Source organism: Macaca nemestrina, chromosome 6, assembly GCF_043159975.1.
Source record: "Macaca nemestrina isolate mMacNem1 chromosome 6, mMacNem.hap1, whole genome shotgun sequence".
In the NCBI taxonomy this organism is placed as follows: Eukaryota; Metazoa; Chordata; class Mammalia; order Primates; family Cercopithecidae; genus Macaca; species Macaca nemestrina.
In genome coordinates, this window is record NC_092130.1 from 175786427 (window position 1) to 175930605 (window position 144179).

Sequence of the window (144179 nt, forward strand, 5' to 3'; positions counted from 1 at the left end):
TACAAAATTATAGTGTAATATCATAATCAGGTATAGACATTGATACAGGCAAGATATAGAACAGTTCCATCACCTCAAGGATCTCTCATGTTGCCCTTTCTTTAGAAACACTTAACTGTCTCCTCCCTACATCCATTCATGACCCCTGGTAACCATGAATCTGTCTTCTCTTTTCTATAATTTTCTCATTTCAACAATGAATTATACAGTATTTGATATTTTGAGATTGGCTTATCTTCATTTTGGAAGGCTATTTCTGCAAGATGTGGAACTCTAGGTTGGTAGTTATTTGTACACATGTGTCAGCATGCATGCTGTCATGTATCCTTTCAGCACTTTGAGGATATCTGTCTGTTGTTTCTGGCCACTATTAAGTCTGGTGAGAAGTCAGTGACTGCATTTATCATTGTTCTCCTGTACATAATGTGCATCTTTTATCTGGTTTATTTTAAAAATCTGCTCTTTAGTTTTGGTGGTCACCAATTAGCTCTGATGTGCTTAGGTACTTTGTATTTTTCCTGATTGGTGTTTTCTCATTGTTTTAAACTTGTGAGTTTATGTCTTTTATCAGTTTTAGACCATTCTCAGCAAATATCTTATTAAATATTTATTCTTCTTCATTTTCTGTTCTCCTTCTTGGATCCCAATTATATGTATGTTGGGTCATTTGATATTGTCTCACAAAGAAAGACATCATCACCTATTCTGGGTTTTGTGGGTTTTTTTTTTTTTTTTTGGTCTTTTTATGTTTATTTTTTATTTGTCATTTTTTAACATTGTATTTCAGCTTTGATACTTTCTAATAACTTGTCCTCAAGTTCACTGATTATTTCCTCTGCTAAGTCACTCTATTATTAAATCCAATAACATACTTATTTCTGATACTGTATTTCTCATGTGTAGCACTTCCATTGCATTATCTTTCATAGCTTCCTTATCTCTGGTGATATTTGGCATCTCTTCCGACATGCTGTACGCTTTTTCCAAAATATTATTTAGCACACTTTTAGTTAAAGCCCCTATCAAATAATTTCAGCATCTGGCCCATCTGTATGTCTAGCTGTTAACTGTTCCATTCTCTATTGTAAGACATCAGAACAGCAGAGCCCAAAGTGCACACGATTTTCCTTCATGTGTCAGGCACTGGCTTCATGTCACTGAATAGATGTATTTTGCAGTTAAGCTGTGTCTGAGCTATTTGGCACATTAAGCTTGCTAAGGTTTACTACTAGGTTCAAATATTTTGAAAGTAAGCTCAGAATTTTCCATTCTGCAGTGTGTGGGTTTCTGAGCACTAGCAAAATTCCCTAATTTTTTTCATGTCACCCAAATCACCAGTTTTTCAAATCATGAGAGATCTCTCTCTGTTTACAACTCAAATGATGGTTTGTATGTTGTTGGAGAATCTCCTTTGCTCTCCAGTCCAGCCCAGGCTTTTGGATCCACATGGAGATCTTGCTCTGTTTGGAATGCCCTGGAGGAGTTTCTTTCATATTTTCTGCCCCACCTGTAGCTATTGTCAGTTGAAAGTCTGAGGTTTTTTTTGTTTTTGCTTTTTAAGAGAGGAGGATTTTCTCAGGTCTCTTATTATGCCAGGCTCTTGGAAATTGAAAATGGAGGGTGCCTTGGGTTGGTTTATCACAGATCTCATGCTCTGCTTCTCTCCTCCTGTAGTAGGTGTTGCCTTGGTCTGGGAGAAGGTGCCTTGGACTGTAAGGGAATCTCCAGGTCTCTATCTGGTCTCCACCACAGGCTCTGGAATATTATATTAGTCAGGGTTCTCCAGAGGGACAGAACTAATAGGATATGTACACATAAAATGGAGTGTTTTGTTTGTTTGTTTGTTTTTCTTTTTTGGGAGAATTGGCTCACACTATCACAGGGCAAAGTCCCACAATAGGCCATCTGCAAGCTGGGGAAGAGAGAAGCTGGTAGTGGCTCAGTCCAAGTCCTAAAGCCTCAAAACCAGGAAAGCCAACAGCGCAGCCTTCAGTCAGTGCGTAAGGGTCTGAGAGTCCCTGCCAAGCCACTGGTGCAAGTCCCAGAGTCCAAAGGCTGAAGAACCTGGAGTCTGATGTCAAAGGGCAGGAGGAGCAGAAGGAAGCATTCAGCGCAGGAAAAAGAAGGAAACCAGAACACCCAGCAAGCCAGCCTATCCCACCTTTCTCCTCCTGCTTGGTTCCAGCCATGCTGGCAGCCAATTAGATGGTGCCCACCCACCTGGAGGGAGGGTCTTCCTCTCCCAGTCCAGCGACTTAAATGTCAGTCTCCTCTGGCAACACTCTCACAGACACACCCAGATACAACACTTTACCAGCCATCTAGGCATCCTTCAATCCAGTCAAGTTGATACCTAACATTAACCATCACACATACTGTTCCCAAGCATTTGAGGAAAGCCTGTCCGGGAGGCATACTCTATTATCGAGGAGCTTCAGAATTCTAATCTGTCAGCCATATATGCCATTGCACGTTTACTAAAGTTCATCCTAATTCATCCTTATCCCCATCTATGGCAGATTTCTTTTTCTCTTGTGTTTACATCAAGAATGAGAATCTCTTCTCTTCTCAGAAAAAAAAGAGATTTTAACTTACGCCATTGGATACTTCATGAGGACACTGGAATCAGCAGGCAGGTTTAGAGAATCTACTCAGCGCTTTTCACAAGTCCATATTTTCACTGATATTAAGGTCACTTGGCCTGCCTGTGCCTCTCAGTTTTAGAAGCAGATATAATGATAATAATATCTGATTTTCAAGCTTGCTGTAAGGAAGACAGAGATAAAATCTCTCTGTATTCTCTGCTATTTTCTAGAATTTAATTCATGTATGAGTTGTTTTTTTTTTAATCTTCAGCTTTTTGGTTAGTTTAGAAAGACTATGATTTTGTGACTTCTTACCTCTTGCTTGAGTTATTACATTAAAATAATAGTCTCTTGTTATTTTCTACATTCCAAACATAAGAGAAATCTTCCACGCCTCTTACTTTCTGTTGTCTATCACTGCGTCTCCCTGTGCTGTTTTCTGGGTGTTTTCAGAGAAATCTTACGTAAGTTATCTCATCATTTGCAACTAATCTGCTTTTATCCTTGTTTCCTGGCTTTATACTTTGAAATATTTATGTGTGTGTGTATGTTCTTGTTGTTAAAACTCCATTTTGTTCTTGTTCAAACTTGGTAAATTTTTGTAATCTCTTATCCTTTTGTCATCCTTTTACATTTCTCTCTTATTTCTTAAACATATTAAACACACACATTTTAGACATTCTAAATGTGATAAATAAAATATACACAAATTCTGTAAGTCTGACTCTAAGCACAGTTTGTTGTTCCTGGAAATTCTCTCGTGACGTTTTATTTGTTCTTTTATTTCTCATCTGCTTAGGATTTTGTGGGTATGAGTACGAATTCTTGATCCTTGGAACTTCATGTGTGAGGATCTTTTAAGGACTGGAATCAATATAACTTTCCTCTAGTGAGGACTTGCAACTGCCTTTGCAGGTCCTCGATGGTACTTCTAACCTGGCATCACTGAAAACATGTTTGGGGGGAATTGAGCCCACAAGTGGTGTATATTCCTGCCCCAAATTCATGAGTACAGGCCTTTGGGTAGAAATTCTTCTGGGAGATACTGTTGTTTGTGTGTGCTTTTTTCTCTGATCCACCCAGTTAGTTTGAAGGTAAGTTAGCATCCCTACTTCTTTCTTCTTTGGGGCTTCTTTTTTTTTTTTTGGCTTAGCCCCAAGATATCTCCCTCTGTGTGACTTGGCTTTTTGTGGTGTTGGGGGGTGGGGTTTGTCACTCATATGACATCCCCTAATTCTGGCCCCAGACCTTGTCTCCATTGCCCTTCCATGTGGCCTGTAACCTTCCATCTGCATCCCAACTGAGACTGTCTACACCCTACCCTGTTCAAATCTAGGGCAAATGACGTCAGTGCTTTCTCCTGTGGAGTTAAGCTTTCTTGTCCTTTCTCACTTTGAAGAGATTCCCTTACTTATTGCTAGCTCAACTGTGCATTAAAAATATTTTAGTACATGCCTATAATCCGAGCACTTTGGGAGGCCAAGGAGGGGGGCAGATCACAAGGTCTGGAGTTCGAGACCAGCCTGGCCAATATGGTGAAACCCCATTTCTACTAAAAAATACAAAAATTAACTAAGCATGGTGGCAGGCACCTGTTGTTCCAGCTACTCGGAAGACCAAGGCAGGGGAATCACTTGAACCCAGGAGGCGGAGGTTGCAGCGAGCTGAGATCGCAGCACTGCACTCCAGCCTGGGCAACAGAGTGAGACTTCATCTCAAAAAATAAAAGTTAAAAAAATATATATTTTTTAGTCAGCATCTTAATTGTGTTATTAGTCTACAATTCTGCAGAAACACCCTCTTTATTTTTGACTTTTACTGGGCTCTACTGACAATGAGTGGGCAGGTTTGTGGTTTTCAGGAGCACTCAGGGATTATAGATTTAAAGCACATTTCAGGCTTCATCTCAGCTAGGTGAAGATGTTTGCCCTTCTTAGACAAGGGAGCCAGGCAGTCCTCTGGAGGTCCACCTTGCAGAGCGCCAACAGGGAAAGCCTGCTCCTTCCTCAGGACCCCGGTCCATTGCAACTGTAAAAATATTCTGCGTTAAAAATATTCTGTTAAAATGATTTCATTTTGGACACTGTAAATGTTGACCTGAATATGGATATGACTAAATTGAAAAGTAAATGTATCATTCCTGCAAACTGACTTCTACCCTATTTAAATTTCAAACTGATCCTAATAATTTTCTTAAAATGCCTAGCAATTATTTCTAATTTTAAATGAATCAATAGGTTGAAATATATATATATATATATATATATATATTTTTTTTTTTAACCTGACCACTAGAAATTGTGTGTGTTAACACAATTTCTGTGTGTGTGAGGTTTTTGTGAGAAAATATTTTGGTTGACTAAATCCATGCAAGTTTCAGAACTGAGAAGGGAAGTGTTTAATCAAATCTGGAATTATATAAAAAGGTTGTGAATTTATCTGGGGTAAAATCTATTTAATAAGGTGGATAGAATCTTGAAATTCTTAATATGTTTTGTTCTTTTTTCTTGCAGAAAAAGAAGAACGTTACATGTGGATGCATACAATATGGCAGTGAGAAGGTCCAAGACGCCCAGGAAAAAGGCAGGCTCCAGAGAACAGGCAGAGAGACCTAGTTTGCAACTTCTGTCTGCCACTCACCAGCTCTTGCAGCATGGCTCTTATGCCATAGACTGTGCACGGTGAAATCTGCCTTGGAATGGCTGCTCTGAGCACTGTGCCTGGTGCCCAGGTCCCCAGGCAGCCGAAAACACAGTGCTTTTGATTTCCCTGCACAAATCTGCCTCGTGTGCTCAATTTTTGGGTCCCATTCTACAGGCCCAATGCAACCAGCATCTTTCTTCTTCCTAGAGATGATGGAAGTGGCTGTAAACCAAGTCTGATCTTTCTGCCACCTTTTGTCATTTCTTTCCCCAGCTTAAAATGGTGAAAACACAGGGTCTGGGAGACAGGAAACACATTTTATCTTAGGCCATTGGATCCTTCATGAGGACACTGGAATCAGCAGGCAGGTTTAGAGAATCTACTCAGTGCTTTTCACAAGTCCATATTTTCATTGATGTTAAGGTCACTTAGCCTGCCTGTGCCTCAGTTTTTGAAGCAGATATAATGATAATAATATCTGATTTTCAAGCATGTTCTGAGGAAGATAGAGATTGAATATTCATTGGTTTAAAAGAAAAACCAAGTTAGTTCTGAAAAACTATCAAGCAAAGATTTTTTTAATTAGTTAAAATTAGTGGCATGGCATTACTTCAATAATTAACAAATAATAGTGTAATATCTATGTTTAAACTTGAAAATTTCATGTAAATCCCTGCCCATTTCAACCCCCGTAAAACAAAATGACAATAAAAGATAAAGGCAAAAGAAAGCAATCAAAATTATTTCATCTCAACAGTGAAAGACTGCTAATTCTATAAACTAACAAACCGCCAGGACCTTGCCAGAATAACAAAATGCAGTGTGGTTTTGTTAATGAAGAGAAATGTCGTTTCTCTGTGTGTGTGTGGTTTTTTAGTTTGTTTTGTTTTGTTTTGTTTTTGTTTCTGTTTTTGAGAGAGTCTTGCTGTGTTGCTCAGGCTGGAGTGCAGTGGCGTGCTCTTGGCTCACTGCAAACTCTACCTCCCAGGTTCAAGCAATTCTCTTGCTTCAGCCCCCTGGGTAGCTGAGATTACAGGCATGCACCACCACGCCTGGCTAATTTTTCGTATTTGTAGTAGAGACGGGTTTCACCAGGTTGGTCAGGCTGGTCTCAAACTCCTGACCTCAGGTGCCTCACCCTCCCAAAGTGCTGGGATTATGGGCGTGAGCCGCCGTACCCGGTCCAAGAAATGTCTTTTGAGTGGAAATGACTTGTGAGGTCAAATTCTCATTATCTGAATGGGCATTTCTTGGGGGTGCTGTATTTTCTATTGAAAAAAAGTTTTAAGCTCTACCAAAAATTTGGGGATGACTTTTATAAAAATATGACTTATGATACACTTGTCTTGTTTCATCATTGCTACACCAAGACAAAAGACAAGTACCAGGAGTGCAAGGAACCCCAAGGAGCCATGAGAAAATATAGGTGCTCCCCTTTCCACCTCAATCTGAGAGACATGCAAGTATTCCTGGCCCTTTTCAACAACAGCAATTCCAGGCAAGTTATATTGTGATTTTTTTTAACGGAAGTGTCTAATTTCTCAATGCTATCTTTATTGAAAGTCCCCTCCCAAGCACTTTAGAAGCATTGCCGCCACTGGCTCATGCAGCCTTTGCTTCTGTGGAAACGGCCCCTTTAAAATATATACGAGGAACATGTTTGAAAAAGGATGGCATTGGGTGGATTTGAAAAACACCTTTTGTTTCTTTTCTTTCCTAAGCCTGTGCTTGGTTTGCAAAAGGAGGGCTTCCATATGAAAGAACCGTTTTGAGAGCCAGGGTTCATGATCAAAGTGCAGAGCTCTCCCTGCTGGGCAGGACAGGCAGCTGCAGCCCTCGCGTGTGGACCAGAGCCGGGGAACTGAATCAACATTATTTCCCACTAAAAACACTTGTATGGGGTTGGTAATAATAGTAACCAAAAAGTCAACGTGGGGAGCCAGGCATAGCATGCTTGTTTGTTTTAGTTTTAAGATTTCGGTCTCCCTGACTCCTGTCTCTCTGCTCACTCAGGCATATTGTGGAATTTAAATGAAAAGAATTGTCAGGTGAAAGACAAAATAAAGCTCAATTTGTGAACAACAACAGCAAAAAACCTTCACAATTGCATCACTTTTTTCTTAAGTGCATTAAAAAATAGGTACATAGAGCCCAAGCAAGCCAGAAAAAAAGCAAAGTAAGCTTACAGTAAGCTTATAGTTCCTAGAATTATATTGTTACTTTAGTTTCTCCAATGCCAGTGCTTCTATTTAGAGATTAACATGCTGCACTTCAAAACTGCATCAAAATCCAGGAAACTTCCTTTCTCATCACTAAGCAAGTTTTACAAACACAAAGATGCCTTTAAAATATTATTCCGGATGACTGCCAGTGTGATAGGGGTTAAGTTTCTGTCTCTTAAAAAATATGAAATAGAAAAGGTCAGGAGAGATTGTTTAAAAATTCTATTTTCTGCTCCACTGCAGACTTAACAAACACATTTTCAATATGCAAATAAAGAACGGCCCTCAGTTACAGAAATTCAGAACAAAAGTTGTTGGCACCCTCTGCTTAGACTGTAAGTGACAGTTTTCCTCGTTCCAGGAAGGTGCAGCAACCACAATGCAGATGGCTCTCCTGGACAACAGAATACGTTTCCCGTTTCTCAAGCAGGAATAATAAGTATATGATTGGCATTCTGAAGAATAACCTGCAAGAGCAGCTCATTATGTTTCATAAAGCACTTTCTCATTTTAAGGTAGGGACAGGGTCCTGTTTGGTTTTCTCCTCCTTGGCGAACACATGTCTCCTGGAACACAGTGACACAGTTCTAAAGAGCATCGCTGCTGCCAGGGCATTGTGAGCTCTATTCTGCATTTATAGATGTGTTTCCACACTAACAAGGCCGTGGGTTAAGTAAACATCCTACAATTTGTAGGTTCTTCCCGCCTTCTAGACCATTTCCCCTTCTTCCCAGGACACCAGGGGTGATTTGAAAGCAGAAGCTCATGAACAGCCTCTGAGTGACTAATGGGAGCGTCCTGGAATGTCAGCGGTGGCTCAGGATCACGTGCTCGATAGGCTCAGGACCCTGGAGCCTTCCCCATCCACCTTTTTTATGTCTGAGGCAGCTGTAGGGTTGCCAGAGAACCTAATTTAGCAGAAGACATTCCTGTAGGCTAAATGCCTTCTAATAAAGGACTCCATCATCTTCCTCCAGAGACTTTTTTTTTTTTTTTTCCAACAAACGAAAAGTAGTGGTCTGAAAAACACAGGGAAACAGGCCAGGAAGGGCTTTCTCCTCACAGCTGCACGCTTTCACATGCACAGCCAAGCCTTCCTGCGCAGGGGATGCACGGGGCTCTCCTTGCTAGAGGTCAGATCTGGGTTGTCCAAACATTTGCAAATGTGACTGTGGTTTTCCATTAAGATACAGTGAATTTTAGATTATCTGCGAGTGGTCGGAGTGGGAGCAGGTTCCTTGGCAGCTGGGAGAGGTGCCCTGAGGTGGGCAGAGCGCTGGGCATGTGCAGTTTGGCCATCCCACAGGGTCGGTGACTCGGTGGGACACGGCAGGATGCGAAGACACAGATACTCGGGTTACCTCATCACAAACATGGTTTTGCCTCTGAACTCCAACTCCTGAAACCTTTCTAGTTGTTATTTTCTTACAAAACTGTTGCAACATTCTAAATTTGACTATGATTCAAAAATCAAAACGTTTACATTATTTGAGGTTTCGCTACATTTTTATCAAGGATAGTTTTAAGAATCTCGCTGGTGTTGGCTTGGACTTGGGGATCCCGGCACACACGTCCAGCAAGTGTGCGTTTCCAGCACAGCCGCCGTGGGGGAGCTGGGGCACACGGGCCTCAGGCCGGACAGCGCCCGGTCATTGGTGGCGAGCGAGGAGGCGCGCCCCTGGGGGAAGCTCCTGCATCCCAAATCTCAAGTCCCGCGCCAGGGAGCCTTCCCGCGGCCTTCCCAGCAGCTTCGCTTCCAAGGGTCACGAGCTTCTCCAAGTAACCTGAAGCCCACGGAGGACTCCACCTTTCCGCCCCAGGGCACAGGGCCCAGGGCCCGAGTATGCACTGGCAGGAAGAAGTAGCTGAGAGGGCAGCAGGAGGCACCTCAAGTTTTATCCACCTCTGCGACGACTGGAAGTGACCAACGCGCAGGGAGTGCAGCACAGCGAGGTCACTGTGCCGCACCGGGCTGCAGGTGAGGCACCGGCGGGCAGGGCTGCGGGGCGGGGCTGCAGAGACGGAGGCGTGGCTGCGGGGACGGGGCGGCGGAGGCGGGGCTGAGGGGACGCGGCGGCGGAGGCGGGGCTGAGGGGACGCGGCGGCGGAGGCGGGGCTGAGGGGCGGGGCGGCGGAGGCGGGGCTGCGGGGGTGGGGCGGCGGAGGCGGGGCTGCGGGGCGGGGCGGCGGAGGCGGGGCTGAGGGGCGGGGCGGCGGAGGCGGGGCTGAGGGGCGGGGCGGCGGAGGCGGGGCTGCGGGGGTGGGGCGGCGGAGGCGGGGCTGCGGGGGTGGGGCGGCGGAGGCGGGGCTGCGGGGGTGGGGCGGCGGAGGCGGGGCTGCGGGGGAGGGGCGGCGGAGGCGGGGCTGAGGGGACGGGGCGTTGGAGGCGGGGCTGAGGGGACGGGGCGGCGGAGGCGGGGCTGAGGGGACGGGGCGTTGAAGGCGGGGCTGCGGGGCGGGGGCGGGGCTACCAAGGCGGGGTCCCCAGTCCTGAGACCTCCACCTGCCCAGGCATCTCTGCGACGGCAGCCAAAAACCCGCCAGTCAGTGCAACTCCGGGAAAACAGGGCCTGGGCGACAGGGAGAGGACATTCCAGGGTCGACCCATTTCAATGTTTAATTTGCTATATGCATACAATAATACACAGGTAGCAGGAGACTATTCAAGAATAGTACATATTGCATTACAAGTGAAACTATTAAAATGGATATAGTATAACAATAATTAACACAGAAAAACAATACCTAGGAGGGTCGGTTTATGGCTATGGAACGTCTGGTAGTTCAGGGTTTACATTCTCAGCTCCTCGCCTTCCCTTTTGAGTTTGTGTTTCAATTGTGTACTCCTAATTTAGGGTGAGGTTATCTCAGAGCAGCAATTGATGACTGTTAAGGAAAAAGTAATATTCTTAAAGATTATGGGAGAAATTAAAAACAAAACCAGTTAAGGACTGGATTCAGTTCAAGGTGGTGGAAGGCAGTGAACAGCTTACCTTCTCCTCTTTCCAAAATTCCATGGAAATGGATCAAGAGGTGGGACAGTGGGGAAAGCATCTAGAGACTGGAGCTGTGACCCTCTGAAGACAGAAAGCAGCTGAGAAGGCAGAGGCCGCTCAGGCAGGGGGAGGATGGGCAGACCTCGGGAGCAGAACAGAGTAGGCTGCAATGCTCAGGGCACTTACTGGACAGTGTCTACCCAACTGCTGGGGGCATCCGTGTCACCTGGAGGCAACCCCGGAGTTTCAAACTCGGGGGTTTTGGGTGAAGCTCTAGAATCTCCAGTCTTAAGAAGCCAGGTGTGATTTAGGCTCCCCACTGCCGACAGGCCCCGTGGAAGGTGCAATTAGAGGATGGCCGGTGAGGGCTGGGCTCCAGTGTGAACGCTGGCACCTTGACACCCTGATGAGACACATCTTGTGTGCGCTTTTGGAAAGCAAGGTAGCCTGAGACAAAGCATTCCAAGGTACTAATGTCCTTCACAGAAACACAAAGTTCTTCATGAAAGGAAGCAAAAGCATTCATTTTGATAAAAAACTGAATTCTATCAATTTTATGGCTCTTCACTCACACTTCTGTTTTTGCCTCTATCATCAGAACCTATTTAATTGTGCAAAACAAACTGCAATACAGTGAGGGCTCTTTAATTCCTCAAAATTCCCCTTAGAGGGGCAAGAAAATGAACTTCTTGTTCACAATTACACTCTGAATTTCTTTGAGAAAGTGTCAGGTAGATGGAAGTAAGCAAGAGAGGAAAACATTTACAAGGTTATAGATCTGACTTTTTCAATTTTCTCCTAAATTTTTAAAACACCCCTCATGGAAACATTGTTACATCCTAAATCTTAATGAGGGCGGTTGATGAGATTTACAGGTATGAGCTCTATTTGCACTACAAATTCTTTGTAATATGGTTCTATGCAAGATAATGTGTCAGGGATGTTTGAAAAAAGTAGGCTGGGCGCGGTGGCTCACGCCTGTAATCCCAACACTTTGGGAGGCTGAGGCAGGCGGATCACTTGAGGTCGGGAGTTCAAGACCAGCCTAACCAACATAGAGAAACCCTGTCTCTACTAAAAATACAAAATTAGCCGGGCATGGTGACCCATGCCTGTAATCCCAGCTATTTGGGAGGCTGAGGCAGAAGAATCGCTTGAACCTGGGAGGCGGAGGTTGCGGTGAGCTGTGATCGAGCCATTACATTCTAGTCTGGGCAACGAAAGCGAAACTCTGTCTCAAAAAAAAAAAAAAAAAGTAATGTTCAATGTAATTGACTAGTTTCTTTGCCCATCAGTTCATCAGAGGAGAGTGACACAACCTGCCCATTCACTTCACTGCCACTACCAACTACTCACCTGGCCACTTGCTTCTCTCTCTCTCTCTCTCTCTCTCTCTCTCTCTCTCTCTCTCTCTCTCTCTCCTTCCTCCCTCCCTCCCTCCCTTTTCTTCTTCTTCCTTCCTTCTTTCCTTTCTGTTTTTTTTAATCAAAGCACTTAAATACTTGCTTTTCCTTTTTTGAAATCTGCTCGTAAACATGAATTTTACCTGTTATTCTATCCAAGCATTATCCCCATTTACTTACTGATACCCCTAGGAAGTACAAGGAACACCCCAAACATAAATGGAAACGTTTCCCTGATAGAAAGGCTCTCAGGGCACAAAATTCTGCACCCAGACGACCTCTCCAGTTAAGGTTCCCTTTCTCTTCCGATAGTTTGTTCATGGGTGAGTCTACAGTGCCCTCTAATGGCTACAGTGCGGTTCTTTCCATGCCCAGGTATGAATTTATTTCTATTTCATGTTCCTTAAATATTGAACTTGCTGAATTATACTGCTACATCCCATTTTAAAAAACGAATTAAACAATGTAACAGAGTACTTTCTCTGTGGAAAATGACACTCTGAAGTGTGTAATCATCTTGTGCTCTGTCCACACTCTGTTGACCACCCTCACTCTCTTCACTGCTGCCCTGTCTTCCCGCGCAATTACCATCATGTGCGGACGCTTGGAGAATCTCTGCTGTTGCCCGGCGCAGCCTGCTTCAGTGTCTCCTGCTTAGCTCTGCACTGAAAGGCTTACCAAGCTGCAGGGGAACCAGCTTGAGCCGCCAAGCACCAGTGTGGTTGAAAGCCTCACCCAACTCCAGGCTGAAAAGTGTTCATTTATTTTTGTGTTTACAGTTTTGTTTGTTTTTTGGTTCAAGTAATAAAACCTTACAACAATGTTCTGCTTGGGTACTAGAAATTAATAACAGCTTAAAACCTTTCCACTCTCTGGGGGTAACACAGTACCATGGGCAACTTCAAGCCTATTTATTATCATCAGTTCATATGGAGTGGATGCTGCCAAGAAAACTCAAGGAACAAGTATGGCACCGGTGCTGATTAACGACAGTGCACCTCTTCTCCACTCATTACAAACACATACGACTGCTGAGGTTTAGCATGCTTGAACCACCTGACAAATCCACTCACGAAGCACAATTTCCACAAGCTCAGTGGACCACGCCCTGCTCTTCTCTCTTCCATGTTTCCCGCTCACTGTGCCACCCATTCCAAGCCCTTCACTCTGTGGGAGATGCTCACCAAGGTCACTCACCTCACCTGACCTTGCAGCTTCTAGCCACGTAGGAAGCCAAGTGTCTGGACAGTGAATGATCGACAAGGTTCCTCCTACACCACCTCCTGCCCTGTCTTTTGTCTTCTCCCTCTCCCATGGCACTTCAAATTATAGGAGGGACTAGGGGGAAGTTATTTGTCTCCCTGGGTGAACGCAGAAATACACAGAGCTTTAAGTAGTCTCCATATGCTATCAGCTTCCAAAACTGCCACATCCCTTCTATAGAGTTTTTCCCATAAAGGCTCCCTGCCACCTCCACTTGGAGGTCTTATGGTTCCCATGTCCCAAATGGAAAGCTCGAGAGTCATGATTCCTACCACCTGTAATTCCTAAACCTGGGCATCTATCCCCGATTCCGCGTGCTCAACTCAGTAACCTGGGAGTCTTCCCTGATTCTTCCCCGGGACTTCATGAACACAGCATCAATTCTACCCTGACAGATGTGAAGTCCATCTGCCCTTTACCGTCTGCACCCTCACCGTCAGCTCCCAGCTCCACCTGTTGCAGTCGCCTCCTAACAGGTCTCTCCACTTCACCTCTTGCCCTTCTCACATCCCTTTTCCTCAGAACAGCCCCGGTGAACTATTGCATGTGACATGTCTGCTCAATCTCCCTGGAGCCTCGGCTGCCACTCATCATGAAAGTGCTCCCAGCTGTCTTGAGTGACTGGCAGTTTCTTATCTAACCTGATCTCATGGGCACGTGACAGGAGTTTTGGCTCCAGGAGACTCCTTCTGGCACTCACGGGATTGTTGCCTTTCAGGGTTGCCATCCCCCCCGCCCCCCAACCCCGCCATCCAATCCTCCAATCCGGCAGGGACATTTCTCCTGCCTGCTTTCAAGGCTGGGTCCAGGTCCTTGTAATGTTACCTCCTCAGAGAGACCCTCTTTGACCACCACATGGAAAGAGGCGTTTACCCTGCTACTCTATATGCAAAGCTCCAGGTTTTCTTTGCTGCTATTTCCCGTTTATGATTGTTGCATATACTGGGTGATCACTCGTTTAGGATTTTCCTTTACCCAAATGCCATGTGACCAGCTCCTCACAGCAAGGCACCTGGCAGAGAGAATATGCTCAACATACTGGTAGGAAGAATGACTCGTATCAACACAAAGCTTCCAAAAGGGCAACCAAGTGATTTAAAAATTTCAGTTATGCCTGTTATAGTTACTTAAGGAAGGAGTAACAAAACTGTTGCCAAATGCAATTGTTAAAGGGCAACAATTGTAATGAAAAAAAAATCCAATCATGAGGGCCTGCAAGCACTTAATTATCTGGCATCTGGTATCACTAAAGAGCATCTCCGTAAATACTCAAAGCCGGGCAAGTACTGGCAATGCAATGTTTATATCCCCAGAAGGTAAGTCTCCCTAGGAACGACCATTTTCTTCTTTGATTAGATGTCTTCTTCGCCCTTGGTAGAACAGAAGTAACACCCAGTTTCATTCTAATAATCAGAACACTAATATCCATCGTTTACTTTTATTTTTTATTATAAAAACACATACAAGAGTTTTAAGAAATAACGAATATAAGACAAATCAAAACCATGGTGAGTTATTAAACCCATTTTCTATATACAAATACTAAAATTCCGAAAGTGGAATATCATCAAATGTGAGACACATCATAGCACGGTCCATATGTACACGGCACACAGAGCTCTGCCTGCGCTCATCTGTGAGTTGCTCATTTACATGTCACTGATAAAAAAATCTGCAAGGGAACTTCTACTCTTCAGTTCTCCTCTTCCTGATACATTGTCACGTATTTTTAAGGAACGTTACGGATATGAAGAAAATGCATTAAAGTGGGTTTCTGCTAAGGGCTCTCCATGTTTTGCTCTGATCAATTACGCACTACATCTTGAGAAAAACTTTTGCAGCTCATTTCCAGCTAAGATAGCAGAAAACTCTAAGTTTTTGCCAATTTATTTTTTCCTAGTCACTCATTGGAGCACAAGTCCAACAATAGCTCAGGAACCAAATCATGTTTTTATATTGGTAAGTTTATTATAAAACGCCACTCAATTTTAAAAAGCCACTAAAAGGACACTTTCTGCAGCAAAAAAAGGGCTAAGTTCAAGTTTTTGTTGTTTGACAAAGACACAATAATATAACCCATATGTCACAGATCACAACAGCCTTAAGTGAAATGTATGAGATTTAGGGAAAAACGACTATGCGTCTGCTTGTTTCTCCTGTCTCCTTGCCAAACAATAAGGAGAGCCTCTGATCTGTTTTATCTATTTTATGTCTTTCGTTTTTAAACCTCCCTTTGTGTTCTCAAAGCTGATCAAACTATTTGTGTTCAAAATGTGTCAAGGCACTTCTCAAGCCTCAGTGGCATCCCGGGTCAGCCAAGCTCCTCTGTGCTCAGGGCACTGACTTCCTCTAAGCAGCTGACAATCGCAGACGGAACGCTTTTGGAGGCCTCTCTCCGCCAAGCTTCCAGGATCTTCGAAATTTCTGCTGGATTGCTGGGACTCAAGTCACAAAGAGCATACACAGCTGCTAACTGTATACCCCATGGTATATCTGAAAAGAAATTTCAAATCAGTCATAAGACAAGAAAGTATCTGTTATCCAAAATTTTAGTGATGTAACCTACTGGAATACTATTCAAGTAACAGAATGCTTTCTGCTAGCAATGAAAATTAAATATTTTTAAAAACCCACAATAAAAAAATTCATTTAAGACCTGTCCACAAATAAAAAATAAAAAAAGCCTGACAGTAGCTGTCTGTGGTTTCCTGGCCCCAGCAGTGTCCTGAGGACTGCTGGTGTGTTTGTAAAAGGGAGAGGGCCTCAAAGATCCCAGTAACCCATGGCCACCACTAAGCTTCCCAAAACAGTTCTGGAAGGATCACACTCTCATATTTAAGTTTTAATAAAATGTGATCCTAAAACATTCATTAAACACATGACTCTATGAGATATCCACAGGAAGTATTTATAAATGGACTTTGGAAATGAAAAAGCATAAGAAAATGAGCTATAATGAAAAGCTGTTTTTTTTTGTTTTGTTTTGTTTTGTTTTACCATACCATACTTTCAAAAACTACAGTATAGTGTGTGATTCTAAATTATAGCTAGGTTATACATTACAGTATACTATCACAGTTCTCTTTTAAGGTAAGTTTATTTCAGAGTTATTAAAATTTAATTTAGTTAAAATTTAATGTATTTAAATAATTTAGGTTAAACAATTTAGGAGTTAAAGTTTATTAACTATATATAGGTCATGTGTTCCTACTCCAAAAATCTGAAATCCAAAATGCTCCAAAGCTGAAACTTTTGGAGCACCAACATGACCAACAAAGGAAATACTGGAGCATTTTGACTTTCTGATTAGGGATGCTCAACTCGTAAATATAAATACTCCAAAATTTAAGAAAATCTGAAGTCTAAAACACTTCTGGTCCCAAACATTTCAAATAAGATATATTCAATGTGTATCTCAGTTTTCTCCAAAAGGGCAAACTAGCACCATTTCAAACAATACAAAAGCCCACACATTCAAACATTAATGCTGAAAATGCAGGCAGAACTGCAGCTCTGAAAATTACTTCCTCCACCATAAACGACAAGCAATGAGAAAGCATAGAGCACGGGGTACGTTGTAAGGCCATGACTCAAACAAATAAAAAAGTTTAACAGTAAGAGAAACACAAGAGGTTAAAAAGAATTTTAATAAATAAAACGTGGCACTATTTAAAGAGCTAGCTCTGGAGAGGGACAGACCTGGGCAAACAGCAGGGATGGCACTTCCTAGCCTCACCTTCAGCAAATCAGTCTTCTCTCTGAGCTTTGGTTTCCTCCTGTATATAAGAAGGACAATGCCATCCATGCAGATGGCTGTCTTAGGGATTAGGCTGTGGGGCAGTGCCATGCACAGGGTCTAATCTATAGCAGGTCCCAACATCAGCTCCTCCTTCTCCCTCATGGGGACGAGGATTACCACAGCTTCGAGGTTACGCCCACCCTAGGAGCAAAGTTAATCTGCATCTGTTGGCTAGACAACCCATCAGCCATTATTCTGGCTACTTTCTCTTATGTCAATATACAACCTGAATTGTAAAATAGAACACTGTTATATGGAAGAAATGTGCACCACTTCAGCAGCTATCCTAAAGTGAAAGAAGGTATTTCAGAGAAAGCAGCTTAATGAGAAACGCTGTTCTCATGAAGTTCAATATCCAGTGTTCCACTGAAAGCTGAAGACAAAGAACCTACCATGTTAAGATCATCTTGGGTGTTATACAGTATTGAAAATGTCACTTTGTGCATTTCTGATGTGATGCTGCTTAACTGTATTATTCCTTGATTCTACAATATTCAAAACAAAAACTAGATTCATCCCTTATGAGAGTGACTTTAAGCTTCTCCCACAAAAGACATAAAATCACATGCTATGCAATATGTAAATGATAACAGAAATCCCCACTAGGAAGCCTTGCTCACAAGGTTTCCAGGTTTCCAAGCTCTCTCCCGATGATGCTAAGTACTCTGTGATACCTGTGCATCACTGATTTCATTCCATCAAGACACAGCTCCACCCAGGAGGCCTCGCAGAGAGCCCAGGTTAAGTCACTTGTCAGGGATCACACAGTACAGAGTTTTAGAGGCAGAATGTTAGCTGCAGGAAAAGAGAGTTTCTTCCTCCTTAGGGAAGTAGCGCCCAACAGGGCAAACGACTTTCATTTAAGTAAACAAACACCACCACAAAATCCACACACACATTCCAATATTAATGCTGGAATGTTTTGCAAATATTCCCTAATCTATGAGGCAGCAAGCGAAGCACAGAGCACAGCACACAGTAAGGACCCCAAAAAAGGTTTAACTGTGAGAAACACAAGTTACTTGAAAGTAATTTTACTAGATGTAAGTTTTACCTTCATCGTGAGCATGCTGTATAAACATACCGATAACCGAACTAATATTTTTCACAGCAGATGGAAATCCTTCTTTCAAACCCAACTGGCCTAAACGACCTAGGGGAAACAAAACAAAATGGAAACAGTCCAGTTAAATGTTGATTAACTTCTCCTCAGAATTTAAAGGTTCATTTCTCTTACAGGAGGTGATCAAATGCCTCATCATTTCTTCTTGAATTCACCTATGCAGATGATATACAATGTGCTGCTCTCCAAGTTACAATGGAATAAACAGAAGTTAGAAGAAAGAATGGTTTCACTAGGACCAACGTGAAACGCCTGACTTCTATTAAATTAACAGATCCAAGATAAGACTATGGTACCACCAAAATATGTATTTTTGGTCTGACTTTTGGCAACTGCCATTATACCACAGAGCAGTAATTCTCAAATGTAGTCTGCAGAAACCTTAGAGTCCTCTAAGTCAAACTACTTCACAACAATGCTAAGAAGTTCTGTGCCTTCCTCCCAGTGCTGACATGTGGTCTGATGGTGGAAAAGCCACAGCAGATGAAACTACTGGACTCTGAGTGCAAGTCCAGACAGTGGCACCTCGCTAAATGGGAGTTACTCCCCATTGCCAGGTGCTCACAGTCAAAAGCCAAGTTCACTTAGTCGCAACTACTCTCACTAAACCTGGACCCCTAAACACAGAACTCTGTAACATGCTGTAGACGGCACAGGAAGCACTCGCCCGTACACTGAGTGCACTGGCTGTTGTGAAGAAATGCACTTATCCAATTGTTTGTGTTGTGAATGAAATCAGGCGCCCTTTTTCTCATAGGACACCACTTTTGATTGAAAGAACTGACAAACGATGGCTAACTGGAACAAGGTAGATTTTTTTCAACAATAAACAAAGTGAACCTGTGACTTAAAGGAACTTTATCCTTGTGGTCAACAACATTTGAGCTTTTAAGCAAAATTAAGTTTGGAACAATTTTCATCAGCTACACTGAGCTTGACACCTTTACAATATTTAAGACTTTTCTGTGATGAGACTGGTGACATTAAACGTGTTTTTTGGGTATTGTTGGCATTTGGAATATCTATGTCAATTATTTTCCAAGTGAATAATGCAGGTTACAAAATCATAACTGGGCAAAAGGATCCCTTTGACATTTAAGCTAGCTCAGTGGATTCTAGTATAACAAGGTACAAAAAGTTCACTGCAGCATTTCAGATTTCACACTTCAAGTAACCTTTAAGAAATTACTACTTGTTGAGTTTTATTGTAGTATCAAAAAAGAATATCCATATTTGAAAAGGCTAATAAAAGATTCTGCCATCAACGACATACTTGTATGAGAATGGGTTTTCTTCATATATTCAGTCTTATGTATATGAAAAACACATGAGACTGAATGCAGAACAGATGATGAAAAATCAGCCACCTTCTATCAAACCAGACAGTACAAAGGTCTGCAACAAGGCAATGCGATTCCCATTATTTTTTGTTTGGGAAATATAGTTCTTTTCATTAAAAATGTCGTTTATGGGTTCATTACTATTCATTTTAAATGAATAACTAAATAAACAATTTCTCAGTTTTTAATTACTAACACAGTGAATACAGATAGATATAACCTGGAGTAACGACAAGTTCTTTGAGGGTTCTCAATGATAACTAACAGGTATGAGAACCAAAGATCCAAAGATTGAGATCACAGGGCAACCAAATTCATTAAAGGCTAAAGCAAGCAGAATGGCATCATTCCCCCCATTCCTCTACACTTGGAGCCTTCTCTTACTCCAGGAGCTCTCCTATGGATGAGAATTTGATTCAAAGTGGAATCCTGTTCCCTCCATCCAGGCAAGTCCTCATCTTCTCTTGACTCTTAAGTAGGAGGATTGCGAAACATATCTTGGATGTGCTTTTACAACAATATCATATTGTATGCTCAGCGTTCTGTGTTCACATTCTCTCTCAATACTACAAACGTCCCACAGGTCTATATGTGAATCCAGTATGAGAGTTTCATCTCTATTTTAAATGTGGAGAAACTGATGCATGGGGCACTTAAGTAATTTGTATTACTTTGTAACCTCTACAGGAACTAGCTTAGTGCTAGGTATGTGCAGCCTGAATATTGTGATACATAGCAAATGTCAGTAAATAATTACTGATCAAAGAATATGAGGATAACTCCCAATTTAAGATGACACTGTAAATATCTGAATAATTTCTAGGGAGCCTAGGAAATTGAAAAGCAATTTACTTCAGAAATCAGAAATTTCAGGTTACTGACCACTTTCAAATATCTCTTTGCAATTAGATTAAACTGCTAACAGCATACCACTGGACCGGTCCTCTGAAACAATCTACCAGGGATATTAAATGTAGGACTAACAGCAGAGAAAGGGATGTGCATCCAACACAGCTATGGCATTATTCAATCATGGGATGTGCATGCGTTCCCAGGAAACATATAATCATGTTATAATGGATCCCTTTCTTTCAATTAAAAGCGCTTAATGAAATTCAGTTTTATAAGCGATTTAAATTAATGGAGCTAAGGAGTAAAATAAGAGGAAATCATGAGTCTAGTAGATGATTTGGGGAAAAAGACTCAATATACGATGACGCAACACAGATGACAGATTGGCTATGATGGAGGAAGAGCTCCCCACAGAAGGTATGTGAGGATGCCCAGGGCCATCCAGCTGTATTAGAATACAAATAAGAAATGTGGAGCGAATCTCAACGTCCACGACAATGCAATCCCCAGCACTGTCAAGGGAGCTGGAGGAGAGCTGAGGCCTGCACACAAAGTAAGTCTACAGGACAGACCCTTCCAATAAACACTAATTAGAAGATAAAGACAGCAGGGTTTTCATTTAAAATTTTGGATGCAAGTTTGCAAAGGAATGGTGAGCTGACACAATTTCGAAGGAAAGCTAACAGATTTGCCAAGAGAACGGATAGAAATCACTGAATAATGGCTACTTCAGTCTGACCTGCAGAAACCTGACATGTGACATAGTCTTTTTCTAGCTCTAGGTTCCAGTTAATACCAGGAGGGGCAAATTATTCAGGATTGTAAAAGCTCTTTGGGGCAGAAAGATGGTATTCCACAACTTTACACTCCACTGAATCCAGTGGTAGGCAAATTTCTATCCCAACTTTGCTACCTTTCCACTGTATGGCCTCAGACAAGGACTTAATCTTTCCAGGCCTCAGCTCTGCCAAGAACTGAGCACTGCAGTGAGATGAGTTTCTGTTCTCCACCACATTTCTGTGACTCTAGAGCAATTTGAACATTCCACAAAATGCTTTTTAACAGTTTAGCATTAAGGTAGGTTGGAGTTAAACCCCATGTACTAATCCTGTGGCCATTTGCCGTTAGCAATGCTCACACCTGAATCCAACATTAGAAAACGCAAGTCTCACTGATATAAAACTTTTTTTATTGTCCATGGAGTAAAAATCTCATTAATAGGATGTGCAGATTTTGAATTAAGAACAGACAGAGGCCGGGTATGGTGGCTTACACCTGTAATCCCAGCACTTTGGCAGGCCAAGGCAGGCAGATCACCTGAGACCGGGAGTTCGAGACCAGCCTGACCAACATGGAGAAACTCTGTTGCCACTTAAAAAAAACTACCAAAAGTTAGCCGGGCGTGCTGGTGCATGCCTGTAATCCCAGCTACTTGGGAGGCTGAGGCAAGAGAATCGCTTGAACCTGGGAGGCGGAGGTTGTGGTGAGCCGAGATGGCGCCATTGCACTCCAGCCTGGGCAACGAGCAAAACTCCGTCTCAAAAAACAACAAAAAAAAGAATAAAGACAATTCCTTTATTTTATGAAGATTAGTGTATGACTTAAGTTAATATCATTATATCACTTTTACTCAATTTTTCAGTCAAGGTCAGATTCAGAAATGGCAAGAAAGTTCACTAACAGTTTCTCCTTAGGAACAATTCAAACTCCCAATCCAGATGACTGTGTTTTTGTGTGTATGTGTGTGTGTTGGGGGGTGGGGGTATTAATGTCACTTCTGAGAAATCTGCCCGGCCTAAACAGCAGGCCTCACTCACTTTCACCCCTTGCCCTCAGCCCACACCACTATCCTTGTCACCCAGCAGCTGCCTGGTTCTGAGTCCCATCTCCTGCATATAGTGCCACGGCACCAAAAGGACAGGCAGCACCAGGCTCTGCTGCTCCTCTCCTGTGCTGGCACACCTGTGCACACGTGGCGGCCCGCTAGGTTGTGCTCCAGCCTCCCCACATCCATCTGGCTCATGCACACGACTTCATCAGCAGACCTGAGAAGGGCTTATTCTTCCTGACTTTGCTCTTATTTCGACATTACGCTAATTATCCATCCTCTGAACTGCTTTTATATGTTTATAAGCATTTTAGTACATGGTATTGTCAATTATATATTATGTTAATTACACATTATTCTTATTCTCTATAACATATAATTGTATTGTATATCACTCTTAATTGTATAAGTATGCATATATTACTCTAAATAATACATATTATTGAAGTCATAAATTATTTGGCTCTCAACAGCCAGAATTTTAAAGATTCAAAGAATAAACTAGACTTGATTTGAATAAAATGACAAGCCATATTTTCTCCCTACAATTACACATCCTTCTTTTTAAATAAACTATTAACATGTTCTTAATTCACATATTTTAAGGTACATATTTGAAAGTATATAATCTTAAATAGTTTTCTTTAAAAGAGTTTTGTGACATCTAAATGAAAGGTAAAGTACAGTCACAGGTTGCTTAGCCAGGAGATCACATTTTAAGAAATTCACCTTTTAGGAGATCGTGTCCTTGGACAAACATTATCCTAGAGTACACTTGCACAAATGCAGATGGAGTAGCCTACTACACACCTAGGCTATATGGTGCAGCCTATTCATAGGCTACAAATCTGTACAGCATGTTCCTGTACCGAATACTGGAGGCTTTTGTAACACTTTGGTAAGCATTTGTGTATCTAAACATAGAAAGGGTACAGGAAAACAAGGTATTATCATCTTCTGAGATCACCTTCTGGTATGTGCTCCACTGCTGATGAAAACACTGTTATGCGGTGAATGACTGTGTATACTATTTTATTTATGGCAATCATTCTCTTTTCCAAACCCATTATTTCATGAGCATGCCTACAGAGCTTTGCAGACACAACCCTAACACTATCAGAACCTCGGAAGATGGAGCCTGAGAATCTGTGTTTTTTAAAAAGCTTCTCAGGCAATTTGGATGGCCAGCCAAATCTGGTAACCCCAGAAGATAAACACTAATTAGAAGAGACACTGGAGAAAACACCAAGATAAATCACATGTCCAGCTGACCCTCCTCTAAAACGCAAAGAGGCTGCTTCCGCTGTTGTACGAGGCTGTTGAGCACAAAAAACACAATCTTCACTCATTTCCTCTCAAGATTAACCAATACAGAAACACAACCGCTAAAACAAGAACCAAAAAATCACCATATTTTAAAGTGTAACTTAAAAAAATATCCTATTGTTTTGAAAATTCCACAGATTATCTAGGATAACATATATATTTACACCTTAAAACATCTCTTCTGATTTTTTTTAACTCTCAGAAAGATTTCACAATTTAGAATGAGTCAAAAGCATGAGCATTTTTTCCTGAATTCGTAAGAGAAGCTGCTGCTGAAATCAGCATTTCCAGATACACGGATGTCACCTAACTGCTGGGAATGCCATCACAGACCCTCCTGTGTTCCCTAGTGCTCCACAGCTAGAATGGAAATTGTTGTTGAGGGTTATCTTGAACTGAGGAATTCAGCAAAAGTTTTGAACCTGTGCACCACGCGGCATAGTTTCTTCATTTCCACTTCTGTGCCTCTGTTTATCTTCTGATATATCTCTTCTGAATTCCCAGTCTTTGGCAATCATTTGGTTCTCCTATCCTCTTGTTTGGTAACTTATCTCCAAGTGTATTTATTGGTTATTTCCAGTGAAATTTGGTGTCTACTTTGTAACCAAGTTTTTGTCTAGAACCATTTTATTTACTTAGGGCAATGTTGCTATAAGTGCATGCAAAGTACACACAGAGGAGGAATGCAAATTTGCCGATACAGTAACAAAATTCACAGGGTATTTCCTACTGTGATCTATTTTTAGACTCACTTATATAACGTATTCTCAAACACTAACCTTATTTCAAATGATGCTATCTATGAGTTTTAATTAAGAAAAATCCAAAGATACTTAAAAGTCATAACTGTCTTCAAAGTATCTAAGGGCTATAATGCAGAAATTGGATGAAGCTTGTTTCATATTCCCCCGGGGCAAAGAATACATGCTGCAGATACAGAAGTCAGGTCAAAAGAGAGCTTTCTTTTTAAAGTTCTAGGATACACGTGCAGAACCTACAGGTTTGTTACATAGGTACACATGTGCCATGATGGTTTGCTGCACCTATCAACCCATCAGCTAGGTTTTAAGTCCCACAGGTATTTGTCCTAATGCTCTCCCTCCCCTTACCCCCCATGCCCTGACAAGCCCCAGTGTGTGATGTTCCCGTGTCCATGTGTTCTCACTGTTCAACTCTCACTTATGAGAACATGAAGTGTTTGGTTTTCTGTTCCTGTGTTAGTTTGCTGAGAATGATGGCTTCTGGCTTCATTCATGTCCCTGTAAAGGACATACACTCATTTTTATGGCTGCATAGTATTCCATGGTATATTATATGCCACATTTTCTTTATCCAGTCTATCACTGATGGACATTTGGGTTGGTTCCAAGTCTTTGCTATTGTAAACAGTGCTGCAATAAAGATACATGTGCATGTGTCTTTATAGTAGAATGATTTATAATCCTTTGGATATATACCCACTAGTGAGATTGCTGGGTCAAATGTTATTTCTGGTTCTAGATCCTTGAGAAATCACCACACTGTCTTCCACAATGTTTGAACTAATTCACACTCCCACCAACAGTGTTAAAGTGTTCCTATTTCTCCATAGCCTCACCAGCATCTGTTGTCTCCTGACTTTTTAATGATCACCATCCTAACTGACATGAGATGGTACCTCATAGTGGTTTTGATTTGCGCTTCTCTAACGATGAGCTTTTTTTCATGTTTGTTGGCTGCATAAATGTCTTCTTTAGAGAAGTGTCTATTCATATCCTTTGCCCACTTTTTGATAGGGTTGTTTTTTTTCTTGTAAATTTGTTTACATTCCTTGTAGATTCTGGATATTGGACCTTTTTCAGATGGATAGATTGCAAAAAATTTCTCCCATTCTGTAGGTTGCCTGTTCATTCTGATGGTAGTTTCTTTTGCTGTGCAGAAACTCTTTAGTTTAATTAGATCCCATTTGTCAATTCTGGCTTTTGTTGCAATTGTTTTTGGCATTTTAGTCATGAAGTTTGCCCATGCCTATGTCCTGAATGATATCACCTAGGTTTTCTTTTAGAGTTTTTATGGTTTTGGGTTTTACCTTTAAGTCTTCAATCCATCTTAATTTTTGTATAATGTGTAAGGAAAGGTTCCAATTTCAGTTTTGTGCATATGGCTAGCCAGTTTTCCCAGCATCATTTATTAAATAGGGAATCCTTTCCCCATTGCTTGTTTTTATCAGGTTTGTCGAAGATCAGATGGTTGTAGATGTGTGGTGTTATTTCTGAGGTCTCTGTTCTGTTCCATTAGTCTATATGTCTGTTTTGGTACCATGCTGCTTTGGTTACTGTAGCCTTTTAGAATAGTTTGAAGTCTAGTGTGACACTTCCAGCTTTGTTCTTTTTGCTTACGACTGTCTTGGCTATATGAGCTTTTCTTTGGTTCCATATGAAATTTAAAGTTTTTTTTTCTAATTCTGCAAAGAAAGTCAGTGGTAGCTTGATGGAAATAGCATTGAATCTATAAATTACTTTGGGCAGTATGGCCATTTTCACGATATTGATTCTTCCTATCCATGAGCATGGAATGTTTTTCCACTTGTGTCCTTTTTACTCGAGCAGTGGTTTGTAGTTCTCCTTGAAAAGTTCCTTCACATCCCTTGTAAGTTGTATTCCTAGGTATTTTATTCTCTTTGTAACAATCGTGAATGGGAGTTCACTCATGATTTGGCTCTATGCTTGTCTATTATTGGTATATAGGAATGGCTGTGATTTTTGTACAGTGATTTTGTATCCTGAGACTCTGCTGAAGTTGCTTATCTGCTTAAAGAGTTTTTGGGCTGAGACAATGGAGTTTTCTAAATATACAATCATGTCATCTGCAAACAGACAATTTGACTTCCTCTCTTCCTATGTGAATACCCTTTATTTCTTTCTCTTGCCCGACTGTCCTGGCCAGAACTTCCAATACTATGTTGAATAGGAGTGGTGAGAGAGGGCATCCTTGCCTTGTGCTGGTTTTCAAAGGGAATGCTTCCAGCTTTTGCCCATTCAATATGATACTAGCTGTGGATATGTCATAAATAGCTCTAATTACATTATGTTCCATCAATACCTAGTTTGAGAGTTTTTAGCATGAAGGGATGTTGAAATTTTATTGAAGGCCTTTTTCGGCATCTATTGAGATAATCATGTGGTGTTTGTCATTGGTTCTGTTTATGGGATGGATTACGTTTATTGATTTGCATATGTTGAACCAGCCTTGCATCCCAGGGATAAAGCTGACTTGATCATGGTGGATAAGCTTTTTGATGTGCTGCTGGATTTGGTTTGTCAGTATTTTATTGAGGATTTTCACATCGATGTTCATTGGAGACGTTGGCCTGAAATTTTCTTTTTCTGTTTCGTTTCTGCCAGGTTTTGGTACCAGGATGATGCTGGCCTCCTAAAATAAGTTAAGGAGGATTCTTTCTTTCTCTATTGTTTGGAATAGTTTCAGAAGGAATGGTACCAGCTCCTCTTTGCACCTCTGGTAAAATTTGGCTGTGAATCCTGTGGTCCTAGGCTTTTTTGGTTTGTAGGCTAGTAATCACTGCCTCAATTTCAGAACTTGTTCTGAAACGGTCTATTCAGAGATTCTACTTCTTTCTGGTTTAGTCTTGGTAAGGGTGCATGTGTCCAGGAATTTATCCATTTCTTCTAGATTTTCTAGTTTATTTGCATAGAGGTGTTTACAGTATTCTCTGATGGCAGTTTATATTTCTGTGGAATCAGTGGTGATATCCCCTTTATCATTTTTTATTGTGTGTATTTGATTTTTGTCTCTTTTCTTCTTTATTAGTCTAGCTAGTGGTCTATTTTGTTAATCTTTTCAAAAACCCAGCTCCTGGATTCACTGATTTTTTTTGAAGGGTTTTTTGTATCAAAGACATCTTTCTAATTAATAGATCTTATCACTGATAATTCTGCAGGGCCTTGACAGCAGCTTGTTGAAGACGAGATAGAACAAAAAAATAAGTAAAAATAAAAATAAAGATTCGTAGAAGATAAGTAAAAACAAAAACTAACAATTCGTAGGAAATAAGGAGAACCAAATGGCCATTGAGGTCCTCTTTAAATATGAGATTAAGAAGGATCCATGTCTCATTTAAAATATTTTTAAACAATCATTTAACTTCTGTAATTCATTTAAGTGACCCTTAACAGGCAAGTATGAAAACATTGGGGCAGGTGGTGTGAAGATATCCTGGATATAGTTTGTGTATCTGTCCCCACCCAAATCTCACATTGAACTGTAATCTCCAGTGCTGAAGTTGGGGCCTGGTGGGAGGTGTCTGGATCATGGGAGTGGATCCCTCATGAATGCCTTGGGCCATGCCTGTGGTGAGCAAGCTCTTACTCTTGAGTTCACAGGAGATCTGGTCATTTAAAAGTGTGTGACACCTCCCCACTACCCCTCATTTGCTCCTGCGTCACATATGTGATGTGTCTGCTCCCCTATCACCTTCAACCATGATTGAAAGCTCCCTAAGAATGCCCCAGAAGCCAAGCAGGTGCCAGCACTCTACTTCCTATAAAGCCTGCAGAACTGTGAGCCAATGAAACCTCTTTATAAATTATCCCATCTCAGGTAGTATTTTATAGCAATGCAAGAATGGCTTAATATAATCCTTATTTTAGAAACCAAATGAAACTACAATATAATTTATAGTAACTTATATATCCTAGTGTTTATGTGTATTAGTATTAGCATCTAAAAAGAGCTCAATTATAACTAAAATGTACTAACATGAAAAATCTTAACCTCTGAAAAAGATGAATAAAACATTATAAGAAAAGAGAAAGAAGACTGACTTAAAAGCACAAAAGTATCTACTCTGATGATTGTAAAATCAGTCATTACGGAAAATTTTCAAAGTCAACATATATTATTATACAGTTACCCCCCATCCTTGCACGAAGATGTCATCAATAACAAGAAAAAAATAATAATAAAACAGATAACTTACCAATCAGCCTCAGTATTGAGGCTATAATAATATCAGGAGTATACGCAATGTTCGCATGTCCTTTTCTGTATTTTATCCACTTATCCATTACAGGCCACAGCTCCTTACTATAAAACAGCAACATGAAAAGATGTATGCTCATCATCACTCAAATAATATTAATAACTTATCTTATAAATGATCCTTAAGCAATCAGTGAAAGAGGGTAATTGCTAAGGATCTAACATTGTAAGTTCAAGTGAGAACAGATACTGGATGCTCACATCTTCTCCAACAGCATGGCTGTGCCCAAGCTAGCTTTAACATGGCTGGAAATTCAGTACTTGCATCTTATTCTAACTCTTCTGAACAAGGCTTTGGACACAGAAACTGAACAGCAACCCCAATGTCCCAGAACTAGGAAGTGGCAGAGCCTCAGTTTTCACTTGGACTCTCCAGGTGCAAAAGCAGCCCCTGTGTTTTAAAAGCCAAGTTACCTGGCAGGATCACAGACAAATAAAGCTGTGCATGTAAAAAGGAGCTAAGCCAGAGGAAAATGGTAACTTCAGTAATCAAATAACACTTTAGATGGATAAAAGAAACTTTCCACTGACTGAAAACAGTGCCAATTCCTCTTTGTCTTCTATTTTTTCAAAAATGTATCTAATTCTTTCATGGCATTCATAAAGTATCACTAGTAAAGTTTATTAGACAAAAGAAAAATGATAATTAAAAGCACACCAAACTCAGTCTCAGATCATTATTACTCTTCTAATTCTGTCTTTTCTTCTAGATACTCCCCACTCTCCATGGATGTAAACAACCTGTAGAGAGCCACCAGCGCTGAGGAAGGGAGCAGGGTCTGTAGTTGCTCAGGTAGAGATCCTCATGTTTGCTGACATCTTCACCATGAGTGCAGGGATCGTGGACCAAGTATCTCTGACGGGCACCAGCCCCGGCCTCTTCAAGCGTAAGTGGGGCCAACAGGGCCCCTGCCTCGTGGGTTCCCATGAGGATTCAGAAAGCTGAGGCCCACAGTAGGCCCTGACACATCATTATACAGACTGGCACTGGACAAACTGTTCTGTCATTTTCTTATTTAGTAACAGACTGGGAAATACTTTTCCATGTCAATACATAGTAATCCATTCATAGCTATGTGTTTTAATATAGCTATCATCTCATAGAGGAGTGCCATGATTTGATTCCTTACTGTCTGACATTCAGATGTCTAATCTTCCCTTAGTGTCAAGATGATGAACAAGAGTAACACACATCTTTGGACACACATAGATCCTTGGACAAGGTAATTTCCACAGCTTCAAGTATCTCAAGGATATGGATTATCAAACCTTTGATGCATCCTTTTTAATGTCACCAACTCCCTTAAACCAGCCTTTCTCGGCCAGGGTTCCACAAGAAAATTAAGACCTACAGAAAAATTATTTGAGTGACAATTTTCTCCATTCTCCCAGAGATGGTACAAAGCTATTGCCAGAATTATAAATGCACAGAGAAAAGTTAATTTACTACATATAATGAATGCCTGGGAGCTTAATTTTCTCCCAGGTGGGAGGAGCTGCTAATTTATAATTCTGAATATTTCTCTTCCCTTTAGGTTTTGTGAGTATCTGTATGTTACGATAATGATAATTCCATTCAACATACATTGGCCAGGTGCTCCCCTTGTGTGGGCACTGTTCCACATGCTGGGGATACGCCACGAGCCAAACAAGGCCACCCTCCGCCCCTCCAGAGTCATTTCTACTGGGGAGAGATGATAACAGCAGAATTGAACAAAAAGTAGTGACAGGTACTAAAGGAAAATAAAGCAAGAAAATGTGATAGTGATAAAGGTAGCTTCTTTTATTTTTTGAGACGGAGTCTTGCTCTCTCGCCCAGGTTGGAGTGCAGTGGCGCAATCTCGGTTCACTGCAAGCTCCACCTCCAGGGTTCACGCCATTCTCCTGCCTCAGCCTCCCAAGTAGCTGGGACTACAGGCACCTGCCACCACGTCCGGCTAATTTTTGGTATTTTTAGTAGAGACGGGGTTTCACCGTGTTAGCCAGGATGGTCTCGATCTCCTGACCTCGAAATCCACCCACCTCGGCCTCCCAAAATGCTGGGATTACAGGCGTGAGCCACCATGCCCGGCCATGATGAAGGTATCTTAAGGGTAGTTTTATTAACTCTTACAAAATAAAAGCAGCGTCATTTGTAAATGTTTCATCTGCCTTACATGCTTAAACAACAAAAATTATTCAAACCACAATTCAGCATTCAACAACTCAACCTCACAATAACACATCTTTATTTAAGTTAGTAAAATAACTAACCTTATGATGTTATCATGTGTCCAGATCCATTTCTGATGGCAGCAGAGCAGATCAATGGCAAATATGTATTCCCAAGTGTTATCACTTAGGTCTTCACCAAATTTTTCACTAGATTGAAATTCTGTTTTTGGACATAACTGTATGGTCAAAAGCAGCTTAGAAACCATGAAGCCAACATCTACCGGGGCATTCTAGCAAATGAAAAGAAAGAAAATAAAATCCGGAGTTTCAAATATAATGCATCTTACCTTAGTTATCTAAAAGACTATAATAAGCATTCGATGACTAATCATTTAATCAGAAACAGCTTTTCAAAACATTTTGATCATGTTTATCTTAGTCATAGAATGATGACACAACAGGAGTTGGATGAGCCAGATTAAAAAGCTATATAGGCAGGATGCAGGATACAATCAGGCAGAAAAGAGCTTACCTGTAATCCAGATAGGAATGCACAGTTTCATCAACTCAAGAGAATTAAAGTTAGGAAGCTAGTTATAATTTCAAAAATAAACCTCTAAAAATTATTTAAATTCTATTATTTTTCTGACATTGAGTATCAGTCTGCCTTTTCAAGAAATTCATAAAACTGAATCAGACAGTAACGGATTCTTACTTCTGGTTTTCACACCTGTGTATAATGTGTTGTGATATTTATCCATAGTGCTACATGAAAGATAGTTTGAACACTTTTTACTGCTGAATAGTAACCAATTATATGGATATATTACTGTTTATCAATTCACTTTTGACTACTGTTAATGTTGCTATGAATATTCATGTACAAGCTTTTGTGAGGATGTAAATTTCACTTCTCTTGAAAATACCTAAGAGTGGAACTCCTGGGCCTTTGGCTAAGAAATGGTTTAACTTTTATAAGAAGGTGCCCAACGATTTTGCAAAGTAGTCATGCTTTTTCATGTTTCCACCAGCACTGCTTGAGAGTTTTATTATAAAAACAATACACATATAATACTCAATATACGTAATACAAGAAAAGGCTTGGGCTTGGAAATTTGCTTTATTACTAGAAGGACTCAATAAGTGAACCTTTCAGAACCTGTATCCTGAAAGGGTCTAAGTCTCAAGGTTTCTGTAAGATAATCCATAGCCAAATCATGGTTCAAAGTAATATACCTGATAACCAAAACTCAGCCAGAATGGTAAATATTTCCCACTGAGAAAAATCAGTGACTTTGCAACCTGAGGAGATGCAAAAATAAATTTTGACATGAAAGAAATCAAATCCATATATTCACTTTTTTGAGTATCCATTTTACATTTTGCAGTAATTGTGAACATGGGATGATCGGCATGTATACAATACATGCTCCGTAAAAGTGCTGAGAATCTCCTGTGTTTCAGGTGTGGCTGTAATTGGAAGTATTTGGTATTAGAATCATAATTTTAATTAGACATGTTTAACAGAATGTAATTAAGTTTGTAAACATTGTTTGAATATTTATTACAACTCACATTCTACATTCTCAATTTGACTTTTTATATTCAAGAGTTGCTTAAGTGCTTAGGAAGATTATGCTTATTAGATTTGAAGGCCTACTTTAAGTGTTTTTGAAGAATATATCTTAAGTTTATGAATATGTTTAAAGTTTTAAGATAATTAATGTACTGATATTTGTAAATAAGATAATTTAGGAAATGTTAATCTGTTAAATACATGAGTTAACTAACATTAATCAATGGCCAAAGTGAACACATTCTTACTTTGTTAACAATTAATTGATTTATAAATGAAACAAGACTCATGAGTTTAAAGGTTTTTTAAAAAGGTTTATAAATTTACAACTTTAAAATTCAGCAGTAATTTAAACCAAGAAGTCACTTCTACACATAGAGCATCCTTAAAGATTTTATCAACTGCACCAGAAAAACTTGCAGGAGGAACCACCTTGAAGAATCCAACACAGGGAAATACTTCCCACCATGGTTACAGCAGGAATCGCTAACTCATGATTTTAAAAACTGAAATAATTTCAAAATTTACACTGAAGATAATACTACTTTGTTAACTAGCAGTATTATATTTAATAAGTTGCCTTCTATTTCCTAGTCTAGGAATAATCCCATGGGGGTTTCTTCTTTAATTTAGTAATGTATTGATTTTCTGATTCTGAATTCTCCTTGTTTTATCAGGATAAACTCTATTTAGTTATAAAGTATTATTCTTTGAATACATTACTGAAATCTCCTGTTTAGTGACACTTCTTACATCTAAGTGACTCACTAAAAACTGGCTTTTTCCTTCTTATAGCATTTTTAATTGGGTTTTATTATTAGAAATGAACAGAAGGCTTTCAGTTTTTCCTCATGCTTAAAATAGATTACAGTTACTTGGTTCTTTAAAGATTAGATTAAAACTCAGGTGGAATCTATACATGTCTTTGTACAGAAAAGTTTTATCTTTTCAACCAGTCTTTTCAAGTTTTCTACCCCAAAGCCAATTTTGATCATTTGTATTTTGCTAGGAAATCACCGTTTCCAAATCTACTGCAGATAGTCGTCTTCTCATTCTGTGTCCTATGTGTCCACTTTCCCATTTCAAATCTTCACTATTTCTGTTCTTTTCTGTTTCTGCTGATCTGCACTGTCAGCTAAAAAGCAGTATTTTTATCTTCTATGTGTGTCTGTTTCTTTTCCACTTCATTACTACTATCTCCTAAAATTTATTCTTTTTCTCTGGTTCCCTTATTATATTAATAATGTTGAAGATGAGTAGCAGTTAACTTCATTTATTTTCTGCTAAACAACTAAGACATTTAAGATACTTTAATGAGTACATGTTTTCCAAAAAAGCTAGAGATCTTTGATTCTGAGTTTACTTTTTCATTGACTTTTAAGACTGTGATTTTACTTTTCGTATTTTATTTGTCCCCAGATTGTCTACAAATGTATGTCTCAATTTCAAAGTAAATGTAAATATTTTGAAATTTTTTTCTGTTAAATTTTACTGAATTATTACCAGGGAATTTTGAGTGTGAAATCTTTACTTTTTAGAAACTAATGTTTTCATGTGGTCAATTCATCATTCATTTGTGTAAATGTGTCACAGATATATAAAAAATATTCTTCATACACATTTACTTTTTTTTTTTTTGAGACAGGGTCTCGCTCTGTCACCCAGGCTGGAGTGCAGTGGCCGGATCTCAGCTCACTGCAAGCTCCGCTTCCCGGGTTCACGCCATTCTCCTGCCTTAGCCTCCCGAGTAGCTGGGACTACAGGCGCCCGCCACCTCGCCCGGCTAGTTTTTTTTTTGTATTTTTTAGTAGAGACGGGGGTTTCACCGGGTTAGCCAGGATGGTCTCGATCTCCTGACCTTGTGATCCACCCGTCTCGGCCTCCCAAAGTGCTGGGATTACAGGCTTGAGCCACTGCGCCCGGCCCACATTTACTTTTAAATTAATGAATTGTACTATGTCCTCATTTTTGTTTACTAGATGTTTAATTCTGTAAGCAAGCATTTGAAAATCCTCTAATATAATGGGGGTTTTATGCCCCAAGTATTTCTCCCTTTCTTAAAGCTTTGACTATGTATTTTTATTTGACACAATACTTAGCAAATACATTTACTAAAATGGTATGTTCTTCATAAGTAATGTCTTTTTAACCATACCGTGCTTAATTCCGAACAGGTGAAAGGAGATGGGCTCTAGTGTGCAAGCGGAAAGACCAAGTGACAGCAGGAGCAGCCTGGGCAGATAACATTCTGAAGGCAGGTAACCCTCTAGAGGCAAGTACTCTCCAGAAACAGGTAACTCTCTAGGAACAGGTAACCCCCTGGAGGCAGGTAACCCTCTGAGAACAGGTAACTCTGGAGGCAGGTAACTCTCTGGGAACAGGTAACTCTGGAGGCAGGTAACCCTCTGGGAACAGGTAACTCTGGAGGCAGGTAACCCTCTGGGAACAGGTAACTCTGGAGGCAGATAACCCTCTGGGAACAGGTAACTCTGGAGGCAGGTAACCCTCTGGGAACAGGTAACTCTGGAGGCAGGTAACTCTCTGGGAACAGGTAACTCTGGAGGCAGGTAACCCTCTGGGAACAGGTAACTCTGGAGGCAGGTAACTCTCTGCGAACAGGTAATCCTCTGAAGGCAGTAACCCTCGAAGCAGGTAATTCTCTGGAGGCAGGTAACCTTCCAGAAGCAGGTAACTCTCCAGAGGCTAGTAACCCTCTGGAGCAGATATATATGTGGTTGCTGGTATCCATCGGTAGGAGGCGGGATGTCTCTCCTGACACAAAATGACAGACTAGAATTTATGACAATACCTCACATGAATGTACTCTGTTGTGTCTAGATAGATTGATGAAGAGATCATTACAAACTTGCTTTTTAATATTTACCTAACTTTTGACCACCAAAAGCTCTTTCCGTTTTATAAAAAATAAAAGCCTAACAAATACTAACTTCAAAAGTAATAATAAAAAAAGGCAAAACCGCATATAAAATTCTGCTCCACACATAAACCAAGGGGAGTTTTTAGTAGAGGAAATACATGCTCATTAAAAACAAAATAAAATTTAAAAATCATTATCACTGGCTTCAGTACCTCTTCTTGAAGTCTGCTACTGGTAGTTAGATTCTCATTAGATAAAATGAACGAATGAAATAAAATGAGGAAAGAATACCCATCTAGACACACTTACTTTAACATATCAATAACTAAAAATAATAAAAGATAACACGGGAACAAAGTAGTTAGCACAAAAACAAATTCCATCAACTAGAAAGAAAAATAAAGCATATTAGATTTTTTAAAGTCCTAATAGGAAAAAACTGAAATACATAATTTTGTTTTACCTAAGTATCTACTGAAGAACTGAATCATTCTGTAGCTTCTCGGAGACTTTTAAACATATATACCTACGTGTGGGTTTCATCAGTCACAAATCAGTGTACAAAACAAACTGTTAATTAACACAATCCTTTGGTCTACAATTCTTCCTTGAATGTCTCATGCATACTTAATGAACAAAATGAATAAGCTTAGGTTAAACTGATTAAATTTTAAAAGATTTAGAAAGAAGAAAATGCCTATGAACTAATATAAAACTAAATACACAACAAAATAGTAACATCTATATAATATCTAAAAGTAAGGTACTGTAAGAAATAGAAATAAAGCTCACCTTTTCCCAATTAAGAAAAGCTCTCAAGCAGTTCAGAACCTCTCCTTTAGCACGTTGCCTGGCAACTAACTGCATTGCTTTATTAATCACCGATTGAGAGAGAAATATATCATGCCACATGTTTGCAATAAACAAAGTTAATTTTTCAGACTCTGGAAAATCTATGAGAAATAAAATACAATAAATCTTTTATGTATGATCAAGTGAATAAATTGCAAATTAAGAATATATTGTATTAATTTCACTGGTGCCTTGCAAGGCATCCTGCAATGGAGGAAGCTGTAAATGGGGAGCCCAGATGAGGCTCCAGTCACAGTCATTTCAAAAATCCGTTCTCAGCTGGGCGCGGTGGCTCACGCCTGTAATCCCAGAACTTTGGGAGGCCGAGGCGGGGAGATCTCCTGGAGGACAGGAGATCAAGACCATCCTGGCTAACATGGTGAAACCCTGTCTCTACTAAATATACAAAAAATTAGCCAGGGGTGGTGGTGGGCGCCTGTAGTTCCGCTACTCGGGAGGCTGAGGCAGGAGAATGGCGTGAACCCGGGAGGTGGAGCTTGCAGTGAGCCGAGATCCCGCCACTGCACCCCAGTCTGGGTGACAGAGTGAGACTCCGTCTCAAAAAAAAAAAAGAAAAATCCATTCTCCAACTTCCTTGTTCTCAGAATTATTCCATTTGGTATGTGTCATTATAGGCAATTTTTATGCATTACATAGGTTTTGCATTATATTACATAGGTTTTTATGCATTACACTTACTCATTGAACACATAAAGCTTCTGATTTGAAGAATTTTTTAAATAAATTCTAGGTGACAATTCTTTTGTTGTAAACACTTTCTCCTACATTCTGACTTTGTCTCTTTTTAAAAAATTAATTGAAGTGTAGTCTACAGACAATATACACTCTTTTAAAGTTCAATGAATTTTGACAAATGATTAAATCCACGAAACCACCACAACAGTCAATACCATCATCCCAAAAGTTCTCCCGTTCTCGTGCTCTGCAGTGAATCACCTCACCCCAGATACAGAGAAGTCATGATCTATTGTCACTCTACATTAGTTTGCCTTTTCTCAAATATTTATTAATGGATTTGTGTAGTATGCACTCTCTTCTGTCCGGCTTCCCTACTCAGCATGTTGGTCTCAACATTCATCCATGTTGATGCATACATTGGTAGTCTATTCCTTTGTATAGCCAAGTAGTATTTAATTGCTTGCTTGATATATCAAAATGTTTTCCATTCACTGGCTGATGGACATTTGTTTCCAGTTATGGGCTCCTATGAGTCAAGATGTTATATCCGTGTGCTAGTTTATGTAATGATGTAATGATCTAACTCTGTGTTTCTGCTGCATAAGTGCCTATGAGTAGAATTTCTGGGCCACAGGATAAATGAATGTTTTAATTTCATAAGAAGCTGTCAAGAGCCTTCCAAAGTAAAGATTTTTATCCTGTTTGCTGTACAATCACATCTTTTTAGTTTTCTTTGTCCTGCTTTATCTATCACTGACACACCCAAGAATAGGTAGCTCAAAGCATAAACTCACTGCACTAAACTTGATCTGTTAATTTCTGAATCCTATGTTTATCTGGTGACACTTCAGAGTAGAAACAAGACAAATAAATTATCTCCTTACAGAGTATACAAGCTAGAGGAGCAGAGAGACAGCAAACAAAATATTTAATCTTTAAGAAGTGGTTAAGTGCCATGAAGGCAAATAAAGAAAAATAAGGGATCCAGGATGACTAGGAAGGTATGTGAAAATGGAGTGAAACACAAGAGTTGAGGGAAACAGAGCAAGAAAGCTGTCAGCACAAAAGCTAGAGCTACGAATGGGCCTGTTGTGGTTGAGGAAGAATAAGAAATCCATTGTGGTCTTGGCCGAGCCCACACCCTGTTCCGTCCCACCACCCGCCAACTGCTGAACTTCATGTGTGTTTTTGTGATGTGACAATGGCCTGTCAGTCCCCCTGGACAACTGTACCTCCATATGAATGTAATCACCACAGAAATCCTAACATTCACTCCATAATGATTTGTTGAATAAATGACTGAAAAAGTAAACAAAGAAATGAAGTGGGTGAATGAAACACTTAGCAGCTTCATTCACAACAGTAAAAGTGATGGATATACTCAATTATCCTGATTGATAAGCCCCATAAACATGGTAGTCAGAGACTGTAAATGTTTAACACTGAGATAAGACTGATATGGTATTAGGTTTCATATGTATATCATCTGCTTTAAAAATACTGATGATTTCATACAGCAAAGAATGATTTCCAATCTGATCCACTAGTAGGGATGGAAGAAACAGTAAAGAGAAAAGAGAATTACAGGACAACCCTCATATCACCATCTCCTTTCAGCTTTCTGTCATCTACTTCTTTTCATCAATTCCATCTTAAAGTTGCTACCCTTTCCACCTAGTGGTACAGCAGTTTGGCTTGTCACTTAAAGTATCCCTCCCACATTTTACAGCAACTATATCTAATTCTAAAGCAGCTGCCCAGGGCACAGAACAAATACACAGTAATGAGAAATACTCATTTATTTATAAGTGGAAATATATGTGCTGATATAAGTAAGCCCTACTAAAGACCAGGTGCAGCTGGGTATAGCTAAAGCTATTCAATGGACAAAACATAACATTATTTTAAAAGACACACAGTAATCACAGAGCTGAAAATATAGACTCCAGTATAAGGGAAAAAGGCAATCATATATTTTCAATACAAAATTGTCACAATCTAAGCATACCTTCTTTAAGTAGGCTGTAGCAAAACAAGCGAGCTCTTTCCAAGTCTCCAAGTTGCCGACAAATACCCACATACACCCTGCAGAGGGCATGAATGTAATTGTGGTCCATAGATATCTTCTGAATTTTTAGTTCTGAGAGAATAGAGTGAAGCAAGCACTCTGCTAAATGCTGGATTGAAAAAAAAATTAAAATGGCAATGTACACTCATATTTATCTTTAGCCTACCAAAGATTATCTAAAAGTTACAAAACTTAAGTATCTATTGAAAAAATAAAACTTGCACTACATCAGAAGGTAGAGCACAGTAATAACTGGTAAGAACTTACCTAGCACGTAAGTCACGAGAATCGAGGTCGGGGACATTGAAGAGATCCCCACACCTGTCTGTTTCCTACGGTTGGTAATGCTACAGATGCCAGAATGCAAGTCTCAAAAGACCTAGCTGCACACTGTCACTACCTCTAGTCAAATAAATCATAATTTCTTGGGTTTTGCCTTATGTAATCTGTGTATGTGACTGCATGAAATATAGTATATAATTTTACTGTCATTCTTGTTTTCTAAACTCTAATTTACTCTACATACTGTTTAAATTTAAAATACTAAGTAACATTTTTTGTCCTAAGAGGAGCATTAAATAATTTGATATATGCATTCATTTCCTTTCAAAGTGACTTACAGAGCTCCTTATGCTTTCTGCAAGTAAGCAATCTAAAAAAATAAATATTTATGCCAAAATAACTCCAAGTAAATGCAGATAAGCACTAAGTGTGATCCATCTAGCACTAGAAGTCATCCATGCAAGGTTCCAGTGGATATTTAGAAAATACAGAACTATAAAAGTCCTAATAAACTACATATTTAAATTTAAACCATCCCTTTTTTCCCTCTCTTGACACTAAGCATTTGTTCCTGTTTGATTTGTAACAAACACTCAAGGAAAAGAAAAATTATGTGATAAGTTGAAGCTTTGAAGAAAATAATTTTAAGCCTCTAAACATGCCAGGATCAAGTGGATATATGCAATTTTAGTCCCGACAGATACTTTAAAAAAAAATGTTAAGTAATTTGATGAAGAGAAATGACCAAATCTCCAGTCTTTTATCGTATTTTAAATTTGTAAAATGCTGGCTAGAAATAAAGTAATCATAATGTTTACATGGATAACTCTCATCCTTGCAGTAAAACCTTTGTCCATGGTCATCTACACATTTTGCTGACAGTAAACAGCATCTGTCTTTGAGGACATGTAGTCCTTAATGCACTCAGAAAAGAGCAGCCACATACCTTTTTTGTTGTGCTAAATTCATAAACAACTTCTTTCTCTTGATCTCTCATTACAGGCTTTTTGGAGATATTTCCCACGTATACATGACTACGAATGACAGGTAACAGATCAAAAGAAAACTCTGCAATTTTCTTCAGGGCATTAGCTATGGCTTTATCATGGGACTCCACAGTTTCTTTCGGGTTTAAAGGCAACTGTGAAACTGCACTGATGGCTGGACTAGAACAACTTCTTTCCGCATCTGTTGTTGCAATTTCAGCTGGAGGGAGGTTCCCTGGGAGGTTCTTGTGGATTCCTTCTGCAGTGACTCCCCTGGTTTCTGGTTCTGGGGACCCAGTGTCCAGGCGCAGTCTTTTAGCACTTCTCAGTGTAGACGCTGACAATGTTCTTTTCCCACCTGAATCCTGCTGAGTCCCCAAATCTCTTGACTTGTCTTGGTTACAGTCACCACCAGAGCTGCTCCCAGTTTTGACAAAAGCAGTTGCTGCTGAAGTGATAGTTTTGAATCCTATCATAGCACTGGCAGGTCCTGGTAAATTCTTACAGTCAGCAGATGGACCTCGTGTGAGTTGAATATTCCCTTTGAGGATGTTGAGGGTCCGGGCCCTGGCAGATAACTCTGGGTACATGGTGTCAAGGATTTTCACAGAATTCTCCTGAGGCCCTCCCACAGCAGCATGGCCAGATGCACAGGGTGGGAGTCGGCCAGGCACAGGAAGTGCGTGCTTCGGTGTGGCCGCACAGAACTGCAGAGGAGACGACACTACCCTCTCACTGGCCGACACAGCAGATGGAGATGGAGAAGGATCTGGAGGAGAGGCACGTCTCGGGTCCTCTGGCCATGGAGACATGACAGGAGGCACTGGGGTTTCACATAAGGGAGAAATCTGGCCGACGGGAGAGGTTGGTGAGGAAGGACTAGAACTCGATATCAGTGGAGACAGTGGCTGTGAAGTCCTTGGAGGTGTAGCTATCAGAGGAGCAAGCAGAGGTGGCAAAGGAGGCCCCACCTCTTGCCGTATTTTACTCAGAGTGTCAGGAGAGCAATCTGTAGGAGTGGATGTATCAGCATTTGCTAAAATGGTCTGAGTTTGGCTTCTTTGAGTTTTTGTATTAGCTTTTTCCCCTGAAAATGACTGAGCAACTTCACTCTGATGAGTTTCAACTCTGCTTGATGCTGAAGTTTTTACTGGCTTGTTTGACTGATCTTTGTTTGAAATCTTTGATCGATTCTTATTTTTGCCAGATGGCTCTAGTTTTGAGTTATAATATGTGTGATCAGACGCAACAATCTGAGTCTCAAAGTTTTGATCATATATTTGAGAACTAATCCATATACTAGGCTTAACGGGTCTATTTCGCAAACGACTTTTATCAAAGTTGGTGCTCTGACCAGTGCTTGAAACATCCTCTTGGGGACATGAAAGATTATTGCCACATGGAACCTCCTGTAATGCGGGGCCAGTGTGACTGGCTTCTGGGGACTTCTCAGCAGAAGTCACTGGGATGCAACCGGCTTCCAGCTCTCCTTGAGCCTGAGAAATAGGGATGTCTCCAGGAAAGTCACACAGTGTGACCTGGTCCACATGTGGCAGGACAGCTACGCCGCTGATAATTGTCCAGTTGTCCCCCTTTTCAATGACTAGATTCTGATCCTTATTTATAAGTACATTTATAACTTCTGAGGTCACTGTTGCTATCTGACACTGAAATGTTGTTTCGGCCTCGCAATTAGAACTTTGCTCTGTCGATGGCTCTGTTACAGAGTCAGAGCACAAGGCTGATGGCTCCACAGGTTCTGGCAGGACTTCTTTCCCACCATCGGTTTGCCCGCCTGCATCTGAACTGGCCTCTGGTCTGGTCTCAGTGTTTTCATTCTGAGGCCTACCGCCGATGGGAGAGCTGCCCTCAGTGTCCAAGGCAGCTGTTTGTGGGGCTGGCTCTGAAGCATGTGATGAGGAGCCAGTTGTTTCCCGAAATGGACTTTTCTCTCTTAAATTCTCAGTGGTCATGTTGTTATTTATATTTAAGAGCAATAAACTGCCAGTGTCTTTACCATTGCAATCTTCAGCATTTGTTTGAAGTTCTTGCCTAATCTTGGTCAGAACCTCAGACAGAGTTTCCAAAGAACACTGAGTGAGCTGACTTGTATTTTTTAACAAATAATCATCTTCCTCTGATTCAATCCACTCTTCACAGGTTCCAAGTGTTTCCTCCTCACAGGGTTGCTTTCTGTATTTTTCTCCTGCTATTTCACTTGGCTTTAATTCTTTGTTCATTTCTTTATTTAGGGTTCCTTTACTAGAACATTCAGAAACAGAGTCCCCTGAACTATAATCCCCTAATTGACAGCTCTCAAGAAACATCACAACCTCTGATGTGGAAAGTCTATCTAGCTCAGAAAAAGTACTTATGTTAAAATCTTGCAGAGCTGACGTCAAATAACCTACCTCTAAGGAAGGTCTCACCTCAGCTACACCAGCATCTGTATCTCCTGAATTTTTCTGCGAGTCATCAGGAGCATCTTGCTGTTCGCTCCCCTCACTGCAGCTAAATGCCTCACTCTCCTCTACCTCAGTGTCGTCTCCCCCTTCTCGAATGCCTGTGTAACAATGTAAGGTACCAGGCAGGCTACTTTGGGAGGTATCCTGTGTCTCTCCTTCTTTTCGGCAAAATGCTGAAGAAACAGTAGTGTCTGCAGTGCCAAAACATTCAAGCAAAGCACCACCGGGAGTCGTAGATTTCAACTTCCAAAGTCCATTAGCATTTTGTGATGTGCCAGTAGAATCATTTACAACAGCCAGGGCCTCACCACCAGATCTCCCTGTGTCTCCACAGCTGGTTTTTTCAACAGAAAAACCTCCTGACATGGTCACTTCTGTGGCTGGAAGCACCTCACTGCCATCTGTCCCACTGGAGTCCAGATCTGTGGCCTGAGGCTGCCTTTGCTTTTGCCTATCTCCCTGCACTGCAGCTTCTCTCACAATGTCTTGGTTTTGGACAAGGACGTTTTCAGAAGAGAAAGATACTCTGCTATTTGTGGAACAATCAGAATTTTCTACTGGTGAAGAACCACCTGCACAATTGAAATCTAATTTTCTCCTAGAGGCAGAAACTTCTGGTGAAATGCTTTTCACAGCAGCCACCTCCCTGATATTTTGTGTTGTATCATCTCCTTCCCCAGCACATTCTGCTATAGTTGACATACCAGTTTTGTTGCCATTATTTTCTGTTACTAAGGTAGGCTCGTTCCTATGTGGCCTCAAGTGTTCCAATTTGGCACTCTGAACCTTTTCAGTTCTTGTCTGTTTTGTGATAACTGATACTTGATTAGGTAACACCGATGCAGTGGTCTTGAATTCTACAGGATTGTTATTCTCTTTAAGATTAGGCTTGGGTGTTGGTCCTCTATTTTGTAGGGATGGCACTGCCTTTTGTAACTGGCTAGTCTTTTGTTCATGTTCTAATGTAGCTCTCAGACTTTCTTCGCCACCTTTCCTTAATAAATCACTATGGTGCCATGAAGTACTTTTAACAAAACCCAAACCACTCTTGATCAAGGCAGCCTGAGAACCTATTAATGATGTGAAATCTGGCTTATTTAGTGTGAGCTCAATTCTTGGATCTTGACTTTCACATTGCCCATCTTTTGTAGCTTTCATAAATACTGACCGAGGAAGTGAATGTATTTTGGTTAAGTCTTTTACTACTTTTGCATATTCTATACCACTGCTCTTCTGATCATTAAAATTAGATGCTCCCAATTCAGGGCTCAAGGCACGCAGGCTATTCTCCAAGGTGTTTCTTCCTATAGAACACTCCGGTGGCTCAGACTGCAGATGTAATGTGTTTAAAGTTTTAGTTTGTAATTTATGTTCTGAATGAGGCGGTTCAGTAGAGAAAACTTTAGTAGTAATATCTGGATCATTACCACAGTCTAACCTAGAAGAAGACTGGGGATTACTGCCAACAGACAATGCTACCAAGGTAGAAGACGAGGAAAAACTGGTTTCAAAGTCAAGCCCTGCTACATCCATTGCATCACCTGAGTCGTCATCTTCTGATTCAGGTGATTCTCCTAAAGAGAACCCTTGTGTATCTTCTTTTTCCTTTTCTAATTCTCTGGATAGTCCATGAAAATGGCCAGAAACTGTGATACAGTCTGGTTCAGAAGTGATTTCATTAATTCGTGTCCACTTAGTAAACTCTGATTTGGGTGATCCTATCATTTTGGACAATGGGGTTTTTCCTTCAGATTCCATGAGTTCATTTAATGGCCTTTTGCCAAGGTGAGAAGAACACAACTCGGACTTCCTAGGGGCAGCTTCCTTCTCTTGTGCAGGGCTGGCAGACAATCTCTCAATGCACAGACCTCGAGTGAGTTTATGAACGGTCTTCTCAGTTTGCACTGACTTATCCATTTCCCTAACCTCCATTTGTGTCTTTGTCTCGTGTAAAATGTCTCTTTTTCTATCACTCATGGATCGAGATGCTGTGGTCCAGTGTTTTTCACCAACTAAGGAGTGTGTGGCAGAAGATTCTCTCAGTGTTGCTGTGAAAGTCTCAAGTCCAGCAGTTGTCACTTTATTTACTTCCCATGTATTCAGAGCTTGGATAGCTTCATGTGATTTGGGCTTTTCCTCCCATGTACCACTTCCTTTATTTTTTCTCAATGAGCCAAAATAATTCTGTGATTCAGCTGTATCATCTTCTGAAACGGACTCAGCAGAATTTCTAAGCTGGACTGAGTCATTATCGCTGGAATCTGCATACTCTCCAAAGAAGGTTTCCTTAAAAAATATGAATTATACTTGTCAAACACTAATTCAACAGATTAACGTGACTATCAATTACATGCATTATTTTTTTAAAGTACATGTTTCCTGAAGAATCTTTATAATCACATTTCAGCAGGGGCAGGCTAGAGCCTGGAATCTCTGTGGTGAGTGGGGAGTTCTCCAGCTTTGGTCCAACACTGTTCTGCTCTCTCCTTAAGGGTGCCCAGCAACCCACAGAGACACCTCCCCCAATAACAGACATGCTTCCAAGCGCCACACCCCACTCTACACAGGGTTATGTTTCTTCTCTTAACTTTCGAACATTCCTACTTGTACACTGTTACTTCCCCATCATCTAGTAACAAAGGCTCTGACCCAGGTTGCTGGTCTCTGGCTTCATAGCTCTCTATTTCTTCTCCCTCTGGTGTATCTGACTTGTGCCCGGTACAGCCTTGTGCAGGGGGGGAGGGGCGTTGTCTTGTGGGTATCTCCCACCACATATCTCCTCCCCAACATGTCCTCACGGAGTGCTGCAGTCTGACTGATGTCATCAACCACACCTGTGCTACCCTTACAACGCTCTCTCCCTCCCAGCCCGTTCTCTGGACACCTCTGCTCCAGAACCTTTTCCTGACCCCCAACTGGTCCCCTCCTGAGTTAACTGCCTAGAGCATGTGGCCCACTTGGCTTGCGCTGACACCATCAACCACCTTGTCTCTATTCTGTTAGAGAACAGTGGACTGGTGAAGATTAACAGCTGCTGACATCAACTTGCTCCTACTGAAAGAATTCTTTCCTCTTTTGAACTCCAGAGTACCACCATCTCCTGGATTTCGTCTATTCTGCCCTTGTTTTCAATCTCCTTTCCTCAAACTTCTTCTACTTGTCACTTACATAGGGACGGCTCCCCAGGGTCCTGACTGGGAGTCCATCTTCTCCTCCTCTACACTCTTACTGGATGATATCACAGCTGCATGACTTCTGCTGCACTCAAACGCTGGCAGGTCCTGAACGTCTGTGCACCACCACAGCCTCCCTCCAGTACCTCGCTTGTGTATATGCATACCTCATATCTAACGTTCTATACATTATTCTCCCAAACAGGGTCTATTCTTATATTTGCTGTTTTTCAATATCTTGGACTCCTCCATCTCCCCTAACTGCCACATTTAAAATGTCACCAAATGCTGCTCATCTGACCTCATAACATTTTTCAAACCAGTTCCCACCTCTTTAACACCAATGCCACAACTTAGGTTCAGGTATCAAGAATTAAGTGAGCTGCAGCTGGGCGCAGTGGCTCACGCCTGTACTCCCAGCACTATGGGAGGCTGAGGTAGGCGGATCACAAGGTCAGGAGATCGAGACCATCCTGGCTAACACCATGAAACCACATCTCTACTGAAAATACAAAAAAACTAGCTGGGCATGGTGGCAGGCGCCTGTAGTCCCAGCTACTTGGGAGGCTGAGGCAGGAGAATGGTGTGAACCTGGGAGGCGGAGCTTGCAGTGAGCCAAGATCGTGCCACTCTGCTCCAGTCTGGGCAACACAGTGAGACTATGTCTCAAAAAAAAAAAAATTTACTTGAGCTGCTTATTAAGCCACTACCTTGCCTGTGGTCTTGTCTATTTTCTGACTATCCCCCCACTTCCTACTCATTCATACTGAAATGAAACTTTCAAATAACTATCTATCTTTCAGTTTACATCTATGGATTCATCAACGATTTCCCCCTTCAGGATAAAGTGGGAACTCCTTGGGAGGATGCACATGGCCTTTCCCAGTCTCACCTGCATGAATCTGCCACACAAAGAGCTCACCCTTGCTTCTGCACTGTTGTGAGAACAGCTCCTTCACCTGAAGCACCCCCACTCACTCCTTAAAACTCAGTGTGGGGACCGAATCTTCAGAAGAATCCTGCCTGCCCCCGACCTGCCCCAGCTTCCATTCAGGACTGAGCTGCTTTTCTTTATCCTCCTGAGGAGCGTGTTTTCCACCACTGCAGGGCTCTACACAGCAATGCATCTGTTTGCTCCTTTACTGCTCCCACCTCCACACAATGAATCCCACTAAGAGGCAATGGCATCTTTCGTCACCTCTGCACACCCAGTGTCTAGCCTGGTCCCTGGAACATAACAGGTACACATGGTGTTTTCGTAAAGAAAGAAATTGATTCCAGGAGCAAAACATGTATCTGCTCCTTAAGCCAAAATATATATATATCTGCTTCATAAAGACTAACTTCCTAAGAAACTACTATAAACCATTCAGCAAACACACAAGAAGATGATGAATTCATCAAATAAAGGTAGAGAACTTGGCTACACTAGGTTAAGGGGCATGGATGCTGTATACATGGATTTTCCTATCACTATATAACTCCATATATACAAATATGTCTTTAATTCAGTTATTTCACATCAATAGATAAAAACAATTAAGACACAGTCTTCCTATAGAAAACGTGTAATTTGGTTGTGGAGAAAGACTAACAAAAATGCAACCCTAATACAAAGTGAAAAAAATCATATTATATATGTTGATCCAAAGGGTAGTGGCATGCTTTTTAAAATCCTCATGTTACCCCCTAACAAAATTGGCTAAAATGAATGGTCTTTGCAAGAATATCACTAAATCCTTTGAGCATCAACGACATATTAGGATAGACAATGTACCCACTTGGTAATTCAAACTCAGAGAGCAAAACTCACAGGTGCAAATGAAGAAGGTAAGGAACTCGGGTGTGGTGATGCCATCGGAGGGGGTGAGGGCACTGGTGACAGAAGAGGAGGGGGAAGTTTGAAGAAGTCAATTGCAGCTTGAAGATCGTCATCAAAAAAATGATCATGGTCAACAAATTCAGTGCTGCCACTGTCATGATGACTTTGTACTAAAACCTCAAGATTTCCATTCTCATTAAAAACATGGTCAGAACTACAATTTGTTCCACTGGAGCTCTGTTTTTCCACATTTTGACATAAAAAGTCCTCCTTTATCTCCATGGACAGTTTTGTGAGGCATGTCTGCACATTTGAGGTCCTGAGAGGGCTGCCTTGTGTTGGAGGTAGCGTACCATCTTCCCCAGGCACTCTGGAGCTGGTGATTGCTTTGGCAGGTTTTTCTGTGTCGGGGAACAAAAATAGGTATCAGGTATTTACAGTATCAAGAAAACTTAAAAACAAAACAAAACAAAAAAGCACACCTTATTACAACAGTTCAAAATGCTTGAAATACTAATTCCAAGTAAGCAGAAACATTTTTTAAAAGGCAACCAGCTGCTTTCTAAACATTATCCTAGAAAATCAATACATTTCATACAAGTATGCTAGTCTTGCAGTAAGAAAAGTGAGACAGACAGGTGAGACGGACTGGTGGGTGGATGGCTGACACAGCTGGAAAGACATCCACGTTCATGAAAACGGGCCTTGCTGGCTCACTCGGTCTCTGGATGAATCTTCCCGTACAAACAGCAGAATGTGGCAGAGAAATAACTTTGTGCCCATAGGTTGATAAAGAACACTATTTTCTGTCCAAAAAGTGATTTGAAATCAACTAATATCAAGCCTACCCATGTCCATATCTGTACAATGCTCTCTGAGAGATCTGATGAGGTCTATGAATACTCAGTATGATAATGCAACAGCAAAGTTCCTATAAAAACCTAATCCTTTCAGGGTCTTGATTTTCGTGAACTTCACTGGTACTAATTATTAACAAAAACATTTGATTCCATAACCATTTATTATATTTGCAAGCTTTAAAAATAACTTTTATAGAGGATCCAGGGCTCCTTGGATAAGCGGTTGATTATAGGGCTGGGGAGGGAAAATCCGAGATTGAAATATCTTGCGGTACCAGAAGTAAACAACTAAAAAAAAAAAAAATGGAGTATTTATGAAGGGCCCAGAAGCCAATCTAAAGAAGCTCCCACCAAAGCTAAAAGGATAGCACTGAATAAAGCAGCAATTATAGCAGGCAAGATCCACTGCTGGAGGCTAAAATCAGCAGGTGACAATTGGAAAGAAACAGAATATTTGTACAATGTTAAAGAACCTTTCTCAAGTTGATTCATTAGGAAAAAAAGAGTAACTTTACAACATAAAAACCTGCAGATACCACCTTAACCAAGTGATCAAGGTTAGAGCCCAGTGATAATACATATCCATATCACCTATCCCTAGAACAACTCCCTGAGCAAAGAGAAACATCACCACTGTGACGCTCTTGCCTTAAATTATTTACACAACCTCAGTATAACATGAGAAAACATCACATAAGCCAAAGCAATGGGCTTTCTACAAAATAATATTCTCCCAAAGTGTAAAAGACAAGAGAGATTTAAAAAAAACAAAAACAAAAACAAAACAGGAACTTTTGGACTGGAGGAGGTGAAAGCAAGATGACTACTGAAGGCTTCCTGTACGGCATCCTGGAAGGAAAGGAGGATCCCTGGGGAAAACTGTGAAATTCACAGTTTAGTTAATAAAGTTGTACCAAATGTCCTGGTTTTGATCACTGGTAACTGAAAATGCTAAAAATCCTGCAATCTGCTAAGGGATCCATGGGGATTCTCTAAATTACTTTTGTAACCATCCTCATATGAAAATAAAAAGCTAAAACAAAAGAATATGTCTTATGGTATAAGAAGATTCCAAAGATGCCAAGTTTTCCCTTCTACTTTGGAAAAATTAACATAATATATTTACCCCTCAAAAGCATATTTTTAAATACAAACATTAGATTATGAAATGAAGAATAGCTCTTTTAATAACAGCTTGACAACATAAAATCGAATGCTTAAAATAGAATGCTGATTGATACAGAAAGCCAAAAAGCATCCCCCGGTTGCTTCTGCCTAAACAGATGAATTGATAAATTATAAACTGAGGGGACTAATTTAGGAGTTGCGGGCACCATGTGGTTAATACCAGTGGATACCTAGTAGGTGAACTGAGGGAAACATCTACTTAACGAAACCCCATATGCCTCTGTACACTCGACAAGTTCTGAGTCCACCATAAGTAAGAATCAGTAACTTGTCCCTTAACGTTTTTTTCCAAGGAAACTGTCTTTAGAAGCCTGAGAGGAAAATAAGGTGCAGGTTTCCATAGACTAAGAACCTCAGTGACCCATGAATTTACAGCAGCTAATCATAAGAAATTAGTAAAATGACAAAAAGCTAAATAAGTAGCACTTTTGTCTTATACAAGACAGGTATCTTCTCCCCTTCCACTCAGGATAGCTAAATCGACTATAACTGTGAATGAGCTAGAATGCCTCCATGATACTCTGAAAATCAAGATGTTCAACCAAAGGAACTGATAACTATATTAAAAATAAACGAAGCTAAAGTGCTCACGGATTGATCAAATTCACGAAATGATTCTGAAGAAACTGTGCATCCTTCAAGTCTCCCCTCTCCACCTGCCAGTATGCCTCTGCTACTCGACCTTCTAATGTTTTTGAAGGTTCTCTGATGAAAGCTAAATGTATTCACTGGGATTAAAATTCACACTGAAGGGAAATGAGTTTTGTATAATAAAAAGTACTCATTCGTGTTTATTTCATTCTTTCAATGTTAGAATCAGGAGCTATTAAAAACTAACGGCTGCAATGCCTATGGTAAACCTCTCTACTTTCACATATGAAATCCATTTCTGTAAGCTTCTCTCTCACCTGGGATACATCTGCTGCCTTCACCAGGTAGTCTGTGTGTTGTGTTTACACAGAGCCAGAGTTCCTTCAGAAGCAGTTTTACTTTTCCTGTGAAACACAGTAAAGCATTAAAGTCACATCATTTGGCTCACCGTACATAAGACCAAATCATACTTCTGTGAAAACAGGGTTTATTAGGGACTTAGAAAATTAGGTAACTTAAACATCTTCCCCAAACTCAACTACTGTGCACAATACAGTTATTGATAAAAAGGTCTGCAATACTTTAGCTAAAAATTGAAGGCTGAAGGTACATTTGTTTGCTTATTTTTAATAAATTTGGTGGCAGAGACAAGGGATTCAAAAGACCATGTGTACTTGTTGTTAAAGGGTTTTATTACCCCTTTATGTATGCATGGGACAAATGAATCTTGGGCCCACATATTTTCACCAGAGACTGCTTTGAGATGGGGGAAGGAAACACAGTTAATAACTGATAAGGGATCTGGGCTCTACGTATTCTATAAGGAGTAGAGAAGCATCCCTCAGTTATAAGAGGTTATCAGAAAAGTCATTAGACTTCACCATGCTGTAATTAACCTGGGGAGTTCAAGGATTACAGATAATCCATCAATGGACTTGAGGGGAGACGGTATGGGAAATGTGTGTGTATGAACATATGAATAGAAACCGATCATCACACACACAAGCAGACAGAGAAGCACATACTTTTATAAGGAAAGTAAAACCTTTGGAATTTTTATACATTTTCAAAGAGATGTAAATTCCTAAAATAGTTAAGAACCAGTAATTCAAATTGAAAGGCCAAGGGATGCTGTAACTAAGACAGCCCTAATGCAATACATGTAACATTAAGAATATTATACTCTGGTTTTAAAGCTTTTCTACATTAATAGAAATTTCAAAACCTTCTAAAGCAAAAAGCGTTTATGAAAATATAATTACGAATAGCTTGTGGTGAAATGTGCATAAAAAAGACAACCCATACTAATTAAAATTCAACTAAAAGTAGCTTAAGTGTATGTAACTCTCATGCCACCTTAAAAGTTCTATTAGAGTTTCCTTGAACTTAAGTTTTTTAATTAACCTTAAGCATTTACTGAAATTAGTGAAATATTTAATACAGTTCAAGAGAAGCTTAAAGATCAACCTTTAAAAACCAAAATGTCTCAGGGAATCACAGATTTTGTAAGAGATTAGCTCTACTTAAGCTGGCACACTGCTCGCTCCAAAAAATGAAGTCCACAGAAAGGGGACACAAAAAATGAAGTCCACAGAAGTCCACAGAAAGGACAACTGTGGAGGACAGCTCAAGTAAGTGTGAAAGGCTGGACACTGCCAACTCTCCTGAGCCAAAACCACCTTCCGATTGCCACTGTGTGTGAGCTACATCCATTTTTCAGTTCCAAAATTCTGTGATCGAATAGCTTATCTACATTGTGATATAACCTACCCAAAAGCCTGCTTCCAAACACTGTAATCCCCTTTGCTTAAATGACCTGACCAGGATCCCTGCTTATTACGTATACCCAAAGCAGCAAACAAGGAACCTTAAAAAAAAAGAAAAAAAGTTACTTTTCCATTCTTATGGAGGCTATCATCCAGAGCTATGCCTTTTCTAACTGAGCATTCCAACTGCTAATCTGACCCAAAAAAATAAATGAAAGCACTCTACTCCTAAACAAAGCAGAAAAAAAATCTTCAGCGTTAACTTTATACTTAGTGAATTGCACAACTTCCTCTAATCCTTTAAAATTCTTCCTTTATCAAACTCTAAGGCATGTATGAATATTTAAGGATTTACATATTCGTTTATGAAATTTCTTTCCTACTTCATTGCTTTGTCATCTTCTGTATCCATATCACACTTCTTTAATCAGGGTAGGCTACTGAATATCCGTTAGAGCATAGTCCTTATTCTGTTTTTTCCTTTTGAAAAACTGTATTCTTCTGAACATACACTCTTCCCTATAAACCATCTGCTTGTCCTCTTCCATAGAAAACCTCTATGGGACTTTGAATGTTTCTGTATATTTATAAATATATTTGGGGAAATTTTACATCTTTATACTTTGTATCTTCTCATCCAGGAACATAATGTTTATGTACTCAGGTCTTCCTTACTGCTTTTAAGGAAAGTTTCAGTTTTCCTCAGAAACACTGTATACTGATTTCAGGTCTTGTCTTAGACATCTGCTGGTTCAGGTACCACTTGAGAATGGGTTGTTCTTATTCCATTCCTTTTCTAACAGGTTAATAACGGAACAATGTATATGCTCATTGTATATGCCAGCACTTTACCAAGCTCTATTACTTCTAATTCCAACTGTAGTTGAGTCTTTTGAATTCTCTACATTAGTAATATCATCTGAAATAATGACAATTTCTACTTTCCTTTATTAGTATTCACAGCTCCCACTCTTCTGCATTTATTCTGTTGCACTGGTTCAGGCCTCCAGTACAAAGAAAAAAAAAATGGAACTAACAAAAAGCATGCTTGCCTTGTTTTTGACAGTAATAACTATACTTTGAATGTTCCACCTTTCTCAAGTTAAATTTTTTTTTCTACTACCTCATCAATTTTTTGAAATTGGGACTAGGTGCTGAATTGAGATGATCCCAACATTCTCTGACCCAGATGTAGTATTCCTGAGATAAATCTTCAAGCATAATTTGTCTGTACTCTAAATTCTGTGTGGATTTAATTTCTTAAAATTTTACTTAGTATTTTTGCAGCTATACTAACAACAGAAGAGTCCTGAGTCTTGAGAATATGTGTGCATGCTATTTGCTTTTGGTACAGCATTATGCTAGCCTAAGAGAATAAAATGGAAACATTCCTTATTTTCTAAGTTCTGAAACAAAAAAATTAATAATAGAGACACTAGTTTTTCAATTAATGTTTACAAAGCTCACCTATAAACTATCTGGATTTATTATGCTGTTAGATCTTTAACTATTCTTAAAAATTTCTTCCTGGTTATTTTAAGTTTGCAGCAATTGTTCTGAATCAATTTGAGCATGTTTTCCTAGAAAATGGACCATTCTACTTATATTTTCACATCTGAATATGAACTTGTGAATTAAAAAATTTCTCTACTGTAGTTTTAATGCTTTCTCAATCCTGGTGCTGCTATTTTTTTGTTTGTTTAATCAAAGTTTACCAAAGAGATGTCGGTTTCATCAGCATTACAAAGAACCAGCTATCAGATTTAATTCTACTAAATCAATTGCTTTGTATCCTATTTCATTAAGTTTGCATTTTCATCATTTTTTTCCTTCATTTAAACAGTTCATTCTCTGTATTTATTTTCTAAAGTGACAATGTATCACGTAAGGCCATAACAGATTCCTTTGAACAGTGAAGGATTGCCCTACTGTTTACTTTCAGAACAGTTTAGTATTTCAGTTCTTGTCTTCTCTGTTACCCAAGAGAGGTTTTTTTGTGTGTGTTTATGTGAGTTGAGTTACTAGGTAAGTTTTGCAGGTTTTGTTTTTGCAGGGGGAGGGGGATTTTTATTAAAAGCCCATATTAAATTGTCGGTATTTTTTGTTGTTTACTTACTAGTCAACTTTTATACATGTTTGAAAAGTATTTTAACGAACTCCAGGTGTGTGGTTAACAAAGAGTTGTATATAAATTATCCATTTGGAACTGTGATTCCAATTCCATCCCTTGTCTGCTTTTGCTCTCTCTTTCTAAAAAACATATTGAAGTCTCTCATGACAAAAACAGATGTGGCCAGTCCCCCTAGATTTCCAAGAGTATTGCTTGACATCGTTTCACACTCTTAGGTACATACTAGTGGTATCTTCTTGGCAAACTATACTTTTAATCAACATTTCAATCATGTAAATTCATTTCTAAGCTTTTATTATTTTTTTTGCCTTATATGACTGCTTTAATGTCAGCATTGCTTGGAAAATTTTTATCCATCCCTCTAATATTCAGTCAGTTTCATCTAATTTTAGGTATTTCTTATGAAAGTGTCAGAGATGGAGACTGCATACAAAAATCATGCTCAACACTTAGTGGCCCCTATGAATATGAATATTCCATTTGTTTTCTGCTCAGGAAAGTTTCCTTCTGTCATGTCTTGATCACCTTCTCTCCTTATGGTTCTGTTCTCCCCTCTGAGAAGTCCTAGCAGATGCATATTGAGACATCTGGCTTTGTCCTCCAAATCTTGTTATTTTCTCTAGTATCTTTCATTTGTTTGTCCCTTTGTACGATGTTCTCAACTGCCTAGGATTCAGTCTCTAGGATCAACTTAATTGATATTTTATTTGTCCATCCAGTATTTCCACCTTTCTACTGGGTTTATTTTATTTATGCAATTGGATTTTTAATTTTCAAGATCCACAGCTGGTTCAATTTCATAGCAGCAGCCTATGGACATGTTCTTAGACTTTCTCTAAAGGAAATGCCATCAGTTTTCAGCATTTCCTTCTCATTCATAACTAAAGAGTTTCTCTCAGTCTTCTCGCATCTGTTGCTTTTCTCTTTTTTCTCACTGCTTTTTCTCTAAGTTTTAGATAAGCGTTTAGGCAGAACATCTTTGGCAGACAAAGTATATTTCTTCAGCCTACATTTTTAGCGCTATTCCTTTCGCAGTAAATGTAGATTCTCATTTCACAAATCTGTGGGACCCCGCCTTGCAGAGGAAGCAGTGGAAAGTGGATGCAGTTGTGAGGGTTTACATGGAGTATATAAACACCTTATTTTCTGGGAATAGAAGGAGCTAGCCCTTAAAGCAGCCATAATTACCCGATTTTGTGATATCCACACCCACTCTGAGGAGCTCCAATGTCATAGCTAAAACTTTAGAAAACTAAACTGGCGCCACAGTTCATGAGCAAAGGCCAGAAACAATTTTTGAAAACCAGAAGGGTGGCATTCTTTTCACCCTTTAATCAATTACCTGGCAAAATGCTAATGTCCTGCTCCTTCTCCCACTCCCTGCCACCTCTGATTTGGGAAAACTCGCAGCTTCTGCAATGAAAACTTACTTTGTGAGAGCTGCTATTTTCTCTGCAATTGCGGGTTTCATCACCAATTGATACTATCTGCTGTGCATCTTCCTCATTTCTTCTACTGATGGTAATCTTTGTAACTATCCAGGAGCTGCTGCTGTTTCTGGTTTTTTTTTTTTTTTTTCTGGTCGAAAATTTTTGTTGGAATTTGAAAGAGAAGAAAGGCAAAGTGGCACTCAGACAGCCTTTTTTTATAAAGTGAAGTCAATCTAATACTCTGGTGCTTACTTTGCAAATCTTTTCCATAAGTCAGGTATTAGTGTTAACAATACACTTAAGAAGTAAGGATAAACCCATCAAGGTCCACAGCTAAATAACCAGCAGATTCCCAAAAACTGTATGTATTTGGGAAAAGTAAAATATACAACAGACACTATCCCTGCCCTGATTAAGAGGGTAGATAGAAACAAAATGTAAGACAATTTTACTTGAGAGAGTAGTAAGTTATTTGAAACAAATACAACAGAACGCAGGGATAGGGCAGCGACAGAAAGAGGACAGAAGGCTTCTGCTTTGAACAGTAAGGCTTGGGAAGAGCTGAATTGTAACAAATCCGTCAGTCCAAACACGAAGATAATTCCATTCAACCGCTGACTACTGAACAGGAAAGCGAATGTTGTCAAGTCTTCTATTTCTTTCAGCAATAATTATTACTTAAAGTCTCATTTTCCATACACAAGAGAACAAGAATCTAGTCAAAAGCTCATGGAATCATATCTAGTGATAGTGGTAGGTGAGCAATCAATGCCCAGGGAGCTGAAAGGCGGGAACTGTTAAAGCCTTACACCAAGGAAAACATGAACTTGTACTATGAATTTTTTTAAAAATTAAAGAAAAAAAGGTAAAGGTGACTTCTAAGAGATACCACATACCTGCACACAATTTAAATGTTTTTAATCATTTCCACTTGGAGAAAAAAATTACACATTAGTGAGATGAAATACCATTATTTACTAATTAAACATTTTAAATGCATCCCCACAAAAAACCTCTGAGGTAGAGCAGAAATTCAAATTCCTATTTCCATTTTTAAAAGGAAAATGAAAATACAAAAACGGAAAGTAAATGGCAGAGTCACACAACAAATGGAAGGACTGAAGTGAAAATTCTCATTTCTCACCTCTAGAGTTATGCTTCTCACCTATGAGACGTGGCACTAAGTAACGCAGTGTGTCCACATTTGTATTACATTCCCTTGTTCCATGACCACCACTTTTCTTTGCAATTGTGGGCCTTCCCTAAACTTTTCTGTCTATACTATAGGGCTTTACTATATAATATACTATAAGGCTTGAACTCTACAGTTTTCCTGCCTGACTTTAACATTTTCTTATATAATTGGTACCTAGGAAATTTAATAAATTAATTTAATAAATTATAATCCAGAGAGAAAATCTGTATTCATTAATCGAAAAGAGCAGATATTATATCTCCAACTAGTTTTCCTATCCCAAACAATATTGATTTTTGACTCTTTTATTCACTGTATTATTTTATAAGACAATAAGCTGATTATATATGGATCTAACGAAGACACAATAATACATGACTTCTACTAAAACGAAACATCTACTAAGCCCTGGCACTTTCACAATTATATGTAGGAGCAAAACACAGCCTCACAACCCACTAAGAGTAATACACAATACTAAAACAAAAGTTGCAATATACTCACTTTTATCTATGCTTCCATATGAATCACTTGAAATTTGTGTTCCGATATGTCTCAACTCTAAAAACATGGAGAAAAAATGGTTAATAAAATACTACATATCAAAAAGAAATTTATGTAAGCATTAACTGAATACTCACCCTTTTCATTTTTCTGCTTAGAAAATTCGTCAAGCCTTTCCTGTGAAAACAAAACATTAATAGTGTTTATGCTGAACAAGAAGTGCAGCCATTCCAGACCAAATGTAAAACAGGTGCAACTTAACAGGCAGCTGGGACTGTTTTTGCCAGGGGGCCTCGTGTCTGACTTCTACGTGAGTTACAACACAGAGACACTACAGAGGCCCTGGAACCACATATTTAAGGTGTGTGTACGCTGCTTTCATCTAGTACCTGTGTCTTCTTAAATTCCTTTTCAAGTATTTTCTTTTCATTTCTCAGTTGCTTGAAGTCCTGAGTTTGCTTGACGGCAGCCTCTTTATTTAAGTCCAATGAAGCAACAGGGAGAGAAAAATAATTTACTAACTTTACTACTGTGGTTAATAAAATACTCAAAATTTTATCTATTACAAGTTTTTCTCATTTCTTAAAACTTTGAAATAAATTTTGTAAAAAGCCATTGCTCCTTCAATATTTTATCATCGGGGCTGAATGCAATACACTTTTTTCTTTAACTGTCATTTAAACCACAGAACTAGCATGGGCCTTAAGAATCCTTTCCAAACCAGGCACAGCAATCCCAATCCCCAGTTAGGGAAGAATTCAAGGCATAAAAGGGAGTTGCCCTCCCATTTCAATCACTGGCAACCCTGAAGTCTTAGAAATTTTAGAAATGCGATTTTATCTCAGAATATAGTGTCTTTATTAGGGAGGGGAGAGGCGATCTTCTCAATGCTTATTACAAATATGGTTATTCTTCCCTGGAATTCCCTTCAACAAGTTAGCTAAACATAATCCCTAGGACCTTTATTAGAGATCCATTTTTAGGTAATAGATCTCTTTATTAGAGATCTATTTTAGGTAATCCTTCATTCTGATTTCTGGTTCTGAAGCCTCAAATGGTCCAGACATACTATTAAGAATCTGACCAGTATTGACTTTACATAAATACGCTCATATACAATTACTAACTAAAATCCCATGAAACACTTCACTAACAATCCTCTCCTGACTCCTCTAACAAGTATGGGTATTTTTACTCAGTAATCTTTATTAAGTCACATTGATAATTTTTACTAGAAAAAAATATTATACATGAAAAATAAAGGCGACATTTTGCTTCACAGAAAGTCTGTTCTAAAACCTGCATATATAGTCTTATTGGCACTTCAGATTTCTTTAAAAACATTTCCTTGCAGTGGCTCACAACTATGATACCAGCTCTTTGGGAGGCTGAGCAGGTCTCTGGAGCCCAGGAGTTCAAGACCAGCCTGGGCAACACAGTGAAACTCTGTCTCTACAAAAAATTAGTCAGATGTGGTGGTGCACACCTGTAGTTCCCAGCTACTCAGGAGATGGAATAATCACCTGAGTCTGGGAGGCTGAGACTGCAGTAAGCCATGACTGTGCCACTGTACTCCGGCTTAGGTGACAGAGTGAGACCCCGTCTCAGAAAAATAATAATAATTTCCTTGGCTGGGCACAGTGGCTCACGCCTGTAATATCAGCACTTTGGGAGGCTGAGGCAGAAGAAGCACTCAAGCCAAGGAGTTCAAGACCAGCCTGGGCAACCCTATCTCTACAAAAAATTTAAAAATTAGCCAGGTGTGGTAGCACACACTTACAGTCCCATCACTCTGGAGGCTGAGGCTGGAGGATCGCTTTAAGGCAGAGTTACAGTGAGCTATGATTTTGCCACTGCACTCCAGTCTAGGCAACAGTGAGACCTGTCTCTAAAAACCACAAGAAGTGGGCCAGGCGCGTTGGCTCAACATGGTGAAACCCCATGTCTACCACAAATATAAAAAAATTAGCCGGATGTGGTGGCACATGCCCCATAGGCCCAGCTACTCAGGAGGCTAAGGCAGGAGAATCACTTGAACCCAGGAGGCAGAGGTTATAGAGAGCCGAGATCACCCCACTGCACTCCAGTCTAGGAGACAGAGCGAGATTTCGTCTCAAAAAAAATTTCTTTTTAAATAAAAAATGTGGCTGGGTGCATGGTTCACACATGTAATCCCAGCACTTTGGGAAGCTGAGGCGGGCAGATCCCTTGAAGTCAGGAGTTCAAGACCAGTCTGGCCAACATGGTGAAAGCCCATCTGTACCAAAAAATACAAAAATTAGCTAGGTTTGGTGGTGCGTGTAATCCCAGATGCTCAGGAGGCTGAGGTGGGAGAAACTCTTAAAACTCGGAAGGCAGAGGTTGCAGTAAGCCGAGATCGCACCACCTGTCCAGCCTGGGCAACAGAGTGAGACCCTATCTCAAAAAATAAAATAAAATAAATAAAAAATTAAAAAGTTTAAAAATTTAAGAAAAAAAATTGTTTAAATACAATAGACAAAACTTATCTCCACATTCTTACAAGAGATGTCAACACTTAGAACACAAAATATCGGTGGATGGGAGGCAGAGCAAGATGGCCAAATAGGAACAGCTCCAGTCTCCAACTCCCAGCGCGAGCGACACAGAAGACCCGTGATTTCTGCATTTTCAACTGAGGTACTGGGTTCATCTCACTGGGGAGTGCCGGAAGATCAGTGCTGGTCAGCTGCTGCAGCCCGACCAGCGACCAGCGAGAGGTGAAGCAGGGCGAGGCATTGCCTCACCTGGGAAGCGCAAGGGGGAAGGGAATCCCTTTTCCTAGCCAGGGGAACTGAGACACAAAACACCTGGAAAATCAGGTAACTCCCACCCCAATACTGCGCTTTAAGCAAACAGGCACACCAGGAGATCATATCCCACACCTGGCCGGGAGGGTCCCACACCCACGGAGCCTCCCTCATTGCTAGCACAGCAGTCTGTGATCTACCGGCAAGGCAGCAGCGAGGCTGGGGGAGGGGCGCCCGCCATTGCTGAGGCTTAAGTAGGTAAACAAAGCTGCTGGGAAGCTCGAACTGGGTGGAGCTCACAGCAGCTCAAGGAAATCTGCCTGTCTCTGTAGACTCCACCTCTGGGGACAGGGCAATAACAAACACAGCCTAAACCTCTGCAGACGCAAACGACTCTGTCTGACAGCTTTGAAGAGAGCAGTGGATCTCCCAACACGGAGGTTGAGATCTGAGAAGGGACAGACTCCCTGCTCAAGTGGGTCCCTGACCCCTGAGTAGCCTAACTGGGAGACATCCCCCACTAGGGGCAGTCTGACACCCCACACCTCACAGGGTGGAGTACACCCCTGAGAGGAAGCTTCCAAAGCAAGAATCAGACAGGTACACTCGCTGTTCAGAAATATTCTATCTTCTGCAGCCTCTGCTGCTGATACCCAAGCAAACAGGGTCTGGAGTGGACCTCAAGCAATCTCCAACAGACCTACAGCTGAGGGTCCTGACTGTTAGAAGGAAAACTATCAAACAGGAAGGACACCTACACCAAAACCCCATCAGTACATCACCATCATCAAAGACCAGAGGCAGATAAAACCACAAAGATGGGGAAAAAGCAGGGCAGAAAAGCTGGAAATTCAAAAAATAAGAGCGCATCTCCCCCGGCAAAGGAGCGCAGCTCATCTCCAGCAACGGATCAAAGCTGGACGGAGAATGACTTTGACGAGATGAGAGAAGAAGGCTTCAGTCCATCAAATTTATCAGAGCTAAAGGAGGAATTACGTACCCAGCGCAAAGAAACTAAAAATCTTGAAAAAAAGTGGAAGAATTGATGGCTAGAGTAATTAATGCAGAGAAGGTCATAAACGAAATGAAAGAGATGAAAACCATGACACGAGAAATACGTGACAAATGCACAAGCTTCAGTAACCGACTCGATCAACTGGAAGAAAGAGTATCTGCGATTGAGGATCAAATGAATGAAATGAAGCGAGAAGAGAAACCAAAAGAAAAAAGAAGAAAAAGAAATGAACAAAGCCTGCAAGAAGTATGGGATTATGCAAAAAGACCAAATCTACGTCTGATTGGGGTGCCTGAGAGTGAGGGGGAAAATGGAACCAAGTTGGAAAACAGTCTTCAGGATATCATCCAGGAGAACTTCCCCAACCTAGTAGGGCAGGCCAACATTCAAATCCAGGAAATACAGAGAACGCCACAAAGATACTCCTCGAGAAGAGCAACTCCAAGACACATAATTGCCAGATTCACCAAAGTTGAAATGAAGGAAAAAATCTTAAGGGCAGCCAGAGAGAAAGGTCGGGTTACCCACAAAGGGAAGCCCATCAGACTAACAGCAGATCTCTCGGCAGAAACTCTACAAGCCAGAAGAGAGTAGGGGCCAATATTCAACATTCTTAAAGAAAAGAATTTTAAACCCAGAATTTCATATCCAGCCAAACTAAGTTTCATAAGTGAAGGAGAAATAAAATCCTTTACAGATAAGCAAATGCTTAGAGATTTTGTCACCACTAGGCCTGCCTTACAAGAGACCCTGAAGGAAGCACTCAACATGGAAAGGAACAACCGGTACCAGCCATTGCAAAAACATGCCAAAATGTAAAGACCATCGAGGCTAGGAAGAAGCTGCATCAACTAACGAGCAAAATAACCAGTTAATATCATAATGACAGGATCAAGTTCACACATAACAATCTTAACCTTAAATGTAAATGGACTAAATGCTCCAATTAAAAGACACAGACTGGCAAACTGGATAAAGAGTCAAGACCCATCAGTCTGCTGTATTCAGGAGACCCATCTCACACGCAGAGACATACATAGGCTCAAAATAAAGGGATGGAGGAAGATTTACCAAGCAAATGGAGAACAAAAAAAAGCGGGGGTTGCAATACTAGTCTCTGATAAAACAGACTTTAAACCATCAAAGATCAAAAGAGACAAAGAAGGCCATTACATAATGGTAAAGGGATCAATTCAACAGGAAGAGCTAACTATCCTGAATATATATGCATCCAATACAGGAGCACCCAGATTCATAAAGCAAGTCCTTAGAGACTTACAAAGAGACTTAGACTCCCATACAATAATAATGGGAGACTTCAACACTCCACTGTCAACATTAGACAGATCAACGAGACAGAAAGTTAACAAGGATATCCAGGAATTGAACTCATCTCTGCAGCAAGCAGACCTAATAGACATCTATAGAACTCTCCACCCCAAATCAACAGAATATACATTCTTCTCAGCACCACATCGTACTTACTCCAAAATTGACCACGTAATTGGAAGTAAAGCACTCCTCAGCAAATGTACAAGAACAGAAATTATAACAAACTGTCTCTCAGACCACAGTGCAATCAAACTAGAACTCAGGACTAAGAAACTCAATCAAAACCACTCAACTACATGGAAACTGAATAACCTGCTCCTGAATGACTACTGGGTACATAACGAAATGAAGGCAGAAATAAAGATGTTCTTTGAAACCAATGAGAACAAAGATACAACATACCAGAATCTCTGGGACACATTTAAAGCAGTGTGTAGAGGGAAATTTATAGCACTAAATGCCCACAAGAGAAAGCAGGAAAGATCTAAAATTGACATTCTAACATCGCAATTAAAAGAACTAGAGAAGCAAGAGCAAACACATTCGAAAGCTAGCAGAAGGCAAGAAATAACTAAGATCAGAGCAGAACTGAAGGAGATAGAGACACAAAAAACTCTCCAAAAAATCAATGAATCCAGGAGTTGGTTTTTTGAAAAGATCAACAAAATTGACAGACCACTAGCAAGACTAATAAAGAAGAAAAGAGAGAGGAATCAAATCGATGCAATTAAAAATGATAAAGGGGATATCACCACCGACCCCACAGAAATACAAACTACCATCAGAGAATACTATAAACACCTCTACGCAAATAAACTGGAAAATCTAGAAGAAATGGATAATTTCCTGGACACTTACACTCTTCCAAGACTAAACCAGGAAGAAGTTGAATCCCTGAATAGACCAATAGCAGGCTCTGAAATTGAGGCAATAATTAATAGCCTACCAACCAAAAAAAGTCCAGGACCAGATGGATTCACAGCTGAATTCTACCACAGGTACAAGGAGGAGTTGGTACCATTCCTTCTGAAACTATTCCAATCAATAGAAAAAGAGGGAATCCTCCCTAACTCATTTTATGAGGCCAACATCATCCTGATACCAAAGCCTGGCAGAGACACAACAAAAAAAGAGAATTTCAGACCAATATCCCTGATGAACATCGATGCAAAAGTCCTCAATAAAATACTGGCAAACCGGATTCAGCAACACATCAAAAAGCTTATCCACCATGATCAAGTGGGCTTCATCCCTGGGATGCAAGGCTGGTTCAACATTCGCAAATCAATAAACATAATCCAGCATATAAACAGAACCAAAGACAAGAACCACATGATTATCTCAATAGATGCAGAAAAGGCTTTTGACAAAATTCAACAGCCCTTCATGCTAAAAACGCTCAATAAATTCGGTATTGATGGAACGTACCTCAAAATAATAAGAGCTATTTATGACAAACCCAACAGCCAATATCATACTGAATGGGCAAAAACTGGAAAAATTCCCTTTGAAAACTGGCACAAGACAGGGATGCCCTCTCTCACCACTCCTATTCAACATAGTGTTGGAAGTTCTGGCTAGGGCAATTAGGCAAGAGAAAGAAATCAAGGGTATTCAGTTAGGAAAAGAAGAAGTCAAATTGTCCCTGTTTGCAGATGACATGATTGTATATTTAGAAAACCCCATTGTCTCAGCCCAAAATCTCCTTAAGCTGATAAGCAACTTCAGCAAAGTCTCAGGATACAAAATTAATGTGCAAAAATCACAAGCATTCTTATACACCAGTAACAAACAAACAGAGAGCCAAATCAGGAATGAACTTCCATTCACAATTGCTTCAAAGAGAATAAAATACCTAGGAATCCAACTTACAAGGGATGTAAAGGACCTCTTCAAGGAGAACTACAAACCACTGCTCAGTGAAATCAAAAAGGACACAAACAAATGGAAGAACATACCATGCTCATGGATAGGAAGAATCAATATCGTGAAAATGGCCATACTGCCCAATGTAATTTATAGATTCAATGCCATCCCCATCAAGCTACCAATGAGTTTCTTCACAGAATTGGAAAAAACTGCTTTAAAGTTCATATGGAACCAAAAAAGAGCCCGCATCTCCAAGACAATCCTAAGTCAAAAGAACAAAGCTGGAGGCATCACGCTACCTGACTTCAAACTATACTACAAGGCTACAGTAACCAAAACAGCATGGTACTGGTACCAAAACAGAGATATAGACCAATGGAACAGAACAGAGTCCTCAGAAATAATACCACACATCTACAGCCATCTGATCTTTGACAAACCTGAGAGAAACAAGAAATGGGGAAAGGATTCCCTATTTAATAAATGGTGCTGGGAAAATTGGCTAGCCATAAGTAGAAAGCTGAAACTGGATCCTTTCCTTACTCCTTATACGAAAATTAATTCAAGATGGATTAGAGACTTAAATGTTAGACCTAATACCATAAAAATCCTAGAGGAAAACCTAGGTAGTACCATTCAGGACATAGGCATGGGCAAAGACTTCATGTCTAAAACACCAAAAGCAACAGCAGCAAAAGCAAAAATTGACAAATGGGATCTCATTAAACTAAAGAGCTTCTGCACAGCAAAAGAAACTACCATCAGAGTGAACAGGCAACCTACAGAATGGGAGAAAATTTTTGCAATCTACTCATCTGACAAAGGGCTAATATCCAGAACCTACAAAGAACTCAAACAAATTTACAAGAAAAAAACAAACAACCCTATCAAAAAGTGGGCAAAGGATATGAACAGACATTTCTCAAAAGAAGACATTCATACAGCCAACAGACACATGAAAAAATGCTCATCATCACTGGCCATCAGAGAAATGCAAATCAAAACCACAATGAGATACCATCTCACACCAGTTAGAATGGCGATCATTAAAAAGTCAGGAAACAACAGGTGCTGGAGAGGATGTGGAGAAATAGGAACACTTTTACACTGTTGGTGGGATTGTAAACTAGTTCAACCATTATGGAAAACAGTATGGCGATTCCTCAAGGATCTAGAACTAGATGTACCATATGACCCGGCCATCCCATTACTGGGTATATACCCAAAGGATTATAAATTATGCTGCTATAAAGACACATGCACACGTATGTTTATTGCAGCACTATTCACAATAGCAAAGACTTGGAATCAACCCAAATGTCCATCAGTGACAGATTGGATTAAGAAAATATGGCACATATACACCATGGAATACTATGCAGCCATCAAAAAGGATGAGTTTGTGTCCTTTGTAGGGACATGGATGCAGCTGGAAACCATCATTCTTAGCAAACTATCACAAGAACAGAAAACCAAACACCGCATGTTCTCACTCATAGGTGGGAACTGAACAATGAGATCACTTGGACTCAGGAAGGGGAACATCACACACCGGGGCCTATAATGGGGAGGGGGGAAGGGGGAGGGATTGCACTGGGAGTTATACCTGATGTAAATGACGAGTTGATGGGTGCAGCACACCAACATGGCACAAGTATACATATGTAACAAACCTGCACGTTATGCACATGTACCCTACAACTTAAAGTATAATAATAATAAATAAATTAAAAAAAAAAAAAACAGAACACAAAATATCATTCATACTGCCAAATTGTCAGTGTTAGTGCAATAATCAAATCAGAGGAAAAATTGTTACCAAAATATTCATAGAGTTTAAGTCCAAAAAATTTGGTTCAATCAAGATAAATTAGTGACTAGAAATACTTTCAGCAACTATTATTATATGTGCCCTGACGCAACTAAATTCAAATTCTTACTTCACACCCTAAATGAAAATAAACCATCTCTGAAGTAGAGCACTAGCAAGGCAATGGGTCAGAAACCCACAGCAGCTAAGATGTCCCATCTGGCAAAGCCCCTTTGTCTCTACTTGGTATTAGGTCTGTGTCCTAACCACACAATGAAGGGAGGAAAAAGCAAATAAAAAGATCTTGAGTTCAATTCCTACCAATTCCTGAAAGGTTATTAGCTGAAATGTCAGCACTTAGATTCTCACATAGTCCCTCTGCATTCGTACCTACTCACTGTAGGCTAGAACCCCCAACAAGAGGGTAGGGCATGGGAGAGGATCAGGTACAAACCGGACAATCCCTAATGTACAAAATGTCATGGAAATCTCTGTATGTGTGTTGTAACTATCTAAACACACCAGTTTCTTGGTACTAAAAGTAGCCACCCTTTCTACCAGCCACTTATTTCATTAAGAAAAAATGAAAAAGCCCCATGAGATTCAACTTTCCAAATTAAATTTTCATTACTGCTTTTTGTAGCAAAAGTATGGCCTGCTATTATTTTGAGTGCAGTAACATTTCAGAGGTTTGCCACATTCCATCTCTACGTTACGATATGGTAATTGAGAGTAGTATTCACACTTCTCTCTAACAGACCCCTTGATGCAGTCATCCATGGAGGTACCATCCAAAACCACAACAATTCAACTATTTGATCAAGAAGTACCTTCTCATACAGTTACCAATGATTTTTTGTACTGACCAAAAACTTCAGGTAACAATAGTGCCACTTACCTTGCAGCTTCTTCACTTTAGCTTCTAGTTTCTTCTTCCTAATAATGAAATTGTATAAGTTAAATGCCAAGAAACAGTGGAATAGGAAAAAATACGCTCTTATAATTTGTGGCACATATTTTTTAAATTACTAATATTTGTACAACAAATTTTCAGTCTGAACTAGTATCCTAAGAGAGAATAATATACTATTTAGTGTGAAATATCTTTACAGTGGATTAACAACTTCTGTCCTTTCCACCAGAAACACATGCCATGGGCCTGTCGAGTTTCTGCCATGAGTACATCTGGGACCTTTCCTGAACCGCAGTGACAACATTCATGAGCCTAGCTGAAGTGTCTAAGTGTTCTCTAAGAGTCAGTCCAGAGTCTAATGAGTTAAGGTCACTCTTCAGGAGCATGCATGGTGTTAACAGTGGTCACAGCACCACTGTACGGGAAGAAGTGGCTGGAGAGCTGCACTTGTTTTCAGATGGATTTCTGAGAGTCTGAGAAGGTGGGTAACTCTCTAGAGTCACTGCTTCATTACATCTACATTCAATTGCTTTATGTATAGCTCACATTTGTTGTGAATAAACCTGACTACAGTATGAACCTCAATGATCAATGGGATGCTTTTGAACAGCCCTTTTTATGAACAAAGACACCCATTCCACATGCTATTGGTTAAAGCACTGGTACAAAGCAAGGGGTGGGTCACTATGTTCTGACACACAGACACGTTGTGAATGCATATACAATGCATTATATACATAAACACCTTTAGACACACACAGACACATGTGCATGCATCTATAACGCATATACATAGAGACAAACACCTTTATGGAGTTATTTCTTTGTGCAGCCCTTTAACATATGACTATTTATTTAATGTTCCTTATGACCCTTCAAAGTAGATATAACTTCCCGTTTACACATGTGGAAACCAAGGTTGAGAGACTAACTAGTTCAAGACCATGCAGCTAATTATGGCCAAGAAATCCAAAGACTGTAAAAAAAAAAAAAAAAAAAAAAAACACTATTGACTTAAGAATTATGTATTTTCAAAAATGAAACGCTATTTCTGTAGTAATTTAATAACTACTTACTGAGCATCACTCTTCAAGCATTCTTCCTTTACACGAGCATATTCCTGATGAGTATCCTGATACAACTTTAAAGAACTCTTAAAAAAAAAAAAAAAAAAAAAAAACAGATATTGTCAAAATGAAAGTCACTGACCATTGGTCATAACTTGCTTTGACTCTGATAAGCTATTAACCAAATAAACAGATATCAGGCAGAAAACCAAAGTACAATTCACTGAATATTTTAATAGAGGTAACCAGATTCTTAATAGATGACATATGACTAACAATACAATCAAAAGGTATAATACTTAAAAACAATATACTAATTTTATTGTAATTCTAAATCTTCATAATTGGTTTAAATATCAAACAGCTAATATTTTTGCCTCAATTAATTAAAATTCAATATTATCCTGAAGAAATATTAGAGCATAATAAATTTAGCTAATGGTATTGCTACAGAAAAATATAAAACAAATAATTATACTTAAAGATAGCTGGGGAAAATCTGTGAATACTGATATATACACCCTGACAGCTACTATAAAATGGTAAAGACACTGCTATTGAGAGTTCTAGTGGGGTATGATACATATACATTTCTTCAATCTCAACAGCTCTGAGAGATTTCTTTAATCTCAACAGCTTCATTATTCCTTTTTTACAAATGAGGAATCTGAGGGTTTGACAGGCTGACTTATTCTTCCAAAGACAGTGACTGAACGACTAATGAGGGTTATTATTAAGGTCTGACTCCAATGTTCATGCTTCTTTTCAAATAAGGCTGAAAAGATTATATAACCAGAATAGAGATCATTGAACACTGTGATTGTTTCTGTTTAACTTTGACAGCATAGTTACACATATAGTAAGAATTTCTATATAAAGAGAAAAATAAGTATGTACTATTAAAGCACATAAGACCTCAGACAGCTACATGTCACCACTAAAATAGCACAATTTGAGGAACACTCTCTAGAGGTACACACACCACTGTGAGAAGTGCCTAGAGAGAAGAGGTTAAGAAGTGACGATCATTCCAGGTGGCTGCTACTTGGCTCATGCCACTTAAATCTATGGACTTTAATGTTTTTATCTGTAAAACCTATGAATTCTAAGATTCGTGTAGGGAGTAAACAACAATTTACATAGAAAAGTGAGTTTATAGCATTTTTAACAAACTGTGTTACTGCAACCTGACTTTGAAAAGAAGAAGAGCGTCCATGAAAGGATATATGTATCAGATTTTTGTTTCTGAAGTGGGCATCTTCTCCCAATGCTCCATCTCAGCTTAATAAGTATCACCCAAAGAAATCAAACACGCCCTCAAAGAAGTAACCCCTACCCTGAAGCTTACTTATAAAAGCATTATTGAAAGACTCATTTTTGTGTACCTCTCACAATGACAAACCACAAGAGACTACACATGATTGTCAAAAAACAGAAATAAGAGATTTTTTTAAAAAGGACCAAACAAAGCTGTTAAGGTTACAGAAGTATACAGACATTGCTTAAAATACTGACTAGTTTATGAATTATGAGAGTAGGTTCTTTAAAGGACACCTTAACTCATACCACAGCAGAAGCCCTACACACTTCATTCACCACTGGGCTCTCCAGAGCTAGGCCAGAGCTACTTAAGAAATAAAATTGTCTTGGGCTCCCTCTCTCTTATATACAACAATTCCTTTACATTTCAAGTTCGAATTTTTGCATGTTATTTTACATTTAAGCAAAAAACAAAGGTATACAAATCAATTAATGCAGAACACATAAAACCACACAAATTCACAGCTAGAAGTGTCCTCTGCTGACCCTCTCAAAAAGCATAAGCAACTAACACAGTATTGCAGAGCTAATAATCACTGTAAAGACTAAGCTACTAAGCAGTTAGTTCAGTGTTCTCTAAAGCTGGTAACACACTGACTCCTGACTAGCCTTTATCTCCTTGAACACATCAAAGCCCCCTTGTCCCAATTACACTGAATAAGCCGATCCTAATTCATTGACCATAAATCTTTACAGAAAATTATTATTGGTACCTTTTTCTCTTCTAGCTCTGCTTTTAAAGATCCCAGCTCTTCCTGACATTTCTGCAGGGGAGAAATTTTTTGAAGCATCTCTTCCACTTGGTGATGCAGAGTACTATTCTCTCTGAAGACAATGAATTAACATTATTACAGAAAAGTATCTATAAGGAATTATTAAATATATGTGCTTATAATTTCAGATTTCTAACTTGGAACAAAAAAAAAGGATGAAAAAATCTTTTTAAATGCATTCCTCTCTACACCAACATGATCTTCACATTGCCTTTATTTCTTAGGCATAGTATTTTTTTTTTCTTTTCTTTTTTTTTTTTGTTAGTCAGGGTCTCACTCTGTTGCCTGGGCTGGAATATAATGGCTGGAGTATAGTATGTACTATTAGTATGTACTATATTAGTATACAGTATGTACTATATAGTATGTACTACAGTATGTACATACATACACGGCTCACTGCAGCCTCGACCTCCCAGGCTTAAATGATATTCCTGCCTCAGCCTCTGAAGTAGCTGGGACTACAGGTATGTGCCACCACACCTGGCTAATTAAAAAAAAATTAATAGTATAAAAATTTTACTATTAAATAGTACTATTTACTATTTAATATATACTATTAAATAGTACTATTACTATTCTTATAATTTGGCCTCTCAAAGTGGTGGGATTATGGGCATGAGCTACTGCGTCCAGCCTAGTAATCTATTTTTGATAAAAGTCTACCAAAAAGCCCTGTGAGAAACAAGTAAAATAGATTCTTAATTTGCTTAAGAATACTTTACAGTAAAATCACCCAAACAACCTGGCTGAGAGTCTGGCTATTCCAATCTTGAGTCTTGAGTTAATAACCATATATTCAACTCAAGTGACAGGCAATTTTATGGCTTAGTTTATAACCACGTTTCATCTTCTACTGGGTGATGAATCCAAGCAGAGAATGAAACATTACCAAAATTTTGTGTAGGCCTATTTTCAATTGTTTAAAGTAACAGAAGATAAACAACCACATTAAATAGTGCAAACCAGGTAAACAACAGTTAATGTGACAGCAATAAGCTTCACTTCAATGGCAATGCAGTCAGTAAAAGTTACTGAAAAGTGAAGCACCAAGTTGTAATTTAAGACCTTAGTAACAAATTCATTTGAAAAATTTAATAGTAGGAAAACTCAAGTCTTCTTTTATTGTGAGCATCAAAGCAGCATTCTGTATTATGAGTCAATCCGATGTACATTTTGCTCAAAGCTGCTTAAAAATCTGCTCTAATAAATGTCTATCTCAGATCAACTACTCAAATAGGTGGTATCATAAACTATGAAAACAGGTTAGCTCACCTTCTTGCAAACTGCAGCTGTAAAACTTATTAAAGAAAACTCTGAGAATTTTATCTTCTGATTCTTGTCTGGAGATAAAACTCATTTTACAATTATTTTTAATAATTTGTGTTCAACATATATACAGGCAAGATCATAAATACTAGAAAACTATATTCAAAATGAGATCTATAACACAGCGATAAGTCATCTTACTGAGTTACTTCCATTTACCATAATAACATGTATCAAAAGTAAAAATACGTTTCTCTAAATAGAGTTCTGTGAATAAATGTATGATTAGAATTAAAAGAATACAGACAAAGCAATATGCAACTAACAGAAAATACCATGATTTCTCTATATAGCGGAATCCCCAAACCTGTCCTTCATTTTTCAAATAGTGCAGAGAATAATTTCAGCAAAAAGTTATGTGCTTACAAAAACCATACATAACCATACTTTTTAATTAGAAAACAGATCATAAAATCTACATAAACTCTCATTTTTTACAATTTATGTAATTTGATAACCTTATTTTACCATCTCATAAAGCCAGTAAAATATTCTAAGATAGCAAAAAACAATTCCTTTTTGTTTCATCTCCTAGGAATTCCTGTATTTATATCACAATATAGCACATGTATATTCATAAAAACATGTCTGCATCCTACTCTATTAGAATGTAAGCTTCTGAAGGTTTCTGAAGGTCAAGAACTATATTTTATTCATCCTAAATTACAGTAATCTTTTCAAAACAGGAAAATTTAAAAAATACCTGATGAAATAAAATACATTTCTTGCCATTTAGAAAGAGGTGATAATAAAGTAGTAAGAATTACACAAAAGAGCTGAAATACTGAATTATCACAGTGCAGTTATTGAAGAAATAACTTTCCTACCTTGAAAAAAATGGGAAAATGTACTGCTACTTTAGTAGCAAAAGGAACCAAATTATATTTTTAAAAGCCATGTTAAATCTATGACATTGGTACTTCAAGTTGCAGAGCAAACAACTGCATATTTGAGGTACAACAAATGCATATGGAGCAAATGTGAAACTTTTTTTGATGTATCTATCTGTAGCTGACAATGAAGCCAAATATCATATCACAGAATGAACCTCTGAAATCCAGGAATAATTAAAAGTTTTATCCATTAAAAAAGAATTCTCATAATTTCTGTTTAAAAATATTTCTGGTCAAACTCTAGAAAAGTAAAACAATTATTTCTCTGCTAGGTTTCATGTGTAAGTTACCTCAAAGAGTGTGCATATTTTTTCCAGGAATGATATAATGAACACATACTCTCCTAATACTGGAACTGCCCATCTATTTCCCTATTTAGCTATCTAAAAGTTGTAATAATTGTTTCCATACACCTTTCACTAACAATTGAAGGTATTATTCCTGCCATAATATGCATGTATAGTTAAATGGACTGATGGTTTTAACAAATAAGGCATATGAGATTTCCAATGACCTTTATTTTTTAATGTAAAAATTCAGATACTAAAAATAAATCTAAAGGATATCTCTTAATTTTACGATTTTCACACAAATTAGAAATGATGATGATATGGTCTGGCTCTGTCCCCAACCAAAATCTCATCTTGAATTGTAAACCGAGTTGTGATCCCCAGGTGCTGGGGTGGAACTTTGTGGGAGGTGATTAGATCATGGGGGCAGTCCCCACCGTGCTGTTCTCCTGATAATGAGTGAGTTCTCATGAGAGCTGATGGTTTTATAAGGGGCTTTTCCGCACTTCGCTCTGCACATCTCTCTCCTGCCACCATGTGAAGAAGGATGTGTTTGCTTCCCTTTCCGCCATGATTCTAAGTTTCCTGAGGCCTCCCAGCCATGCAGAACTCTTGAATCAATTAAATCTCTTTCCTTTACACATTACCCAGTCTCGGGCAGTCCTTTATAACAGCATGAGAATCAACTAGTACAGATGGTACCAACACAAATAAATAAATAACTGGTGATGACATGTAAGTTCAGGTATGACAGAAATAATATTGAAGCAGGCCTCAAGTTATTGCCAAAGCTGAACAGCTGAATCTGTCCTGACATCAAATATGAAGCTAAATTTCAGGGACTCCCTAAAGGAATACATATGTTAACTTTTATGAGAGAAACTTTATGTTTTTACAGGAAATATTTAAATCAAGGTGTCACCACTGCAAGACATGGAAGGATCAATTACACACATCTTTTTCCCACTGCTAAAAAAACAGCTGACCAGATGCTAACTCCACAACTGAGCTCATTAAATGGCTATTGAACAAATGGTGACTATAAGGCCAAGAACTGTCTTCTGACTGCCCAAGAGCATTCGTGAATATACAGCAACACTATTTCTAAATGATTTTGGAGAGATATATATATTTACACACATTTCCCTGTAAATCACAAAAATAATTGATACAAGTCAATTGCCCAACATTCTGAATTTCCCATACTGTACTTCTTGCAGATTCAAAAGTAACATTCAGAAAGTATCACATTCAATTTCACATTATTCGTATACCTAAAAAACATGTTATATCCTCAGTACAAATTAAGAGAAACCCACCCACTAAAAAGCTTATGAGACGTTAAGAAAATCAGAATCAACAAGAAAAATAATCTACTCATTTTTAAAACTCATCATTAAACGTGGATTAAGAATAAAAGGACTATCTGTTTACTGTGCTTGTGAGACATGCTCCCTGCTGAAACCTGTTAAGTACTATCTTCCAAAAGGCCTATGACGAACAATTCTCACATCTCTTTCAGGAATTATACATAAGTTAGTTCCAAAATTCAACGAAAGAAGCCGGTAAAAGGATATCATCACATTTCTTCTGATATTCTGTTAACAAATTACTGAAACAAAGAAAAGAAAAATTACGTTACCTTTTAACTTAGAAAATATACTATGTTAAAATTATGTTTCAAACCATGCAAGGCACCCTCTAGACTTCCTAGATTTCCTGAAACAAATGTATCCTAAATTAATGACTATATCACCTTAAATTTCTCAAAAGCATCACGTTGATATATAAGCCTTTTATTTAAAATCCTTTTGATCTGCGTAGTATCTTGGCTCATACATTCATGAGACTATTACAAAGCTGAAAACCAAAACATAGGAAATCTCCCACCATGGCTATAAAATACTGTTAGGAGGTTTGAGGCCCAGCAGTAAAGCTAAGAAGGTTTCGAAGATAGAAAACAGATTTTTTAAAAAGTCCAGTTTAATAAAAATAACTTCCTACTAACCCATGAGCTTTGTTTTAAAGGCCTGTGAACCTCTAACAAAAGGTTCAAGTCCCAAAGCTCAAGGGGAATTTTACTATAATCAGCACCATGTAGGCCTCCAAAGGAGAAACTCTAGTGTTCAGTCCAGCCCTGGGGGCCTAAAAGCATGGCCTGCTTCAGCCAGTTTGTCAGGTTTACAAAGTTCTGCCAAACAACATGCAAATATACTTACTCTGTATTGATAATTTTTTGTTTCAAAGTAATTAATGCTTCAACATATTCATTCAAATTCTGAAAGAAAAAAAAGCCACAGTCAGTTGTTTGTTTTTATCACATGCAATTACTTTAAATGTAATTATTGTCTGTAACATTATTTATCAAATCTAATAATTTTAATAATTACATAAACATAGAAATGTTAATGTATTACTTACATTGTGTAGAGCACAATCTGAGCCCATGCTGCCTCTCTCTAAACATGTTTCTTTATCTGAACGACAGTACTCCTTTAACAGCAAGGCAGTTAGTTGTAAATATGCTTTTACTTTGTACAATTCGTGACAGAGCTCAACAAATATTAACTATTTTTAGTTTGCTATTAATTATCAATCTTTACCCTGTATTGTTTCTGAAAGGATTTAAGGCTACCCCAAAAGATACATAAATTATAAAAAATACAACAACAACAAAAAAAAACATGGGGGAGATGAATAGAAATATTAAAATGGACTAAGATTAAGTGAAAAAATATATAAGGATCTAGGCCGGGCACAGTGGCTCATGCCTGTAATCCCAGCACTTTGGGAGGCCGAGGCAGGCGGATTATCTGAGGTCAGTAGTTCGAGACCAGCCTGGCCAACATGGTGAAACCCTGTCTCTACTAAAAATACAAAAATTAGCCAGGTGTGGTGGCGGGCACCTGTAATCCTAGCAATTCAGGAGGCTGAGGCAGGAGAATCACTTGATCCTGAGAGGCGGAGGTTGCAATGAGCTGAGATTATGCCACTACAGATCTCACCAGTGACAGAGTGAGATTCCGTCTCAAAAAATACATATATGTGTGTGTGTGTATATATGTGTGTGTGTGTGTGTGTGTATGCATCTATATTACATTTTAGGGACCAACCACAAATTTGGCTCTAAATTATTGCTATCAACCCAAAAGGAAAACATCCCTCATTACACTGTTGAAATAAATGTACCTAAGATTTTAAAATGAGCTAATTTTTTCTTTTCATTAGCTTCTTTCCTTTAATGTCTCCTTTTTCCATCACTAAATACTTCAGAAATAAGGACTTACTTTTTCCATCACCAAATACTTCAGAAATAAGGACTTACTTTTAAACATAACCACAACAGCCTTTCACAAGTAATAATTACACCAAGTAATAATTTGAAATTATCCAAACTATGTTCAATTTTAACTGATTATCCCAATAGTTTTCTAGATAATCCAAATGATTTTCATATTTACAGTAATATTTCCCTTGATGATAATGTCTGCCTTTTCTTCTCAGCTGTGTTATGTATCTGTTAAAACATCTACACATTAAAATAAAGTCAAATATATAGTTTCTCTTGTAATCTCACCATCTGTCAAAAATCACTTAGTGTGTTTTTAACTTTCAACTGTCAGAACTGCCACCGCATATATAAAATATATTTTTGGATGTACTCCATCTATCAAATTGCCGTTGAGGGAGGTTTAGGTCATTTTCCAGTCTTTACAGACAGCATGCCATGAATTTCCTTGCCCACTCCTTTGTCAGACAGTCTATTTTTCCTGAGAATAAAGTCCAAATACTGGTTGGTACTGCTCGACCAGACTTACGTATTTCAGAGGTTTACACTGAAAAAGGTAAAGGATATAAACTGTCAATTCCCAGATTAAGAATCTGGAATAGACAACAGACATTTTTTTAAAAAAGGTATTCCACCATTTTCGTATCAGGAAATGCAAACTAAAACAACAAAAATTTACTTTTCGTCCACTAGGCTAGACTGAAATAAACATATTGGTAAGGATTTAAGGAAAATAAAATTCATACTATGGGTGGTACTATTTGAAGAGCATTTTGGCTGCATATGATAAAATCAAAACACGTACAGTAATAATTTTTTCTATTTTTCCTCTATGCATTCCTGAAGGATGTTTTCTACATCCTGGTTGGCTTTTATACCCAAGGTTAATTTGTTTTTACCACTAGCATGAGTACTACATTTATGTTGTTGTTTTTGCTATATTACATTTCCTAATTGGTTCTTGTGGGTAATTACTAATTTTTGTTTGTTGATTACAGTAAAACCTGCTCATTTTATAGCAATGTCACTTATAAACATATACACAAAAGATCTAAATACGATATATGCAAAGTAAATCCAGCAGTGCTGTAGATTCTCTTGGATGTGTTATGTGACTAGTTGCAACATTCACTGATAATTTTATCCTACCTTTACTCATGCTTACACTTCATTTGCCCTCTTTCCTGAACTGACTAAGGTTTCAGCACAATATTGAATAGTAGGAGTAATAACAGGTGTTTTTGTCTTAAAAGTTGGAATTAGTTAATTAAATTTGCTCTGTTCCAGGTTATTGGTTGATATCCTTTAATCATGTTATGAAACTTCTACACAGTCTGCTAAAAGATTTTCATGTATAGGTATCAAACTTCATCAAATAAATTTCTGCATCTATTTAGTTTCAATATGTATTTTTCTCCCTTTATTTATTAATTTCAGTGAACTACAATAGACTTTCTAATGATAAAGCAGCCTTACATTCCTGGGGATAAAAGTAATCGAATACTATGTTAACACTATTTAAACACAATGAGGATTCCATTCCCCAATATCCTACTTAGGTTTTTTTTTTCATCTATGTTCATAAGTGATATGCCTATACCATTTTTGCACTAAAATGAGTAGGATGCCTTTCCCTTGCTAAAAACTGTAAGGAGGCAGTAAACTAGGAACACCTCTCATACATGAACAACACTTTGCTAGGTACAGAATTGTTGGGTCACCATCTGTTAAGCGTTAAATCATGACCTGCACCACAAAAGACATGCTGAAGTCCTAACTCGTAGTATCTCAGAATGACCTTATTTAGCAATAGGGTCTTTACAGATATGATCAGGTTAAGATGAAGTCATACTGGACTAGACTGGGCCCTAATCCAGATTTGTGGTCAGACAGAGGGGATGCATGCGTTTGCTTTTATTTCCCTCCCTAAAACCAGCTAAAACTACAGTCAAAAAAATTTTTTTTTTCAAAAGGCAAAACCAACAAGGATGACAAGAGGATAAAAGACAAACGGAAACTAGAAAGCAGACTCAAGAGTGCTGATTTAGCACCCAAGAAAGTCAGCAGTGGGGAAAAGTGAGAACCAACTCCATTTACACTGCAAAACTTCAACAAGCTTGAGAATCAGTAACATGGGTTCTTTTGAGACGAAGGTGAATGGGGATGGAACTAAAACAAGCACTAGTTGCAAACTTTCTCATGAGCATTTAATCCCAATCCCCAACCATCCACCATGCCTCAGAGAAATCGCTCCCCCGCAGCCAGCAGAAGGAGGTTTGCTTTTTGAAGGTCTCTGTAACACCACGGCCCCTTGGGGCAGGTGTACTATGTCAAAAGAACAGGGATTAAATAAACCTAAGCACAGTGGTCTAAGATTGGCTGCCTGTCTCTCTCCATTTGGCTTCCAAACAGTGTAGTCCTTCTGTCTTCTACGAAGAAGAATGGAAATACCTTCTTAGAGATAAGATCTAAAGGTAATGACACTGGATATTCTTCAATCAATAAATGGCCCAACCAGACTAGCCTGCCTTGACATTCAGACAGAAGCCCCATATCCTCGGTGTATCCGCTACTCACTCTTTGCAAGGATTTCCGAACATGAGACAGACCTGCAATGTGAAAGAGGTTAAAACAAGCAAAAGCAACCCGAAGTAAACAAAAACTGAAAAGAAAACTTAAAAAATGTTTATTAAAAGGATGAGATAAATAATATATTTGTGAAACAAGTTATTTCTGAAAGGAATATTCAGAGCTCTTAAAATTGAAAAAAAAACTTAAAAATGAACACTCTAGAAAAACTAAAACTAAAAAACAATAACAAGTGTTGCTGATGATGTGGAGAAACTGAATACATTCCTCATACATTGCTGGTGGGAACATAAAATGGGGCAGCTGCTGCAGAAACTAGTTTTGCAGTTCCTCAAAATGTTACATAGTTACCCAACGATCCAACCATCCCATTCCTAGGTATACACCCAAGAGAACTGAAAACAGAGTCCATGGCAAACTTACACACTGATATTTATAGCAGCACTATTCACACTAGCCAAAAAGTGAACATAAACTAAATGTCCATCAAAGGATGAATTGATTCACAAAATGTCACATATCCATACAACAGGAATTATTTGACAATGACAACAAACGAACGATACATGCTACAACATGGACCAACCTTGAAACATTATGTTAAGTGAAAAAAGCCAGTTACAAAAGTCCATGTATATTCTAGAATCTATTCATATGAATTTTCTGTAACAGAACCAAAAGTAATCCAGTGGTTGCCAGAGACTGGAAGAAGAGTGGAAAGACAGGAAATTACTAGTAATTAATACAGGGTTTCTTTGGGGAAGGTGGGGGATGAAAATGTTTTAGGACTATGTAGTGGTGATGTGAATTGCACTGAATTGCATACAATAAAAGGTTGAATTTTATATGTAAATTATATTTCAATAATGCTGTTATAGCTAAATGAAAACCAGGACAGCAAAAATGACAAAGACTCAAAATATTTGACCATAAAGTTAAAAAAAAAAAAGGACCCAGAAAATAAAATAAAAACCCAGACATAAGAAAGAAGGAAAATAAATAAAAACAAATAGGGTATCAACAGAAGAGGCCCCACATACCCAACAACAAGAGTTCCACATAAAGAACAAGGCGAAGATGGAGACCTAATAAAAAAATAAAAATAAAAATATTGGTATTCAAGAACAGTTCCCAGAAGCAAACCTAGAAATTTCTAATTGAAATGGCCTGGAATATGGACTCAGACAGGATTCAAACCATGAAACAAGAACAAAAAATTGACCACTGGAGACAAAGCAAAGATCCTACAAGAATCCCAAGAGCAAAATAAAATGAATCAGGTGATACACAAAGAATCTGGAGCCAGAATGGCTTCAGACTTCAATAGCAACACTAAAAACTAGAGACCTAGAAAGCAAGCCTTTGAAATGACAAAGGGCAAGTAATTCCAAGATAAAATTCTATACAATAAATATTTTCAAATCTGCAAAGTCTCTACAAACTTACTTCCCAGACATCCTTTCTCAGGGGGTACTGAAAGATGTGAACATGGTCCTTCAGAATGGAGATGAAGGTGAAGAGAGCCCTCAGAATGCTGCTGTGTACCAGAGGAGAGCAGGCCCCAAAGCTCGAAGGGAGAAGAAAATCAAAGACTGAAAAACGAGTATTTATGCCAAACTGGAAGAGACTTGCAAGGGAAAGGAGTTATTTTTCGACATGCATTTAAACTATTATTTTTTCTAAAATAAAAGTGATTCTTCTTCTTTTTTCCTCCCATTCTCTTTTGAGTTCTTTGGTATCCTAGCTCATCTTTCCCATGAGGCTTCCAGATGTCACTTTGACTTGTCAAGTACTTAGGGAGAGACACCAAAGAAACCTCAGGCTCCAGAGTCACAGCATCAGATTCACATTCCTATTCCACCACCACTTTCTGCTGAGTGACCTTGGGCACATTTAACCTCTCCGTTGCCTCGAAACTATTTCATCAGTTTCAGATGGAGAAACTGAAGCACAAAGAGTTTAAATAACTGGCATACTATCAGGATTAAATAGGATGCACCATATAAAGTGTTCAACCCAGTCCCTGGCATAGTAGTAAGCACTCACTAATATCTTCAGGATGAAAAACTGAATTAAAGATACAATCATTACCAGGGAAAACAAGAAACCATGCAGAAAACACCACAGCTTAGCTTCAAATAACACAGTCATAAAAATGTCAACTTCAAATACTGATCTCGTTGAAATCATAACTATACTGAACAAATGGAGAGAGAAGAGAGATGCTTAGGTATGGTGGAGTATGGGGCAGTAAGACAGCTGAATCCTCACCTCCCAAAGTCAGCAATGAGAGTCCACTACTTAACGACAGGCAAGTTCATTGTAAAACACACAGTGGAAGCAATTAAAAATGGTTCTCTCTTGGAAAGCAGGGATGAGTGGGACTGGGGGCTGCTGACTGTCTTAACAACTCTTGTATATCTATCTAGTTGCCTTTTTATATTTAACTGTGATAATAAAAAAAAAAATCACAAAACACTATTATAATGGGAAAACAAAAGATTTCTGTTATCCAATAGCATTCTAGTCTCTGACTAACATTATTTCCCAAGGCCCTGCTGCATATCAGCTCAAATTTGGTCAGATACTGTATTATCTGTGGTCAGATATTGTAATACTCTAATAAAACATTTTTTTTTCCTCCTGTCAGATTCAAATGTCATTTATGTTGGCTGAAACCAAGGCCTCTAAATAATGAACCTCTCAATTGTGAGAGTGAGCAGGGTATGCCTTGGTGAAGGGCGCTCAGGCTCTTCTGATCCACATTCATTCCTGCACAGGTCCAGCTACTATGGAAGAAATGAGGTTCAAGGTGTTCTTCCTCTCCAGGAGACACTAAGGGTTGTTTCCTTGATTATCGCTTTCTCCTAGCAGCCCTGCTCTCCCCTTCTAGAGCTTCTATTATACAGTCTATTGGAAAGTTCAGGCTTATTTTCAATTCTCTCCTCTTTTCTCTCATAACTACCATCTTTTGTTATGCTTTGCCTTCTGGGTGATTTTCTTAAGCTATACTTATTCACTAACACAATTCCCATAGCAGCCCACTCCCTTACTCAAGACTTTTTGATCCCCATTTACTTCTCCCCTCTAGTAGACAATTTTAACTTTATCCATACAATACCCTCCTGAACTGTTACTATGAATGTTGATGCCCATGCTTCCTTCCTTTCTTGGGAAAGTACAGTCACGCCTGGCTGAGCACTCAGGGCAGGGAGCAAGCTAGCAGGCCTACTGGCTGCGAAGACATGACAGAAGACATGGCCAATGCAGCCGGGAAAATGGTTACGCTAAGGCAGTAAATATATAGATAATATAGCAAACAAATAAATACAGATGATAACGGGATATGTAGTCTGCTCAAACACATCAGTAAATATGTGAGAGGACAGTTTCTTAACTTCAGCACTACTGACATCTTGGGCTAAAAGGAAGACAGCATGTTCGGCAGAATCCCTGGCCTCTACCAGCTGGCTGTAGCACTCCCCAAGCCCCAAGGTGTGTGTGTAGCAAACAATTAACACAGCAGGCCTGAAAACATGATCCTTAGCAAGACCTGCTTGCAAGGCGGGCCATTGGCTGTCACCCGGGGACTCGGATTTCTGGAGGGTTCCTTCCCATCATTCCCCGAACTGATGGAAGTGGCTCATTATGTGTGGTTTATGCTCAACACCTGCTTTCCTTGTGGGAGTCTGGAATCTTGGTGCTTGCTAGGCAGAGGGTGCCTACAGGACCAGACCCCAATAAAAAACTCGGGCACTAGGTCCCTAATGAGATTCCCTAGCAGACAACACTTCACAAGTACGGTTACAACACGATACTGGAGCACTTAGGCATGTCCTGTGTGACTCCACTGGGAAACACTCTCAGAAGCTTGTGCCTGATTTCCCCAGACTTTGCCCCCTATGCCTTTTCCCTTTACTGATTTCACTCTGTATCGTTTCCCTATAAGAAACCACAGCCATGAGTATATCTATATGCTAAGTCCTGTGAGTACTGAACCTGAGTATGGTCCTAGGGACTCCAACACTGACAACCCAAAATGTCTTCAGAAGTTGTAAAAACGTTCGCTGAGGAATGCAAGGCTCTGCTGCTTAAACTTTCACAAACATGAAAGACAAAGACTAAATGAAGAAGGCTGAAGAGACATGACAATAAAATATAACACATATTCCTGACATGACTTTGAATAAGAAAGCAAAAAGCCACTCCCAGGTCAGCAAGCAAAATCTGAATAGGTCTACAGCTACACCAATGTTACTATCCTGATTTGAAGGGGTGTAGCGTAATTATGTCGGAAAAAGTTCATATTTGGAGGAAGTATACCTTGGAGCATGTACGGGAGACAAAGTGTATGTGTGCACACAATGATGACGCAAATGCAGTAACATGTTAACAATTTGTGAATTTGAGAACATCAGGGTGATTTGTATCATTCTGGCAACTTTCTTGTAAGTCTGAAATTATTTCAAAATAAATTATTTTTAAACATCACACTACTCACACTTACTGTTTTGCTGGAAGAAATCTGGCTAATTACTCAGCATGACTCCTCTCTGATAAACCACTTCTTCCTGGTGTGCTTGCTGTTTATTAACTGCTCTTATTTAAAATCAAAGCCTACAGTGATCTCTAGCAGAGATGACTGCGTCTTCTCACCTGTTAGAACCTCTGGCACAGTGTGGACTGGAACAGGGCGACAAGGCAGGAATGTCCACCTCTCTCTAACTGTGCCTCAACACACACCCACCCACCAAACCCAAGCAGAGTGGCTTCTGGGTGCTGGGAAGGCAAACCCCAGTCTCTACAGCCCCACCTCAGTTATCCCCACCTCTACTCTGTGCTTCATCTGTCATCAACTACTTTCTCCCCTCCAAGCCTCGGCACAACCTGTTCTGTCTACAACACTCTCCCTCCATCTTTTCCCTCTTAGTTAACTGCAAACCATCTTTCGGACCTCAATTTAGATTCACTTTTATGAAGCCTTCAGAGAGGTGGCAGAATTCCTATATGGCTATCCCTGCTACATGCTCCCAGAGTACCTCATATGTCCCTTACCATAATATTTATATTACACATAAACTGTGGTTGCTTTTCTACTTAACTGTAACCTCAACTAGAATGAGCTCCATGCCTCTTCTGTTCATGATTATATTCTGAAACACAGCATAGCATCACATATACATCGACGCTCAATAAATGTGTTTGGTAAATGAATGAATTACAATTTTGTGAGTATTCCCTGTAACAGAGCCATTTATAAATCAATAGGTCTGGAATAAAATGTTTCAAGTTCCAAACGACACTTAAATCACTAGCAATTATCAGTGGGAGTCCAGCACAAGTTTATGGATAGGCTCAAATCTGTACCAAGGACAACCATACACCAAACTCACTGAATCTAATCTATATACATGAGATGAACAACATAATCGTGTTTCAAACGCTCATCTGGATCCCCAGGAGAATCCGATGGTTTTGCACTGCAGTGAAGTCAGCAGATACGGGCCTCTCCTTCACCAGAATAAAGTGCCTATGTCAGCTTCACTAGCTTGACTAAAATACACAACTTAAGATTTACTTAATCATACGTAATACATAATATGACCAGAGTGAGGACCCACATTATCTGACTGCCAAAGTTCTGCAACCCACGTGGGCATTGGGCTATGGATCAGCAATGAACTACTGTAATTAATGAGAGTAACAAAACAGATATGAAGTAATTTGTGAGACTACGAACAAAAGGCACAGAAAACGCAGTCTGTCTATACACTTCTGAATCAAATAATGATCTCTGCAAATGTACTGTTATTTCTTCAACAACTAAAGAAAAAAAGGACAGGGAGGATTAAGAAATGAAAGGAAGATTTTCAGTGCAAGCAAACCACTATTCAAGACAGAGGCAAGTTAGCCTAACATTACAGTTCAAAACAAGTCACAACACCAAAACCATACCTAGTTGCAACCCCTCAATCCATCCTGCATACCACTAACTGTTACTTCTACTACAAGCACTGTCCTAATGTAACTATGCAAAAACCTTCACCATCCCGTAATACTGACAGAAATAAGTACGATAATTTATGATCCATTCAAGGTTCTCTATAAACTGCCAGGAACCTAGTTTTCTAGACTCACTTTGCACAACTACAGAATTCCTCCGGAGACTCCACTCATAACTTTCCCCTAAAAAGGTGATCCAATTCCAGGCCACAGAAAATCCAAATGCAAGTGTTCTGACCTAGAGAAGAGCTCTGTAAACTAAGGCCCTACGCCAGCGTTTACAAAGTTTCAATGGAACACAGGCATACTCATTTCTTTATGAATTGTCTACAGATGCTTTCACATGAAAATGGCAGCGCTGAGCAGTTCTGAACAAGCCCCCGAAGCCTAAATACTTGTGATCTTGCCCCTTACAGAAAAAGTCTGCAGACCCCTGGATCTAGGATTACCCTTACTGATGTCTTGAGAACCCACAGCGGGAATGTGGCAAGGGTGGAAGAAAGGAGATTCAATCTCGAGGCCATAGATTTGAGTAGTTCACACCACGGTGGAAGCAGTGGAGATGTCAAAAAGCGGGTGAATTATGAAGGTAGAGCAGACAGAATCTGATAAACTGGATACAGGTTATGAGAAAAAAGAGCTGCACCAAGGATGTCATCTAGTTTCTGGCCTAAGCAACCAGAAGGATACAGTTGCTAAATTTAACCAGAACAGATCCATGACCGAAAAGCACAATTCACATCAGTAGTTCTTCTGCACAAAAGCCTCCAATGACTCACCATTTCCATCAGAGAAACCCAAACCCCAACAATGGTCTACAGGAGCCCACACAATCAGGCCCTCCTCCTACCTTCCTGACTCCCAGCATTCACTCCGCTCCAGCTTCACTGGCTTTCTGGCTCTTCCCAAGCACACCAAGCCAGCTCCTGCTACAATTCTTCACATCTGATGTTTCCACTGTACGGGAGACTTTACTTCCAAGATTTCAACAGAGCTTATTCTCTCAGCTTTGCTCCAATATAAACGTTCCAGGACTCCCTACTTAAATTCCAACAGCCACTGGCCTAGTCCCCACCCATTCATTCCCTCCCCATCTCCGTTCAATTCATCAACAACGTTTTCCTTACCCTCTAACATAACTCATTTGTTTCATTTATCCTGCCACCCTGCTAAAATGGAAGCTCCAAGAAATCAAGAATTTTTGTCTTTTTCTCCCCCAATGCCATATTTGCAGTGTCTAAAATACAGCAGGTGATCAATAAATATTTGTTGAGTGAATTGGCTCAAATAATAAATACAATGTATTAAATATTCGGGAGAACTGCAATCACGTTCCTGGGGTGGGGGTGGGGGGCGGGGCGCGTTATAAGATACCTACACAATGCAGCTCAGTGAAGGCAATGATCTTACTATTAGTTCTCCTTCTACTCACAAAAGCAGCACATTTCCTTCCTCCCCTCCCCTCAACACTTAAAATGTTTGCAATCACTTCACAGATACTGCACTTTAAATGGAAACCAAGTTTCTCGGCATGGCCTAAGCCTGCACTCCCTTCCGGTCACATCAACCATCTTCCGTCAGCACTGTGCTCATGCCAACCATACCATGTTGTGCTCATCAAAGACACCCTGCTCTTTCTCACCACAGGAACCTTTCCACCTGTTAATCCCTCTATCCAGAAAGCCTCTCCCACATCTCTTCTGACAGCCTGATCCTTCTCATTATTCAAGTATCTAAAAGTTACTGACTCAAAAATACCCTGACTACCCTAGCTGAGAGACAAGACCAATATTCCAACATCCTCCTTTATTTTCTAACACCTAAAATCTTCTAAGGCCTTATTCACACACACTCATATTACTTATGAGAGATCCTATTTTGTTCACCACAATGTCTGTAGTTCCTAGAACACTAGGCAGAGTAGGTGATGAGGTGCTGGTGAGTTCCGTTTTATCACTGAAACCGCGATAGGAGGAAGTTAAAAGAGACCCCCGACATCAGGCAGCTAGGAGAGTCGTGGGAAATGAGGGGGACTATTTCCCTAGCACCACCCCATAAGATCTGGAGCCATACTCCAGCAATTCTCCCTTATGTCACTATAAAGAAGAGCCCACGCCGCTGTTAGAAACTTCCAGGCTCTGCATGTCTTTAATAAACTACTTTTATCAAACAACTGACAAGCTACTTGGCCAATTACTTGGCTTGCTTTTTAAAATATTAGCCTCGGGATGGCACATCTGATATAAGCTGAAATGCCTCCCTGGACTCTTCGAGTCTAATGACTCAGACAACCCACATGTCACGTAAGATTCTGCCTCCAAACAACAAACACTCAAGATGGGCCAGAAGACCAAAGCGTTATCCTCAGGGAGATGATTGCCCTCGGCGTTTCACCTGTCCCTCACTGACCTAGGGGGTCAGCCCCAGGCCGCGCTGAGGCCGGGTAGGGAAGGTGGGGGCCCTCCAGAACTCGCTCGCTCCACCCCCACCGTTACACCAGCGCATTCCAGTCAATGAACTCTGGGTTTCAATTCTAAATAACGCAATGGAAGCCGTCCCCAAAACTCATGTAGGAAAAAGGCAGCAGGGAGACGAGCGAGCATGAGCTTCGGTCGGGAAGAGAGAGCAGCGCACTGAGGCACAGTCCGCGCGGCCGGACCCCACATCCCTGCGCTCCAGGCCGGCCGGGCCCAGTCGCCCCACGCGCCCGCGGCCCCGGGAGGTGCCACACCTGCTGCAGAGAGGCGCAGCCCTGACATCGCGACAGGTCCGCCGCCGTCCCGGGCGCCGCCGAATGGGTCTCGCCCGGCATCATGGTGCCGCCGCCGGGCCCGGTGGGCACGCACGCCTCAGGGGCCCGCGGCGTCGGCCCCGTCCTGTCTCTGCTGATGCCGCCGGGGCCGCCGCCTGCCAGGCCGCTTCCCGCCAGGTCCGGGCGGGTCCATCCGTGCACAGAGGTCCCCGTGGGGCTAGCGAAAGGCTCTCCGAGCCAGAGCTGCCTCAGGCACTAAAAAGAAACGCTACCCGGCGCGGCCCCCGAGCGCGACGCAGTCCACTCAGGGCCCCGCCCCGCCCTGGCTCGCCCCGCCCCTCCATAGGGCGCGGGACTGCCTAAGGCGCTGCCTGAGCAACACCGGGAGAGGAGCTGTGCGATGCGGCGGGGGAAACCCCTGCAGAGGAGCAGCCAAGAGGAGTGGAGGGATCGAAGGTGCATTCCTTCCACTGTTGAGGGTCGACCCTTTATTGCCAGCTTGCTGTACGACAGGCTTTCCATAGACACCTAAAGGCCTCCGCTATGTGGGCGGTGACCCGCCCGTGACGTAAGCTCTAGACGCCTGAGAAGTGGGAGGACCCCGCGTCCAGGACAGGAAAGTGCGTGATTTACAACTAGAGGGACAGGCGCTGTCCCGGGACCCGTCCTGGGCCAGGGAGCAGGAGAGGGAGGGACTACAGTTCCCGACTTGCCGCGGGGCGGGCGGAGATCGTGCACTTTACCAGTGCGCTTCGGCGCCAGTTGCATGGCCTTGGCAGCCAGTGGCGGCTCTCGTCCTGTAACAGTCCCCTTGTCTTCCGACCTCTCGCTGTTAGGTTACGTGTCCTTGCCGGTCGCCGCGGCAGCCCCTAATGCCCGAGCGGAGGGTTCCCAGGCCCAGCTGTGGGCGCCACCGCCCACCATGCGCCAAGCCCAGAGCCTGGTTGAATCCTTCGCCACCCTGTCCATCCATTTGGCCATTATCCTGCCACCTCCAAATCCTGTTTTTGACACCTCTCGGGAGAGAGGGAAAGTGGAAAGAAAAAGGAATAAACTCCTCGTGGCCATAGTTAGTGGGTAAATTCAGATCTCGTTTGAACCGAGGTTTTTCAGAATTGTCTTTTTAGTATTCACAGCTTGTCACCATCAGTACCTTGTTGAGAAGCCTCTCGCAACCTCCATCGTGTGGTTATAAAATCCAAATTCCTTATAAAGTCCAAATTCAAGAGGAGGAGTGCATGTTTAGTTAAGTTACTGTCTAGACCTTACCAGCCAATTTCTATCTCTTCAGTATGGAAATTGCAACTGAAAACACTCCTTCCAAAAAAAGCAGTCTGCATTTTTCTCTTCTCCAAATTTAGCACCCCTGACCTTGCTTACACACTCTGGATACCACCTGCTGTGGAATGACGGAGTGGCGGAAGCAGACATCCAGCGATAGTTAGATTTCCTGACGTTGACATCCAAGCAAGAAAGGCGTGTACCTGAGGACCTGCCCGTGGTAGAAGTCTCAGCTTTTCTCAGAGACAGGTAGGCAGAAAACAAGGGTAAGGTTAAAAAAGAAGAGGGAAGTGAGCAGATCCACAGCGGGACGCAGCTATACAATGGAAGACAGACCATGTGACCCATTAAGGAAAGGGGCTGCAGGTATTAGAGAGAGACCTGTAGGGATCATGATCGTTCTGGTGCTAGCGTCTGATCCCAGACAAATTTATCTTCACCATTACTTCGCTTTTATGTACGGTTACTTAAATGAGTGTTTTTCCAAAGTACCTTACTGGAGAAGACACCAGCTCTCTCTCCCTGTACACCATCCACCCACAGCCATGACGCGCTTTTATGATTAGGGGCCCTTGGAATTCTCACTGCTGCCTCCCTGTCTGTGCACCCTTGCGAGTGTTTTCCCTCACCTGGAACACACTTCCTTCCAGCTCTAGGTGTGCAAAGCCTACCTGCTCTTCCAGTTTCCGTGGTTTACCTCCACAACCCCAAGGATCTCCAACCTTTTTGTGCCCTTTAGCACGGAGTAATTTTTAGTAACACCCCATTTTGAGTTGGATGAGAGTGATTTTTATGTCTTAGAGATGAGTCTTCCCTTTAAATGCTGCAAAGTGCTGCGTAGTAGATGTCAAATGAATGTCAGAAGGAATCAAATTTACCGCAAATAATTGAAGGTAAGAAGTAACAAATATTTCCCTTCAAAAATGTTAATAAAAGTGTATTTTCTCCTGCCTTTCTCAAAGCCAGTTCTCAAGACATCTAATGAAAACAAGTCTTGTTTATGTAATGCAGGGATAGGCAGACTCTGAAGAGCCACATGGTAAATATTTTAGGCTTTGTAAGTCACCCAGGTCTGTGCCACCTATTTGTCATCTTCTGTTTATTTAAGAAACTTAAAAATGTAAAAGTCATTCTTAGCATGCAGGTTGTACAAAAACAGGGTGAGTATTGGTCATAATGAAAATTTAGTAGGCCGCTAATTGAGGAATGGTCAGAATTACATTTTTTCTCTTTCCTGCATGATGGGCCACACCTGTTTTTTCATCATGATGGAAACAAGCAAATGTCTGTACTGCAGCAAGTGGTGAATGTGGCTTCGGAACCACACGTCTGTCTTTAAATTCTTTTTTTTTTTTTTTTTTTTTTTTTTTTGAGGCGGAGTCTCGCTCTGTCGCCCAGGCTGGAGTGCAGTGGCCGGATCTCAGCTCACTGCAAGCTCCGCCTCCCGGGTTCTCGCCATTCTCCTGCCTCAGCCTCCCGAGTAGCTGGGACTACAGGCACCCGCCACCTCGCCCGGCTAGTTTTTTTGTATTTTTTAGTAGAGACGGGGTTTCACCGTGTTAGCCAGGATGGTCTCGATCTCCTGACCTCGTGATCCGCCCGTCTCGGCCTCCCAAAGTGCTGGGATTACAGGCTTGAGCCACCGCGCCCGGCTGTCTTTAAATTCTTAAGCAAATGACCTATTTGTGCTGGTGTTTCCTTACAGAAAAACAACTGTAATTTAAGTGAAAGTGACAAGGATGGGAACCCTATAGGATTCACCAAAGAGTAGTTATCAATAATTTATTGATGATGATATCCATTTTTGGAAAGGAGATAAATATATCTTCAGCTTACTCATAGGAAAAAGATGGTTTGCTTTTTCTTTAAAAGCATTTTTCCTGTCCAACTTCCAAGATAAACTTGTTGTTTTTCTGCCAGAGAAACCCTAAGACCCAGAGGAATGTCTGCATTCCAGACTCTGGTCTTGGGATTCCCTGTGCCTGTCGAATCCAGCCAGCTGTTCAGAGGATCCAACTCAAAAAGTCTCAATTCTTACCCCGCACATTCATTACCTCTCAGATACTTGGTATCTGCTTAAAACAAAAGCTCTGGAATTAGCATCATTGCGAGGTAACTGTTGATTTAGTTTATTAACATATACCTCTGCTGAAATGGCTAATAGATATGGTCTAGAAACCAGGGAGAACTCAAAATGGAAAGCCATCTGTTCTTTGGAAGTTCAAGGCTATGCTTTTATTTGATGCATTTAACCATAAGAAAAATGAACTAGATGTTCATTTTTTCTTTTAAAAGCTGGAGAGATGTTTGATGGAATTGTTGGTGACTGACAGTGTGTTATTCAATGATATGATCTGATTATTAGGTATTAATTTCCAGGCCTGTGATGTAATGCTACCATATGCCCACAAGATGTCTGTCTTTCCCTGTGTGTTTTCCACATAAATAGAATTTCCAACACTATTAGGACATAACCAAACCTTCTTGCCAAAGGGAAAGGCCATCCTCTGGGTTATCCTGGGGGGGAAGGCATCTTGTAGGAACCACCTTAGTATCCACCCACACGCATTCCACCAGGCGTAGTCCTAAGCTGTCTTTGCTCCAGTTTTTCTCAATATTCCAGGTTATAGTGGTGGGATTTCGACCTGTCCCCAGACATCGGCAATTTGCTCACGGCCTCCGCACTTACCCTCGAAGTGATTCGAAGCCAGAGGGTAAACATGTTGCTTCTTCCTGAAACACTGATTTTACTTAGAAACCGTACAAAAACAACTTAGTTTTGAAACAATTAGTTTGAAATAGAATGCAAAACTGATATGATTATTAAGCAAAATTTTCTTCAACCTGAGAAAGTGGATTGAGAAATGTAAAAAAAAAAAAAAAAAAAAAAAAAAAAAAAAAAAAGGTAAAGCAACATTTGAAAGGACTTTCACAACTTTCACGCCGCAGTCGCCCCCTGTAAAGGAGGACAAGCCTGCTCTGCCTTGCGGGTTTGTGAACACCTGGCAGCTGTAACAGTTCAGATTTGAGAACACCTGGCAGCTGTAACAGTTGGTCACATGAGAAGCTTCCTGTAGCTTCCAGGATCGGAGGAAGAAGAAGGCAGGTGCTCAGAGGTGACCGCATGTGTTGAGGAGGGGATTCTCTGTGGAGCAGTGGGCAGGGGCATGTCCCACCTCCCAGGAGGAATGGGAAAGGGAGAGGCAGGTTTCCCCTTCACCTGAGGCCGGTGAGGGGTCTCCTTGGTTTCTAGACCTCACCTAGTAGCCATTTCAGGGGATGCATATGCTAATAAATTAAATCAACAGCTGCCTCTCGATGGTGCTGCGTTCCAGAGCTTTTGTTTTAAGCAGTGCCCCACAAAGTGGAGCACTCAGAGTCAGACACTACGTGCCCTAGAGTGGTTCCGAGGGAACCGTGGGACAGCTCCAGGAGATGGGTTGGAGGTGACTGAGCTGCATGCTCACCAGCACTGGGATGAGCAGGGGTTCTCGTACTGGGTACGGCGGGCAGTTCAGTGGGAGCTGGGAGGAAAGCAAGGCTGAGGCAAAGTGAGCAGCCAGAAGGGAGCAGCCAGAAATAAAACTTTGCTGTTCTATCCGCCATTCAAAGAACTGTAGCTGGATATCCACAGCTGAAAAGTCCTCCCTTTGAACTGTATCCACACAGCACCAGTGGCAGAAGATGACAGTCACTCGGCTTGGCATGCAGGTGGCACCCCCTGGCCATCCCAGGCAGTAAATCCAACCAGTTCTCCAAGGTTCATTCAAGTCCAGTTTCTCTGGGAAATGTCCTTGAGAGTGTTTTGAATATCAAACTTTTTTGGTTTTTTTGGTATCATTCTTGGTCCTTCCCTTTTTTACCCTTTGTCTCCTCCCTACATATAAGCAGCATGAGTTCCATTGGTAAGATGGCTGTCTGCCTGTCCCACCACAGCCATCATGGTCACTGCCATCCCTGGCAGTTGGTTCTCTCCTGGGTCCTGTGAGGAGCATCTCCCTGCAGCACACTGCCTGCATGTGCCCCTGTTCTCCCACTTGCTAGGGCTGAAAACTGGGGAGGCTGTCCGACTCCTCTTCACTGCCACACCCTGTCACAGGGTCAGCCAGACATAGTCAGCACATGTGCGACTCCCAGCACCTCTCACTGTGTGCGTCATCCTCCCCAGTGCTTGTGCCCTGACATCTGTCCCAGTGGGCAGAACCCACTCTACTTACTGTCATGTCCCCAACACCCAGACCATGTCACCTACACATCAGTTACCAAGAAATGATTGCTGAATCAGTGAGCTGAGTGAATTAATAAATTAATGTGTTAAAACAGCTGATACCTGGATAAAAGTATAACCCAGCGAGGTTAAAACCAAGAGCTGCAGCAATCGTGCTCCTTGGTCTTTACCCAGATGAGCTGAAACTTAACATCGAATACAATCCTGCACATGAGTATTTAAGCAGCTTTTTTCAGAATTGTCAAAACGTAAGAAACCAAGATACTCCTTTAGTAGGTGAATGGATAAATCAACTATGATGCATACAGACCGTATTAGTCTATTCTCACATTGCTGTAAAGAACTGCCCAAGACTGGGTAATTTATAAAGGAAAGAGGTTTAATTGACTCACAGTTCCACAGGACTGGGGAGGCCTCAGGAAACTTACAACAGTGGAGGAAGGGGGAAGCAAACATGCCCTTCTTCACATGGTGGTAGGAAAGAGAAGTGTGGAACAAATAGGGGAAAAGCTCCTTATAAAACTATCAGATCTTGTGTGAACTCACAATCATGAGAACAGCAACATGGGGGTAATCGCCCCCATGATTCAATTACCTCCCGCTGGGTCCTTCCCACAACACTTGGGGATTATGTGAGCTACAATTCAAGATGAGGTTTGGGTGGGGACACATTCAAACCATATCACAGACCGTAGAATATTATTCAGTTCCAAAAAAATAAATGAGCTCTCAAGTCATGAAAAGTCATGGGGAAACCTTAAATGAACATTACTAAGGGAAAAAAGCCAACCTGAAAAAGGCTATTTGCTGTATCATTCCAACTATATGGCATTCTAGAAAAGTGAAAGTGATAGAGACATTAAAAAAAGTGATTTCCTTGGTTTGAGATGGGGAGGGAGTGATGAATAGGCAGAAGGATTTTTAGGGCAGTGAAAGTATTCTATATATAGTAGGGGTGGATACATGTCATACATTTGTCAAAATTTCTAAAATGTCCAACACTGAGTGAACCCCAAGGTAAACTATGAACTTTGGTGTGACACACAACAATGTGTCAGTGTAAACTCATCGGTTATAACAGACGTACCACTACGAGTGTGGTGTTGATAGTGGAGGAGGCTGTGCATGCATGGGGGCAGGTGGTGTATGAGAACTCTGTCCTTTCTTCTTGATTTTGCTGTGAAAGTAAAACTGCTCTAAAAAATAAAGTCTCTGGAGAAAAAAGCAATGACAAAAACCAAGAGCAAACTCCCAGGCAGTGAGAGTAATGACAGGAAGTCTCCCTATCTGGAGTGAATGTGGCATGTTAAAGCATAGGAAGTCAGCACAGGGAACCCAGACTATAGTGAACAAGGGGCCAGTTGAAATTGATTTACTTGAGAGGAGGGGCTAGACACAGGCCAGATCATATAGGGTCTTGTGAGCCAGGGTAGAAAAGTTTTAGATCTTTGAAGAGGTTTAAGAAGTGGAGTGGCATAATCTGATTTACTTTAAACATATTTCATACTACCTCTCATGGGAGATGGACTGGACAAGGCGTCAGAAGAAGCCGGGACACCAGAGACCGGGCTGTGATCCAGGGCACAGAGGATGGAGGCATGGCTGCAGTCCTGGCAGTGGAGTTAGATGGAAATAGAAGGAGTGAGGATCCCAAATTGTATTCCAAAGAGGTTGTACTACATCCTACGAGCAGTATATATGAGTGTCCCAATTCCTCCCCTTCTTTGCCAACACTAGATATAATCAGTCTCTTAATTTTAGCCAATTTAATATGAGTGTAGTAGTAATACTTCTTCTGTATTTCCTTAATGCACATTTCCTCAATTTGCTTTTCTTTTTAATTAATTAACTTATTTTATTTTACTTTAAGTTCCGGGATACATGTGCAGAATGTGCAGGTTTGTTACGTAGGTATACTTGGGCTATGGCGGTTTGCTGCACACATCAACCCATCATTTAGATTTTAAGCCCCACATGCATTATGTGTTTGTTCTAATGGTCTCTGTCCCCTTGCCCCCCACCCCTGGTGTGTGTTGTTCCCCTCCCTGTGTCCCTGTAGTCTCATTGTTCGACTCCCACTTAGGAATTAGAACATGTGATGTTTGGTTTTCTGTTCCTGTGTTAGTTTGCTGAGGATGATGGCTTCCAACTTCATCCATGTCCCTGCAAAGGACATGAACTCATTCTTTTTTATGGCTGCATAGTATTCCATAGTGTATGTGTACCACATTTTGTTTATCCAGTCTGTCATTGATGGGCATTTGGGTTGGTTCTATGCCTTTGCTATTGTAAATAGTGCTGCAATAAACATATGAGTGCATGTGTCTTTATAGTAGAATTATTTATATTCCTTTGTGTATAGATTGCTGGGTCAAATGGTATTTGTGGTTCTAGATCCTCGAGGAATCACCACACTGTCTTCCACAATGGTTGAACTAATTTACATTCCGACCAACAGTGTAAAAGCATTCCTATTCCTCCACAGCCTCACCAGCATCTGTTGTTTCTTGACTATTTAATAATCACCATTCTGACTGGCATGAGATGGTATGTCATAGTGGTTTTGATTTGCATTTCTCTAGTGATCAGTAACGATGAGCTTTTTTCCATATGTTTGTTGGCCACATAAATGTCTTCTTTTGAGAAGTGTCTGTTCATATCCTTCATCCACTTTTTGATGGGGTTGTTTGGTTTTTTTCTTGTAAATTTGTTTAAGTTCCTTGTAGATTCTGGATATTAGACCTTTGTCAGATGGGTAGATTGCAAAAAATTTCTCCCTTTCTGTAGATTGCCTGTTCACTATGATGCTAATTTCTTTTGCTGTGCAGAAGCTCTTTAGTTTAATTAGATCCCATTTGTCAATTTTAGCTTTTGTTGCAATTGCTTTCGGTGTTTTCATCATAAAGTCTTTGCCTATGCCTATGTCCGGAATGGTATTGCCTAGATTTTCTTCTAGGGTTTTTATGGTTTGGGGTTTTACATTTAAGTCTGTAATCTATCTTGAGTTAATTTTTGTATAAGGTGTAAGGAAGGGGTCCAATTTCAGTTTTCTGCATATAGCTAGCCAGTTTACCATTTATTAAATAGGGAATCCTTTCCCCATTGCTTGTTTTTGTCAGATTTGTTGACAATCAGATGGTTGTAGATGTGTGGTGTTAATTCTGAGGTCTCTGTTCTGTTCTATTGATCTATTTGTCTGTCTGGTACCAGTAGCTACTGTTTTGGTTACTGTAGTCTTGTAGTATAGTTTGAAGTCAGGTAGCGTGATGCCTCCAGCTTTGTTCTAATTGCTTAGGATTGCCTTCACTATATGGGCTCTTTTTGGGTTCCTTATGAAATTTAAAGCAGTTTTTTTTTTTTTCTAATTCTGTGAAGAATGTCAATGGTAGCTTGATGGGAATAGGATTGAATCTATACATTAATTTGGGCATTATGGCCATTTTCACTATATTGATTCTTCCTATTCATGAGGATGGAATGTTTTTCCACTTGTGTGTGTCTTCTCTTATTTCCTTGAGCAGTGATTTGTAGTTCTCCTTGAAGGGGTCCTTCATGTCCCTTGTAAGCTGCATTCCTAGGTATTTTGTTCTCTTTGTAGCAAGTGTGAATGGGAGTTCATCCATGATTTTGCTCTCTGCTTGTCTCTTGTTGGTGTATAAGAATACTTGGGAGTTTTGTAAATGTTCAACATACACATATTAAATGATGCAAACATCCCACTTCTACATATTGACCCAGGAGAAATGAAGGCATCTGACTATATAAGACTTGTACTGGCTAGGCATGGTGGCTTATGCCTGTAATCCCAGCACTTTGGGAGGTCAAGGTAGGTGGATCATCAGAGATCAGGAGTTTAAGCCAGCCTAGCTAACATGGGAAAACCTCATCTCTACTAAAAATACAAAAACTAGAGGGGTTTGGTGGTGCGCACGTGTAGTCCCATTTACTCTGGAGACTGAGGCAGAAGAACTGCTTGAACCCAGGAGGCAGAAGTTGCAGTGAGCTGAGATCACACCACTGCACTCCAGCCTGGGTGACAGAGCAAGACTTCATCTCAAAAAAAAAAAAAAAAAAAAAAAAGACGTATATAAATATTCATGGGAACCTTATTTGTAATAGCCAAAATTTGAAATCAAGCCAAATGTTAACTGGTGAATGGCTAAACAAATTGGTGAATGGCTAAACAAAAAAATGTTAACCGGTGAATGGCTAAGCAAACTGTGACATTCATTTTTTATTGTGGAATTGTATTGCATTCTATTGATAGTATGCAAAGAATTCCCCAATAAAAAAAGAATGAATTATTGATATATGTTACAAAATTATTGAATCTTATGCTGCATGAAAGAAGACAATAAAAAAGAGTACATACCATATGATTTCATTATGTAAAATTCTAAAAAATGCAAACTAATATGTAGTGACAGGAGGCATATGAGTGGTAGCCTGGGGATAGTAGGGAGAAGCAAGAAAGAGGGGTTACAGAAAGTCCCAAGGAAACTTTTGGGGATGATGATATGTTCATTATCTTAATTGTGGTGCTGATTTCATGGGCATATACATATATCAAAACTTATCGAGCTGTGCGCTTTAAATATGTGCAATTTATTATATGTCAATTATACTTTAATTAAAGATGTTAAATAGAAAGTAAATGCAGGCTAATGACAGGGAATTTCAAATAAAAGAACTGAAAAAAAGAAGAAGAAGAAGGAGTGAGGATTCATGCAGTTATTGTCAGCAAGGCGGTCATGGGGATTACATGTAGAATTAAGGAAAATAATTAGGAGCAACTCCTGAGATTCTAGCTTGAACAACTAGAAAGTAAGAGTACAGAAAGGGTGGGAGGTTGTCATTCCTGAACTGGGAATAAAGAATCAGCTTTGGGCAGGAAATCGAGATGTGTTACTTCAAAGATACCTGTAACTGTAAGGAGATTGTTTGCTTTCTTTCTAGATTTAACAAAGAAAGATCACACAGATCTTACAGACATGGAGACTTGGAAGTTCAAGGTCTAGGGGCTGCATCTGGTGAGGGCCTTCTTGCTGGTAGGGACACTCTGTAGAGTTCCAAGGCAGTGCAGAGCATCACGTGGTAGGGACTCATCAGAGATGGCCAAACTGGCTCTTAGTATAGACCTGCTCTTCTGATAACCAACCCATGCCCTCTATAACCCATTAGTCCAGGACTGGATTAATCCACTCACCTCTTAAAGACTCCACCTCTTTTTCTCTCTTTTTTTTTTTTTTTGAGTTGGAGTTTCACTCTTGTCACCCAGGCTGGATTGCATTAGTGCAATCTGGGCTCACTACAACCTCTGCCTCCCAGGTTCAAGTGATTCTCCTGCCTCAGCCTCACGAGTAGGTGGGACTACAGGCACAAACCACTGTGCCCGGCTAATTTTTGTATTTTTTTTTTTTTTTAGTAAAGACAGGGCTTCACCATGTTGGCCAGGATGGTCTTGAACTCCTGACCTCAAATGATCCACCCACCTCGGCCTCCCAAAGTGCTGGGATTATAGACTGCGCTGGCCCTTCACCTCTTAGTACTGTGATATTGGGAATTAAGTTTCAACATTGGTTTCAGAGATAATAAACATTTAATAGATAGCAACATGTTTGGCCAGAAATTTTCCTGTGGCCTCATCTTTCAGCCCTGACATAAAGAAAAACAGTGCTACACTTGAACAACACATTCCAGATATGTGCAGAAAGTTTCAAGACTTTTAGACAATTATTCAACTTAGACCATAGTGAAAAAGAGTCTTCACAGCAAAAAAAAAAAAAAAAAAAAAGGATAATATAAACCCCAAATATCTCTTGGATATATCCTTTTTATGTTATACATTTCTATTAAAAGAAGAGATTTCCTATCTAGTAAGGGACTTTATGAGTGTTGAGAAGAAAACTTAAATGTCTGTGGAAGTACAGGTTGAGACCGCTTTGAAAGTTCAGAAATAAGATATGAGAAGGACTTTTGTAAAGACATGTCATGTCTTAGACTCTGAAAAGCACATTGCAGGTTGTCAGATTCATCCTTGCTTTCAAGAACTGGCCAAGAAACTCAAAGGTGTTGGAAAGGAAGAGGAAAGGAAAAATGCGGATGATGTTTCCTTTTTCCCACCACCAGAAATATAAACAATCATGGAGACTTTTGATCAGGCAAAGTTATTTGAGATTCTGCCAAAGTCAGGTAGTTCTATCACTTAGAAATACTTCAGTTGTAAGAAACAGAAAGTTCAACTTCATTTTATATTACGGAAATGTATTGGCTCATGTAACTTGTCAGATCAAGAGTTCAGTGGATCTGATCTTTGGATTCTATTTCAAGGATCAGACAAGCCCCCTTATAGCCACTCCTTGGTCTGCATCCCTCTGGGTTCTCATCCACTAAGAAAGAACATCTATGCCAGCCACTAGCAAACAAAATCCCATGTTTCACTGTGTTTGGCTCAGTTGGGTCAGGTCCTCATACTGGACCTCACACCAGTTCTGCAGCTGAGAGAAGCCTGGGTCTTGGTCCTGTGCCCTGCTTTACTGCAGTGAAGTCAGCTCCCCCTGCCCCACATGGGCTGCACAAACAGGCCAGGGCGGATCCTACATGGGGTCATGCTCAGGGTCAGGTTCCAGCCCCAGGTGAGGGCTGAGGGGAGCAGGTGGATGTGAGGCAGGGAGCTAGAAGAACACTCAACGCTCAAGAGACATCAGGTAGATGAGGCATGCCTTTATTCAGCAACTCCCTCACAGGGTCAGTGTTACTTTTATACATTACACAATAGTGGCTGAGAGCCAGGTGATGAACTTCTCTATGTTATGTCTACACGGCTATGATTATATAAGTCATGGGACTGTGCACCTGCGCCACAAACCCACTGAGTCATCCAGGCTGTTTACCTCAGCCTATGCCTGCTGCCCTATGCCTGATTAGCTGCAGCACAGCCATGTTCCTTACACATAGGATCAGACATGACTACCATGGAAAGACACTGGTTACTGGCCATTCCTCATGCAAGTGGCCACTACAGAAGATTCTGTCAGTGATAATGCCACCCACTTTCCAGCCCCACTTAAGAAGGCAGAAACATAGCCTTTTGGGTGGTCAATGCCTACCTTTATTCATGAGATGACTGACTGTAGTAGATACTTAAATAGTAGGAAACCAGATCTGGGAAGGTAACTAGGAAGGCAAACTCCATTAATTTGTCCATTCATTGAACATGTTTTATAGAGCTGCTGGCCTAGCTTCACACAGGCTCTGTTTTATGTGCTGGGACGTGGAGATGAACAAACTCAATGGGCCTCCTCCCCAGGAACTTGCCTACTGGTAGAGATGTAGCAGTGAGCCCCAGCTAAGCCACAGCTAAGCCACGAAGGTTCAGACTCTTCTGAGTCTAATAACTGAGAGTGAGGAGCAAAGTGTGCCTGCCATTGAAGCCACAAAAGAAAGAAACAGAAGTCTTAAGAAACTTAATGATAAAATATCACTGGAAAAATTATTGCTTTAAGTCTGGACAACACAACATTACCTCATCTCTAATTAGCTGGCTGTGGTGATGTGTGTCTGCAGTCCCAGCTACTCAGGAGGCTGAGGCAAGAGGATCACTTGGGCCCAGGAAGTTGAGGCTGCAGGAAGCCGTGATTGTACCACTGAACAGGGTCTTGCCTAGGTAACAGAGAAAAACCCTGTTACATATATAGAGTTTTATATCTGGATATTTATTTAAAGAGCTTTCTGTGGACTGGGCATGGTGGCTCACGCCTATAATCCCAGCACTTTGGGAGGCCGGGGCAGGTGGATCACTTGAGGCCAGGAGTTCAAGACCAGCCTGACCAACATGGAGAAACCCTGTCTCTACTAAAAATACAAAATTAGCTGAGCGTGGTGGTGCATGCCTGTAATCCTAGCTATTCGGGAGGCTGAGGCAGGAGAGTTGCTTGAACCTGGGAGATGGAGGTTGCAGTGAGCCAAGATTGTGCCATTGCACTCCAGCCTGGGCAACAAGAGTGAAACTCCATCTCAAAAAAAAAAAAAAAAAAGCTTTCTGTGAATATCATATAAAAAGCAAAACGTTTGACCCTATGAGAGTAGTTATTTTAAAGAAGTGAGCAAAAATACTTGCTCAGCACTCATTTAGTTAGCTCCCCAGCTGAAGATTAGTTGTTTGGATTAAGTAGCTATCTCAGGACCCTAAAACTTAAGTAATGGAAATGAAATCAAATTATAGAAAAACAATTAGAAAACAACAAACTTCTCCAGTGGTACTGAGGTTGCAAACAAATGACACATATGATAAATCACAGCCAAGGAAACTGATTGCATTAAGTTATGGTAGATATCATCTTAAACGTGGCTTAATGTGGTAGATAGAGGTGGTCGGCAACAGCATCCTTACTCTTCCCTCTTGTAGGTCTTTTGTGGATTGGAGGGTCTGGACAGCTAACAACCCTACATGTTCATAGTAGAGTTTTGGGTGTAAGTTAGAGCCTGCCGATTAGATGCACTCACAAAAGTTGTGGAAGGAAGAAGCAAGGGAAAGACCCACTTCTGCTGCTCTGGCTGTATAGGAGAGCTTGCCCTGCAATCCTCATAGTGTTCCAGGATGTCCTCACTCGTCTTGTAGGCATCAAGACCCTTTGCAGCAGAGATGGCTGGAGCTTTCTTGTTTCGCTAGGAAAGGAGGACCTGCAGACATCAAGTGCATCCTCTCCTGAATCTGTGCCTTCCTCACTCAGCAGAGGTAGCAGCCTTTGGTGTACTTTGGCCTGCAGTGCTCTGGGGTCCTTTCTGAAGGCCCAGGCTGGAACCAGTTTTCCAACCCAGTATACAGCAATATTGTGGACACTCCATTTTAAATTCCTCTCTACTTAAAATGGTTAGCTTAAAAAAATTATATATTTTAAATTAACAAGTGTGTATATTACGGGGTACAATGTACTGTTTTGATTTATAGATACATTGTAGAAAAATTAAATCAGGCAAATTAATATATCCATCCCCTCACCAACTTATTGTTTTGTGTGTGGATTGGAGGGTCTAGACAGCCTTGAAATATGCAATGCATTATGATTAACTGTGGTCATCATGCAATGCAGTAGATCACCAAAACTTACTCCTCTAGTCTAATTGAAATTTTGTATCTTGTTTAAAACGTGTACAAATTTAGGGGTATAAGTGCAATTTTTGGTTACATGGATATATTGTGTGGTGATGACAGGGGCTGGGCTTTTAGTGTAACCATTACTGGAGTAGTGTACATTATACTCATTAAGTAATTTCTTATCCCTCACCTCTCCCACATTCCCACCCTTCCTAGTCTCCATGTCTATTATTCTGCTCTCTATGTCCATGGGTACACATTGTTTAGCTCCCAACATCTCCCCTTACCCTACCCCTTCAGCCACCATTCTGGTAACTACCTCTCTACTCTCTGTTTCTATGAGAACAACTTCTTAAGATTCCGCATGTAAGTGAGATCGTGCAGTATTTGTCTTTTTGTGCCTGTTTTTATTTCTTGCAATTTAATGCTTACTAACATGGAATTTGCTAGACAAAGTAGTTGTAGGCAACAGTCCCTTAAGAACAAGACCGTAGAATGGCTTATCAGCCTTGGTTGGATTTGAAGGCAATAAGAACCTAATTACCACTAGTAAATGAGAACTTGGACATATGACACACTGGGAAACAGCTGCTTAAATTATCGCCTGTGGTCCCTGGGAATACAAAGCCTGTCGAAGGCAGACGGAGGACCCAGTGACTGCAGCATCATCATAGTAAGAATGAGGACTCTAAGAAGGGTGGGGGCCTGGCTGCTCATGACCAGACTGAAAGGTTCAAAGAAAGAAAATGCCAGCTCGGGGGTTTACATTCTCAGTTCAAGGTATGTCCAGTGACAAGCCTCTAAGTCCTAAATGATTGCTTATCTCTTGTAGCTGCTGGCCTGATGTCACCAAAAATCCCAAATGGAGACCAATCATGTGCATGACTGAATTACAGTGTAAATTGATTCAGAATTTCATCCACAAGGTCTTCTTTAGCAAATATAGGAATTTTTTGGTTAGGAGTAAGAATAGGAGACAAGGAATGAAGACTTCGGAACTTCTCCTGCTAACAGAGGCTCCTCCTTTGATGAGGCCAATCTTACCACCACTTAATATAGTTACCTTGAAAGAAAGGACAGTTCTTCCCATACCAACTTCTACCTCCCCAATTGCCTCTACACCTGTACTTATAATCGGATCACTGCATACCCTAGAGGCACAGTATAGAATCTGACTCAGGAAGAAAGGAGTTACTCATCAAAGTAATTATGATGTGTTACAATTTGTTTATACTTATTTACATTAATTTACATTTATTCATATTGAATTACAGAAGAAGCTGGGTAATATGTCTTGTCATATATTACAAAGTTGTTAAACCAGGGTAAAAGGAACATTAGTTTGGGCAAAATGTATCAGATATTCTGGACTCTTACTTTTGCTAGATACCAGCATTCTTATTCTCTATCACAATTTAACCCTAGGGAACTCGACTACCTTGCCATTCTACAGGGCAGTATATTGGTTCAATTTCTTGATGACATCATACTTACTGAACTAGGTAAGCCAGCAATATCCTGTCAATCACATGTAAGATAGAGTAAGGGAGATAATCCCAATGAAAATTTGCAAGGGCCACCACAACTTTGGAGTTTCTGCTAGTCCAGATGTAACCCAACGATGGGGACTGAAAGTCAATTGTTGGTATTTCACACCCTCTAACTAAAAAATAAGCATTAAACTTTCATTCCATCTGATATTGAACTGAAGCTCAATGCTCCTTTTTCATTTAGTTAGGCTTTTTTTTTTTTTAATTTTATTTTGGAGGCAGAGTATACCTCCTTTGGGTATGATGCTCCAACCCACTTATTGAGTACCTTGAAAATATGGTTTTAAGGAGAGCTTGAAGCTAGAGGGGGCAATGAGATCTGCTGTCTGGTATCCCAGCTGATGCAATAGGAAGGACCAGATGCTTCATGGAAACTATTGCAAGCCTAGTGTCTTAGTCCATTCTCATACTGCTATAAAGAACTACCTGAGACTGGGTAGTTTATAAAGAAAAGAGATGTGATTGGCTCATGGTTCCACAGGCTGTATAGGAATCATGGCTGGGGAGGCCTCAGGAAACTTACAATCAAGACAGAAGGCAGCGGGCAAGCAGGCTCATCTTACATGGGCTACAGCAGGAGGGAAAAAGAGAAGGAGAAGGCACTGCACACTCTTAAACAAGCGGATCTTGTGAGAACTCACTATCAGGAGAACAGCAATGGGGACATCCACCCCCATGATCCAGTCACCTCCCACCAGGCCCCTCCTCCAACGTTGAAGATTACCATTTGACATGAGATTTGGCCGGGGGACACAAATCCAAACCATATCACCTAGTAATGCTTTTTTGGAAAATAACTACAATTTTTTTTTTTCCCCCGAAATGGCTCTTTGTTGCTCTTGGGTCCTGGTAGAGACCAGATGCCTAACTATGGGACATCAAGATCTAAATAGACCATAAGATCTAAATCGTGAGTCACACAGTTTGACTTTTATAACAGCACGGGGTGGAATGAAAGTGGCATATGTGAGGCTGAGCATAAGTGTGATCCAGAGACTTATCTCTCAGCACGCCCACCAATGCCGCACAGGTGTCTCTCTTTTAACCAGCCCTCAACTATGGCCTCCCTTGATTGTCTGAGGAAAACAAATGTTGATGCTAGTTTACAGAAGGTTCTGCATCGTGTGCTGGTAACAGCTCGTGAGAGGTTTCTGCAGCTCTTCTTAGGTTTGCTCCGATAGAAGAGTAGTAAAGGGAATTTCTCCCAAGGGAGGAAATCGAGCAGAATATGAAATGTCTCATTTTTTCTTGGAAGGATACATGTCCAGATGTATAGCTCATAACTGATTCACAGGAAGTCGATGGCAGGTTGGATACTTGAGAATCTGAAAGAAATAACCCTGGAGAATCGGTGACAAAGAGTTCTGTAGAAGAGGCATAAGCACAGAGTATAAGATACTTGTGTTCTCTATGATTCTTAACCACAGGACATCAATTTCAGATAAGTGTTTCAGGAACTAAGTGGGGAGATGACCAGCCTGTGAAGGTCAGCCAGCCTTTTCTTATGCCATCTGTGTTTTCCCAGTGAGCTCAGGAATAAGACAGCCATGGTATCAGGGATGAAGATTAAAGATGAGTTCCACAACATGGACTTTCCCTCCATATGGTTGAGTTGGCCCATCCCTGCTGTATGCGCCTCCTATTAAGAGTAGACAACGTTGGGCTGGGTGCGGTGGCTCATGCCTGTAATCCCAGCACTTTGGGAGGCTCAGGTGGGTGGATCATAAGGTCAGGAGATCAAGACCATCCTGGCTAACATGGTGAAATGCAGTCTCTACTAAAAACACAAAAAATTAGCTGGGCATAGTGGTGCGTGCCTGTAGTCCCAGCTACTTGGAAAGCTGAGAAAGGAGAATCGCTTGAACCCTGGAGGCAGAGGTTGTGGTGAGCCAAGATCACACTACTGCACTCCAGCCTGGGCAACAGAGCAAGACTCCATCTCAAATAAATAAATAAAGTAAAGAAAAGAAAAGAAAAGAAAAAAGAGTAGACAACGTTAAGTGTCATATATGAAGTCATTCTGTTGGGGGCAGACAGACACGCAGGGGAAGGTTCATTATATAAATCCTTTTCATTGTGAAAAAAACAGTTATCTGTCCTCTATGGAATAGGTATTTTGGGTATGAAATGCTTCTGCCAGTACTACCATCAAAAATAATCCATTAATACGATTACAGTATCCCATAAACCTTGTTTCTGACCTAATAAGTCATATTCTAGCAAGAGAAGTGAAGAAATGGCCTCATTCCTATGGCATTCTGCAATCTTCCTCTTTATCTCAACACGCATGTGCAGCTGGTCTTAACAGATGGGAGAGTGACCTCTTGCATACACAGATAACGTCCATCAGTGGCATCGTGTGAGATTGGGTGATGTCCTATAGTATGCCGTATGCACTTTGAAAGGATGACCAAGATGTGAGGCTGTTTTCCCAATGGCCAAAATATATGGGCCCCAGATTCCTGGAAGTGAGAATCCACAATCCTTTTTGTTATTACAGCGAATAGCCTACTCACAAATGTTGACTTCCTGTTCCTCTAACTTTGTGCTTTCCTTGATTAAAAGCATCAGTTCTCAGATCAGAAATGCTGAACCCCAGGTTATCAACAGCGACATCAGTAGTGCCAAACCAGTGGCAAAAATTAACAGAAGACTACAACGATCCAATATAAACAGGACACAAAGGGCTCAAGCCCATGAAGAATGAAGATTTCATTTGCCAGGCAAATAGCCAAAGTGTTTTTTGAGTGGACAAAAAGAAGTCAATTGCAAATAATTATAATTATGATCACTTATAGAAATGAGGCTTTGTGATCGCTGGTAGAAATGAGGACTATACTAACTACAATTTCTTGCTCATTCTGTGAAAGATGTATCAGCCAAGTTCCTTTTTTCTTTTTTCCTTTTCTCTTTAATTTGACAGATGTGTTGGCAGTGATTGACACCTTAATATAGTCTTTCGTTTGCAGAGATTATGATTGTGACCAGCAAGAACATCTCCAGTAATGAAGGTGCTGATGGACAAGACCCTGGATAGCTCTTCTTTTGCAGAGAAGGTGGGGCTGCTTTTCATTTGTATGAAGAATAAATCCATTGTGTTGGGCAGGATCATTTGTTTTCATTCAGTATGGCAGCAGATTCAGTATGGAATGGTGTGTAGATGCTGAGTTACCTAAACAGGTTTCTGTGACACTTTTGGTGGATCGATACTCCATTCTAACCTCTCCCGTAAGCACAGCTTATCAGAAAGGCCTTCCAGAGTTATGCCTGGAGCCGAGGGCACAGAATACTTCTCCAACTTTTTGACCCTGCTGGAAGCGTCTGATTCTCTTCATTAAATCCCTTTCGGTTTAAGATAGCTCGTGATTCCTGCTTCTTGCTTCTTAGCCTGAGTGTGGCTTGGATACTTTCTTCCAGTGCTTTGGAAAAAGACACAAAAACTACATATGAACTCTCGATTTTTCCCAAGCTGGTTTCTCAGTTTATCTTCCTCCCTTGTATCAATGATAGCTCATTCTCCCTGTCAGCTCTCTGCTGTTTTCTTCATGCCTTCTCTGAATTCCTCTTTCTTCTCATCCACACTGCCTCACTCCTAGTGCAGGCAGGCTCCATTACCACACAGGTATACCCAGCATCACCTACTCATCTATGGTATGGCTTCACTCATCTCATTCCACCGTCTTTTAGAGCTTTGACACATTCATTTTTTTTTTTTTTTTTTTTTTTGAGACGGAGTCTCGCTCTATCGCCCAGGCTGGAGTGCAGTGGTGCGATCTCGGCTCACTGCAAGCTCCGCCTCCTGGGTTCACGCCATTCTCCTGCCTCAGCCTCCCGAGTAGCTGGGACCACAGGCGCCCGCTACCACGCCCGGCTAATTTTTTGTATTTTTAGTAGAGACGGGATTTTACCGTGTTAGTCAGGATGGTCTCTATCTCCTGACCTTGTGATCTGCCCGTCTCGGCCTCCCAAAGTGCTGGGATTACAGGCGTGAGCCACCGCGCCCGGCCACATTCATTTTCTTAAAAAAAAAGAAAAGAAAAGAAAATCGAAAAAAAAGGACTGGACACAGTGGCTCACGTCTGTAATCCCAGTGCTTTGGGAAGCTAAGGCAGGAAGATTGCTTGATGCCAGCCTGGAGAACATGGTGAGACTCCATCTCTACAAAAAAATACAAAAAAAAAAAAAAATCAACTGGGCCTGGTAGTGCACACCTCTAGTCCCAGCTATTTGGGAAGCTGAGGCAGGAGGATCACTTGACCCCAGAAGTTTGAGGCTGCAGCAAGCTATGATCATGCCACTCTACTACTGCTTAGGCAAGAGTGAGACCCTGCCTTGAGACAAAGCAAAACAACAAAACAAGAATAAGCGTGTTATTCTCTTGTTTAAAAAACCCAGTCACTAAGGCAACCTACAAGACAAAGCCCCTAACACCATAATATGGAGTTAGCATCCTCCCCCTCCCCTCTGTTTATGTTTCCAATTCACTTATCCAAAGTTTTGCTATTTTTTGTTATTGTTGTTTTTGAAGGGAAACTCCTATATCCCACTAGGTTGATGAAATTCCCATATGTTATAGGAGTAAAGTACATGATTTCCTCATCTAAACATCTTTGAAGCCTTGTTACTGATTGGTACATTACACCAACTCTCGGCCCCCTGGTCATGCAGTGGATCATCCTGGCTCTGCCCTCATTCCAAACATCTCCCTCCTGGGGAGTGCTGACTGGCTTCCTTCATCTGCCCAAACCCTGCCACCTTTGACTTCCTGCTCAAGGCCCACATTTCCCATGATTTGCCCCTAATTTTCTAGCTCAGAATGACCACTCTGTCCTATGAACTCCTACAGGATTTGGTAAACAACTGAGCCAGGCACTCAATCTCACACTGCCTTGTGCTATCTCTTGGATGTTTTTGTTTGTTTTCATGTGTTATTTTGTTTGTTTTTGGTTTGTTATCTCTCAAACTATTCTACATTCTTTAATGTGTAGGTCATCAATCCTGAGAACCACAGATTATCACTGTGTCATCCACAATGCATATTACAAATTGATTCATAAAGCAGGGCTTACTCCATAATTATTCAACTGAAATGGATATTTGGGAATCATGGAAGGGGAAACAGCTCTCACAATCAACCCTGGAGCGTGATGGTAAATACTGTGTGTTCTAATATCAGCTCAGTTATGCGTGTCTTCTGTGCATAAAATGTTTTTTCACTTGTATCTGAGATTTCCTGCCCCCCCCCCCCAAATGGGGGTAAGTCTATTGACTCATTTATCAGGAGTCCTGTGAAGTACAGCATTGTTTGTAAAGCATCTCTATTCTCTGATATACAGCAACATGAAGAGAACAGTGTAACTTTCCTCATGAAGTATGTTTAAGTCACGGATCTAAAATTTGAGAGAAGCAAAAGAAATCCAATAAATTTTAAACTTGACAAAGGTGACCTCTTGTCCTTGAACCAAGTGGTACTAATTTAGAAAAGAAGAAAAAAATCCTTGTTTCTACCAGAGTTTATGTTTTCAATTCACTTATCCAAAGTTTTGCTATTTTTTGTTATTGTTGTTTTTGAGGGGAAACTCCTATATCCCACTAGGTTGATGAAATCCCCATATGTTATAGGAGTAAAGTACATGATTTCCTCATCTAAACATCTTCCCAGAAAAGTAAGCGTTCGTGTTAGAAATCAACACATTCCTATTCAATCCTAATTTACTGAACAAGCTAAACATCTGCTCCAGGCCAGGCATTGCTCTGGGGAAGTAGAGATGGCGAAGATGTACTCCCTGTCCTCAGGGTGTTCACATACTGGCCAGGTGAGCCCCTTGCGAGTTACGATGCTCTCCACTGAGCATAATGACAGAGGCGCAGCCAGGGGCAGCAGCGTCAGGGCAAGACTTTTCACTGGTCATCCAGGCATACTTCACAGAGGAGGTGGGCCTTGAATTCCGAGCTGGAGGCTAAGACAGGACTTTGCCAAGAACAGAGCCATTAGAGTTAGCTCATTCCCAGGGGAGAGGGAACAATTTTGGCAAGGGCACCTGGCATAAAAATATTGGCTTAATGAAGAGAGGTGTGTATTAGCATATGGCTGCAAGGAAGGTTGTCTAGGGAGTAATAAGGAAGTATTACGTAAAAGTGGGTTTCGGGGGTCTTTAGGTTGCAGGAAAGGAATTTGGGCAGCAAGAATATTGACTTTTGTGGGAAGTCAGGGAAGGGCAGGGAAGGGATTTGTATAACCATTTGGACTTCCAAGGAGGAGACCTTTCTAGGGATGGATTTCTTTTTTTCTATGAGACAGAAATAAAAACCCACAGACTACAGTGGATGATTTATGCCAGTGTGTGGATTTATATGTACATACTATGCAAACGCAGCACTGTGCAACAGTAAGTGGAGCAGAAGCTGAGGGCCTTGCCTTCTAGAAATACTTGCCTTCTAGAAATTTGCGTGGTGTGAAGCAAAGACGGAGACCCTTAGAACACAACCTCTTACTGTGTGGCCATGGCCAAATAACCTTTGAAGAGGGTGTTTATTCACACGTCGTAAAATGAGGGCAGTAAGACTTTCCCCCGTGTTGAGGTAATCAGCTATATAATGTATCTGGCTGACAAATTGGTTCCCAGTAAGTGACAGAAGTTAAAATATGAGGTCAAAATCTCAGTACTTGTTCATTTCTGTCTCCCCTTTTGCTGCAGACTGAACTTTCATTGGAAGTAGATCCACGTGGTTAACAGAATGGCTTCCTTGTTTTTTCAAATTTTTTTTTTTTTTAAAAAGGCTCACATTGTGCCCACTCTGAAAATTAACCCCAGCGTGCAGTAACTGGCATGCTGTTTCTTCCAGTGTGGAAATGCACTCCTGCATGGCTGGTGGGTGTGCAGGTCAGAATTCTGTGGGCTAATCGCTTGCAGCACACGCAGTTGTCCCTTAAGGAATTCTTCTCCATTTCCTTTTGAACACACCCGTGGAAGTCATTCTGGGTGTGGCTGTTGGAAGTCTTGGGAAGAAAATGTCCTGTCCAACAGCTGCCTTCTCTGTAGGTCACCCAGGGTCTCCCCTCCCACCTCACCACTGCTCTCTCAATTTCTTGGGGTGACTTCTGGGTTTTCTATGAAGTGGGCGCTTTCCAGAGGCAACAGCCTCACACTGTGACACGATCTTCTTTTCTCTGATTCACCCAGGCATTTTTGGTGGGCTGAGTGTTGAGAATCAAAACATCTACACCCACATTAGTTTACTGTCTACACTAACGTCCATTTATTCTTCCACTGTCTTAACCAACCTGACATTGCTACTGCAGCTAACTCTTGCCCAGAAAGATTAAACTTATCAAACAACATTTTTGCTAATTTCAATGACTTCTCCAAAATTAACTTAAATCAACATTCAGCTACTCAGTTTACAATGAAGAACATTGGACATTCTCTGTTATACCTTAGGAGAGGTACACACCCCTCCTCAATGAGTGTATCATGAACACTAACTAATCCTAATCACCCTCCCTTTTTGAAAACCTGCCTTAAGCTAGACAATGAAAACCTCATAAATGTCCCTCCTTTGTCCCACCCTTTCCAAGATGAACCTAAGACAATTCAGGTAGTGTTCCCCTGACTGTGGTAAGCAGCAAGCTCATTTTTGCTTTATCACCAGCCTGCTCTGGACTTTTGGGGAGCAGCATTTGGTAGCAGAAATGCCATCATGGCCACGTCATTGTAGTTGCCTTGGTGTCCTGTGCTCACTGTTGAGTGCACGTCTCTTTGAGGACCGTGCAAGGCCATGTGCAAGGTAGTTAAAGGTGTCTGCCATGGATCTAGATGCCAACAATGACCAGCAGCATCATCTGGGGTAAGCCCTGTCTCTGTGTCTGCAGGTGGTGAGCTGAATGAATAATGGCTCCAGAGTTACCCACTGCCAACTCCTTCTACCTTGTATGGCAAAAGGGACTTTGCAGATATAATTAGGCTTAGAGATCCTGGGGTGGAGAGATTGTTCTTGATTATCCAGAAGAACCCTAAATGTAATCACAAGTATCCTTATGAGAGAAGGTAGAGGGAGGTTTGATAGAGAGGAGAGGCAATGTGCAGATAGAAGCAGAGACTGTAGTTCATGCCCTTTGAAGATGGAGGAAGGGGCCACAAGCCAACGAATGCAGGTGGCCAACAGAGGCTGAAAAGGCAAAGAAATGTGTCTCCTCTCAAGCCTCTAGAAGGAGCCAGCCCACACCTTCAGACACAGGAATGAGACTGACTTCCGGCTTCTGACCTCCAGAACTGCAGGTCACACCCAATACAGTTGTGTTGTTTCAAGCCAGCAGGTTTGTGGCGATTTGTTACAGCAGAAATTGGAAACAAATTATCTTTTTTTCTTACAACTTTAAAGAGCATTATAGACACAGGACCTATCTCCTAGGTTTTGTATGAAGGCTGAATGAGTTAATTTAAGTAAAGAGCTTATATCAGTATCCAAGATATAATAAGCAGACAATAAATACTGAGAATAGTTATTATAGGTCTTATATATTATATATTATATTATATTATATTACTGAGTATTATGTCTGTGAGGCTGCATATGGGCAGGGTGTCTGTCTGTCCCAAATCTGGGAGGCAGTGGTTGGCACAGTGCCGAGTACCCCACAGGGCTTCCATGAGTATTTGCTGACAGTCAGGTCAATGGATGATGCACAGCTTTCTCTACCATGACAGATACTCATCCCTTAAAATGCCTTATTATTGAAAGAAAGCAATCGAAGAGGTGATTCTAAACAGTACAAAGCCCCAAAGTTATTTCTGTTTGGCTTTGAAATAAACTATGTAGTGTTAATGGCAGTAGAATTATCTTCCTCATTTTGTCTTAGTCTTACATAATTCATTTTTCCCTTGATAAGCAACCCAAAGCTGGAAGAAATAGCCTGGGTTTGTACTGAGTGGAAGGGGCCAAAGGAGGTGAGGAAGGGAAAGTCATCTATGAACACTTAACAGAGACAGTGGAACAGTATAGGCACTCAGATACTCTACCCTTAGACAGGAAGCAACCTGCAGGCCCTGTGTTATTCAGGGTTCTCCAGAAAAACAGAGCGAATTGGAGACAGATAGGTGGATACAGAGACAGATAGATTTGTTTGTTTGTTCATTTACTTATTTATTGATTGGAATTTGTTCATATGATCAGAGGGGCTAGTGAGTCCTAAATTTGCAGGGCAGGTGAGAAGTCTAGAAATTCAGGTAAGGGTTGATCTTGCAGCCTTGAGTCCGGGTTCCACAGGGCAGCAGGTTGGCACCTTGGCAGGGTTTCTGTGCTGCAGTCTTGAGGCAGAATTGCTTCCTCTTTGGAACATGTCAGTCTTGGCTTTTGAGGCCTTCAACTAATTAGATGATCCACCCACATTAATTTATGATCACATTTTTAAAATAGCTTCACAGCAGCATTTAGACTAGTGTTTGATCAAACAACTGGGCACCATAGCCCAGCCAAGTTGACACATGAAGTTAACCATCATAAGTTCCAAAATGCCTAAGAGGGAGCTCACGCGTTTTTATATTCATTGTTCTTCTGATGGCCCCATGAAACCATCATAAGTTCCAAAATGCCTAAGAGGGAGCTCACGCGTTTTTATATTCATTGTTCTTCTGATGGCCCCATGAAAACCCACCATAAAAAAATGAAATACATAAACTTGGGGAAGCCAGATAGAATTTTCTTTTCTTATTTATTTATTTATTATCATTATTTTTAGACAAAGTCTTACTCTGTCACCCAGGCTGAAGTGCAAATGAGCAATCATGGCTCACTGCACCCTTGACCTCCTGGTCTCAGGAGATCCTCCCACCTCAGCTTCCTGATTAGCTGAGACTACAGGTGCATACCACCACACCCAGCTAACTTTTTGTTTTTGTTTTTGTTTTTTGTAGAGACAAGGTCTTGCCATGTTGCCCAGGCTGGCCTTGAACTCCTGGCCTCAAGCCATCCTCCTGCCTCAGTCTCCCAGAGTGTCGGGATTGCAGGCATGAGCAACCGTGCCTGGCCAGATTGAATTTCCAAAACAGTTCACCACGAGTTCCCGTTACGTATCTTATAGACAGTCAGCAAGTCCATCTTAAATACGGCCTAATTTGTATTTTCAGATTTTTAAGATGTGCCTAAGGATGTCCACATGCTGAATGCAGAGTGGCTGTTCTAAGCCAGCTTTGAGGGCGATATGCACCTGTGCCCCACACATTAGTGAGGCTCACAGCAAGCTAGGTAGATGGGATCTGAGTCTTGATTGGCCATCAGCATGTGGACAGTGGCTATTTGTAAGGTTATGCTGGGTCAGTCTCAGTGGTTTAGCTGGAATTTTCTTTCTTACTGTCCTCATCTGTGTAATACCTCGTTCATCGATTGTGTCTCAAATGTGTTAATAGTTACAAATAATGTCTGAGCATGCATACAAACATGGGCTTTTCTTCCAGTATTTTTTTTTCTGTCAATATTTTCTACTTTATTTCAGGAAAGTTCTCTTCCTGCTCTTTCTTAGTGAGGCATTTCATCAAAATCTCATTTTGATCCTATATATCTTTTCTCAATGTTTGGAAAATTCTGATAGATTTCCTGAAGATCCAAATTGTGCCAGGCTACAGTGCTTTGCCCTTGTTTCTTAGGATGTCTAATTAAGGAAAGATAGTCCCCAAGGCGGGTTTCCAGAATTCTGCCTTCACATGGTGTTGTAAGGAAATCTGTTTCTCCTTTGCACAATAAGAGAAGCTTCCCATGACTGACTGTAATCCCTATAGGAACAGCTAGGAGGCTTGACCAGCATTGTACTAGCCAACTCATCATTGGATATTGTATTACATGATACATATTATGTTGTAGCCCACTTCCATTAAGTCTTAGCAATAGGAGCCGTATTTGCTATTATAGGGGGCTTTATTCACTGATTCCCTCTATTTTCAGGCTAAATACTCAACCAAGCCTATGCTAAAGCTCATTTTGCTATTGTATTTATAGGCCTCAATTTAACTTTTTTCCCACATTTCTTCGGCCTTTCTGGCATGCCTCGACGCTACTCCAATTATCCCGACACGTACACCACATGAAATATTATCTCATCTGTAGGCTCATTTATTTCCCTGACAGCAGTAATTCTAATAATTTTCATGATCTGAGAAGTCTTCACTTCAAAATGAAAGGTTCTAATAATTGAACAACCATCTACAAACTTAGAGTGACCGTATGGCTGTCTCCCACCCTATCACACATTCGAAGAACCAACCTACATGGAAACCTAAATGAAAAAGGAAGGAATCGAACCCCCAAAGACTGGTTTCAAGCCAATCCCATAACCTCTATGACTTTTTTGATATTAGTAAAATTATTTCATAACTTTGTCAAAGTTAAGTTATAGGTTAAGCCCTGTATATCTTACTGGCTCACTCAGCTCAATTAGGCCTTCAAGATGCCACATCCCCTATTATAGAACTACCTTCCATGACCACACCCTTATAATTATTTTTCTAGTCAGTTCCTTACTTCTATACATTATTTCTCTAATATTCACAACAAAACTGACTACTAACACCATAGATGCCCAAGAAGTAGAAACCATCTGAACTGTCTTCCCTGCCATCATCTTAGTCTTAATCGCCCTCCCATCTCTACGCATCTTATATATAACAGATGAAATCAAGAACCCTTCTCTCACCATTAAAACAATCGGACATCAATGGTATTGAAGCTACGAATATACAGATTATGAAGAATTAAGCCTTGACTCTTATATACTTCCAACAACAGACGGAGGTGATCCTATGTTATATCAACACTTACTCTGATTCTTTGGTCACCCTGAAGTCTACATCCTCATCCTACCAGGCTTCAAGATAATTTCCCATGTTGTAACATATTATTCTGGAAAAAAATAACCATGTGGATATATGGGCATGGTGTGAGCTATAATATCAATTGGTTTCTTAGGATTTATCTTATGAGCTCACCATATATTTACAGTAGGCATAGATGTATATACATGAGCCTACTTCACCTCTGCTACTATAATTATTGCTATTCCCACTGGCGTCAAAGTTTTGGCTGACTGGCTACGCTTCACAGCGGCAATACCAAATGATCCCCTGCAATGCTCTGAGCCTTGGGATTTATTTTCCTTTTTACAGTAGGAGGCTTGACTAGCATTGTACTAGCCAACTCATCATTGGATATTGTAATCACATGATACATATTATGTTGTAGCCCACTTCCATTACGTCTTATCAATAGAAGCTGTATTTGCTATTATAGGGGACTTTATTCACTGATTCCCTCTATTTTCAGGCTATATACTCAATCAAGCCTATACCAAAGCTCATTTTGCTGTTATATATTTTCTACATCTGACTGAACACGTGGTTTGAAACCATCTTTCATTTTATTTTTATTTATTTATTTAGACGGACTCTTGCTCTTGTCACCTAGGCTGGAGTGCAATGGCATGATCTCGGCTCACTGCAACCTCCACCTCCCAAGTTCAAGCGATTCTCCTGCCTCAGCCTCCTGAGTCGCTGGGATTACAGGCACCCACCACCACGCCCGGCTAATTTGTGCATTTTTAGTAGAGACAGGGTTTTGCCATGTTGGCCAGGCTGGCCTTGAACTCCTGACCTTGTGATCCACCCATCTCAGCCTCCCAAAGTGCTGGGATTACAGGTGTAAGCCACCACACCTGGCCTTGAAACCAACTTTCAAAATGTGGTCCTTTTGCAGTACAGCTGGGATGCCTCTGCCTTCCCCACTTCCCCACCATGCACCTGTGTAAAGGGGCAGCTTCTGTCTCACAGGTGTAACAGATTTCTTCCCTTCTCCCCTTTCTCTTCTGTCAATGAGTCATGGGTGCCTGTCGGCTGGAGACCGCTCTCAGTGTCTCATGCACTGAATGCAACATGGACACAAACTTATGATAGGGCCAGATGGGGGACAGCAAGAAGTGAGCACCGGAAATTGCATGAGCTAGGAGTCACCGCCTGGTAGTGGGTGAGGGACACGTGATAGGGACAGTTTAGCAGCTGGATCAGGGTGGAAAAGCGAACCTTGACAGCTGAGCAGTGGCACAGACCTGCTTCTGTGGGGACAAGTGTCCACTGGCCCTGGCCAGGCTGGCCTCCAGGGGGCATTATTGGAATATGCGATCACCCCAAAACACTTCAGCTTGAAGAAGATCTAGGACACAGTTTGTTGTTACCACCTCAGAGCATTTAGATGGGACATGATGGGTGGAATTGAAGCTAAAAACCCATCCACCATTTCTAGTTAGTACAGTAAGCTTCTAATTTACAGAAATGCTTGGGAAATTGAGAATCATGATAAAATCCTCATCCCTCCTCCTCTTTTGACCAAATCTTTCTAAAATGCACAATTATAATTTCTTATCTTTTAGTACATAGTAATTACGTTATATGTGGTATATACGCTACGTAAATATAGTTCATGAAATCATTCTTTGGTGTTTGAAGACTTTCTAATTCATTACTTCATTCCAGACATCAGTGACAACAGCACGCATGGAACAGGTGCACGTATGAGCTACCTACTAATACTCCCTGGATTTTGATTGTATTTTGTGAAAACCTTGGTATGGGTTATTTTTAAATGAATGCTTTCCCAAATTTGATGCTGAAACTGGGATGCATCAAAATTAGCTTGGTCATGATCTTGTCAGTGATGTCATCCAGAGGCCACCAGAAACACACCTGTAGCCCAGCAAAGTTGAGGCCATCGACTGGCTCATCACAACAAGGAAGGCTGTGCACCACCGGGAGCCAGCAGCAGCTCAGCAGCAGCAGTGAGAGGGCCTTGGGAAAGACTTGGAGGGTTTGCCTTATATGAGGTGATCTTGGGGAGAGTCAAGGAAACAGGTTGTGATGGATACTATTGAGTGTCAACTTGGTTGGATTGAAGGATGCAAAGGATTGTTCCTGGGTGTGCCTGTAAGAGTGTTGCCAAAGGAGATTAACATTTGAGTCAGTGGACTGGCAGAGGCAGACTCACCCTTAAACTGGGTGGGCACCATCTAATCAGCCGCCACAGCAGCTAAAATAAAGCAGGCAGAAGAAGTTGGAATGAGCAGACTTGCTGAGTCTTCCAGCCTTCATCTTTCTCCCATGCTGGATGCTTCCTGCCCTTGAACATCAGACTCCAGGTCCTTCAGCTTTTGGACTCTTGGACTTACACCAGTGGTTTGCCAGGGGCTCCCAGGCCTTTAGCCACAGACTGAAGGCTGCACTGTCAGCCTCTCTACCTTTGAAGTTTGGGACTCAGACTGGCTTCTTGGCTCCTCAGCTTGCAGTCGGCCTATTGTGAGACTTCCCCTTGTGATCATGTGAGCCAGCTCTCCTAATAAACTCCCCTTCATATATACATCTGTCCTATTAGTTCTGTCCCTTGAGAGAACCCTGACTAATACACAGGCCATGGTCAGATGGAGTGCTGTCTGGAGATGGGAGGAATTCTGTGATTGAATGTCTTAATTAATTGTCCTGGAAGGTGGGAGAAATGGAGTGAGGCTGGTGCTGCAATTGGTGAAAAAGCAGCAGCTGCTCACATTCTCCAGGGGTGGGGGATGCCTAGGCATATTTGTGGTATTGACCACGTTCTTGTTTTCATTTGTGACCAGACCAGATTACAGAGGGGTATTGATTTGCCTTGCCCCCCGCTCCCACCATCACAGGGTGTCCCTGTCTGGGGTTGGTGCTCTTTGGCATTGCTTGTGTCCCTAGGAGTCCATCAAGGCAGAGCTGCAAGTACCAGATCAGCTTCCAGGTCTTTCAGGCTGCATGTCCCCCTCAATGTCCTATAAGTTCTGATCTGGCAGGTACTGAATACTCAAGGGTTCACATTCTCTTAGCCTAGAGGTAGCTGCAATATTTATGAAAGGCATTTGGCTGATGTGTTCTCAAAGGAGAGGGAAGCTGTCTGTGTTTGTTACCTGTGGCTGCATAACAAATGACCACAGCCTAGTGACTTGAAATATCACACATCAGTTACCTCCGCTCTCAGTAGGTCACAAGTTCAAGCAGAGCCCAACTGTGGCCTCCGCTCTGGGTCTCAGCAGGCTACAATCAGGTCAGTCAGGGCTGTAGTCCTGTCAAAGGCTCTCTCAGGTTGTTGGTGGTTGTAGGACTGAAGATCCTTTTTTGGGGGGTGGTCAGCTGGTGTATTCATTCATTTTCACACTACTGATAAAGACATACCTGAGATGGGGTAATTTATAAGAAAAAAAAGAGGTTTAATAGAGTTAAGGAACCCAGTTCCACATGGCTGGGGAGGCCTCATCATCATGGTGGAAGGTAAAAGGCATGTCTTACATGGCAGCAGGCAAGAGAGAATGAGAGCCAAGCAAAAGGGCTTTCCCCTTATAAAACCATCAGATCTTGTGACACTTACTACCACGAGAACAGTATGGGGGAACCACCCCCATGATTCAATTATCTCCCACTGAGTCCCTCCCACAACACGTGGGAAATATGGGAGCTACAATTCAAGATGAGATTTGGATGGAGACACAGCCAAACCACATCAGCTGGGGACCACTCTCAGCATCCAGGGGCTCCCAAGAATCCTGCCACGTGGCCTCTCAGAGTCCTTCCTACAGGACAGCAGCCTTCTTACACAAGTCAGCAAGAGAGTCTCTCTTGCCCCCACCTGCTAAGGCAGAATCTCACATCAGATGTAACCATCACATTTGCTGTATTCTATTATCTAGAATTACATCACCAGCCCCTTTATGCTCAGGGGAGTGAATTATCCAAAACATAGATCACTGGGGAGGGGTGACCTTAGGTGTGTCTACCACATCACCTAAGAGCATACGAAACATCTCTCTCATTTTTTCCATTTCTTGAGCTTTAAAAAAATTACTAAACGAATAAACAGACAATTTAGGTTGCATGAATGAATACAAAAAAGAACATATTATCATTCCTAATAATCACAATTTCTACCACAAAGATGATCACTTGTAACACTTGCATGTATGTACTGGACCAGTTTTTATAAACCTTCCCAGCTATGGGCTACTGCTCAACGGGACTGATGACTCTTCAGACGTATGGTCTGGGACCAGCCACATCCTTGCAGGCCACCAAGAGGAGGCATCCATCTCCGCAGACGAGAGATGAGCTCTGGGCTCCTTCTGCGCCTTCACAGTGAAGGCCATTGCTCAACAGGGTACATGGATCCCTGTGCTGCCCTAGATATGACAGTTTTTAATTTTTGACTTTTCACCCTGTAATGGGGGTTAAGGGCAGTGCTACTGGTATCTAGTAGGTATAGCCTAGGGACATTGCTAAATACCCTACAATACTGATCATGTGAGCCAATTCTCCTAATAAATTCCCCTTCATGTATACATCCATCTTATGAGTTCTGTCCCTTTAGAGAGCCCTGACTAATACACAGGCCATGGTCAGATGGAGTGCTGTCCAGAAATGGGTGTAATTCTGTGATTGAATGTCTTAATTAATTGTCTTGGAAGATGGGAGAAATAGAGTGAGGCTGGTGCTACAACTGGTGAAAATACACTTTGAAACAAATACACTGTGGCCTCCGAACACAAAAAATTGTCCTGCCTGACATGTCAATAGTGCCAGGGTTGAGAACACTGGCCCCAACCTTGCACAAGTGTGTGAAGTTCAAGACACTGTGGAGGTTTTTCTTGTCTTGTTTTGTTGCTGTTTACAGAGGTGTTGTTTTCTCTCCCCATCATACTTCCCAGTTCAGCCCCATAGAAATGGATTGAGAGAGTGAAAGTCACTGATCTCAAAGAATCTACAGAATTCAGCATTTTGAAAATCACATAGCAATTTGGGGTAGGCATTCACATGCACTAATAAACCAGGCAAACATCCGACTCCCAGGATAAAGTGACGGAGAGCAGTAGAAGGCTTGTTCAGCCTTAAGGACTAAGGGGAAAATCATGCTATGAAGTGCAGGACCAGCACAGACCCAGAGGAGGGGATGCAGCCTGGAGCCAGCAACCCGGCGCCTCCTTCTCCCCAGGACGCAGCGCTGACTGATCCCCGGATGTCCGTGGTCACACGTCCCAGGTCCTGAGAGCCCTTCAAAGGTGGACAGTTCTTTGGGAATTTTAGGACGCAGCACTTGAAGAGAGGTTTACCTCAACTTTCCTCCTGGGAGCCCGTGATCATTTGAAAGTAACAGAAGAGAGTTGTCAGGCTGAGCAAACAGTTTCAACAGGCACTTGGTGAGAATGGGAAGCATCCCTTCATTGCGAAATCGCGGGGACAGAGGAGGAATTCCCGGGATCAGAGCACTGAGAAACTCCAGAGGCTTCTAGTTCACCGCCCTGATTCCACAGATGAGGATCAGAGGCAGAGGTGGAAGCTGGAATGGACAAGCCTGCCCACTCCTCGGCTCTCCATGGCTCTGTGCTCAGTCTGTTTCTGCAATTTGACATGAGGCCTGGCCCTCGGGAAAGCGCGGGGCCTCACGTCCTCCCTGTGCTGCTCTGAGGTGGAGCCTTCTCAGGGTCAGCCCAGCTCTGGAGCACCTCTCCAGCTGGGTCACCAAAGCTGTCTGGTCCCAGGGCGGTGCTGAGTGACAGGCACGCCAGCCAATCCAACTGGCCATTTCATACCTAATGCATCTAACTGATAAAGATTTAACGCCCTGTCTCCAAGACACAGGCTTTACACAAACAGCTTTAACGACCTCTTCACTTAGAGACCAGACTCCTTAGTGGTGAAACCTCAGGCATCCATGCAGGATGTAAGAAAGCTCCTGTATATACGTGAACTGGGAAGTGTGTAGAAGAATAAATACTGTAATAGGTAATAAAATGTATGTATTTTTATTTATATGCTACTTTCTCTTTCTCCCTCTCTCTGTATATATACATACATACAAAAATGTATTCATTCTCTGGAAAACATGAAAGATGTAATATTCTTTACATCTGAAATTTTAATTAATATATTTTTTTCTGATCATATGAACACCGCAAATATAATTTTATAATGTTTTTACTTAACAATAAGTCTTAAACATAAATACACACTGACAATATCATAGTTTTTTTTTAAAAAAATCATAATTAAAATGGTTGCAAAACATTCCACTTTAATTTATCCCTCCTAATCCCTAGGGTGGTATATTAAGTGAGGGTTTCTCAGCCTCGGTACCACGGGCAGTTTGGGTCAGCCCACCCTTTTCGGGGACACTGTCCTGGCCACTGCAGGATGTGGCTTCACATTCTGGTCTCTGCCTACTGGATGCCAGAAACATCCCTTCCCCTAGCTGTGACAATCAACACTGTCACCAGACATTGCCAAATGTCCCCTGGAGGACAAAATTAACCTAGGTTGAGAACCAGTGCCTTTTTTTTTTTTTTTTTTGACTATCATCATAAGACAAAGCCACCTAAACTTCCTTGCTGATGTCTCTCCACTTCTATCTAATTCTATTCAGAGGGAAAATTCCTAGAAGTGACATTACTGTTGTAGAAAAGAGGTATTCACTTGAGAACTTTGATATATATTTGCCAAATTTCTGTCGAAGTATCATTTTTAAAAAGTTAAAAACATGACTTTCACACAAACACATACAGAGCAAATGTCAAAGATGTATTTCTCTAATGCAGTGCGACAGCCAGCAGGACAGTGAGGCTGCAGCAGCATGGGGACAGAGTGCAGAAAGAGGTCACAGAAGCCTCGGAAGAAGGTTATTTTCAGTCATACAAGGACACCGTGATGCTCGGGCTGCAGTCCTTTCCAAGTCTACGGGGCGTTGTTCCTTTGTGTCAACACCAGACAAGACTCATGGGCATTGCTGTCAGTGTTCTGTGTGTTATAATACCAGGGACCCTCACATGGCTGTGGTAGATTCTAATCAATAGAAAATAGTAAGTCAAAGCAAAGGCAGTTACCCCTAATGAGAACGTGGAAAGACAGAGCCATCCTTTTGCCTATTTCTAAGTTTTGATTTTTTTTTCTTACATTGTCTTCCTGAAATTTTAAAATTTACCCTCCCTTCAGCTGACTCAGTTCCCATAACCAAGCCAGCAGGAAGGATTATCACTCATTTTTATTATACCCTATTGGACAGATAACTCATTATTTTGTTTCCATTTATTCAATTACCAGTGAGGTCAAATATATTTTCACATATTTATTGGCCATTTCTGTTTCAGTTTACTTTGCCTATTCCTGTCTTTTGTCCATTTTCCTTTTGGGGAATTCAACTTTTTCTTATTCATTTATATCTGTATAACAGTAAACATTTGTCTTTCATAAATGTTGCAAATATTTTTTTTCCATTTTTCTTTGCCTTTTCATTTATGTTTTTCTTTAATATAGAAATTTATATGTAGTCAAATCCTGAAATTATTTTTGCGCTTTCACTTCTGGGATTAGGTAGAAAAGTTCTTTCTTAACCCCGGGATTAAATATTTATTTTATTATTTTTTTTTTAGTGTATTTAGAGGTTATACTTAAATTTGTTTTCCATTTGAAATTTATTTTAAAATAAGATGAGTTGGTGATTAACTTTGTTTTTTCCTTTTACCAAAGACTTAGCAAGTTTTATAGACTTTGTTCTTGAGTAATTCATCTTTTAAGTCATATTGCTCATATGTGAGTCCCTGCATGTGAGAAGCTATTTCTGGACTGTCTACTCTGTTCCCTTGATCTGCCTATTATCTTGGCCCAAGGCCATACAATATAAATTCCTGTTGATTTATAATATACTTCTTTATCTGGCAGAGCAGGTCTTGTTTTAAATGCTACGTCTTTTATTTGCAAGTAGACAAAGTGTTTATTTTTGTGGAATTTGGATAAGTTAAAAGGTGGGTTTTTTTTTTTAAGGACAGTGATTTTTCATTCTCTTATCTAGCCAAATATTTTCCCACTAAAAATGCCTTTAACTTCTTAGTGAACATGTTGAGGATGTACATTTCCCTGTGCATTGAAGGGCAGTGCCACTCACCTTAAATATTGTTACTAGAGCTCATTTTGTTTGCCCAGAGGGCCTGGAACATTGAGGTCCAAGGACAAACGGGGGCGACGGGTGTCTGAAAGTTGGCAGAGAGCTCTGGGCCCTAGGTGGGGTGCAGGGACTCTCACAGCCCCGCATGATGGAAGGACCAGATCACCTGCTACGGAGAGTCCGCAGATCTTCATTTGTTTGTTTGTTTTCATTAGCTTCTCAACCAGCTCCTCAAAGTGGGTTCCATGGACCACTCCATTTCCATGAGATTCAGCCGAGTGGCTGGAGGAGAGTGCTTTTTGGTTCAGGGAGGAAAAAAGTGCCAGGTTGGATAATACTGAGCAAGTTCCCCCACTGCAGGACCTCTCAGGACCTTTCATCTCTGATATTCTGTGACTCTCCGACAATGTGATGATTATTAGACCTTGGCATCCTGCTTCAAGAAACAACCACCAACATCTCAATGAATGCCCGCCTTCCAAGCATTGCTGCCTGGGAAAGGCTATTTTCCTGGTACTATATTTTTTCAAATAACATTGTGGTAAAAAAAGAAATGTCGGCGATTCCTCAAGGATCTAGAACTAGAAGTACCATATGACCCAGCCATCCCATTACTGGGTATATACCCAAAGGATTATAAATCATGTTGCTATAAAGACACATGCACACGTATGTTCACTGCGGCACTATTCACAATAGCAAAGACTTGGAATCAACCCAAATGTCCATCAGTGACAGACTAGATTAAGAAAATGTGGCACATATACACCATGGAATACTATGCGGCCATCAAAAAGGATGAGTTTGTGTCCTTTGTAGGGACATGGATGCAGCTGGAAACCATCATTCTCAGCAAACTATCACAAGAACAGAAAACCAAACACCGCATGTTCTCACTCATAGGTGGGAACTGAACAATGAGATCACTTGGACTTGGGAAGGGGAACATCACACACCGGGGCCTATCATGGGGAGGGGGGAGGAGGGAGGGATTGCATTGGGAGTTATACCTGATGTAAATGACGAGTTGATGGGTGCTGACGAGTTGATGGGTGCAACACACCAACATGGCACAAGTAAACATATGTAACAAACCTGCACGTTATGCACATGTACCCTAGAACTTAAAGTATAATAATAATAAAAAAAAAAGAAAGAAATGTCTCCAACAGTGAAAATGAGAATGACCATAATTATTTATACTCATTGACAACAAGAGTAGGATTTATTCTACCTTTGGTGGCAACTTCTATTTTTATGAGAGTCTTCTAAGCATTTTCTTGACAGTCCTCGCCCCTTCCCAATGAGGCATGATGAACAGGCATTGCCACGCCGGTATGGTGAGGAAACCGAGGTTGAGCAGAGACGTTGTGTGGCCATGGCATCTGCTTAGAAGTCTTTATCTGTTGGCTCCAAAACAGAATTTGTAGTTTTCCTTTGCTGCATAAATGTTACCACAAACTTAATTACTGAAACCAATAACTGTTCATTAGTTCATAGATCTTACAGGTCAGAAGGCAGAGTTCAATGAGGCTGGATTTTCTGCTAAAGGTTTTGTGCAGTGAATTTGGGTGCTGGCTGCACATTTTTCATTTCTGGAGCCTCTGGGAAGAATCTGTTTCCGCCTCATGCAGGTTGTTGGCAGAATTCAGTTCCTCCTAGCTGTAGGAATGAGAACTCCAGCTCTTAGAGGCCACCCACATTCCTTGCCACATGGGCCCTTCCACCTTCAAACCAGCAGTAGAGAATCTCCCTCATGTTGAATTCCCGTCACCCTCAAATATCTTTCTTCAGGAAGAGCCTCATCACCTGATTAGATCAAGGCCACCCAGGAAAATCTCTGTATCTTGAAGTCAATTTATTGGATTCATCTGCAAGACTTTGATTTTATCTGCAAGATCTCTTCACAGCAGAACCTAGATTAGTAATTGATTGAATAACTGGGTGACAATTTGTGTATACTGGGGCCGGGGGAAAATGGAGACTTTCAGGGGCTATCTTAGAACTTTGCCTCCCTTGTTCACTTCATTCTCATTAGGGGCATCAGGACTGTACTTGCTTTAGATCCTTCTTGTGCTACTAGGATGATCCATGTGTGACTGGGGAATCAATGAGTCTGAACAGATTTGTTTTAGTGTGAGTAGAATGCATCCGAAGATGCCAATGAGGACAACCTGGAACAGTCTTTGTGTCTGACAAAATGCATTCCCTCCTGCCTGCCTCCTGTTCTAGAGATCAAAATAATCGCCATTGTTGTTAGAAAGTTACCATTTTATGCATGATTTTAAAAGAGTCCATTTTAGGCTTCCCTGTTGTCTGTGGTTGATATGGTGCTCGATATATTTGGGGCAATGAAATGACAAACAATCGTGGCACTGCTATTCTTGACAGGATGTTAATATAATTCACCTTTTATTTGCCCTCAATGATAAATCAAAAGAAATGACCAACCCCAAATCCTCACACTGAGACATTTGGGTATGAATATCACATCCTTGCACCAGGTCATTGTATTCACCAGGCTGTAGCTGATCGCACTTTCTGAATTCTTGATGGCAAATTTGTAAAAGTTCCTCCGTTTGTAAAGTTTTCAGTGAGATCCCAGCAAGTAAAAACATTAGCCCCAATGGGCTGCCTGGGGTGTATGTGGGTTGATTGCAGCTCCCCGTATTCAGGCAGAGTTGGGAAAGAGGTGCTGGAGAGATGCTGAGGGATTATTCACTCAGCCTCCACCAGCCTCATCTCTGCGGGAACCGTTGGCTGTCCATTGTGACCCGAAGAAGCTGGATTTCCTGTTTCCATGTGAGGCGAGCGAAGCTATCTGGGGACTAGAGAGGAGCCCCACTGCATGGTTTCCTCTGCTGGGGGGCCTGGTCACCAACAGCCTCCCCTTCCCAGTTGTTCCCTCTGAGCTCTGAGGTCATAGACAAAGCCAAGCCCAGAGACAAGGGGCTGCGGCTCATTTTCTCGAACAGATCATATTAATATCATTAAGCTGCCTGGTTTTAATTTTCGACCACTTCCCAACTGTCTACTTAGGAGTGTTTAAAGCCAAACCCATTCATTCTTTCCACCATTTACTGGAGATCGGAGCCGTTTAATGACTGTCCTGTGAGGAGGAAGGGTTACAGATCAGAACAACCAGAGAGTGATGAGAAAGGAGAATTAGAAGTTGGAAGAGAAAGGCGAGATAATAAAAGTGTAATTTAAAACATCATACTTGCACAATTACCATGGTGGGTTGCTTAACAGGGAATCTAAATTTATCTCATTGCTGAGAGTCCGCTGTGAGAAATAAAATTTAAGAAAATCTGGGGGGCATCCCAGTTCTTCTCAACAACTATATCTAAGGGTTCAGTCCATGGGAAATACAGCTCCAGGGGGATTTAAAGTGCTGCAGCCATCCTGCGCACCCCAGTAGGTCACCAGCCCTGTGCCAAGCTTTTGGGATCCAAGCTCAGTCACTGGGCAGCCCTTCTCCCGTAATCTTTGAGAGAGAGCAAGAGGCATGTGACTGGACTGCTCGCATCACAGTGTCTTCTTGTGTTAACAGGCTTTACATCTCAGAGCAAAGGGTGGTGGTGGCTGCTGAGGTCAGCTCTTCTGGTCATCTCCCTGCTTGCCTTCACCTGCCACATACCCACATAGATGCCCACATAGATGTCACTTGGGGATCACCAACATTTCTTCCCTTCATCCACCTTGGCAATGCTGAAATCTTGCACTTCTCAGTAATCAGCTCTGCCACCCACTCCGATCTCAATGCAGGAGGCATCTCTGTGTCTGGAGTTCCCAGTGCTCCAGCTCAACCTGGAGACATCCTATTGGCTCTGTCCCTCTGCCTTCCTCCTTCTGGCCAGGCCAGTTCTGCCCCCAGACCACTGGGGAGGGGACCTCACCTGCCTTCCTGCTCTCCTTCCTGCCCCCCTACCGGTGTCTAGTGTTCTCCCAACTGGGAGAAGAGGAGGTTTAAACCCTCAGGAACATTACATTGTGCCCCTGTCAGGGTCCTCCAATGGCTTCCCACTGTGCTTAAAGTAGAATGCATTTCTCTGATGGCCAATGATGATGAGCATTTTTTCATGTGTCTGTTGGCTGTATGAATGTCTTCAGAGAAATGCAAATCAAAACCACAATGAGATACCATCTCACACCAGTTAGAATGGCGATCATTAAAAAGTCAGGAAACAACAGGTGCTGGAGAGGATGTGGAGAAATAGGAACACTTTTACACTGTTGGTGGGATTGTAAACTAGTTCAACCATTATGGAAAAGAGTATGGCGATTCCTCAAGGATCTAGAACTAGATGTACCATATGACCCAGCCATCCCATTACTGGGTATATACCCAAAGGATTATAAATCATGCTGCTATAAAGACACATGCACACGTATGTTTATTGCGGCACTATTCACAATAGCAAAGACTTGGAATCAACCCAAATGTCCATCAGTGACAGATTGGATTAAGAAAATGTGGCACATATACACCATGGAATACTATGCAGCCATCAAAAAGGATGAGTTTGTGTCCTTTGTAGGGACATGGATGCAGCTGGAAACCATCATTCTTAGCAAACTATCACAAGAACAGAAAACCAAACACCGCATGTTCTCACTCATAGGTGGGAACTGAACAATGAGATCACTTGGACTCAGGAAGGGGAACATCACACACCGGGGCCTATCATGGGGAGGGGGGAGGGGGGAGGGGGGAGGGATTGCATTGGGAGTTATACCTGATGTAAATGACGAGTTGATGGGTGCAGCACACCAACAAGGCACAAGTATACATATGTAACAAACCTGCATGTTATGCACATGTACCCTACAACTTAAAGTATAATAATAATAAATAAATTAAAAAAATAATAAAGTAGAATGCAAATGTTCTGACTCCTGTAGGGCCCTACATTGTTTGGAGACCACCTCTTCCACTGCTGCCTTCAAAAGCAGACTCCCCTTTTCACTTACCAGGACTTTAGGGGCCTTTTCAGGCACTGGGCTTCTGTTTGGAGCACACAGCCTCCCCTCCAGATCTTCCCACACAAGGCACAAGTCTCTGTTCACATGCACTTCTGCGGAGAGGCCCTGCATGGAATGGAAGTTTAGTAAGACAGCGGTCTCACCAGGTTGGCACAGGGCAATTGGTCAAATGTGTGGAAAATGAATAAAGATGGAGATGAGTAACTTCCCTGATATTTCAGAAGGTTTCACCATTTAAGCGAAGAACTAAGATAGGTTTTAGCTCCTAAGGTCAGTTTATTTTATTAACAGTGGGCCGGGTTCCCTCTTCCAAGCAGTATAGGAGCTTCGGGAGGTGCACGGTCCCATATGAGGGTCATTAGCCATGTGCAGTGATTGAGATATACATTTAAATTAATTAGCATGAAATATAATGAAAAAAGACTCAGTTCCTCAGTCACATCCTTGACATTTCATTTCAAATGCTCCGTGGTCACATGTGGCCGGTGGCTACCAATTGGGAAGTGCAGGTGTACAATGTTTTTGTCATTGTCACCAGTTTGATTGCACAGAGCTGTCATAAAATGTTGCTAAAGGCATTGTTATCCTCTCTTAAGAACTTCAGTCCGCTGGGAAAGGAAAGGTGAGTCAACACCATCTAATAAGTCCCTGGTAGATGTATGAATGGGTGCTAAGGATGCCCAGAGGCCAAAGGGGCCTGCAGTTGCTGACTTCTGAGCCAAGTCTTCAAGGAGGACCAGGAGTTATCAGGTAATGAAGAGTGTAGGAGATTAGAAGCTGACCTTATTAAGTATCTTGAAAGTAAATACAAATGTAAAAGCATTCAGAACAAGATATAAAGGTCTTAGTGTGTTTGTGTGTTTGCTTGCCCATTCTTCTCTCCTCTCTTCCTTACAGATTTTGTTTAAAATCAAAGAGCATGCCTCTTTTGTTCCTTGTTGAGATTGACATATATAGAAGTTTATAACAGAAAAGTGCTGGGGAGCACTGGGCTAAGTTACACGGCATAGCAGCAGCTTAACTTGCATTTGGGAGATAGAGATGGAGGAAGATTGTGTGAGGTGCTGTCTTAGTCCATGTGGCTAATATATAAAGAACAGAAATGTATTTTGTCATTGCACTAGGATCTGGGAAGTCTAAGATCAAGGTTTGGTGTCTGATGAGGGCACAATCTCTGCTTCCAAGATGGGCTTTGTTGCTGCATCCTTAGGAGGGGAAAAATGCTCTGTCCTCACTTGGTAGAAGGGACAGAAAGGCAAAAAGGGCCGTAAGCTCATTCTCTTCAGCCCTTTCATAAGGTACTAATCCATCATGAGGGTGGAACCCTCTTAATTACCTCCTAAAAGGCTCCACCTTCTACTTCCACCACAGTGGAGATTAAGTGTCAGTATTAATTTTGGATGGGACACTATATTTTCATACAAATAAAAATTCTCAAGAGGGGAGTCAGAGTCTTAGATTTCTGTACATGAGATGCTCCTGTGATAAGTAGTGGTTTCAGTGTTAGGATGGGGTTCCTCAACAAACTTGGGTGCTCTGTGCACTCACAATGTTAATGGCTTAGCCTTCTCCCCTGGGGGAAGCTTACTTGGCATTCTCTCCAATTCACATGATGTCAGTTATTTCCTTGCCAGGGTAAATGGTTATTAGCCCACCTGATACTCAAGAGTTTCAACTCTCCACACCTTCTACCTGCTTTCCCTTTGTGACTTTGCTTTCTGGTGTCCATGATTCAGTTCCCTAGTGGACAGGCAGGCAGGTGAAGTTTATGCAACCATTTCACATCCAGGTCTTTGTCCCTCTCCCCTCTCCCCCAGCAGCTGGTAGAATGCTTCCCAGTAGCAGGCACATACCGTATGAGTACATGATGTTTCAAGTCACAAATGAATAGATGTTTTCCTGGTTGGAGGCCCCAGTGCTTGACTGGGCTTTGGTATTGCCCTTGTTATCCTAAGCCCCATTCCTGAGACTGTGGATAGTAGAGAAATAAGATAGAGGACTTCCAGATTCCTTGAGAGGCTCCAGAAATAATCCTATGGATAGTTCTACTTGGATTTCCCAGAATCCGTGTAAGGAGGGGGTGGCAAAGGAGAGAAGAGAGGTGGTGGCATGCTGAATAGACCTCTTGGGGTCAGTTGATGGAAGGAGAAAGGGAGCATGGAACTGATAAGAGACTCTGAAACTGCTCACCCAGAGCGCAAGTGGGAGGAACAACTACCTCCACATCCAACTCCCAGACGTGTCTGTGCTCATCATTAGAAAAATGCTGACAGTGGCAGCACATCTACACAGATAAGATGGCTTTTCCTTGCCCAGTCTGCGTGGGCCATTTTTCACAGCTTTTGGAGGCTGCAATTGCTGCCACCATATGTTGTGCTGGAGACGATGCAGCCAGCTGAGCTTCATGTGGAATAACTGTTGGCAGCTACGCCAACTTTAAATTGATATTAATGTCAAGTTTGCTTTTTATAGTTTTCCTGAAGGTTTTAACAACAATAGGCCAAGGCAAGTTTCATGGTACCTGAACCTGAATCAGGCTCACATTTTTCTGATGTGTATTTAATTCGGTTTTGGCACAGAGTCTGTGTTTTTCTTGGGTTTTACATCATTTATGAGGTTGCATGGATACACTCTAACAAAACATCATCCATAATCAAATGAGACTCACAGAAGAAAGAAGTGCATGCCAATTCCGACTAATCTTAGCCTTTATGGGAATAACTATTTGCTATAAATGATTAGCCAAACATCTGTGTCAACACTTTCTTAGCAGCAGATAGAGATGTTGTTAACCGCCACATTTACAATGATATTTCTAGCTCCATGGAGGGGGAAATGCTCTACCACAAACAAATCTGTCAACTAAGCCCTTCTAAGTAAAATCTACTCTACTAATTAACTGTAATAATGAAAGGCATGGATGTTAGTGTGGTGTGTGTGTGTGTGTGTGTGTATGTGTGTGTGTGTGCCTCTAAAAGTTTTGCCTTATTTCACACTAAACATTTTAATAAAATGACTCCAGTCACTCTCGTATCACCCTATGGGGTCATTTTAGGAAGAAAATTAATTTTTCCCCAATATACAGCGGCACATGGTCCTATCCCTCCTTTAATCCAGGCATCACCCATCATTTGCTGTGTTGAAAAGAGGCATATATATTCTTCAAGCATAGTTTAGGTGATTAAGTATGGCAAAAGTTTAATAATTGAATCCATAGTAAAATATTTGTACAAGAGTCAACATCTGCACCTAATCGTTCTATACATACGTGATGGTTTTGAGCTTATTGTGGGAGACATATTTCTTTTGGTGATTACAAACACACATCTGCTGTTTTAAAGCACACTTTTGCTGCTGTGAGGGCATGGGGTGGGGACTGTGTGGGCTATGCCCTGGCAGGAATGTCTTCTCTTCCGTGTGGAGTCTGGTGATCTGTTCATTTGGTTTTTATCTTCTGTCTGCGGAGTGGATATTGAATGAAAATGAAATGAGATCTGCGCACATTGGTGGCTAGACAATTCATTTTCTCAAATTTAGAGACAGTCATAAGATGTAATTCATGAAAAACCCGGACATTGTTTATAACCTGGGGCAAGGCCGACACTTCTTTTCTGTGTTTTCGTGCACTGGCGAACTCAATGCAAATGGGGCATTTCAATTACATCTGAATCAACTGAAAGCACCCATTGATGTTGGGATAAGTGACCGTCTCTGGCCGTCTCTGTTTTATCAGCTGCGTCCTCTGTGGGCATGTGAGGCTTTCCAAAGCCCTCAGAGGAGGCCAACATGAAACCTTTGAGTCATCAGATCAACTAGAGACAAATACCTTCAGTTTAATAAAATGAAGTTTGAAATAAAATGAGTTTTTCTTCTAAAATATCTGTCCCTGTTGAATTTGGCTTCCTTTTTTAGACCCCAAACTTTGGTATGGGAGAGCAAGGGACAGAAACAGAGGAGTGGAGATATTTCAGTCTTAGATTCCAGTGGTTCTTTGAATTAGTAATGGCAGTCGAATAGAATCCAGTTTCAGATTTGGTCTCATTCTGGATAAGCAGTTTTATCTTTTTGTTTCCTTAAGTCTGCCTTTTTGCTTTGTAAAAGTTCACCTATGAGGCAAGTTATCAGGCAGTTAAACTAGAGTAAACAACTCAAGTACATGTAGGTAAGAATCAGTGCAAAAACTCCTTTTGAACTTCTGGGTTGCTCAGGAGAAAGCAGAGGTTCGTGGTAACTCCCACTACCTCCACATCACACCAACCTCAGCCTGGCACTCTGGATTTACCCCACGTGTGTCCAGTGAAAAGCCTTCGATTGTCCTGGTTTTTGTAAATTTAACTAGGAAAACAATATTACCTTTACTGAGAGGACTATGTAAACCAAAAATTATCTAAGTCACATCCGAATCAATTTAGAGGTTTATTTTGCCAAGGTTGAGGATGTGTCCAGGAGAAAGAGAACACAGGTCACAATAGCATTTGTGGTCAGGGCTTTTTCCAAAGAAGGTTTTGAGGACTTCTATATTTAAAGGGCAAAGAGTGAGCAGCAAGGGAAGGAGGAAAAGAAGGGGAGGAAGGTAGACGATGAGTTGAGTGTTACATTCTAGTGAGACTTTGATTAGCACTGGCTGAGTCCACGTTTTATATGTGAAAAGAGGGGTTAGAGAAACAATTAATTATGCATTTGTAAATCTGCACTTGTAAATCTGCATTCAGTAAGTCCTCATTTTATACAGGATAAGGTAAACACAGAGTAGAGGAAGAAGTCAAATATGTATTTGTTTCAGAGTGGGCAGAGGGAGGGGGCATTCTAGTCTTGTTTTTATCCTATGCCTGTGAAGATAAGCTACTACTTTACACTGTCAGGTGAGATTCCGTAGAACTCTGCTTTAGGGTTATGGGTTATGAGGGGGATATGTATTCTGAAATATTTGGGGGCCCATACAAAATTTCCATGTGAGCAATTTGTGAGGGAGGCTCACCTGGGGAGATATGTGGCCTTCTGTCATTGCAGCCATCTGTGTGGGAACAAAAAGGAAGGCAAGTTTTCTTCTTTTCTTTTCTTTTTCTTTTTTGCATGCCTTAGTTACCAAGCTTAACTTTCTTCTTGGCATAATGAGTTTGGGGTGCAAAGATTTTATTTTCCTTTCACACCTAAAATGGACAGAAGAGATTATTGGTTTTTATTTCATTTCAAAGTTGGCACATCTGGCGGCCAGGAGATATGGGGCTCTACAGTTGGGTGGGCCCTGACCTTCTTCCTGGGCCATCCACAGCATCACAGGTGTTCATTAGCCCTGCATTTCTAGCTTGAAATTCAAGTTCTAGCAGAAGGTCAACTCAGTAAGTCTTCATGGAAGCAGATTTATGTACCCGCACCAAATCTGCAAGGGGACAAAAATGTAGTGACGAAAGATGCTCAGATGCTCAAAGAAGTTTTATTGCAATGGAAGTAGTCCATGTTTTTTCTCCATGTATTTCTCCTACATCTCCCAAATCTGTTGGACTTCTTCCCTCCTGTGCTTGTGACTTTACTGGAGGATGGTTGGGACAGTTTCACGGGGGCAGCAGCCTCCACAGACTGTGTGTTAGGAAGACGAGGTTGACTGTTGAGCTCTGCTATGGCTCAAAGCACCTAGTGCCCCTAAGCACCCACTACCCCTTGCCCCTTTCTCAGGTCCAGCACATCTCAGAAGGCTGGCACGTCAGACACCTGCATTCAGAGTACATTTAGAGTACACACTAAGTGTGCTAATAAATTAAGCTGACTAAATGCTACTGCTCTACTCCCACATCCCTTACTTTTGAAAATACTATTTATTGCAACAGACAGGTGGCCATTTGAAAACACATATTCTTTCTTGTCCCAGGTGGATTAATCACAACTTGTAGACAGAACCCAAGATTGCTTGCTTTTGAAAGATTTCCTCTGGCCCTGTAATTTTTACACTCAAAAGGCAATTTTCATTAAGGCTGTACTAGTCCATTTTCAAACTGTTATAAAGAAATACCCAAGACTGCATAATTTATAAAGAAAAAGAGGTTTAATGGACTCACATTTCCACATGCCTGGGGAGGCATCACAATCATGGTGGAAGGCGAAGGAGAAGCAAAGACACATCTTACATGGCAACAGGCAAGACAGTGCTTTCAGGGAACTTCCCTTCATAAAACCATCAGATCTCGTGAGGCTTATTCATTATCATGAGAACAGCATGGGAAAAATCTACCTACGAGATTCAGTGACCTCCCACCGAGTCCTTCCCACAACATGTGGGGATTACAGGAGCTACAATTCATGATGAGATTTGGGTGGGGACACAGCCAAAGCATATCAAAGACTTACTTTGTTATTCTGGAAACTCAAAGTAAAAGCTGATTCACTTGAGTGTGAAATGAGAATTAACTTGCCTTTTAAGACTTTTTGTAAATTAATTGAAACACTAGGGCTTTAGCAGAAGTCTGGGGTGGGACAATGGTGAAAATGAATATAGTGCTCATTCAGCAATTGAAATAATTTAAAATCAGTCCCAATAAGTTCATTTACTTTCCTGATTAAGTACTGTCATTGTTTAGCAGACCCTGAAGAAAAAATTCACGTTAGTGATACTCCTGCTTTGGTGACCTTAAAATGTATAATTGACCTAGAAGTTCTTGATGATGAGTCTCTTTTGGGGGCAGTCTTTTTGGGCTTTGGTTTTTACTCGGAGATTCGTCTGGTGACATTCTTAACCATTTGAGTGCTTTAGAAGGTTACATAGATCAATTCGACCCACTGAAACAAGTTGCTTTTGAGTCAAATCTGTACTGCATCTGCCCATGTTCTCTTTCTTTTCCTTCCCTCCTTCCTTTCTTCCTTCCTTCCTTCCTTCCTTCCATTCCTTCCTTCCTTCCTTCCTTCCTTCCTTCCTTCCTTCCTTCCTTCCTTCCTTCCTTCCTTCCTTCTTCTTTGAGATGGAGTCTTGCTCTCTCACCCAGGATGGAGTACAGTGGTGCAATCTCGGCTCACTGAGTGCAGTGGCACAATCTTGGCTCACTATAACCTCCACCTCTCAGGTTCAAGCAATTCTCCTTCCTTAGTCTCCCAAGTAGTTGGGATTACAGGCACCCGCCACCACACCTGGCTAAATTTTGTATTTTAGTAGAGATGAAGTTTCGTCATGTTGCTCAGGCTGGTCTCGAACTCCTGACCTCTGATGATTCCCCTGCCTCGGCCTCCCAAAGTCTTGGATTACTGCACCTGGCCCTGTCCATGTTTTCTCAAACCTGGCTCACCTGGATGTGTGGCTGTCTTTCTCCTTTCCCTGCACATCCTGTGCCAGTTCCTCTACAGGTACCTGAATGACTGTTATTACGAAGTCTGAAAATTAGTGAAAGACACAGAAATCGACCAGAAGGCCTACGTGGCCCAGGTGGAAGGTGTCATCAGTGGTACCTATGACTAGACCCAGCTGTGGGATGACAGTGGACCACTTGTGTACCCAGCTGGTTTTGCGTCCAACTTTATGGGGCTGTTCTATGCCCCTGGGCCGAGGCACTGACATTCACATGCCCAAAATATCTTTGCTGTGCTCTACCTGGCCACCTTGCTGCTTGTCTTCTTGATCTACCACCAGACCTACAAGGTACCTCCCTTCGTCTTGTTTTTCATGTGCCACGCCTCCTACTGTGTTCACTCCACCATTGCGGGAAGTCAGAGACCCCGAACGAACCTTTGTGCTGTGACTCTTCTATGACTCAGCGCCCTCAGTATCAGCCTCCTGCTGGCCCAGGGCTGGGGCTGGGGCTGCCGGTGTTCCAGCCTGGCAGCCTCCATGAAGATGAATGTGAGGCTCTGCGCCCCTCGGTTGCTGCTTCTTCTCCTCACACGGTTTGGCTCCCGTGGGGCCCTCCGCAAGCTGGGCATCTATGTTGGCCTTCAGGTGGTGCTGGGGCTGCTCTTCCTGCTGGAGAAGCCCACTGGCTACCTGTCTCGCTCCTTTGACCTTGGCCGCCAGTTTCTATTCTGCTGGACAGTGAACTGGCGCTTCCTCCCAGGGGCTCTCTGCCTGCACTGTGCCTTCCACCTGGCCCTGCTAGCCGCCCACCTCACCTTGCTCTTGCTGTTTACCCTCTACTGGTGGCACAGGATGGGGGAATGTGTCTTGTCCCTGCTGAAGGATCCCTCCAAAAGGAAGGCTCCACCCCAGCCCCTCACACCCAGCCAGATCGTTTCTACCCTCTTCACCTCTAACTTCACTGGCATCTGCTTCAGCCACCCCCTCCACTACTAGTTCTACATCTGGTATTTCCACACACTGCCCCACCTCCTGGGGACCAGGACTGCACACTGGCTCACACACCAGCTCAGGTTGCTGGGGCTGGGGCTCATGGAGCTCTCCTGGAACGCACACCCCTCCACACCCTGCAGCTCTGCGGCCCAGCATGTGTGCCATGCTGTCCTCTTGCTGCAGCTCTGGCTGGGCCCGCAGCTGTTCCCCAAGAGCATCCAACACAGCAAGAAAGTTCCCTGAAATCCACCCCTTTCCCTCCAGTGCACACTCAGGACCTGGGGATAGACTCTGCCCTTCCAAATAAACCTTGCCAAGTCCAATATATATATACATACATACACACACACACACACACACACACACACACACGGACTTCCTCTCTATATATAGAGGGACTCACACAGGACGTGCAGGGAAAGGCGACAGGCAGCCACACATCCAGTCAGAATCACTGGGACTTTTATGTATCTCGATCAGCAATGCTATGGCTACAACACTGACACAAAGGCACAGAAGGAAGTTGAGTTCACAGGAGTACACAGGGATCTTGTATTATTTGCTGGATTCATTCATTTGTATAAAATATGCTAATTTTACAGGAGTTGGTTTCCAGCTTTTGGACCAAATTTTGAACATTCTAAACTGGTTAATTTGAGCCTTTCGAAATTATAAATTTTTCTATATATTTTTAGAATATCTTCTTTTGATTGAGTCACTTATATGTTTGTATTCTTAGAATGAGTGATAGCTAAGTAATTGAATTTACATGCTCTATCATTCTAGTTTAAATATTCAGTTTAGTTTTGATATAAAAAAATACATGAACTATGAGTGTTTGAAGTTTATTGTCTAAAAAATTTAGCTGCATCCTTTCCTTGGTATATCGTCTTTAATTTTTAAGCTCAAAAAGGCCCAGAAAAACATGCTTTCAATAATGCCTTATTGATTTTTTAACTATCTAAAAATACGTAAAAATGTTTGGTTAAAATAAACCAAAGAGTTGTTGAAATGTCTTTGCTTTCAGTTGTTGTTCACTTGTAAATCTATCCAAAAGAGATAGAATGGGAGGAGGGAAGGATAAAAGGAAGAGAAGAGAGTAAAATTAGACCATCAACTAATTACACAATTAATGATTTAACTACAATTGGAATAATGTGCTGGAAATTAATGAGGTGAATGGAAGAAATATGTACAAGAATATGCCTCCTCATTAAGTCTCAAGGAACCATGTGGGGGAAGATGTGAGCTTGACCACACTCAGCACCAGGGAAAATCTGCTCAAAGTGAAGACTCAACATCTCCCTAATCCTTTTTTTGAAAATAACCAAATATTTTAAAACTTACGGATTTTATCAACTTTTTTTATTAGCCACTTTTCTGCAAATGGAACATGACTCACTTCCTTTGGACAACAGTGGTCTGTCCCCTTTTCTGCTGGTCTTTGCTTCTCCCAAGGGCATTGCCTTCTTCTTAATTTGTTTGGTGCCCGTATCTTTTCCATTGCCTTTTTCTTTTTTCCTGAGCACAGGGATACTTGCCACCTGCAGGCATGGCCCCCCTCTGTAATCACGGGTGTATTTCTTTCTCTTTAATGCAGCCATCCCCTTTCTGCTCTCGTGTCCACAGACACTCACAGACCTTCCCATTCCACTCAAATCTGTCTCACACCCTCCAGCTAGAACTCCCCCATCACAGCTGGAGGGGCCAGCTCATACTTGGGGAGATTAGGTCACTGTGGCTTGTCTATACAGCTGCATTGCTGGCAGGGCCCAGGAACCACTAATCCCATCCCTTATGGTGGAACCAATAGTTTAGTCTCAACTCCACTTTCCAGGCATGTTCATACTCCTAGAAACATGACACATTCATAATAAAGTCAAAACACAAGTCACCTAACCCTGACTGTAACTCAGCACCCACTTCCACATGTCTTTCTGCAGGTCCTGTAATCCTGGTGGAGACCCTGGCCTCATGGAGCTCCTCCCAGTGAGTGGTGGGAGTGGCTGCTGTTCTGACCACCATGGCAGTGATGATGAGGTCTGCAAACATGAGTGGCTTTGTGTGGTGAGGCTGTTCCCGGATGATGAGCGCAGTTGCTGTCACTTTGGGGTAGAAAAGGCCAGCCGCCTCATGCTGTCCACTTGTTGTTATGGCAATAGATGAACCTAATTTGGAATGTGATGGATGAAACAGGACCCACAGATGGATTCCAAACCAGAAGAATGTCAAAGGCTGCCAGAAGGGAGTTGGGAATTAGGTAATAGGGAGGGAAGGAGGCTGGTCCATGACTGGGTTCTCTGTCCATCTGTGGTCACCAACAGTCATGGGTTGGCTGAGTGTTACACAAAGCAAGGCCAAAGCTGTCAAAATAATGAGCCTCCTTGAACACAGACCACGCAATCGTGGGATGTTAGAGCAGCAAAGGACTTTCAAGCTAGCCCAAGTGTTACAGTAGGTAGTCGGGTGGACGTGAGCAGGGCAGGAGAGGCCCCTCCCTTTCCCCGGAAATGTCAGGCCACCATCAGGTGATGGTCAGGCAGCTGTTACACTGTCTCCCCAAAATAATAATTGGTCACAGCCGGCACCAGGGAAAGGCAGTCTCCCAATAGATAAAAAACACCTGAAGCTGGTGATTGGCAGCTTCCCGATAAGATCTCAGGAGTTGAGTGAGTGGGCTCAAGCATGCTCATTAAGACGCAAAATGGTGGCATTTCACTGGTCTATGACCTTCTAGGAACATTCAACTGGAAGGGAAGAATGCCTCAAAGTGAGCATGTGCACAACTCCAGTGAGCACACTGCACATGTGGCCCTCCCATGTGCTGGCAGGCCGCTGTGCATGTGGACAGCCTCCCTCAGGGAAAGAATCATGGAGAAGGGACACAAGACCCTGGAAGCATGCCAACATATAAAACCCCAAGTCAAATGTCAAACAGTCCCCTCAATCTCTCATGTCGCCTGCTTGGCTCTCTTCCATGTGTACTTTACTTCCTTTATTCCTGCGCTAAAGCTTTTTAATCCATTTCCACTCCTGCTCTAAAACTTGCCTCGGTCTCTGTCTCTCCTTCTGCCTTCTGCCTCTTTCGTCCAATTCTTTTTTCTGAGGAGACAAGAACTGAGGTTGCTGCAGACGCACGAGGATTTACCACTGCTGACACACGTCCAAGAGGCTGAGCCAGTTGCCCAAGGTCAGAAAGTGATAACCGATCTCCAAGTGCCTGTCTCTCCCAATGGCTTTTTCAGTATTTACACAATATACATAATGCCACAGTGCAGACAAGTAAAGGTGAGACAAGGAGGTGATGCTGGTTGACATTCTCAATACTTCACTGGTCTTACCCTTGTAACTGTGTCAGGAACATCATATGGTTTTGTAGTTGTTGGAAACTTTACCATAGCCAAGGGGAAGGGTGGGCATCAGTGGATGGAAAATTACTGAAGGGAAACATTGGACGCCAGGGGAGAGTCTAACTAATCCGACCATGCAGGATGCTTGCTGAAGGCAGGCAGGGTGAGCTGACATCTCGTGGGGGATCATGGGGAATGAATGAGAAACCTGATTAGATATCTAGCATGACCAGATATGGAGAATGGTGGATTTGGGCTAAACTGACTTAAACAAATTCTTGCTAAAATTGGACCACACAGAGATAAACCCAGAAATCCCAAAGTCAAGGTCTAGTTAAAAAAGATCTCAAAAGGGCCTGAGTAGAATTTGGTCAAGGAGAGAATCTTTGTCAGTTTGAAACATCTTACTGTGTCAGAAAGTAAGAAAATGCTTACAATAAAATGCTCCATCACACAAGGACACGGAGCCACCAGAAGGAGTTCCCACTAGCCAAGTCCAGGACAAGTGGCATTCCAAAAAAATAAGGATAACAGTGGATTATTGCAAATGAGTCAGTGAGTCAATGTCAATAATAAATAGGTCCATAAAACAGACAGGGGAGAAGGGGCAGCTCTTGCTTGCAGTCAAGTGCCAGGTCGGGCTGGTCCATGAGGAGGGTGTGCTGAGTTTCAAAAAGTCTCATTCTGCAGCCTTCATGGTAAAGAATGGTTCAGATGAGAACCATCATGAATGTGCAGTATCCATGAATGCTTCAGCATTCGTGAATGCTTGGTCTATTCAGGGTGCAGGTGGATTTTGATGAAGAAGAGGAGAGTGTCATGCCTTAAAGTGCTGTGTGTGTGTGTGTGTGTGTATGTGTGTGGTTTTTGTAATATAATATATATACACATACATACCATACATATATTACAAAAACTATGCACACACACACACATAATCAAAGATAGAGAATAAATGAAAAAGCAGGTGGGCAAACAGGTAACAATAGTTGGTTCTGAATAAAGGGAATACAGTTGTTCTTGTTCTGTTTTTCTAACGTTTTCTTAAATGTTGATTAAAATTATTTCCAAACTAAAATGTTAACAATAATAAAAAGTGTGATGCAAGATATCCCCAAAGGACGAAATATAGGACTAGTAAGTCCCAAGTCCTGGCTGATGATTTAGGTCACTCAGATGCAGCTCTGGGGCCTGGGTGCTCTCAGTTTCTGGGATTTTGCCATTTGTATTAATCAGTGGAGCAGCAGGCTGGACCTGAGGCTGCACATTTTTCTGCCTTCCTCGTATTTGGTTACTTTCTCTATTCCAGGGTGTTCATTTCAATTAACCTCTAGGTAGCACAGGGTGAAAAACACCCGCTGTGTGCCAACAATAAGCCTCAGCTCTCATGCCACCTCCAAAAACTGTAAAGAAACAAAAACACCAGGGATTTCATTTGATCTGGAAAAGGGTTCGTTAAGTATTCCAGGATGTTGGAAACAAAAGATATTTTAAATACCATGGGGGCTGTAAAGAGTGATTTAGAAGATGTAATACTGCTCAATATCAGCTGACATCAATTGGAAGGAAACCACAGCTAAGAACTAAAGCTGCAGTTCTTTAGTTGTAAGAAGTTCTCAAAAATCCAATGTCTTAGACTCAAAGACTTCCATCCTCATTTTTAAGTGAATAATAATATGATCAACATATATTTGAAAATCCTTGAGCTCCCTGTGACTCTCTGGCCACTCCTTTTCCATCCATTATTTCACTTTGTCATTGCAGCATCTAGAGTTTACAGGGTCCGTGGAATTACCACGCAGCAGGCCTAAGGGATAACATCAGTGGTTCCCAAAGTGGGGTCCCTGGACTGGCAGTATAAGCATTACCCAGGGAAGTTGTTAGACATGCAAATTATTGGACCCCACCTAGACCTGTCCAGTTGGAACTCTAAGTTTGTTTGAACAAGCCAGGCCAAGGGGCAGGGCCTCCTAGCAAGGGTTGGGGGAATGCAGGCTGGACTAGCTTTCCTGGGGCTTTTCCCTGCCCCTGTGAGGGGAGGGTTAGTACCCCATGACCTGAGCTTTTTCCTGATCATCCCCAAATCCATGCATGTGCTCCCTTCAGCCCCTGCTAACATCTGGCCACCTCATCCTTCTCCCAGAAGAGACCCCTCCTTCCTCTTTGAAGGTTGTTTCGCCGGCACATTTTTGGTTCAGCCCCTTCCCTCCACCATAAGTGCGGGCTGCGGAGGCCCTGGGGACCATGGTCCTGCTTTTTCTCCACTAGTGAGCATATTGCCTGTGATGCTTGGAACGGATGACCAGCCGACCAAGTAAGCTCATCTCCAAAAAAGTAAAACAACAAAACAAAGTTTTGCTATGAGGAAAACACAACTTATCTAAATTGAGAAAGGACTCCTTCCCTGATTCTGTCCCAACACATTACATAAGATTCCATGATTGTGCAGAAAAAGACTGGGTTCTTTCTGACTGCGTGGGTGGGGTATAGACAAGCTGTGAGTGGCTGCCCCCAGAAGGGCACAGAAACACATCCTGAGCTTCCATGGTTTTTAGTGAAAGACGCAGGGTGGAACAGCGCTCCTCTAGTAAGTCCTTCCAGCCTGAGTAGGTGGACAGCATCTGCTATAATTTGAATTCCCACCAAAACTCACGTTGAAATGTCATTGCCATTATAACAGTGTTGAGAGGTAGGGCCTGTAAGAGGTGATCAATAATAATGCCATCATCGTGGGAGTGAGCTCCTGATGGAAGGGTAAGTTCTGCCCCATTTCTCTCTCTCTCCAGCTTGCTTGTGCCTTCCGCTTTCTGCTATCTGCCATGGGATGATCCCTACCAGGGGCTGGTGCCATGCCCTTGGACTTTTCAGCCTCTAGAACTAAAAACCAAACAATCTTTTTTCCTTTTATAAAGTACCCAGTCTGTGGTATTCTGTTATACCAGCAAGAAATGGACTAACACAGAATTCCTTTGGTCCAGGCTGGTTGATGTTAACTACAGATTTCATTTTTCTCTGGACTGACTACTTGTAGCTCAAGCAGGAAATGTGATGACCTGGAATTAACAATTAGCAAAGAGGGAGATTTATCAGGCCCAAACTACTCAGGGTTCTTTGTGGGCCCCCCTACCCCTGCCAACATCCCCCTCTTCCCTGGATGGTGGGCTCTCCATGCACAGTAATCCTGTCATCCTTTTTACCTGAATGTCTCCACCTCATGACCTGGTGCATAGTAGGTGTTCAATACATATAAAGTGAATAAATGAATCTATGTAATCCTAATAACATGTCATTACCACATTTCCATAGGAAAAGCAACATTGATGTGTTAAATGAGCTAAAACCCAAGCCATAAACAGAAAATATCTCTGCAAGCATTTCTCAGAACTCCCGGTCTTTCTTTAGATGCTCAGCTTCCTCCCCAAAGTTGAAGCCAAGAAGGGGTGAGATAATGACAGTGAATCATGATAAAGTGGGACAGGAGATGCAGTCTTCAGGGACTCGTGGGCCAGTGGCTCAGGAAGCTGCCACAATCCTCATCAAAACACATTCTTTATCTAACTTGGATGCAGAAATCATAAAAAGGCCTTGGAAGGTCTAAGTGGCAGGGACCAAAATCAAAGTCGGTAATTAGAAAGCTGTGAATTTATAGATCTCCACTCAAATTGGCAGGAAGTGCAATAGCAGCCACTCCTTAAACACATTTTATGTGTCCCTGAGTTGTTTATTATCTTCCATCCTAAATTTATGTTGTGCCTCTTTCTATGGCCTCTAAGCCAGGATGACAGAAGAACAAAGAGTATTCTGCAGCAGGAGAATGGCCCAGGCCAAAGGCAATTCCAGAGAAGAGAGCAAGTTGGATGTGGGGTTAGCATCCTGTTCCTGTGGAAAACGTATTGCCAAGAAGGAAAATAAACAGTTGGAGTTTTCCTTAGCAAGAGAAGTTGTCTGAAAGTGCTCTAAAGAAGCTCTGAAGAGGCCGCAGAGAATGTCCATGTTTTTCTACAGCAAGTCTCCAGCTCAGCTGCACTTCTCACGACTAAACATTGACGATAGAAAAAAGTAGCATATACTCATGAAAAAAGAAACAGTGGGAGATGGGTCAGGGGCCTAGGGGAGAGAACTCTTGAACCTAACCTGGTTCTGGGGTAGAAGCCAATTGTGTGTGCATGTGTACATGCACATGTGTTAGAATATGTGTGCATGTATGTGTGTTTGTCCATGCAGATGTGTATGAGAGAGTATGTGCACCATCCTTGTAACCTTCAAGACCTAACAGAGTCTTAGTGGTCACTGAAGAGTGAAAAGGGGGTCGGGCGTGGTGGCTCATGCCTGTAATCCCAGCACTTTGGGAGGCTGAGGCGGGCAGATTACGAGGTCAGGACTTTGAGATCAGCCTGG

At 41.2% G+C, this 144179-nt stretch overlaps 1 protein-coding gene and 1 pseudogene across 1 annotated transcript; one reads left to right on the forward strand and one right to left on the reverse strand.

The window, feature by feature from the left end:
- Positions 1-14536: 14536 nt before the first annotated feature.
- LOC105489456 (interactor of little elongation complex ELL subunit 1) lies at positions 14537-87341 on the reverse strand. Its single transcript, XM_011754289.3, has 19 exons — positions 87029-87341; positions 74636-74694; positions 73994-74028; positions 71180-71198; positions 69845-69956; positions 67821-67897; positions 66730-66767; positions 57427-57509; positions 57175-57214; positions 57038-57094; positions 50329-50415; positions 47364-47773; positions 39873-44663; positions 38585-38753; positions 35818-35978; positions 30671-30861; positions 28356-28462; positions 17966-18064; positions 14537-15605 (listed from the first exon to the last, which is right to left on the reverse strand). Exons 1-19 carry the CDS (start codon positions 87110-87112, stop codon positions 15424-15426), a joined length of 6801 nt encoding a protein of 2266 aa, XP_011752591.2. The 5' UTR covers positions 87113-87341; the 3' UTR covers positions 14537-15423.
- Positions 87342-120158: 32817 nt separating this feature from the next.
- Positions 120159-137081, forward strand: LOC105489514 (dol-P-Man:Man(5)GlcNAc(2)-PP-Dol alpha-1,3-mannosyltransferase-like; annotated as a pseudogene).
- Positions 137082-144179: the final 7098 nt, after the last annotated feature.

Excerpts from the sequence above, each read along its gene's own strand:
- LOC105489456 (XM_011754289.3), bottom strand. The coding sequence starts at position 87,112 with ATGATGCCGGGCGAGACCCATTCGGCGGCGCCCGGGACGGCGGCGGAC. Across the intron at positions 38,754-39,872 it reads AATTTAGCACAACAAAAAAG|CATTTAGCAGAGTGCTTGCT; the intron begins GTATGTGGCTGC and ends TTTTCAATCCAG. Across the intron at positions 18,065-28,355 it reads CTCAATACTGAGGCTGATTG|GTCGTTTAGGCCAGTTGGGT; the intron begins GTAAGTTATCTG and ends TGTTTCCCCTAG.